The sequence below is a fragment of the Gorilla gorilla genome, chromosome 4, assembly GCF_029281585.2.
Source record: "Gorilla gorilla gorilla isolate KB3781 chromosome 4, NHGRI_mGorGor1-v2.1_pri, whole genome shotgun sequence".
NCBI lineage: Eukaryota > Metazoa > Chordata > Mammalia > Primates > Hominidae > Gorilla > Gorilla gorilla.
In genome coordinates, this window is record NC_073228.2 from 51,149,113 (window position 1) to 51,291,761 (window position 142,649).

Sequence of the window (142,649 nt, forward strand, 5' to 3'; positions counted from 1 at the left end):
CACCCACTCTCCTGCATTGCAAAAGTCTACTTTGAATTGTATAAGCTAAGCATTGACCTAAGTCATTCTCTCTGCATTTCTACAGTAATAACCCTACCCTGGGGGCAGCAAATATAAAAAGTCCCTACTGCTGCCCAATTTGTGTGGAAAGACCAACAGTGAAAGAAATTGCAGAAGAAAAATAACACCACCATGAGGACTTCAAGTCCTCATCATGACATGTACATTTACACAATTGAAATCATAGTGTATAATTTGAGTTGCACACTGAATGTTGTACTTAATCTGAGTAAATGCTCATGAGTATATGAATTGTTAAATATAAAAGTGTGATAATTTATATTTTCAAGTTGTTCAAACAACCAAGTGTTCAATATGTATACATTTATATTTACTCATTTAATCAAAACAGCTCTATGACACTGCCACTATTATTATCCTAATTTCTGTTTTATAGATGAAGAAATTCAGGTACAGAGGGGTTAAGTAATTATGGGAGCAGCGAGGGGGTGGGTGAGAGGCAGGAGAACTGAATGGTGAGACATTGGAAGATGAGGAAGACTTTCTACTCTTTTGTACCTTTTATCCTGGGAATGCTTGACCTCTTATTAAAATAAATAAATATGTAAAAGGATGTGTCGGCTCGGTGCAGTGGCTCACGCCTGTAATCCCAGCACTTCGGGAGGCCGAGGCGGGCAGATCACTTGAGGTCAGGAGATCCAGACCAGCCTGTGCGACATGGCGAAACCCTGTCTCTACTAAAAATACAACAATTAGCTGGGCTTGTTGGTGCGTGCCTGTAATCCCAGGTACTTGGGAGGCTAAGTCAGGAGCATCGTTTGAGCCCAGGAGGCGGAAGTTGCCATGAGCCAAGAACAAGCTACTGCGCTCCAGCCTGGGCAACAGAGTGAGACTCCATCTCAAAAAAAAAAAAAAAAAAAGGACACGTCTGCCATAGACATTGCTGTATTATGCTCACTCAGAGGTGCCCATCTCTGGATGTGGTATGGTGGAAGAAACAGTGGACCAGGAGGGAGAACATCTGGGCCATGCATCCAATCTACCATGGATGTGTCATCTCTGGGCCTTGGTATCATCTTCTGTAAAACACAAGTGCTTGGCAGTGGTGGTCATGATAGGATTAGATTATATCAGTGTTTCCTAATGTAACCCAAGTTACCTGAGAAAGTTTAAAATATATAGCTTCTCAAGCTCTCATAAGCACACATTCTGATTTATCATAAGGACTGGAATACAGTTTGGGAATCTGTATTTTTCAAAAGGCCCCCTTTTAGGCAATTCTGATATAAAACCCTGGACCAGATGATGTTTCAGGGGTTCCTCCCAGCTCTAAAATTCCATATCCTGTGAAGTATTGAGTATCATATCAGATCCAAGTAACTCATTCATCATTTACCCTCCCGACTCCCACCCTGTCCTTAGTTCTTCTAGCCCTTCTTAGAGGCTGTCTTACTTCTAGCCCATCTTACAAAGAAAGGGAAATGAAAAGGGAAGGACTAGATCCCTTGATCCAGATCCTTACTCCCATCCCTCCTTCCATTCCCACCCCAACCCTATCTTCTGTCCTCTACCCCTACTAGATGTTGTATTCCAGCTCCAGGGCTGCCATGGGCACTCCAAGAGGAGAACAAGGTACCAAAGCCCAAGAAAGAGACAGAAATTTTGACCCATCTCAAAATTTACACATGGACCTGAACCATCTGTAGATTTTAGACTCCTTGCAAAGGCATTTTATTCCTTGGGATGACACTCTGGGTATTTTGTATTCTAATTTCTCCTTCTGCCAGATGGTCTATAAGGTTCGAACTCTTTTAAAAAAAGTGCGTTACATTCCCATTTTAATGTAGCATTTTGGATATTTACTGATCTCCTTCCTGCTTTCTTCTTTCTTTTCTTCTTTCCTTTCTTCCTCCGCTTCTCCTCTTCTTCCTCCTCCTGCATCTCTTCCTTCCCTGGTCAAGGAAAGGCCTGGGGCTGGAGTAGGGGTGGGTAGAGGGTTCTGATCTCAGTTCTTCCCACCTATTTAGAGAGAAGTGCGAATATTCAGCTCACCTTGCCGCCGAGACAGACCATGCCTTACCAGCTTCTTGCAGCTTTACGATGAGTCTCTCTCCGTTTCACAGGGCAGTTATTACTCATGACTGATGCTCACCGGCCAAACCTAAACGTGTGGCACACTCCCCATACCACACACAGACACAAACATTTGCCTGGCTCACATGAACCGGGATGAGGATGCCATTTCCACCTGGGAGGAGCCACGTGACCAGGCGTTCTCAGTAGCCTCCACTGGTGTCAGGGGGAACAGAGCATTCGGCTGTTGCCGGTCTGCCTTTCCAGGACTAGCATCCATGGAAGATGGGGTCCATCGCCAACCTGCGAAGATGTGGAAGGCGAGCCCCTCATTCCAGAGCCAGAGGCTGTGGCCGGCTTCCCCTTCCCATCTCTAACCTGGGCTAATGACAGCTGGCAGATGCTTGGCCATGATGACAGGTCTTTTCGAAGATGTATTTTTACCCTCTGGATAAACAGCAGTTGGCGGGAGTGGGGCGTTTTTATGAGTTGAGGTACTCAGGACTGGAAAATAAACAGCCAGTTAATGAGCCGGTCTTATGGAAACTTGCATAAATAATAACAAAGAAAACATCCCGTCCCTCATGCCTGGGTGAGGGGATATAAAAGCTGCCATCCAGCTGGCTGGCCACGGTCAGTCGTGGGGAACTCCGGCTGCGTTACTGACCTGCGAGCTGACGGGCCCGGACCATGGGGTGCTGCCCGGGGGACTGCTTCACTTGCTGCACCCAGGAGCAAAACTGCTGTGAAGAGTGCTGCTGTCAGCCGGGCTGCTGTGGCTGCTGCGGCTCCTGCTGTGGCTGTGGGGGCTCTGGCTGTGGGGGCTCTGGCTGCGGGGGCAGCTGCTGCGGATCGTCTTGCTGTGGATCTGGCTGCGGAGGCTGTGGAGGCTGCGGAGGCTGCGGGGGTGGCTGCTGTGGATCCAGTTGCTGTGGGTCCAGTTGCTGCGGCTCCGGGTGCTGTGGGCCTGTGTGCTGCCAGCCCACACCTATATGCGACACAAAATGAAGACCTTTCCCTCCACCACTGATGCAGTCCCACCGAAAGCCTCCATCTGCTCCAGGGGGACAGCCCCTCGTGTCCAGAACCTTCCATACCCCCAAGACAGTGTCTTGTCTGTGATTTGTAGAGGAGGGCTTGTTCTCCAACGCCTGCTCTGGTATTTCAAGGCACTGAGAACAAGAGCCATACTCTGATGAAACATTAAAACTCGGTCACAACAAAGTGATCCTAAGCTCAAGGGTGAATCCCCCAATACTTTACTTATTCACATGAAGTTCAATGTCTTGTACTATAAGACATCCTCTTCTTCAAGGTGTCTTTGGGACTGATCCTCCGCCCTGGCTTTCTGCTGCTTTGAGATGCAAAAAAAGTCCATCTTCTTTGTGAGCCTCTTAATAAATTTGAGCATGCTGGCATAACCTAATTAGTTCTCTTGCCTCTTCCTTGACCTCCCTGCTGAGGACTGGGTTAGAAAAATTCACTCTGGCATCTGCCTTAGGGTTTTTGAATTGTGGTTTTTGGATCACCTGCGCCGGAATCACCTGGGAGCCTGTTAAAACTGGAGATTCTGAGGCCCTCCCTAAGACATACAGAATCAGAATCCACCAAAGTGTGGCCTGGGAATCTGTGTTTTTAACAAGAACCTTAGATAATTCTTATGCACTGAAGTTTGAGAACCATAGATCTAGACAAAAGCTTCTGTGTGCTGCATGAGAGTCACTTGAAAAGCTTTTAAAAATATAGATCCTTGGGTTTTATCACTGGAGATTTTACCCGTTAGCTCTAGGGCCTAGAGTCCCTAGGGACTCGCATTTTTAAAAGCTCCTGGGTGAATGCTGATGCTGGCCACATTTAATGGTGATTGAGGGGCATGGCTTTCTTCTGCACTACAGCTCTCCTAGGATGGCTCTGCAGGAGGGCTTCAGGCTTGATCAGAACTTTCTGGCAAAGTCAGAGAGGAGGCTTTGGTAAAACAAGATTGGTTCTGAATGGAAAGGATTTCTAATGGCAAAGCTAGTGAATTCACAGTTTCTGAGGATGTTCTGCGCAGTACAGTTCCTTCTTCCAGCCTCATGGTTGGTCCAGTCTCACTTTTCTGTGCTAGGTTGTCTTACCTGGAACCAGCTACGTTTCTTCTGCCTGAGTTCTAAGGAGGAGGGAGTGAGTATACCTATGCTAGGTAGGGCCCAGCCAAGGTGTGTGGGTCCACCTGGGAGGTTAAAACTCAAAAGACAGTTGATTCAACCTCTTGTTGAAAGTGACCTTAAGCTGTGTGTGTAATAAAACTAATTTTGCTCTTGCCCTGGAAAAATAGTATTTATTTTTATGCCTACAAAGCGATGTTTCATTTGAGAAAGAAAAATTTTTTCTGATTATAAGCATAGCAATGAACTCTAAAAAATGAAAAAATACAGAAACATATAAAGACTATAGCATTCTGAAGGCTCACCACTCAGAGTTTATTACTGATAAGCTTTCCAGACTCTTTTCTAAGCATAGTTATGAATAAAACTGGGATTATGTTGCTTTTACCTTTTTCTTTAAAAAATTTTTTGTTTCATTTTTTATGGTCAACTTTATTGAAATATAATTTACATATAATAAAAAGTTCCCATTTTTAGTGAACAGTATGATGTGATCTGACATTCGTGTATACTTATGTAACCACCACGGCAATCAAGATCTTTATGGAACTTTCCATCACCCCCAAAATTCCCAGTTTGTCTTTGCAGTCAATTCTTCCCCCACTCCCAGACCCTGGCAACCATCAACCTGTTCTTTATGTTACTACAGATTTCACCATGTCTAGAATTTCATATAAAAGAAATCATGCAGTATGCACTATTTTTCATTTTGCCTATCATGTTTTGTATCTATTCATTGTTGTAGGTATCAATAATTCATTTTTTTCTACTGAATGGCATCCCATTGTATAGATAAACTACATTAAAAATATATTCACCTACTTATGGGCATTTGGATTCTTTTGCGTTTCTGGCTATTATGAATAAAGCTGCTATGAGCATTCTCGTACAATTTTTTTTTGGTGAACATATGCTTTATTTTGGATAAATACCTTGCAATTGGATGGCTGTTTAAATGGTAAGCGAATGCTTAACCTTATGTGAAACTGCCGAGTTGTTTTGCAAAGTGGCCACAGCATTTTGTATTCCAACCAGCAATGTCTGAGAGTTCCAGTGTCTATGTCCTTGGTAACACTTAATATTATCAGTCTTTTTATTTCTAGCCATTCCAACAGGTGTATAGTGGTAGCTCATTGTGTTTTCATTTTTTTCTTTCATTTATGAACCCAGCAGTATTATTAATGTCTTCTTTTGGAGAGAACCTGAGATTTGACTCTGCCCTGGTTCAGTTTCAGACTCTATTATTTGAGCCATTTTCACTCTGGCTGGAACTGGCCTCCTAGGAACTGGCTCTTTAACCCCCAAGACAAAGCCACCGCCAAAGCAGCAGCTGCCAATGGGACGCACTTGTCCAGAGACCAATGAATCTGCATTGAGTAGTTGTGATTCAGAGCAGCTGATTATTCTATTGCTCATGGTCATGCCTCCTGGATGCATGTGTGGAGGTAGTGATTTTTGAATTACTGATACAGGCTTGCCCTTCTTAGCTATCCACAGAGGTTCTCATTTATTCACTCAATAAATGCTAACTGTGTGCCTCCAATGTATCAGCTGCTGCTCTGGGTGCTGGGTATGCATCTGTGAATAGACAAGGTCCTTGCCCTCATGGTGCTTATATGAGGTCAAGGGGTGATAAGAGCTATAAAGAAGAATAAAGTAGAAATGGGCTACAAAGTTGAATGACCTGCCTTTTCATTTAGTAGGGAAGGATTCTTCGAAGAGATGACATTCCAGCACAATGATGAGTTTCTTGGCTGAGAGAGTTTATAAGAAATTTGTTTGTGGGGCGGACTTCCATTCACTGCTGGTTTAGCTGAGGAAGAGAAGTGAATGGAAAACAGAAGGGTCTCAGCAGCTCCTCTGTGTTTCCCTCTGCAGGCCTGTCCAAAAGTCCTCTTTGCCCACTGCTTGAGAGCCACATTTAAAAGAATGGCACTCCCTGTTCCTAATCTTCCATTTTCAACTACCATGACCCGTCTCTCAGGTCTCTGAACCTGCCCAGTTCAGGTTGTTGCCATGAAACTTCTAAGTGATTGCCACAGACCCCTAATGGTCTCCCTGCCTTCAGACTTGCCCTCACCCTCCCTTCTCCACATCCAGAGAGAGGGGACACATCCTTCTGAAAGGGCAACCCTGATCAAGTTACTCTCCTGCTTAAACCCTCATTATCATTAAAAAAATACAACTTCTTAATCATGGTCCACAAGACCTTTCATGATTGGGTGCCTAGTAACACCTCTAGCCCCACTGCTTTTCCCTCCTATCCCCTCTGCTTTTCATCCTGGATATGTTGAACCATTTGCTGCTTCCCACATGTTGTGTGCTCTATCTCTTTGATTTCCACATCTTATCCTTTTCCTGCCTTTATGACCCCCTTTTTGTCCACTCTCTTTGAGCCTTCATATTACTTGAAAAGGCTTCCCTAATTCCCCAAAAACCATGTCTTTTTAAAAATTTTCCTTTGGGACAGAGTCTTGCTCTGTCGTCCATAGTGCCATCTTGGTTCACTGCAACCTCTGCCTCCCGGGTTCAAGCAATTCTCCTGCCTCAGCCTCCCAAGTGCAGTTGGAATTACAGGCGCATGCCAGCATGCCCAGCTAATTTTTGTATTTTTAGTAGGGACAGGGTTTCTCCATGTTGGCCAGGCTTGTCTCGAACTCCTGACCTCAAGTGATCCACTCACCTCAGCCTCTCAAAGTGTTGGGATTACGGGTGTGAGCCACCATGCCCAGCCTCCAAAAACCGTGTCAATATCTCTCCTGGGTGCCTCCAAAGTGAGGGCCTCGGGGAGCTGTCACAGTCAGGCAGTGATCTCTCAGCACTCACAGGAAGCATGGCCACCTCTACCATGTCTGGCAGATGCTGTTCTAGGAAATGCCTGTCCATGCCAGCTATCTCTCTCTGCTTCATCCACCCCCTGCATCCCTCTTCCACAACACTTGCATTCTGTACCATACTTGCTTATAGATGTGTCTATCTCTCTTCTAAACCTGGGCTCCTTGTGGCCAGAATTGCAACTCACTCTTTTTGTATCTATCACACAGAACCCAGTGTTGGCTGAGTTGAGTGCATAAATAAAAGAGAAACTGAGTCAATGATTGCATGAATTAATAAATGAAGGGAGGGATGAATGGATGGCACAATGGAAGGCAGAATGGCTCAGCTTTTCCAAGCGAGAGCCTGCCTTTTGTGTTGATGAAAACACATGGTGGAGGCAAACTAGGCCCTTCACTGAGCAAGATGTTAAGTCCCGGAATTCAGAAACGTAGGATTCATTTCTCCCTTCATCTGTCTCAAGAGTAGCAGAGACGAGTCTTTTGTTCACAAAGTCTTTGAGAGACACACCTGAGAAGTCTCTTGTTTTTACTCTTTATGCTTTGGGTCTTGGAGATTTTTTTTTTTTAAAGGAACTGTCAAAATCATTAAAAGCAAGGAAGACCCTGGAGGTCTAATGAATGCTTGAGGAAGAGCAGAAAGTCTGAGTCACATGATTTCCAGGAACAGGTCAAGCCAATGTTCTATGCTCATGGGATAGCATGGAGGACGGCGGTGGGCTGAGCTGGCGATATGTGACTTTGATGAAGTCTTCTGAGAAAGGTAGGTCTAGACAGGTTGGTGAGAAGGAGGGACAGACGCCTTAGATCAGGGACAGGCTGTGTGTGATCTTTAGATCTTTAGCAAGTGACTGAAACTTTCTGACCCTCTGCCCCCATTTCTTCATTTCTTTCTTTTCTTTTCTTTCTTTCTTTCTTTCTTTCTTTCTTTCTTTCTTTCTTTCTTTCTTTCTTTCTTTCTTTCTTTCTTCTTTCTTTCTTTCTTTCTTTCTTTCTTTCTTTCTTTCTTTCTGTTTTCTTTCTTCTCTTTCTTTCTTTTCTTTATTTCCTTCTTTCTTTCTTCCTTCCTTCTTTCCTTCTTTCCTTTTTTTTCTTTTTCTTTTTTTGACAGAGTCTTCCTCTGTCACCCAGGCAGGAGTGCAGTGGCTTGATCTTGGCTCACTGCACCCTCCACCTCCCAGGTTCAAGTGATTCTCTTGCCTTAGCCTCCCAAGCATTTGGGATTACAGGTGTGTGCCACCATGCCTGGCTATTTTTTGTATTTTTAGTAGAGATGGATTTTTGCCATGTTGGCCAATCTGGTCTCGAACTTCTGACTTCAGGTGATCCACCTGCCTCAGCCTCCCAAAGTGCTGGGATTACAGGCGTGAGCCATGGTTCCCGGACCATTTATTCATTTCTAATGGTGGAGAAAAATCTCTGCCTCATGAGATTGCTGGTGGTTTTAAGCAAGATCGTTGCTGTAAGGTGCAGTCATTTAAAATCCAGCCCAGTTGTTCTTTTCCCAACTGAGTTCATCACCTCTCCTCTCAATTAATCTCTGTGTGTCTATTATTGAACTTATTATTGTATTGCAGTGAGTTTGTCTGCATGCTTATCTTCCCACTAGATGGCGAGATCCAAGAGAATGGGTGAATAGGTCTTATTCCTGTGGCATCCTCTGAACCCAACCCAGGGCCTTGTATGGAAGACTAGAAGGTGGATAAATCATAAGTTTCATTCTTCTTTCCCTGTTCACAATGCTCAGAAATATAGATTATCCAGTTTGGAGGTGAGGATGCTTCTTCCAAGACTACCTGTAGCTCTGAGGATTCCAAATTTAGCACATCAATAAATAAACAGCTTCTTTACGGGTAGATAAACAGCTTCCAGATCAACAAACGGTGGTATAATAAGATGTTCTTCTGCAAACTGGCCCAAACAACAATGAGGAAAAGATGCACGAGTCCCAAACAGAACACGCCAGTGAGGGGGTATAAAAGTGAGGGCCTCAGGGAGCTGTCACAGTCAGGCAGTGACCTCTCAGCACTCAGCACAAGGAAGCACGGCCACCTCCACCATGTCTGGCAGTTGCTGTTCTAGGAAATGCTTCTCCGTGCCAGCCACCTCTCTCTGCTCCACTGAGGTGAGCTGTGGAGGCCCCATCTGCCTGCCCAGTTCCTTCCAGAGCCAGACATGGCAGCTGGTGACTTGTCAAGACAGCTGTGGGCCACAGTGCTGTCAGCCCTCCTGTCCTGTGAGTAGCTGTGCCCAACCCCTGTGCTGTGAGCCTGTCATTTGTGAGCCTTCTTGCTCCTTGAGCAGCGGCTGCCAACCCGTGTGCTGTGAGGCCACCACCTGTGAACCTTCTTGCTCTGTGAGCAGCTGCTACCAACCTGTGTGCTTCGAGGCCACCACCTGTGAGCCTTCTTGCTCAGTGAGCAACTGCTGCCAACCTGTGTGCTTCGAGGCCACCATTTGTGAGCCTTCTTGCTCCGTGAGCAGCTGTGCTCAACCTGTGTGCTGTGAGCCTGCTATTTGTGAGCCTTCTTGCTCCGTGAGCAGCTGCTGCCAGCCTGTAGGCTCTGAGGCCACTTCCTGCCAACCAGTCCTCTGTGTGCCCACTTCCTGCCAGCCTGTCCTCTGCAAATCCAGCTGCTGCCAGCCAGTTGTCTGTGAGCCCAGCTGCTGTTCAGCTGTCTGCACCCTGCCTAGTTCCTGCCAACCTGTGGTCTGTGAGCCTTCCTGCTGTCAGCCGGTGTGCCCGACACCTACCTGCTCTGTGACCGGTAGCTGCCAGGCTGTCTGCTGTGACCCCAGCCCTTGTGAGCCATCTTGCTCAGAGTCTAGCATCTGCCAGCCAGCTACGTGTGTGGCTCTAGTCTGTGAGCCAGTTTGCCTCCGCCCTGTCTGCTGTGTTCAGAGCCCGTGCGAGCCACCTTGTGTCCCCAGCACTTGCCAAGAGCCTTCTTGTTGTGTCTCCAGTATCTGCCAACCCATCTGCTCTGAGCCCAGCCCCTGCTCACCAGCTGTCTCTGTGTCCAGTCCATGCCAACCTACTTGCTATGTAGTCAAGCACTGTAGTTCTGTCTGCCCTGAGCCAGTTTCCTGCCCATCTACCTCCTGCCGACCTCTTTCCTGCCGTCCAGGGTCTTCTGCATCTGCCATCTGCCGACCAACTTGTCCTAGGACTTTCTACATACCCAGTTCCAGCAAACGGCCTTGCAGTGCTACGGTTTCCTACCGCCCAGTCTCCCGTCCGATCTGCCGCCCAATCTGCTCTGGACTCCTCACCTATAGGCAGCCATACGTGACATCCATCTCCTACCGTCCTGCCTGCTATCGCCCATGCTACTCCATCCTGCGCCGCCCAGCCTGTGTCACTTCCTACTCTTGCCGCCCAGTCTACTTCCGCCCATCTTGCACTGAGTCTGACTCTTGCAAACGGGATTGCAAAAAATCCACTTCCAGCCAACTGGATTGTGTTGACACAACCCCCTGCAAGGTGGATGTCTCAGAAGAGGGTCCCTGCCAGCCCACTGAAGCCAAACCCATCAGCCCAACCACCCGTGAGGCCGCAGCAGCTCAGCCTGCTGCCAGCAAGCCTGCCAACTGCTAAATTGGCTTCAGCCCCCCAATTCTTGCACATCAAGCCACCAGCTAGAGACAAAACTGCACTGTCCTCCCCAAAGCTCATTATGACTTAGCTAGGAGCTCTTTCTTTCTGCATTGTTACTCACCATCTTCTTACACCTCAAAGAACTCATCAGAAATGTCAGTATCCTGATCACTTAAATGAAGGCCTTCTGGACAGTGAAAGGGAGATATTCCAGGTTCTTGTCTTCTGCTGCGATTAAGCTGAGAAGAGCTGCTTTGCCACATCATCTCAGGTCTCTTTCCTGCATGTAGTTTTTTCTGTCATCATGTATGTGCTCCCTTGCTATGCATGCTTGTGTTCCTTAGGGACTTCTCCAATCAGGTAAAATATGTAACTGTCCAATAAAGGTGGCTAAGCTGAAGCAACTTGCTGTTCTCCTTGCTCTTCCATTAATGCCATAGTCTCATCAGTGACTTGCTTCTTGTTTAACAGCAGCTCCATTCAACCATCCATCCACCCACCCATCCCTCTGGCATTATTAGACAGCAGCTAGGTGCCAGGGACTGTATTTAGCTCTAAGAATAAACATAAGAAGTCTCAGTCTTTGCTCTCAAGAAACTCACTCTCTGGTGGGCAGCAAGACAATTATGACATTCCTTTGTGCCAAGTACTTGGAGATAAGCATAGAGCACCATGAACTCAGCAGAGCATAGTGGGGGAACAAGGAAAGAATTATTGGAGAATGTGATACTGGCATCGAGTCTTTCAGTATGAGTAGGAATTAACCAGTTACAAACAGGAAAGGAAAAACTTTCTAGGCAAAGGAGACATGTACAAGTGAATGGGGCTTGAGAGCAAATTGTTCATTAGGTGAGGCATGGGAGAGTTGTTCTTTGAGGAATAAGCCATGAGGTCAGGTCGTAGACAGTGATCTGTCTATGTTGGGTCTTGCATGCTAGACAGAGGTGTTTCGGTTTGATGCAGGGCTGACACGAAAGCATCAAGGGGCTGCATGCAGGGAGGTGACAGGAAGAGCACTGGGTTTTGGAACATCCCTCTGGCCTTGGTTGGTGTGGAGAACTCAATGGAAGAACATGGTTCTGGATATAGAGAGACTGGGGAGGAAAGGAAGCCAGTTGTTTTTGGGTCCACAGGAAGAAAAACAAGTGGGGATCAGGGATCATACTTACAACAAAGAAGGTTGGGTAACTTGGATTTCTTGTGTGAGAATTTTGTTTATGTTCTCCTAGTTCCTCCAAGACACTCATAGGTTAAATTCCGTATCTTACAATCTCCAAGGACAGAGTCTCTTCAAAGCAGTCACTCCCTACACTTAGTGCACAGAATGGAGGCCTATTCCTTGTCCTCAAGGGGCAGCTTGAGTCATCATGAGCACAGTGTGAGGGTCGACCAGGGCTTCTCAACTTCGGCATGCAGTTGTGTATGTAGTCAAGCACTGTAGTTCTGTCTGCCCTGAGCCAGTTTCCTGCCCATCTACCTCCTGCCGACCTCTTTCCTGCCGTCCAGGGTCTTCTGTATCTGCCATCTGCCGACCAACTTGTCCTAGGACTTTCTACATACCCAGTTCCAGCAAACGGCCTTGCAGTGCTACGGTTTCCTACCGCCCGGTCTCCCGTCCGATCTGCCGCCCAGTCTGCTCTGGACTCCTCACCTATAGGCAGCCATACGTGACATCCATCTCCTACCGTCCTGCCTGCTATCGCCCATGCTACTCCATCCTGCGCCGCCCAGCCTGTGTCACTTCCTACTCTTGCCGCCCAGTCTACTTCCGCCCATCTTGCACTGAGTCTGACTCTTGCAAACGGGATTGCAAAAAATCCACTTCCAGCCAACTGGATTGTGTTGACACAACACATTTTGGGCTGGGCGATTCTTTGTTGTAAAGGCTGTCCTGTGAATTATAGGATGTTAAGCAGCATCCCTGGCCTCTAGGAACCAGATTCTAGTAGCATCCTTTGAGGGTGATGATCACAAATGTCTCCAGACATTGCCAAACATTGCCTGGGAGTGCAAAAATCACCCCTGTTTGAGAACCACTGGGTCAGACTATGGCATAGGGAGAAAGTCAAAAGCAAAACTTAATCACATTGGTGTTGGAGTTACTGTCTCATCAAGCCATTGGGATTCATCATTGTCTCCTTCCAGAGTCAAGAGGGGAGTAGGCCAGCCGGATGCTGTGGCTAAAGCCTATAATCCCAGCACTTTGGGAGGCCGAGGCAGGTGAATCACCTGAGGTCAGGAGTTCGAGACCAGCCTGGCCAACATGGTGAAACCCCATCTCTACTAAAAATACAAAAATTAGCTGGTCATGGTGGCGCACGCCTGTAGTCCCAGCTACTAGGAGGCTGAGGCAGGAGAATTGCTTGAATCTGGAAGGAGGTTGCAGTGAGCCAAGATCACTTCACTGCACTCCAGCCTGGGCGACAGAGAGAGATTCTGTCTAAACACACACACACACACACACACACACAGGAGTTGGCTAGGGTTTTGAACCTCTGTGCCAAGCACTGGACTAAGCATTTCATATGGATTACAGCAATTCTTTGAAGTAATATGTATTTTCTCCTATTTTTTCACCTATACATAAGATGCAGAATTCGAAGGACAAACAATCCAAGTGCCCATCAATGGACAATTAAATTGTGGTATATTCACCCAATGGGATATTATACTGTGAAAATGACTGGAAAATGGCGACATGCAATAGCATGGATGAATCTTACTAACATAGTGTTGATTGATATAAACAAGCTCCAGAAAACCATACGTGTGTGTATATTTTTATGTATATTAATATAATGTGTGTATATATATATACACACACTCAAACATATATGTGTGCATTGTTCAAAAACTACAGACACACATATGTATGAGTATACATGCATTTATACACATATGCACACACACAAACACATATATATAAAGGGAGTGATAAAATTCACGATTGTCATGGCTAATAAGTAACATGCAAATGACTAAAACCCAGTTCTTTCCAAAGCCTAGGTTCTGTATGGATCATGATATGTCTCAATGTGGTCACAGGTGTCTTTGTTGATACACTAGGCGTTTTTAGTGCCTTGAACTACAGCAAGACAGATGTTCTTGCTATTGAGAGTTTCCTTTAGGAGAAAAGAAAACAAGAGCAGAATCACTTAGAGAAAAATGGATGTAGAATGGATTGCTTTAAAACTATAAAAGTGGTATGGGATACTGGACTGAAGTTGATGTGATTTTTCAAATATGCTCATGTTCCCAGTTTGATTGACATATTTGGTAAGACTGAAAGTATTAAATACATCCTCTGGGAAGATGAAGAGCTTTGGGGGTAAATATTCAGCAATGAAACACAGTGCATGGATTCCTGCAGACTGAAAGATGCCAACATGAATACAGACAAGAAGGAGGGCAAAAGAAGTGATCCATGGTGTGACACAGAAACCAACTGTGGGGAAAAAGGCATTTCAATGGCAGGGGAGAAGGTTTTCCAGACATTGTTCTGATCAAAAATGTTTCTCTTCTTTTTAAAATGGAGGTGAGGAGGGTGCCAAGGAGAAGGCATTTTGTAGCTGGGGGTTTGCAAAGCACCCTTCAGCGTTTTCAGTATTTTCAATAATTTGTGAAGCAACCAAAGCAAACAAACACCCTCAAAAAACTAACCTGAGACATGGCAATGCAGTTGATGAAATCGCCATACTTTGAAGACTTAGGTAATTAGCTAACACATTCAACAGAATGAGTTAGTGGCAGAGCCAGAAATCAAAGCCAGCCCCATCTGGCTCCCCACACCGTGATCTTTCCACTCCGTCATGTGCCTCCAGCGTGAACTGGCCAGAACGTTGGCTGGTGAAACACCGGACCTGGTTGGTGATGCGGAGCCAGGACAAGCCCGGAGGAAAAGCAGAAGGGCCAAGAAAGTCCCTCATGAATTCCTCTTGGAAGGGATTGGTTTAACATTAACACCACTTTACAGTGATTTTTTTATTATCACTGCTGGCGTGTTTTTATATGTATAGAATTCATATGCTGTTGATGCCCTAGGGTGGGTTTGATACTTCCTGATGAAATATTTGGTAGCTTAAAAAATTTCCAAAATTAAAAGACTGTGTTTGAGTGTATTGAAAAGTAGAGGTAAGTACTCACACCAGTGTGGTCTAGCTGCTGATTACAGCCACTGGAGTGGGCGGAGGATCCCCAGGATGGGGCCTGGGCAACCTGCTCACGAGCCAGTCTGTTGCCATAGGGGTGTCGGCCTGCAGCCACTATATCAGTGTCGCCTTCTCCCTGCCTCCCCAAAGTCAGGGGGTCTAATAGGTGGTTAAGATCAGGGGTTTGGTGGTCAGACAAAGCTAGGTTTGAATTTTGTTTCTACCCCTTTTCATTTGCATAATTTTGGGAACATGATTTAAACTCTATGAGTTTTGCCACTTCCTTTTTTTTCTTTTCTGTTCTAAAAAAATCTTGAGAGGAGCCAATTTGGGGGAGATTTTAAGCTTCCTAAAAGGGCCAATGAAGTTTTATATTTTAATCTTAACTTTGTTTTAAACCTGGTTTCTTCTTTATTTATTACTTTCTTTTTGTTTTGCCACTTCTAACATAGTGATGACAATTATACTTACTGAAGTCATTGTGAGGATTCAGTGAAAAATGCAGCCAAGGACTTGATCTAGTAACTATGCAATAAATGAAAGCCATTTCTATTGTTATTATTAGTAATAGTACTAGTAAACAAGTTTCAGGAATGCTAAATGGGAAGGTTTTAAAAAGAGGTAGAGGCACTTAAGTGTCCCTGGGTTCTTTGGACTAATTTTCCATTTCCCATCTTGACATCCTCTCCCCAAACAGGGTCAAGGCTTCATTTCTGATTGAATGGTGCAAAGCTGCATTCCTGGAGGAAGAGCAGGGCCACTCTGGCTTGGCAGAGGCCTCCTGATGAAAGGTTAGTGCCAGGAAAGGCCTGCTTCAGTGAGGCTGGAGAGCAACCTGTAAAAGAGACAGCTCATCCAAGAGCAGGAGCAGTGTCAATGAATCCAAACGCAGCGCAGAAAACTCCCGACTCAACAGACACCTTTTCAAAGTTGAAACATCTCCCAGGCTCCTGAAGCCTGCTAATCAGATGTTTGCATGCAAATGAGTAAAAACAATAACAAGGAAAGATGCTGCATGGCATGCCAACACCCCTAGTGAAGGACTATAAAAGCCCCTCTGTATCGGATGTCTTTCCAATGCAGGTATACTGAGCTTGCAACTTCCCAGCAAGGTCAGCACCAGCACCATGGCAGACGGCTGTTGTCCTGGAAACACCACAGCCATTCCAGCTGTGCCCACCATCACCACATACCCAGTTAAAGGTGGCTTTCGACATGCTCTCTGTTTGCCTAGTTCCTGCCACAGCAGAATGTGGCAACTGGTCACATGCCAAGAAAGCTGTCAGCCATCCATTGGTGCCCCAAGTGGCTGTGATCCTGCTTCGTGTCAATGTACCTACCTTCCAGCAACGTCTTGTGTGGGTTTTGTTTGCCAACCTATGTGCTCCCACACAGCCTGCTATCAGTCTGGCACTGGTCAGTCTCCTTGTCTGGTTAGCTCATGTCAGCCATCCTGCTCGGAATCTACTTGTTGTCAGGAAAAGTGCTGCGATGCCAGTTCCTGCCAGCAAAGCTCCTGCCAGGAATCTGTCTGCATGTCTGGATCATGTCAGGCAGCTTGTGGCCAATCAGTCTGCTGTGATGCTGGATCCTGCCAGCCATCCTGCTCTGAAGTGACCTCCTGTCCGGAAACTTCTTGCCTACCAACCATCTGTACAGCTAGTCCATGCCAACCAACTTGGTGCCAAGGAAGTTCATGTCAACCCGTCAGTGGTGAAGGCCAGCCCTGTATATCAACTTATTATCAACCCATCTGCTATATTTTCAAGCCTTGCCAATCAGCCCTCTACATGCCTGTTCCCTGCCAGCCATTGACTTGTGTGTTCAGTTCTTGCAATACTACTTGCTGTGTGCCTTCCCATTGCCAGCCACTTCACTGTCAACTGGTTCCTTCCACATGCTTCATCTACCAGCCAGTGGCTAACTGCCAGGCCCCTTGTTCCATAAAGAACTGTTGCAAACCAGCTTCTTGTGACACTGTGATTTCTGGCCAACCAACTTGTGATGGACCCCCTTCCTATAACCAGAGTGGCTGCAAATCAGCTTGCTGTGTGACTGGTTTAGGCACATCACCCAGTAGTGGCTCCAATTGCTTGCCGACTTCATGCCAATCCAGCTGTGAGTCCAGCTTCTGCAAGGCAACACTTTGTTAATGGAGCCCTCTTCACACCTCCTCTGAGGGTCTGCGGCTGTCTATAAATGCATAGCCATCCCTGGGTGCCTGCCTCCCACCGAGTACTAATGCTGCCTGCTTTCTAACTTTACCCTGATTCCACCTTCACATTCTCTCCAGGTGCTGACCAGGGAACTTGTCCAGGCACGAAGAGATCCTTCTTAACCGAGAATAACCTTTCAGCAACCATGGACTACCACACTGCTGCTTGCATTTCCTGATGATGTCAATTCATTTCACTTTAGCAAACCCTCTCTTGTTTCTCTTTCTTGATGCTGCCTGGTCTTTCAGAACACCTCGTTGCTGCCAGCTGCTAATAAAAATGTGACTGGTTAAGTATAATAAATAAGACTCCTGGAGTGCTTTCATTCCTACACACACCTCTATGCAGATTTCCTTCAGGTCACATTTGAACACAATGAGCCTGAGTCATCTAAGTCAGTGGGTCTGCATTGGTCTGCAAGGGTAGCTAGTGTCTAGGATTATAGATTCTCCAGCTGGACGAGAGTAAGGGCAAACAGTTCACTGGCTTCCAAAATTTTCACCACCAAGAGTTCTTTTGAGCTGAGTGGGCTCATTTTCCCTATAGTGAGTAGACAGGAAGCCAACAACAAAAATGGTTCTGGAAAGCCACAGATGAAAACAAACATGAGGTATTGGCCATAGAGAATAGCTTAGGGTTAATTCATTTAAGATTCTTTTTTTTTTTTTTTTTTTGACACAGAGTTTCACTCTTGTTGCCCAGGCTGGAGTGCAAGAGCGTGATCTCGGCCCACCGCAACCTCTGCCTCCTGGGTTCAAGCGATTCTCCTGCCTGGGACATTGTGACAGCTGGCTAAGGAGAAATATTCATAGGATCCCTTTGTATTATCACAGAGCAGGCAATGAAGGGTGTACCTGTAGGTGAGCAGCAATAATTTGGTAACTAGCACACAAATCTTCATAGTTCACATTTTTCTGTCACTGAGGTATACTTTGGATCTGTAGAAAGACTATTAATTGTTTTATCCCCAGTTTTAGAATCACAAGGGTCGTAGTCTTGAAAGAAGGTTCTGGGTCAAAAAAGAGGGGGATGGCCATAAGAACAAAATCTAGCACCTGAACATGGAAGGGTCTAGGTGGAGAATTTCTACCTGCAGTTGAATTGACTAATGTCAGCACTGAATCTCTTCTTGAATTGAATTCAAGAAGCATTGAATGCTTCTTGAATCCTTAGATGTAGGTGGGCTTATCATTTCAATAGTTCAAGTAGCTAGATCTGTTCTAGTCTTCTAATGGGTATTTTCCTTTTATTTCTAACTATGTATGGGTATTGCCTTCAGTACCTTTTCTACCCACACACATGCACACACATATAGATGCATACAGGTACACACACACACACTCAGACACACATGCACACACATACATGCACACAGGTACACACACACACACTCAGACACACATGCACACACATACATGCACACACACACTCACACACAGACACACACCACATTTCAACTTAGTTGTATGGCTGCACTTAAGGTTGATTTATTTGCTCCATAATTTACAATTGCCTATAAAACATGCCTAGCCAAACCTGAGTAAAGAGCACTAAAAGACTGATTTTAGCATTTTAGCCTTCCCCATCTAACTGGCCCAGCTGATATCACCCTCTTGTTCCCCCCTGCCCTTTGGATGACTCCTGTCCCAGTTTAAATGGTTGGGCTTCTGTCCTTATGTGTTTATGACCAGTGCCCTGACTTTCTCCCAGATCGGGCCTTCTCCCCAACCCGAGGAGGGACCTTAGGATCTGCTCATAAACTTACCTGATGGTCACTGGCTGAGCATCTCTCGTTCCAGTCCTCTCAATCACTGTGATTTGAGGTTCTCAGTAGTTAAATAGGTCTTGCCAATATGTGTGGGACATTCTAAAAAAAATCTTATAGATGAAGGAAAACTAACCAAAAGAGCCCGGGAATAATGAGACATCAAGGTCACTGAAGGACAAGAGTATGGGCATTTGCCTTATGACCTGCTTGGAAATGCAACTCAGAGGAGGACTTCTATGGCGGTGGTGAGGAAAAAGCACTAGACCACGGCTCAAAGGAGAAGGCTTGAGTTGCATCCTGGCCACTTATTTACTGTATGACCTTATGTAACACCAGGGTGCTAATCTATAACATGAAGAAGTTAGTTTATTTTACCTCTGAGGGCTCATTTATTTACATGATCTTGTGAGTTTGTTGATGTGTTCTGTGAGGTTCTAAATATTCTCAAACTGATTAAAACTGAAGCCTCTTGTACTTCTGGAACTGATGGGGAAGAGATTTGGAAGGCTATCTTTTTAGTATGCCATAAAATAAGAAATGTGATTGACTAAATTTGAGGTCCAAAAAGAAAATTAGAAACAAAAAGGAGGAGGGGGGAGAGAGGGAACTTGATATCACAAAGGAAGTGCCATGGATGGAATGTCTCCCAGAAACGACCTTTGGGTGGACACCCTGTGCAAAACCTCTCTTGAGACATGAATGGAACTTCACGGAAGATGAATCCTTAAGTAAGCCTGTGAAAGAATTCTCAAAAGTATTATTTCTCAGAGATTTCAAAATTAAAATAACAATTACATATTACTTTACAGGTATTAGATTTGCAAAAAATAGAGTGCTATATCAGAGCCCAGCAAACTTATTCTGTAAAGGGACAGATAGTACGTAATTTAGGCTTTGTGGGGCACATGGTCTCTGTTGCAACTACTGAATTTTGCCGTTGTATCATTGCATTATATCATTATATTTATAGACAATATGTAAGCAAATGAGTGTGGCTGGGTTCTAATAAAACTTTGTAAAAACAGGCTGGGGCTCTATTTGGCTCATGGTGAAACGGGAAGAGTTTCCTTGTTCCCCTCTCAGGGCGTGCAACGGGGGCGAAGCTCGCTTCTTCCGTGCCCCACTGCTCATACTTCTGGGGGAAGCATGCAGATGGGCAGGCTTTGGGGCTCTGACCCCACGGCAGCGTCTAGGGGTGAGTGTTTACAGCTGAAGCCCCAGTGGGTGTGTGTACACGGTACTCTTTCAGTTTAGCCTCCGTCCATAGATGGGTTGTGTTAGTTAGCTCAATTAGACCCCCTGCCTTATTGCAAGGACAGAGGGCTTTCTGTATCCCAGGGTTTCCTGCCTTGTTGTACTGGAGGAATCGGATCACACATGGGCTTGGAGAATGAGTGCAAGGTTTTATTGAGTGGAAGTAGCTCTCAGCAGACGGGGGAGCCAGAAGGGGGATGGAGTGGGAAGGTGGTTTTCCCCTGGAGTTGGGCTGCTCAGCCAGGCTTCCCTCATCCCGCCCCCGACAAACTCACTATGGTTCCCCCTGTCGATGGCCTGCCGTCCTGCTGGCGTCTGCCGCTGCCTGTCGGTGTGCTCTTCTGACGATTTGCTTCTCTCGGATGTCCAGCTGCCTGTGTCTCTTCCCACTAGGCACAGGATGAGGGCGTGGTGGGCAAGGGTGGTTTTGGGAAATGCAACGTTTGGGCACAAAAACAGAAATGTCTGTTCTCATTCATTTAGAAATGCCTGTTCCCTAGGTCCGTGGGCACAGTAGGGGTGGAGTCCTCGCCAGGGACCCACCCTTCTTCTCCCAGCACTTCCCTGCCCCGCTCCTGTGTCAATGGGCCATAGTTTTCTGACTCCTGTGCTATATAATGCCAAGTGTTGGTGGGAGTGGGAATTTACAGGAATTTTCCCGCATTGCTAATGGGATTGTTGGCTTGTTTGGCCACTCTAAAGAACAATCTGAAACTATTTATGTAAATTATGTAAGTGATGCTCCATGATCCAGCAATCCAACACCTGAGTGTGTATTTCCAGAAAATTCTCACACAGGTCCTCAGGGAGGTGTACATGTGGATGTTCACTGTAGCATCCCTATGGTGGCAAAAACGTCAAAGGGAAGCTGGTGTCCAACACTGTGAAAGTGGGTAGGCAACTTGGTGATCCTCTTCATGGAGTATCATGCAGGAATTAATAACAATAGATTACATATACACACTGTAGCATAGATGGATTTTTAAAAATTCTGCTTAATGACAAACCAGAATGAGATATATTACTGATTGCTATTTACATAAAGTATATGTGTACTGAACAATACTTTATAAGGATATATACAAATCCATTAAATAAATTTAATATGCTTTGAATATACATTAGACAGAACAGCATAGTGGCCTATAGGAAAAGAAGGGAGTAAAGGGAGAAGAAGAAGTAAATTAACTGATTTATACGTACATAAAAAAGAAATAAGAGAGGGACCATGCAAAAATCACAGATGATAATAATTCAATTATTTATAACTAAGGTCCCAAAAGAAAATTTTTTTAAAAAGGAAGAAGGAGAGAGAGGGAACTTGACACCACAAAGGAATTACCGTGGATAGAATGTCTTCCAGAAATGACATTTTGAGGGACACCCTGTTCAAATTCTCTCTCCCACACCTTCCATGGAGATTTCCGTCATGCTAGAGGAAGGATATGGCTCTGGGAAGCAGATGCACCTCATCTCATATTGCATAGACTTTTCAAGAATGCTTCTTACCAGAGGATGTGGACATTGTTTAAGGAGTTATATTAACTTTAATAATTCGTTTATTGATACCAGGATTCTCAAGACACCTGAAACTTCAAATTTCATTTCATAATAGTTTTTTTTTTTGACCCATCTATCTCATAGTTTTTGTTGTCCCAATGACAGATTTCTCAGTTTTATAGGCAAATATGTTTACCGGCCATCTGCCAACATGCAAACTTCACATTCTAAACATGTCAAATGTGAAACATGAGTTGAGAAGCTTTGTGTCTTTAACCATGCTTGGCAACAGTTTAAATGACATAGCATGTATTTTCTCCTTTAAGTTTGCTAGGGCTTGTCCATAAAACATCTGAATCTCCTCTAATACAATGTTCTGCCAAGCCTGAACATGTAACTAAATCTTTCTTTACACTTATGTTCAGGGCAGGGAACAATTTTAAAAATACAAGAAAATTTTGAGAAAAGTATTACAAGAACCTGCCTCCCCAAATTGGCATTTTCTTACTTCTGCTTTGGATCTTTAAAAAATTAATTGAAATGAAACATTATGTTTGTAAAGTTGAAGTTCCCTCTTCAGTCTCATTTCCCTTTTTTCATCTCGGATATAACTTCTGTCATAATTTTATTGTATATTCTCCCAGTCACTGTTAATTTATATAAAAATATAAACATCTTATATTTATAGAGTATTTAAACAAGATCTAGTATGAAGGATTGCAGATTTAAGAATTTATGTATGTGATGTAAAATTATGCAATTTACTTTTTAAATTTCATTATTGCTTTTAAGAACTATGCATTTTGATACATGGACCTGTTTCATTATATTAGTTACCTATTGTCGCATAACAATTATCTCAAAACTTAGTGGCTGAAACAACAAAGTTTATTATCTCACTGTTTCTGTGGGTTAGAAAACTAGATGTGGCTTAGCTAGATACCTACAGCTTGGGGTCTTTTATGAGATGGTTGGTGAGGTATTGGCTGGGGCTGTGGTCGTCTCATGGCTCAACTAGGGAAGGATTCACTTCCAAGCTCATTTATGTGGACACTGGAAGGCCACTGGTTCACACCAACTGTTAGCCAGAGATATCAGTTCATTGCCTCATGGGCTTCTCCATGCTCTGGCTGATTGTCCTCATAGCACAGCATCTGGATTCTCCCAGAGGAAGCGAAGAGAAAGGTGAGACTTGAACAATGAGAACACTTGGACACAGGAAGGGGAACATCACATACCAGGGCCTGGTATGTGGGGGGAGGGATAGCGTTAGGAGATATACCTAATGTAAATGACGAGTTAATGGGTGCAGCACACAAACATGGCACGTGTATACATATGTAACAAACCTGCACATTGTGCACACGTACCCTAAAACTTAAAGTATAAAATATATATATAATATATAAATATATATTACAAAATATATATATAAAGTATAAAATATATATATATATAATATATATATATATAAGTCACAGTCCCTTTACAGCCTAACCTAATGATATGGTTTGACTGTGTCCTCACCCAAATCTCATCTTGAAGTGTAACTCCCACAATTCCCATGTATCATGGGAGGAAACCAGTGGGAGGTGATTGAATTATGGTGGTGGGTCTTTCCTACACTGTTCTCGTGATAGTGAATGAGTCTCACGAGATCTGATGGTTTTAAAAAGGGGAGTTTCCCTGCACTAGCTCTCTTCTCTTGTCTGCCACCATGTGAGACATGCCTCTGTTCAAGCTGGCAATTTGTTTGTATATATAATTTTTAGAAAAAAATTGTGGTTCTCCTGTGAATCTTCTTGGAGTTTACTCTATTAGACAAAAGTTACTACCACAGATCATCCAGAGATAAACACTTGGACCCCTGATGTAATAGCTGAGGACAATGCCCTTAAGTTTCCTAGAAGCCTCTTTGATTTATCTGAGAGTGTCTGTGAGGTTCTCACTTAATATCTTTTTTTTTTTTTTTTTTGGAGACAGAGTCTCACTCTGTCACCCAGGCTGGAGTGCAGTGGCGGCGACCTTGGCTCACTGCAACCTCCGCCTCCCGGTTTCAAGCGATTCTCCTGCCTCAGCCTCCCAAGTAGCTGGGACTACAGGCGCCCACCACCATGCCCGGCTAATTTTTGTATTTTTTAGTAGATAGGGGATTTCACCATATTGGCCAGGCTGGTCTCGATCTCCTGACCTTGTGATCCACCCACCTCGGCCTTTCAAAGTGCTGGGATTACAGGCTTGAGCCACTGCGCCCAGCCTCGCTTAATATCTTTAGAGGGGCTTTTGTATGTAGCTGTTCCCAATTTTTCATTTTTGAAATGAAAATTATTTTCTAATTTTTGACTTTCTCAGATCTTAACAAAAAATCTTATAGCCACACGTTAGCTTTATCTTCAGGGCATGATTTCTGGTATATCTGAATTTCTCTGGCATTGTCTTCAATTTGATATTTGCTTAGAAGTCATTTTTAAACTTTAGCATTATTTGCCATTGGAGAGGCTGAGAAGTTTCAAAACAAACAATACTGTCCAGGATCCTTTTTTTTTTTTTTAATCAGCCCTTCTCTCAATTTATCTTTCTCTTCTCACATTTTATTATAGTCAGCAAGAAGAAATCAAAGAACACCTTCAAGACTTTAGTTGGAAATTTCCTTAGTTAGATCACTCAGTTCACCAGGAACCTTTCTACTTTTGCCTCAAAACTGCGGGTGACAGAGTACTTTCTGCCACTGCATAGCAAGAATTTTCCTTTCTCCAGTTTCCAATATGCTCGTGGATTCTGTGGGTCAGGAATTCAGCCAGTGCACAGCAGAGAGAGCTTGTCTACAATCTGAGATGTCTTGGACTTTGGTTGGAAATATCCAAATGGCTATGGGCTAGAATCACCTGGAGGCTTTCTATGTAGGGACAAGTTTTCCCAAATCTAAGAATACATATTTTTTTCCCCTGGGGTTTTAAATATATCAGTTTTGCAACAATTCCTGTCTTTGGGAAGGAAACATCCTTTCCTTATTACTGTATATGGTATTCCCTTTAGCTCTGAAGGATGGTTTGGCAGAAAGTTGTTAACTAAGTGTAATAAATCTTATGGAAAGAAATACTCTGGTTAGTTTCTCTTCTGGTTCCATTTTTGTGATGATGAGGATCAGGAAATTATTCTGGTAATGAGTGACTGGGATGGAGGAAGGGGAAAACTCACGGCTGGTGAAGAGGTCAAGGAACTGAGAGATCAAGATGTTGGATGAATTATCCTTACGGAAGTTGAATTCACTAAAAAAAAGAGACAGGCCTAGAGGAGAAAAGAAAGACAGTGACCCACAAATAAATGGATGGAATTGCCTGGAAACTGATGAAAACAGCCAATGGGAAGGATAATGGCAGTTAAATCGGGTGGTGTAAACTTTGAAAACAACTAAAGTCAAGAATGGCTTTGGTAATGGCAAAACCACTCTGAGATGTAGGTTTCCTACTCTGACGGGTACCTTGGTTAAAATTCAGGACAATGGTCAGAACTTGTATGATCATTGCTTTCATAAGTCTTTTTTTTTTTTTTTTTTTTTTTTGAGACAGAGTCTCACTCTGTCGCCCAGGCTGAAGTGCAATGGTGCAATCTTGGCTCACTGCAGCCTCCGCCTCCTGGATTCAAGCAATTCTGCAGCCGCAGCCTCAGCCTCCCAAGTAGCTGGGATTACAAGTGCATGCCACCACACCTCGCTAATTTTTGTATTTTTACTAGAGATGGGGTTTCACCATGTTAGCCAAGGCTGGTCTCAAACTCCTGACCTCAAGTGGTCTGCCTGCCTCAGCCTCCCAAAGTGCTGGGTTACAGGCATGAGACATGCCTTCATAAATCCTTAATGACTTAAGGAATCTTGCATATCAGTTGATCAAATTACCCATTTATTTACGCAAGCATTCTGTGACATCCCTATTAGTTTTTTTGAGTCTGTGTTTTCCTGTCTCCAGAGAATAGGGCACACGACTTCCCAAGAAAACATGTGTCTCTCTAGTCAGCTCCAGAAATGACTTTTCACTTATTTTTGCTTAAATCGGTCGTCTTGTTTCTTGACCCTATAAGGCCACACAGGACACATCTAATCCATCTTCTACATTAAGTCTTTCCCTTCCCCCAAAGATCTTCTTTTCTCTGGGATAATTATCACTGGATACCATCATTTTTCATTATGTGACTTGAATTCCAGTCCTATTCTCAGGATAGTTGCTCTACTTGGAAGACTTTCCAATTATTCAATATTCCTTTAAAAGGGGCATGATCAGAGCCTAACTCACGATCAAATTATCTGTTAGCCAGTACAGGATAGGGAATAGCCATCCTCTTCTTTTGAGTATAGTCCATATTTTCCAGGTCATGTCTGCCTGATGATATAATTAAGTACTATTCTTTTGTTTGTTTGTTTGTTTTTGAGACAGAGTCTCGCTCTGTCACCCATGCTGGAGTGCAGTGGCGCCATCACCACTCACTGCAAGTTCTGCCTCCTGAGTTCATGCCATTCTCTTGCCTCAGCCTCCCGAGTAGCTGGGACTACAGGTGCCCACCACCACGGCTGGCTAATTTTTTGTATTTTTAGTAGAGACGGGGTTTCTCCGTGTTAGCCAGGATGGTCTCGATCTCCTGAACTCATGATCTGCCTGCCTCAGCCTCCAAAGTGCTGGGATTACAGAGATCTCCGCCCTGAAGAGGAAATGTGCTGGTATTTGAATGTCTAAGTCCCTATTTAGTGAGGTGGCATTTGTCCTCCTGTAGGGGCTACCTCTACCACTGCTCAAAGGTTTTCTGGTCCCTGTATTGATATCCTCTGTTCCTGCTTTTTTTTTTGACTGAATTTTGCTCTTGTCACCCAGCCTGGAGTGCAATGGTGCAATCTCAGCTAATTGCAACCTCCCCCTCCCAGGTTCAAGCGATTCTCCTGCCTCAGCCTCCCGAGTAGCTGGGACTACAGGCATCCACCACCATGCCCGGCTAATTTTTGTATTTGCAGTAGAGACAGGGTTTCACCATGTTGGCCAGGCTGGTCTCGAACTTCTGACCTCAGGTGATCCTGCCCGCCTCAGCCTTCCAAAGTGCTGGGATTGCAGGCATGAATCCCTGCGCCCGGTATGTTCCTGCTTTTGAATGCCTGTTTCTAAGTTCAGATTTCTACTCCAGCCATAATGATGTCCTGACCGCCACTGCCTGGAAGAGGGAATTCTTCAGGTTCAGGTTTAATATCAGCTTCAGAAGTATGGCTTGTTAGTTTGAGTCCAAGTTAACAATACTGTCTCCTCCTAGCAATCTCTAGATGCTCTGAGTATCTGCAGAAAAGACTGTCCAGTGAGTCTGCCCCAAACCGTCTGCCTATCTGCCCCTCTAGCCCATCTCTTATCCAGGGCCTCAGTTTGAATTTAGGATCAAGTTCTTATTATTATTGGATAAAGTAAGACGGTGACATTAGAATAAAACATGTCTTGGCAAATTGTCACTGAATTGAATCCACCTTTCTGCAATCTTTTCATAAGCTACGATGAGAGTCCTTTTGAAATGCTCTGCTGAAATCCAGATTCATTTTGTACTGAATTTCGTTTATCAATGAATCTAGCAAAAATAAAAAGTTATTTTACATGGGTTGGTCTAAGTGGTACCATGTTTTATTTTTTGGCATTCACAAAAGATCATCTGAACAATTTATTCTAAAGTCTTTTTCTAAGATAAGATCAAGCTGATTGGTGTATGGTTTGCAGAAACTTGAAAAATTGGGATGGTCTTTTCTTGTCTCAACACGTTGAGTAGCTCTTGTTCTCTAATATTCCTCAAATATCAATATGTGGTTTATTTTCAGTCTCTAACTGCTCTGGGACCTAATGTGCACAGCATGCAGTGACATGAATTTATTTAGAGAATCTAAGCATTTGCAAAATTGATTTGTCCTTATCAATGTTTAGTCATTTTTCCAATTCAATTATTTCCTATTGTCTGAAAAGATAGACACCAAATAAGAGTGTTTCTAGCATAACCTTCACAGTCTTTGTGCCATACGCCACCGGGAGATATCAGATCTTCTCTCAATCCCTGCTCTCAGCCTGAAATAAGGAGGCCAGGTTCCTTTTATAAGCCCAGATTTTCCTTGCCAGATACTGACATATTTACAATTCATGGATCATGAATTGGATGAAGGGTGGATACAAATGCATCACATAAAAAATGCAGCATCACACTGAGGAGCTTACTTCATATTAAACTTCTTTTAGTGCTTATAGCTCTCTTTATTCAGATCAAAAGGAATTAAAATCTCTCTGTCGCTCTTGTTGCAAGTTTTCTTATTTCAGTTCAGAAGGAAACATTTCAATTTTTCTTTTGTTATAAAAGTAACCTGTGCTTGAGGGGGAAAACAATGTAGGAAAAAAAATGGGAAGTACTAGTTTCCAAACATCCCATCCACATCCCCCTCCCCAGGGACAACCTACTGGTTACTGCTTATTATGCCCTAATCTTGGTTTTCTCTTTCTCTTTACAGATGGTTGGTTACTATTCTCATTTGAAAGACTGAAGAAAAGGCTGGGCACAGTGGCTCGTGCTTGTAATTCCAGCATTTTGGGAGGCTGAGGCGGGTGGATCATCTAAGGTCAGGAGTTCAAGACCAGCCTGGCCCATGTGGTGAAACCCTGTCTCTACTAAAGATGAAAGAAAGAAAGAAGGAAAGAAAGGAAGAAAGAAAGAAAGAAAGAAAAGAAAGAAAGAAAGAAAGAAACTGGGCATGGTGGGCACCTGTAATCCCAGCTACTTGGGAGGCTGAGGCAGGAGAATTGCTTGAACCCAGGAGGTGGAGGTTGCGGTGAGCCGAGATCGCACCATTGCACTCCAGCCTGGGCAACAGGAGTGAAACTCTGTCTATTAAAAAAAAAAAAAGACTAAAGAGAAATAAGAGGAGCGTTGATTTCTATATCGCAAGCACAGTACAAGATTATCAGTACAAAGCAATAGGCCTTTTCCTGTTTAATGGCATACTCACTTTGTTTACAACCATTTCATTAAAAAACACATTTCCACCATGTTTTCTGCTGTTTTTTTTGTTTGTTTGTTTTTGTTTTTTTCCAACCAAAAAGCATCTGGAGCTTCTTTCATTCTTCTCATGGACTCCTACCATCCCTGTTTAATGACTTGTTCACGAATCTTTCTTCCTAAGGCTAAACCTTTGAAATTGTAGCTATGCAGTTATTTTTGATCTATGAAAACGGAAATTTCATATGGCTCAGACTTGTATTCTCTACTTGGCCTTTATTTTTTATTTTTTTAAGTAGAGATGGGGTTTCACCACGTTGGCCAGGCTGGTTTTGAACTCCTGACCTCAAGTGATCTGCCTGCCTTGCCCTCCCAAAGTGCTGGGATTACAGGCACGAGCCACCACGCCTGACCTACTTGGCCTTTTTCAATCAAATCCCAGCCCATAGCTCCTTATAACTCCCTCTGGCATCTTTATAGTATACTGAAAAGTATTTTAAAAGGCCTTAGGATACTAATCACACACAGTAAAATATTTTAAAAAGAATTAAGTCAACATAAGCCATCTTTTCTCCCAGTGTCTATTAGAATGAAATTTCCCCTGTCATTTTTCTGATTGTTTCCCTATCTATTTAATAACTAGGGTACACGTCAGACTTGTCCTGAGAAGTTCCATTCCTGAGGAAAAACTATGCATGATTGTCTTATTTTGGAAATCTCAAATGTGGGATTCGTGTAATGGGCTTTGATAAAGGATGTTAAGGGGCAAAGTTAAGGCAGCCTTGTAAAGGTCAACTTGGAAACTAAATATCAGTAAGGAGTTATCTCAGTGGCTATAAGTTAAGACAACAGAATAAAAACTGATATTTGAGACATAAAAATGGCCCAAAAGATGGGTGTAATGAGCGCATGAGTCCCCAGTATAACATGAAACTTGCCGATCTGCGTGGCGTACGGCATTTGGTGTTACTCACGTTGGTCTCATCAGTTTGCCCACCTAAATAAATTCATCTTACAGCAATAGTTCTATAACATCTAGAAGTAAGTTCCCTCCTGTAGCCCACTTCATCAGAAACTTCTTGGCAACACCTGAACCTAGCTGGAACTGGAAAAATATTTGATGGTAGTGATTTCCTGATAAATAGTCCAGAGCTGTTGCAAACAAAATCCAAGGATTGCTCTTTTTAGACAGAGTCTTGCTCTGTCGCACAGGCTAGAGTGCAGTGGCTTGATGTTGGCTCACTGCAACCTCCGCCTCCCGGGTTCAAGCGATTCTCCTGCCTCAGCCTGCCGAGTAGCTGAGATTACAGGTGCGTGTCACCACACTCCACTAATTTTTTGCATTTTTAATAGAGACGGGGTTTCACCACATTGGTCAGGCTGGTTTTGAACTCCTGACCTCAAGTGATCCACCCACCTTGGCCTCCCAAAGTGCTAGGATTACAGGTGTGAGCCACTGTGCCTGGTTAAAGGGTTGCTGTTTAAATGAACTATTTGCTTATGCTCTAAGTCAGCATGGATGGGATCCATAGATCTGTCCTGAAGTCTTAAAAATTAGTCTCTTGACTTAGTGGCATGAGAATAGATGTGAAAGAACTTTGTTTTTTAAAAAATATTAATTAATTAATTAATTTTTGAGACAAAGTCTCGCTCTTTCACCCAGGCTGGAGTGCAGTGGTGCGATCTCAGCTCACTGCAAACTCTGCCTCCCAGGTTCAAGTGATTTTCGTGCCTAAGCCTCCCGAGTAGCTGGGAATACAGGTGCACACTGCCAAGCCTGGTTAATTTTGTATTTTTAGTAGAGACGGGTTTTGCCATGTTGGCCAGGCTGGTCTCGAACTCCTGACCTCAAATGATCCTCCCGCCTTGGCCTCTCAAAGTGCTGGGATTACAGGTGTGAGCCACTGTGCCCTGCCAAGATGGGAAAAAGCTTTGTAAAATATAAAATATCCTTTAAATCTAAAAGCTTATGAAGGATATACTGCACACATAATCTAGGTCACGAAAGGATATGCAAGATGAGTATAGATTACTAGGTGATAAATTGGGAAATGCCTTAGTTGCAAAGAAGATAATTCAAATTATAAATACAATGAAGAAATGTGCAGGAAACATATTTTAGAGGTGGCAAAATTAACCAGTTATTAAGACAATCAGCAGAGGTGGTGGACAGGGATGGTGAATCTCATGCATGTCCAATTTCTAGTGATACTCATTAGTTAAATCCAAACCCTCACTAGTGGCCATGAAGTCCAATGTTTCTTTAAAAAGGCAGTAAGGACCAATGAAGATTTTTTTCCTTGTCCATAGTTTAGTCAAGCTTCTGAACCTTCTCATAGGCCCATGGGTGCACTTCCTTGTAAAATCCAGTTTTGTAAAATTTTAGCAAAGAGCCCTGCTAAATAGGTTTAGCAAGAACTCCCCATCCTCGATATCTGATCACCCTTAATAGCGGATCAGATCTCTTATCTGCCACCATTCTCCAAGTGATGTTTGATCACCCTCGCCTGTCTTCAGCAAGAGCACTTTTAGGTCAGTTTAGCCAAAATTTCCCTACTGGTGATGCTTCCTCTTAGTAATTTTCCATCCACTGACCGCCACCCTGCTCCTTGGCTGTAAATTCTCACTTGCCCATGCTATGTTAGGAGATGAGTCCAATCTCTGTCTCCAATCCCTGTTATGGTGGTTCCTTTGTTTACTGCAGTGTTCCTGAATAAAGTCTCCCTTACCAGGCTTTCACAAGTGCCATTGAATAATTTTTTTTTAACAAGACTATGATGAATTTTTAAAAGCCAAATCCCTATTGTTTCCCTGATAACACATTATTTCACCAGAAAAATAAATATAAGAAATTCATTTTAAATGTATCTCAAACCATCAGAAAAGGGCTTAACCTTATTGAACTGAGCTACTAGGAAAGAGGAGGAAAGAAGAAGAGTGGAAAGCATCGGTCATTCAGTGCAAGCATGTCCGGCTGTCACCAATAAGCTAGCTGTACCTGTCTTAGGACTGAGCTGTATGAAGGAAGTTAATATTTACCAGTTAAAAGAAAAACGAAAGAGGAAAACAGTGATTCAGCACTAAACAGAATTAAGAGTCAGTCATTTGAAATATAGAAAGCCCTAGAAATACCATTACAAACAACAATAATAACAATAAACCCCCTATTGTATAATAACAAATTGTGCAATAGGTAAGAGATAGATTGTTTAAAGTCTTCTTGGATGTTGTAAGTTATTTTCAGGGCCAAAAAGGAAAAAACTGCTCTTGCAATTCAAGTTCGGGTATATATTTTGCAAATGCTGGCATGCTCAATGCTTCCTGAAGGAGAGGGAGCTATCCTTATTTTGATCAGTTCAGATTGAATGAAAATTTTCTCTGATGCTAATATAGATCCAGTCTCCCAAATTTTAGGTTCCCCATGATTCTTCAAACATCACCAATAAGAGTTCAATGTTCTTGGCTGGGTGTGGTGGCTCACACCTGTAATCCCAGCACTTTGGGAGGCCAGTGTGGGCAGATCATGAGGTCAAGAGATCGAGACCATCCTGGCCAACATGGTGAAACATGGGCATGGTGGCGGGCACCTGTAATCCCAGCTACTCAGGAGGCTGAAGCAGGAGAATTGCTTGAACCTTGGAGGTGGAGGTTGCAGTGAGCCGAGATCGCACCACTGCACTCCAGCCTGGTGACAGAGCGAGACTTATCTCAAAAAAAAAAAAAAAAAAAAAAAAAAAGAGCTCAGTGTTCAATGAATGTTCTCACTTGGAAGATGTCTCAGTATCTGAGAAGTAGTTTGTCCACAGTCAGGAAACTAGAACTCATTTAAAGAAACTAAATTCTGTCCTATGCTGTTTACATCCATTTGGGGCCACTATTCCCCTTTCCAGCTGTCCTTCTACACAATTCTGTTCAAATATTATTCTTTGAATATGTAAGTAATATTAAGAAGTCCTCCTTTCTTATGTCTTAATCATAATTTTACCAGTAGATCTTAAATGAAATCCCTTATATTCTTATCATCACCTATTTGTGTAGGTACAATTCTTTCATAGTGGACTTAATGTTGGTCTTAGTGAGTGGTTTGTTTTATATATTAAGTATACTTATGCTTTGCTATATTTATTACTATTGGGCACTTAAAGGGGAATGCTTGGAAAAAACTGGGTTGATTTTGCTAGGAATCAACCTTAAAGGGCAGAAGATTATTGAAATTTGACCCTTTCCATCTCAATCTTTGTTCCAAGCAGGAATCTGACTGGGGCTGAAGAGCTTGGTTTTTACCTTGTCCTTATCTTGCATAAGGAATGCTTTTGTTTAGAAAGAGCATCTGAAGGTTTTCTGGTCTGGGACAGGCCACAGCCACTGTGGAACGCAGTGATAATAAAGGATGGATAAGGCTTGCATGCTTCCCTTAGCGAATTTATACAATCTATCCAATTTAGGCTTTCTTGATTTATATTCTAGAATAATGTCTATATTTGTTTATTTAAGTGGGAATCATTTTAATTTTATTTCTGATTTTTAATCCTATATTTTCTGCATTAGTTACCTCCAAACCTACAATTTAATTAAATTTATCCCAGCGTTTGATCTTAGAATATAACATTCATTCTTGTTTCCTGCATATTCACAAGAATAATCCCAAGCTGTGTTATCTGAACCATGTGTCAGAAAAAGTTCCAAGGAGAAGGTTTCCAGTGATGAAAGAGCCGAGTTTTCCCTATTTTGAATGTGGGAAACACAGGCTGGTTTTTCTGAAATTAATCCCTGTTCTTTCCATAACAATATTACATTGCACTAGAGGGCCTAACCTAGGGATTGTCCTTTCTGTGTAATTCAAATTCTAAGAAGAATAAATTAACTATAGTCCAATCACCACTATAACTCACAGCAGGGAGGAAGGAAGAAGTATGTGGTGTGTCACTCATAACAAGTTGGTGATGTTAGATTATAATCAGATGAGCAAAGACACACACAAAATCATAAGAGTCAACCCAACACTCTGATGATAATTCTACATTATCATTATGATGACAACTCTGTATCACACAATAATCTTTTTTTAAAGACTTTGTGAGATAAGAGAGAAAGATAAACAAAGCGCAAGTTATCCTGACATGCAATAGAAATATTACAAATAGTCAATAGAAACGATGGTAGACATGAACTAAACCAAATATAAATTTCATCATGGATGCTCACCATGCAATGGTGTGAATGAGAATGCATTGGTACAGTCAGATATCATCCATGACTTGGAACCTATGTTCAAAATGATCAAAACCAAATTATGTAGCGTCACCTTAAAAAGATGTATGCATTCAAAGTCTGAGGAATTGATTCAAGTCTAATTGAAGATGTAAAAATGTGAAAGTTAAATTACAGTATTGTTGAACCATGGAAAATCAGGGTTAAGACAAGTGCTGGGGCGAATGTTGGCAGTGTCCTGCCAGGCAACTGCCCACAGGAGAGGGACTATGAATTTTCAATTTCCATTGGTGAGAACTATTGTGAAATGAACATGTCAAATGCCATTCAACATTTAGTTTATATAACTTCCTGTCTGATTCCTTACTCATGTGGTGGTTTGGAAGTTCCTGTTACTTAATTCTCCTGTAATTTAATAAATAGGCATCCTTGCTTTTTGGGCCTGGCTAACAGGAGTCTGCTCTAAGATGTGGCTTAACCCTTAGAATGTAAGTAAAATCAGGTCTCTGAGTCTGCAAGGCTAAAGGTCAGACTCAGGTACATTTATCAAGGGTTGTGAATTCTACCTTGCATGCCTTTAGGGAGATAGTCCTTATTATTATTATTTTTTTATCTCCAAGGGAATGCCAATTATCATGACAGTGTGTATGCTTTCTTTAAAGCATTACGTATGTGAATGCTTACGGAGTTCAGAGAATAACAACCTGTTAGCAATTAATTAATCAAATAATGATAGGGCAAGACAGAGTGTTTAAGGATCTCAAAGAATCTCAAGGCATGGAAGGAATCCTAATAAACTTCCTGCCATGTGTTGCCAGATCCAATGCTTAAGCGTCTAGTAAATGGAAATTCATACACCCGGGGTGGTCTGTTCCATTCCTAGGAAGATCTTTTAAAGAGCTTTTAGAGAATTTCTGTACTCACTCTAGACCCCCTGAACTTTTTCCTCATTAGAAGCATCTGTAACTATGCAATCAGAATGGCTTTTCTGAGCGCTTCCCTACCCTTAGCTCCATCCTCTATTCCAGTGCCCTTTGCTGGAAAATCACATTCATGTTCCTGTAAACATGACAATTATCTTCATGCTCTGTAGAATGCAGTTCCAGCCAAGCAAGCATTTCCTTGCCTTGCTATCACACATTTTTACATGGTCCTTTTGCAGCAAGTTTATCATCACTAACCTTTGCTTACCAAGTCCTTCTCATTGTTAAAATCTAGATCAAGGTGGTTTACCTGGATGCCTAAGAACCTTCTGCTCAATTTTAGTGATTCTGAGGTCCCCACAAAATAGCTAGATTGTTGGATGTTCCTTCATCCCTTCTGCTCCCATGTGTGCTGGTTTTGTGATCTGCATTTGCAATGTATCATCAATTTCCTGTGTTTGGCTTGGAAGACTGCAGTATGTCCACACAAGGAGAGCTCATGGGTTCATCTTCCCTTCTTTGTTCATGCACAGGTTTTCCACTGTGGAAGAAGGCAGGAAAGTATGGGCCATGAGGATCGAAATCACATAGATGAGTATTTGCATCATGCCTGTTCTGCTATCTACAAGCTGCAGGCTTTGGGGGAAGCACTTAATATATTCCAACCATGTTTTATTGTTTCTGCATTTACACTTTTGGGGAATTTTTGTACCTGAATTCTTTCAGTATCACCCCTGTTGTTCTACATGGTAAATTGATTCATGGGTTCAAAATGGAAGTTTTTTATTTCCTTCCCTCTCTGATTCGTTGCTAAGATACAATTCTGCTAGATACAGTCGTCATGAACCACCCTTCCCATATCATTAATAATATAGGCTGACCTTCCTCACTTCTACTGTATAAATTTTGTCTCTTGTTTGTATTCTTCCAGAAGCACAATAAAGGTGAGGATGTTGAATGTCTCGTTCACTTCTCTAATCACAGCACCTGGCACAGTACTTAACACACAGTAAGTGCTCAATAAATCTTATTTAAATAAAGGATTGTTTTAATACCCAGATGTAAGTTTTTATTCTTATTCACTCTCCCGAAGTCCCAACTATTGGTAGAATAAGGAAATGAGACTGTGTGAGGGTACCAAGTAATTTGCTGTCATATTCAAGACTCCATAGACCCGGTTATGTCTCTAGACTGGTAGGGGCAGGGAGCATAGCACACACAGTGAGTGTAGTGTAGACAGGTTAGTGTTTGAAGCCAGGTCAACTGTTAACTGTACAAGTTTGAACAAGTTCCTTCATCTCCCTTAGCCTCTGTTTCTTCATCTGTGAAATGAGGAAAATAAAACATTGGTGGATTATGAACTAGAAAAACCTAGACTAATACCTGTAGTACTCAGTAAATGGTAGTCCCTCAGCTCATCCTTGAATGCATCAGGAGAGCAAGCACTTAGCAAGTCAGACAACATGGAAGCCTCTTTGGAAAATCCCTCCACCTTCTTAGATTTCCTAAGACCTAACTACTATGCGATAGCTCAGGCCACAGAATATTACTTTTCCCCTGGAGCCAGTAACTGTTCTTTTTTTCAAGAAATATCTTGGTATCCTCTTTGGTGTTCAGCTCTTCGGAAAGTCTAGCTCCCACTTTGGGGGACTACAATAACGTCTATTGTCATTATATCCACTATGCTTTTTAAGAGTGACCAGTTTCCTTTATTTTCTTTCTCAAATCCTTATGTTTTCTTTTTCTAACACTCTGATGTTGAATCTCCTCTGCTTCAACTTTGCCTCACAACACTGAGGCACTGGTTGGATCAAAGCATTATATACCCATTGCTCAGTTACTTCAATTCTGAGGATTCTGTAAATATGCACTACCCTTATAATCCTCTGATTGAGAAGCTAGGTTGATCCAGCATTTGGAGCACAGAAACTGTGTCTTGTGCGAATTGCAGGGTGTTTCTTAGTCTTTTTTGTTCAAGTATTCTGCATTTTTAGGTAGAAAAGTGACCTACATGTACAAGACATTTCATTTTCATTTGTCAACAAGCAACTCAAATCATACACCTTCCCTAAAACTCAGACACCAGAGTTACTTCTACTTGTATTAAAATCTAAATAATAATGCCCTGGATCAAGATTCAGAACATCTGGGTATTGGACTTAATTCTATCAATTTCTAACTGTATGACATGAGGCCAGTGATTTTTCCCATTTGTAATGTGCAAATGATAGTCTTTGCTTTGCCCACCTTGTGGGGTTACTATGAGATTAGAAGAGATAATAGGAAATACAATACACATGCAAGGCCTTTTAAAGGAATAGCTGTGCAGAACAAAACCCCAATGTATGGTCCATGACAGGAAAGAATTTAGGAAGATAATTCTTTTTTTAAAATAATTTTTTTATTATACTGTAAGTTTAGGGTACATGTGCACAATGTGCAGTTTTGTTACATAGGTATACATGTGCCATGTTGGTTTGCCGCACCGGTTAACTCGTCATTTACATTAGGTATTTCTCCTAATGCTATCCCTCCCCGTGACCCCCACCCCATGACAGGCCCTGGGGTGTGGTGTTCCCTGCCCTTTGTCCAAGTGTTCTCATTGTTCAATTCCCACCTGTGAGGGAGAACATGCGGTATTTGGTTTTCTGTCCTTGTGATAGTTTGCTTAGAATGATGGTTTCCAGCTGCATCCATGTCCCTGCAAAGGACATGAACTCATCCTTTTTATGGCTGCATAGTATTCCATGGTGTATATGTGCCATATTTCTTAATCCAGTCTATCACTGATGGACATTTGGGTTGGTTCCACATCTTTGCTATTGTGAATAGTGCCGCAGCAAACATACGTGTGCATGCGTCTTTATAGTAGCATGATTTATAAGCCTTTGGGTATATACCCAGTAATAGGATTGCTGGGTCAAATGGTATTTCTAGTTCTAGATCCTTGAAGATAATTCTAACTGATTATGGAGGTGAGAAGCAGGACACAGGAATAATGAGTACATTGATATAACGTGGTTGATATTGGGTGTTTGCAGCAATATTGATCAGTTGCAGAGACTTAAGAGAACAGTCTTAGGGATTTGATATTTTAAGATTGTTAGAGGCAAAAGGGGATGACAATTTTTCCTTGGCTGAGATCTTGAGTTCATGTCAAGGATCCACGAAGATGACTAGCAGCTGGCACTCTGATATATAGGAAATAAGGAAGAGAAAAATCAAAGTGAAGCCAGCTGCACTTCACTAAGCAGCCTCACAATTTAACAATATAACACATCAAATGTTTGGCAACAGTATGTTGGTTGTCAACAAAGTCAGGGGAGTGGGAGTTAGTTCATTGGTAAGGCTGGTAGCAGCTGGACTCACAGCAGGTGGGCTGGCAGCAAGGTGGGCTGCAGCAGGTGGTCACACAGACAGTCCTGTAGCAGGTGATTGCACAGCAAGTTGGGCCACAGCAAGGCGGGCAGGAGCTGGACCCACAGCAGATGCTCCTGTAGCAGGTGGTCTTGCAGCACATAGGCTGGCAGCAAGGGGAGCAACACTGGGTCATGATGTCAGGGGTGGAGGGTGGGCTCCTGTTTAGAGGTAAATTTCCCGGAATCTGATGACTCCTTCCAATCTGGACCTTCTATACACTGAGCCTCCAAAGTTTCCAACAATAAGCAGGACTTTTCCTTGTTGTTGTTTACATTGTTTTCCATAGTCAGTTTGGGATTATTGAAGAGGAAGTTGTTTCCTAAATATTATAGATCTTCTGAGAGTAAGGGTTTAATCTGTTTCTTAATTGAGAATAACTGTTAGAAACTTTGTTTCAGATAAAAGGAAGGTGGTCACATCATTGACATCCTTCCTGCTCTGGTCATCATGTGGTCATGTGATAGTTCCTACTGGCCTTGGAAGGTCAGGGCAGGTGTCTCTCCCCAGCTTGTTCTTTGGGGAGTGTCTGTGGGGAGCAGCATGATGCTGATAGGTTCACAGTGATGAATTGAATCCATGCCTGGGTCAAAGCTATTCACCTACAAGGCCTGATTCAAGAATAACAGGCACCTACCTGTCTTTGTGCAACCTACTCCGGATGTGTATGTGGTGTTTGTCTTTCTGTGCCTGGCTTATTTTACTTAACATAATGATCTTCAACTCCATCCATGTTGTTGCAAATGACTTGATCTCATTCTTTTTTATGGCTGAATAATACTTCATTTGGTGTATGTACCACATTTTCTTTATCCACTCATCTGTTGGTGGACACTTACATTGCTGCTAAATCTTAGCTATTGTAAACAGTGTTGCAACAAATATAGGAGTGCAGATGTCTCTTTGATATACCAATTTCTCTTCTTCTGGGTATATACCGAGCAGTGTGATTGCTGGATAATATGGTAGCTCAGTTTTTAGTTTTTTGAGGAACCTCCAAAGTGTTTTCCATAGCGCTTGTACTAATTTACATTCCCACCAAGAATGCATGAGCGTTCTCTTTTCTCCACATCTGCATCAGCATTTGTCATTGCCTGCCTTTTGGATATAAGCCATTTTAACTGGGGTGAGATGATCTCTCATCGTAGTTTTGATTTGCATTTCTCTGATGATCAATGATGGTGAACACCTTTTCATATGCTTATTTATATGTCTTCTTTTGAGAAATGTCAATTCAAATCTTTTGCCCATTTTGTGATCAGATTATTAGATTTTTTTTCCTATAGAATTATTTGACCTCCTTATATTCTGGTTGTTAATTCATTAACAATGCATAGGTATTTTGCAAATATTTTCTGCCATTCTGTGGGTTGTCTCTTTGTTATTATTTCGTTTGCTGTGCAGAAGCTTTTTAATTTGATGTGATCCCATTTGTTTATTTTTGCTTTGGTTGCCTGTGCTTGCGGGGTATTGCTCAAGAAATTTTTGCCCAGACCAATGTCCTGGAGATTTTCCCCAATATTTTCTTGTAGTAGTTTCATAGTTCGAGGTCTTAGATTCAAGTCTTCGATCTAATTTGATTTGATTTTTGTATGTGGTGAGAAAGAGGGATCTAGTTTCATTCCTCTGCATAGAGATATCTAGTTTTCCCAGCATGGTTTATTGAAGAGAATGTCTTTTTCCCAGTGTATGCTCTTGGCACCTTTGTTGAAAATGAGGTGACTGTAGGTGTGTGGCGAACTTTACTTGTCATGCAGACACCAGTCATGTTGAATCAGAGGCCCATTTTATTCCAGTGTGACCTTACCTTAACTAGTTACATTCTCAATGACCCTATTTGGTGATGAATTTCTGGGGAAACAAGTCAATCCAAATGTTGAAGTATCTCGGATTGTGTCCATGGCAGATGATAACTGCAAATGAGTAACAGGAATCACAGTGGACAATAGCACAGTAACTAGAGGGTCAGACCCTTCAGGCAGGAGGTTCTGGCTTACTCCATCAGGCAATTATCTAGACAACAGAAGTGCTGGCCAGTGGTGAAGGGAGCATAGAACTTGAGGTAACTAATGGAGATGATGAATTTCAGGTGAACCCTATTACGGTAGTAACTGTATCTTGTTCCATTTGGCCTTTATTTTATATCTCTCCTTCCCTTCTTCCTTCCTGCCTTCCTTTCCTCTTACCCTCCCTTCCTTCTATTCTACCATCCTTTTCATACAGACACCAGTCATATTGAATAAGAAGACCAGTTTATTCCAATGTGACCTTACTTAACTAGTTACATTCTCAATGACCTTATTTGGCTATGAATTTCTGAGGAAAAAAATCAATCCAAATATGGAAGTATCTCAGAGCGTGTCCATGCCTAGTGATAACCACAAATGAGTAACAGCAATCACAGTGGACAACGGTATAGTAACTAGCAGCTCAGAACCTTCTGTCCCTCTTCTTTCTCTCCTCCCCTACCTCCTTCTCCTAGAATTTCTGGCTGTCCATCATAGTTAAGAAGCAAAGATTGGATCTGAGTGGAGCGAATGACAGATCATAGACGACATTTTCATTATCCTGTCCATATTTCTCAGATCTTAGTGTGCTTGGGCCAGTTTCTATTTGCCAGAATCTGCATCTCTGTGCCTAAGGGCTCTTGTATTGCAACTGCAGAAAGTCATGTCACCTGTGCATTCCACACAGAGGAATATCACTCAACTCAACCAATGATCCTGGAGAGCTGATTTACAAAGACTCTAGCTCCCTTATTCCTGAAGATGGAGATTGCTAATTTATGTGTTTTTCATCATTTCTGATAGTTTTCCCTTTGGTTTAAATTTTAGTTGGTCACTGTGATACTGGCTCAATAGTATACCCTTTTCTGTATCTCTTCTCTGATCCCTAATGGTGTGATCTGCACTTCCCAATAAACTACTTTCACTGGAATATTTTTCTAAGTATCTGTTCTGGGAGAAACTACACTATGACATTACATTAACTCTCTCAGCCTTGCTTTCCTCATCTCTACAATGGTAACATTAATACCTACTTTGAACATTTCCTCAAGAATAAATATTAATGAACATAAAGCATGTAGTCACTATCTATCAAATAGTAGGCAACTTAGAACATATTAGTTCTTTTTTTGTCCAGAAAACTTAAAAAATAATTTTAATATTATATAAGAATATATTTATAATAACTAACTAGATCAACTAAATTCTTTCTTTACTAGTTTTGTTGAGGTATAATTAACAAATAAAAATTTTGTATATGTAAGGTATAAAAGGTTATGTTTTGAGAGAGATATATATACATATAAAGTGTGAAATAATCATATATTTATTAGCTCATATAGTCACCATTTCCTTTTTATTGTTGTGGTGTGAACATTTAAGATCCATTTTCTCAGCAAATTTCAGGTATACAATAAAGTATTTTAAACTATGTCCACATTAGAGTGCACCAGATCCGCAGAACGTATTCGTCTTATATAACTGATGTTGGTCATGAGAATGTGCTAGTTCTTCTCCTTTACCCCATCACCCAACGACTATCCCAGTCAGCGACTTTTCTCTCTTTCTGGAATCTTCAGAGCATTCCAGATATACAGTCTCAAAAGATGGCATCCGTATTTTATAAGGAATAACTTCAGTCCATTTTGCCTTGTCAATATGTATTCAGGAGAAGAAGAAGGAAGCCATATAAGAATGGAAATGTTATCTGCAAATGTTACCTGCAAATACAGGAGATTACTCCTCCATTGTTAAGTCAACTGAAGTGCATGTCTTGCTAATGTAGAGTCCCAATGTAATTTTTACTTTAATGAGAGTTAAATATAAGTGCTCTTGGACAGAAAGAGAAGACCCAACCTTAAATCTGAGTCTGCATTTTTAGCTAAATAACATCACAGGTTAAAATTTTCCTCAGCTGGAAAGTAGAGGTAATAAAACATGACCGTCTGTTTTTATAATCAAATTAGGTAACATGTATGGTATGCAATATGTGTGTAAATCGCATATCAGGAATGCTGTAAAATAAAAAAACCACCATGTGGGATGAAGGACAGCTTTGAGTTTATTAAGAAACATATAGGTAAGAGTCCCTGTTTCTAGGGAGATAACCCAAAATGATCATGAAAGGAATAAGGATAAAAGAACCACGAGGAGGACACTGAAAATGAAAACATGATTGTGAAGACTATTGATCAGTTGCAAAACCTAAGTTTCTTAGAGAAAGAGAATGAAGCTCTTGACTTTAGAGTCAAGCTGAGACCATGACTCCAAATTGAAAATACATGAAGGTGGCACAGGATCCACAAGGTGTAAGGAAAAAAGAATCAGGATGAAGTACTCTACCCTCACTCAAGCTGATTTACAAAATGTTAAACATGCAGAGAAGTCATAAAAATTAGGGTGAGCAAAGTTCACCCTAAGTTCACTTCGTTGGTTTTCATCACAGTTTGAAAGTAAATTTGTCCCCCAGAAGATAAATCTGTTGCTGTAGGGTTACTGTATGGGGATGATGGTCCTCTGCAGAATTGATCAGCAGCAGGCAGGCTGACAGCAGCTGGTCACACAGCTGGGCTGGAAGCAAGCAGTCCTGCAGCAGGTGGTCTCACAGCAGTCTGGGCGGCAGCAGGGCTGGCAGCAGCTGGAGCCACAGCTCTGGTTTAGGCAGCCAGGCAGGCAGACAGTTGTGGGGTGGTAGCAGGTTCTCCTGCAGTAGACGGGTGCACAGGAGCTGGGCTGGCAGAAGCTGGACCCACAGCTGGTTTGGCCACAGCAGCTGGACCCACAGCAGGTGGGCTGGCAGCAGGGTGTGCTACAGCAGGAAGGCTGGCAGCAGCTGGTCACACAGGTAGGCTGGCAGCAGGTGGTCCTACAGCAGGTGTTTTGACAGCAAGTTGGGTGGCAGCAAGGCTGGCAGCAGCTGGACACACAGCAGGAGGGCTGGCAGCAGGGTGTGCTGCAGCAGGTGGTCACAGTGGTGGGCTGCCAGCAGGTGGTCCTGCAGCAGGTAGGCTGACAGCAAGGGGAGCAACAGTGGGTCATGGTGTCAGGGGTGGAGGGTGGACTTCTGTTCAGAGGTGAATTTCCCAGGATCTGATGACCCCTTGCCATCTGGACCTTTTATACATCTGGCCTCCAAAGTTTCCACCAATCAGCAGGACTTTTCCTTGTTGCTGTTTATGTTGTTTTCCACAGTCATTTTGGTATTGTCAAAGGGGAAGTTGTTTCCTAAAGGTTATGAATCTTTTGAAAGTAAGGGTTTAATCTGTTACTTAATTGTGGATTACTCATAGAAACTTTATTTCAGATAAAAGGAAGCCCGTCTCATCATCAGCATAGTTCCTGCTCTGACCATCTTCTGGTGATGTGATAGTTCCTGGTGACTGGGGAGGCTCAGGAAGTTCTCTCTACCCAGCCTCATTCTTTGGTTGTATGTAGGTTAGCAAGTGTCTGTGGGGAGAATCATGATGCTGATATGTTCACAAAGACAAAATGAATCCATGCCTGTGTTCAAGACTGTTCACCCACCAAAATCTGTTTCAAGACTAACAGGCATCTCTCTGTACAACCCACACCACATGTGTCTTTCAGCTTCATCAAAGTCACTTGGGAAAAGGGTGATTGGTACAGTGTGTTCTATGTGGCGGAGCAGAACCAGAGCAGGTGGGTACGAGGAGAAGTCCAGTGGGATTTAGATAGCATCAGGCAATCTTTGCCCTGGGTTGACCATTCATTCTGATTTGTCTGGGAGAGAGGGGCTTACCAGAATGAAAATGTGGGACTTTGTGTAACATAAGTGCTTTAGACTCAGGCAAGCCAGCATGAGCTGTGGCTCTAGCCCTAACTCTGGTACTAGCATAGTCAGTGCCATTTCTTCTCTATGTCTTTCTCCATTTCTTTTTAATGAAGGAATTAGATGATTTGAGATGATAGCTGATTCGTCTTGGAGTTCTAAAATATTAAAACATTTTTAGGTATACCATTCATTTCAGAAGAATGCAAATTATTAATTTCCAACTTGTTATAACTTTGTAAATACAGCTATGTCCCCATTACCAGGTTAGGAAATAGAAATTAATCCCATTCCCTTTAAATTATATTCCCTTACTCATCCCAAAAAAACAGCTAATCACTCTATCAAGTTGTAACCCTGTAGGTCAATTTGGCTTTTCCTTTTCTGCTTCTGTGTGAATAAAAATTATAATATTTGCTTCTCTATTTCTTTTGCATAATCAAAAGTAATAATTATTGCCTAGTCATTTTGCACTCTTTATGTCAGCTGATTAGAAGGCAGAGAACAGGGTTCTTGTTTGTTGAGGGGTAATTATCCTGAAGTCGTAGAACGTAGGAGAACGTATCTGTAACTCAGGAGATTTACTGAACATACTAATTTACTAGCACTGCCGTGATAAACCACTACAAACCAAGTGGCTTAAATTTATTTTCTCATAGTTCTGAAGGCTAGCACCCTGAATTTAAGGTGTTGACAAGGTTGTTTTCACCTGAGGACTGTTAGGAAAGCATCTGTTCCAGGTCTCTCTCCTTGATGTGTAGATGTCTGTCTTCTCTATGTGTCTCTTACATGACCTTCCTTCTAGATGCACACTACCTCTGAAATTCCCCATTCTATACAGGCATCAGTAATATTGAATCAGAGGCCTAACTGATTTCCATATGACCAGATCTTAACTAAGTACATTTTCAATGACCCTATTTGAATATGAATTCTGAGGGACACAAGTCAACCCATAACACTGGAGAATCTCATAGTGTGTCCATGCCCAGTGATAACCACAAATGAGTGAAAACAGCAATCACAGTGGACAGTGGTACTGTAACTAGGGGCTCAGACCCTCCTGTTCCTTTTCTTCCTCTCCTCCTCTCCCTCCTTTTCCTAGAATTTCTGGCTATCCATCACATTAAAAAGCAAAGATTGGATGTAAGTGGAGCAAATGGCAGATCATAGATAACATTTTCATTATCCTGTTCCTATTTCTCAGGTCTTACTGTCCTCGGGCCAGTTTATATCTGCCAGAGTCTGCATCTCTGTGCCTACGGGCTTTTGTATTGCCACTGTAGAAAGTAATGTCACCTGTGCATGCTACACAGAGAAAAACACTCAAACAGTGATTCTGGAGAGTTGATTTACAAAGACCCTAGCTCCTTTATTTCAAAGTTGGAGAATTCTAATTTGTGTGTTTTTCATCATTTCTGATAGTTTTCCCTTTGGTTTAAACTTTAGTTGGTCACTGTGATACTTACTGGCTCAATAGTATACCCTTTTCTGTATCTCTTCCCTGATCCCTAATGGTGTGATCTGCACTTCCCAATAAACTACTTTCACTGGAATATTTTTCTAAGTATCTGTTCTGGGAGAAACTACACTATGACATTACATTAACTCTCTCAGCCTTGCTTTCCTCATCTCTACAATGGTAACATTAATACCTACTTTGAACATTTCCTCAAGAATAAATATTAATGAACATAAAGCATGTAGTCACTATCAAATAGTAGGCAACCTAGAACATATTAGTTCTTTTTTTGTCCAGAAAACTTTAAAAATAATTTTAATATTGAAGATAAGAGTATATTTATAATAACTAAGTAGATCAATTAAATTCTTACTTCACTAGCTTTATTGAGGTATAATTAACAAATAAAAATTATGTATGTGGGCCGGGCATGGTGGCTCAAGCCTTTAATCCCAGCACTTTGGGGGGCTGAGGTGGGTGGATCATGAGGTCAGAAGATCGAGACCTTCCTGGCTATCATGGTGAAACTCCGTCTCTACTAAAAATACAAAAAATTAGCCGGGCGTGGTGGCGGGCGCCTGTAGTCCCAGCTACTCGGGAGGCTGAGGCAGGAGAATGGCGTGAACCCAGGAGGTGGAGCTTGCAGTGAGCCGAGATAGCGCCACTGCACTCCAGCCTGGACAACACAGTGAGACTCCATCTCAAAAAAAAAAAAAATTGTGTATATGTAACGTATAAAAGGTTATGTTTTGATGTATATTCATTGTGAAATAATCACATATTTATTAGCTCACATAGCTAACCATTTCCTTTTTATTTTTGTGGTGGGAACATTTAAGATCCACGTTCTCAGCAAATTTCAGGTATACAGTGAAGTATTTTAAACTATATCCACATTAGTGTACACCAGATCTGCAGAACTTATTCACCTTATACAACTGATGTTGGTCAAAGAGAATGTGCTAGTTCTTCGTCTCCTTTACCCCATCACCCAATGACTATCCCAGTCAGCAGCTTTTCTCTCTCTCTGGAATCTTCAAAGCATTCCAGATATACACTCTCAAAAGATGGTGTCTGTATTTTATAAGGAATAACTTAAGTTCATTTTGTTTTGTCAATATGTATTCAGGAGAAGAAGAAGGAGGCCATATACGAACAGAAATGTTATCTGAAAATACAGGAGATTATTCCTCCGTTAAGTCAACTCAAGTCCATGTCTTGCTAATGCTGAGTCCCAATGTAATTTTTTCTTTATTGAGTTAAATGTATGTGCACTTGGACAGAAAGAGAAGACCCAAGTTTGCATCTGAGTCTGTCCATTATTAGCTAAATAATATCACACATTAAAATTTTCTCAGCTGGAAAGTGGAAGTAATAAAACATGACTGTTTGTTTTGATAATCAAATTAGGTAACATATATGGTATGCAATATGTGTGTAAATTCTATATCAGGAATGCCTCAAAATAAAAAAAACCCACCATGTTAGATGAAGAACAGTTTTGAGTTTATTAAGAAACATATAGGTATGAATCCCTGTTTCTAGGGAGATAACCCAAAATGATCATGAAAAGAAGGATACAAGAACCATGAGGAGGACATTGAAAATGAAAACATGATTGTGAAGATTATTGATCGTTGCAAAACCTAAGTTTCTTAGAGAAAGAGAACGAAGCTCTTGACTTTAAAGTCAAGCTGAGACCATGACTCCAAATTGAAAATACATGAAGGTGGCACATGATCCACAAGGTGTAAAGAAAAAGAGAATTAGGATGAAGTACTCTACTCTCGCTCAAGCTGATTCAGAAGATGTTAAACATGCAAGAAGTCACAAAAATTAGGGTGAGAAGGTTCACCCTAAGTTCACTTTGTTGGTTGTCATCACAGTTTGAAAGTAAATTTGTCCTCCAAAAGATAAATCAGTTGCCAGAGGGTTATTGTGTGAGGATGATGGTCCTCTGGAGAGTTGGTCAGCAGCAAGAAGGCTGACAGCAGCTGATCACAGAAGTGGGCTGGAAGCAAGTGGTCCTGCAGCAGGTGGTCTCACAGCAGGCTGGGCGGCAGCAGGGCTGGCAGCAGCTGGAACCACAGCTCTGATTTAGGCAACCAGGCAGGCAGACACTCGTGGGGTGGTAGCAGGTTCTTCTGCAGTAGACGGGTGCACAGGAGCTGGGCTGGCAGCAGCTGGACCCACAGCTGGTTTGGCCACAGCAGCTGGACCCACAGCAGGTGGGCTGGCAGCAGGGTGTGCTGCAGCAGGAAGGCTGGCAGCAGCTGGTCACACAGCTGGGCTGGCAGCAGGTGGTCCTGCAGCAGGTGTTTTGACAGCAAGTTGGGTGGCAGCAAGGCTGGCAGCAGCTGGACACACAGCAGGAGGGCTGGCAGCAGGGTGTGCTGCAGCAGGTGGTCACAGTGGTGGGCTGCCAGCAGGTGGTCCTGCAGCAGGTTGTCCTGCAGCAGGTAGGCTGATAGCAAGGGGAGCAACAGTGGGTCATGGTGTCAGGGGTGGAGGGTGGGTTTCTGTTCAGAGGTGAGTTTCCCAGAATCTGATGACCCCTTGCCATCTGGACCTTTTATACACCTGGCCTCCAAAGTTTCCACCAATCAGCAGGACTTTTCCTTGTTGCTGTTTACATTGTTTTCCACAGTCACTGTGGTATTGTCAAAGGGGACGTTGTTTCCTAAAGGTTATGAATCTTTTGAAAGTAAGGGTTTAATCTGTTGCTTAATTGTAGTTTACTCATAGAAAGTTTGTTTTCGATAAAAGGAAGCCCATCTCAACAATCTGCATCGTTCCTGATGTGACCATCTTCTGATTATGTGATAGTTCCTGGTGACCGGTTAGGCTCAGGAAGTTCTCTCTACCCAGCCTCCTTCTTTGGTTGTATGTAGATTGGGAAGTGTCTGTGGGGGGAAGCGTGATGCTGATGTGTTCACAATGACTAAATGAATTCGTATCTGTGGCCTAGATTGTTCAGCCACCAAAGTCTGATTCAAGACTAACAGGCATTGCTCTCTGTACAACCTACACCACCTGTGTCTTTCAGCTCCATCAAAGTCACTTGGGAAGAGGGTGATTGGTACAATGTGTTTTATGTGTCAGAGAGAACCAAAGCAGGTGGGTACAAGGAGAAGTCCAGTGGGATTTAGATAACATCAGGCAATCTTTGCCCTGGGGTGACCATTCATCTTGATTTGTTTGGGAGTGAGGGACTTACCAGGATTAGAATGTGGGACTTTCTGTAACATAACTGCTTTAGATTCAGGCAAACCTGCAGGAGCCGTGGCTCTAGCCCTAACTCTGGTACTAACACACTCAGGGCCATTTCTTCTCTGTCTATTTCTTTTTAATGAAGGAATTAGATGAGTTGAGATGATACCTGATTTGTCTTGGAGTTCTAACATATTTAAACATTTTTTAGGTATACCATTCATTTTGGAAGAATGCAAATTATTAATTTCCAACTTGATATAACTGTAAATACATCTGTGTTCCCATTACCAGGTTAGGAAATAGAAATTAATCCCATTCCCTTTCAGTTATATTTCCTTACTCATCCCCCAAAACCGCTAATCACTCTATCAAGTTGTAACCCTGTAGGTCAATTTGGCTTTTCCTTTTTTACTTCTGTGTGAATAAAAATTACAATATTTATTTCTCTATTTCTTTCGCATAATCGCAAGTAATAATTATCGCCTAGTCATTTTGCATTCTTTATGTCAGCAGATTAGAAGGCAGAGAACAGAGTTGGTGAGGGGTAATTATCCTGAAGGCGTAGAATGTAGGAGAATGTATCTGTAGCTCAGGAGATTTACTGAATATGTTAATTTACTAGCACTGCCATGATAAACCACTACAAAGCAAGTGGCTGAAATTTATTTTCTCACAGTTCTGAAGGCTAGTAGTCTGAATTTAAGGTGTTGACAAGGTTGTTTTTACCTGAGGACTGTTAGGAAAGCATCTATTCCAGGTGTCTCTCCTTGACTTGTAAATGTCTGTCTTCTCCATGTGTCTCTTACATGATCTTCCTTCTAGATGCACATGGCGTCTGATCTTCCCCATTCTATACAGGCATCAGTCCTATTGAATCAGAGGCCTAACTTGTTCCAATATGACCTGATCTTAACTAATTATGTTTTCAATGACCTCATTTCAATATGAATTTTGGGGGACTCATTCAACCCATAACACTGGAGAATCTCATACTGTGTCCATGCCCAGTGATAACCACAAGTGAGTGAAAACAGCAATCACAGTGGACAACGGTACAGTAACTAGTGGCTCAGACCCTTTGGGCAGGAACATCTGGGTTACTCCTTCCGGAAATTATCTAGAGTAGCAAAAGTTCTGGAAAGTGGTGAAGGAACTATAGACTTTTGATAATTAATGGAGATTATGACTGTCAGGTGCACCCTATTATAGCAGCAGTAACTGTTGCTTGTTCCACTGGCCTTCATTTTACATATCTCTCCCCTTCCTTTCTTTGCTTCTTAATTTCTCCTTCCTTCCTTCTTTCCTTCCTTCCTCCCTCCCTCCCTCTCTCTCTTTCTCTTTCTTTCTTTTTCTTTTTCTTTCTTTCTCTTTCTTCTTTTTCTCTCTCCTTCCTGCCTTCCTTCTCTCTCTCTCTCTTTCTTTCTTTCTTTCCTCCTTCCTTTCTTCCTTCCATCCCTCCTTTCCTTCTTCCTTCCCTCTTCCTTCCTTCCTTTCTTCCTTCCCCCCTTCTTTCCTTCCTTCCTTTCTTCTCTCTTTCTTTCATTTTTCAGTCTTTCTTCTTCCTCTCATTTTCTGTTTTTCCTCTTTCTCCTCTTCCTTTCCTCCTCCTCCTCCTTCTTCTAGAGTTTGTGGCTGCCCACCACACTTAAGAAGCAAAGATTGGGTCTGTGTGGAGCAAATGGTAGATTGTAGATAGGATTTCCTTATCCCATTCCTATATCTTGGATCTTAGTATGCTCAGACCAATATGCATTTGCCCAAATCTGCATCTGTGTGCCTACAGGCTCTTGTATTGTAACTGCAGAAAGTCATGTCGCCTGCGCGTGCCACACAGAGAAAAACACTCAACCAATGATTCCAGAGAGCTGATTTGTGAAGACTCTAGCTTCCTCATTCCTGAAGTAGGATAATTCTAATTTGTTTGTTTTTCATTATTTCTAATAGTGTTTTGTTTGGTTTAAGCTTTAATTGGTCACTGTGATACTAGTTTAATAGTCTACCCTTTTCTGTGTCACTTCTCCAATACCTGCTGGTGTGATCTGCACTTTCCAATAAACTACTTTCACTGGAATATTTTTCTTGGAGTTTGTTATGGGAAAACCAAACTCTGATATTACATTTCCTCTCTCAGACTCAATTTTCTCATCTCTACAATGGGAACATTAATACCTACTTTGAATGTTTCTTCAAGAATTAATGATAATGTTCATAAAGCATTTAATCAATACCCATTAAATAGTAGGCAACCTAGGACATATTAGTTTTTTTTTTGTCCGGAGAACTCCTAATTTTAATGTTGAAGATAAGAATACATGAATAATAATTAACCAGATCAACTCACTTCTTTCTTTACTAGCTTTATTGAGGCATAATTGATAAATAAAAATAAAATTGTGTATATTTAATGTGTACGAGGTGATGTTTTGAGATATGTATATACTTATTGTGAATCATCATATATTCCTTAGCTCACATAGTTACCATTTCCTTTTTATTTTTGTGGTGTAAACACTTCAGATCTACCTTCTTAGCACATTTCAGGTATAAAATAAAGCATTTTTGTTAACTATAGTCACGTTGCTGTACACTAGATCTGCAGAACTGACTCATCTTGCATAACCGATGTTGGTCAAAGAGAATGTGATAGTTCTTCAGCTTCTTTACCCCATTATGCAACAACTATCGCAGTCAGTGGCTTTTGTCCCTTAGCTGAGTCTTCTGAGCATTCTAGATACACTGCCTCAGAAGCTGGTATCTGTCCTGGAAACCTACATTGTTAGCTCCTCAGAGGTATTTCTACCACTCCCATGATGGTAGGAGGTCCCAAGAAGGTGGCCCAGGTCCCTAACTTTTCTAATTCTCTCAGGGCCAGTATCAGTGAATCCCTCCATGACTGAATACTTCAGTTGCATCATCAGTTCAGGAACAAAAGCGCCAGTTTTCCATCTATCATGACTTCCATGAATGAGAAAGTTCTTCCACGTTTCCTTCTTCTTAAATTCTTCTGATTTCCCTGGAAACACAGGTTTTTGGTTTCTTGAGATGCTTCCTATTTGCCTCACAAAACTCAGAAGGTTGTTTTATACCTTTATGGTTTGTGCAAAGTCATACATGCCCATTGCATAGTCCCTCAATCCCCAAATTTGTTTCACTTAATTTTCCTAATAACATTTTGATTTGAGGGACAATTTCACTTAATGTGGCTTAATGTGTGGTCCATATTTTAGAAGGAATAACTTAAATTCTTTTTGCTTTGTCAACAGGTATTCAGGAGAATGAAGCCATATAAGAATATTATTTACGTGATACCAGGAAAAAAATCCCCAAATGAGATTCTGTCTCATGAGGACACAATGCATTCTCAAAATTTTCTTATGCAGATTAATTGAATAAATAGCTGGTCAAAGACTGAGACAAAAAGGGATCCTCACTCAGGGCAACTGTTAAATGCCGTCCCTGTTGTCATCCCATGTAGCTATTACTCACTGAGGTATGGAAAACTAATTTGGGAAGACCTTTGTGAACAGAAATGTCATCTGCAAATATGAGAGATTATACCTCCCACATTAAATAAACTCAAGTGCATGTCTTGCTATTGCTGAGTCTCAATATCATTTCTACTTTACCGAGAGTTAAATGTAAGTGTTCTTGGGCAGAAAGAGAAGCTCTCACCTTGGACTAGAGTCTGTCCTTTATTAGCTACATAAAATCACACACTAAATTGTTCTCAGTTGAAAAATTGAGGTAATAATACATAATAATAATTCTGTTTTCAGAATCAAATTGGATAATACATATAGCATGCAATATGTGTGTAAATCTCATATCAGCAATTCTGTAAAATAAAACACCATATGAGATGAAGGATGGTTCAGAATTTATTCAGAAATATATAGGTAAGAATCCCTGCTACTAGGGACATAGCCCAAAGTTACAATGAAAAGAAGAAAGAAGGGTAAAAGAACCATGAGGACAAAATTGAAAACAAAAATATGATTGCAAAGATTATTGATCAGTTGCAGAAACCTAAGTTTCTTAGAAGGAGAGAATGAAGCTCTTGACTTTAGAGTCAAATGGAGACCATGACTCCACATTGAGAACACGTGAAGCTGGCACATGATCCACAAAGTGTAAGGAAAAAAGAATCAGGATGAAGTATTCTGCCCTCCCTCAAGCTGATTCCCAAGATTTTAAACATGCAAAGAAATAAAAAAAAAAATTGGTGAAAGCATACTGTGTATCAGTAAATTTTGAAAGTAAATTTGTCTTCTGAAAGATAAGTGAGTTGGGGCTGGGTGTGGTAGCTCACACCTGTAATCCCAGCACTTTGGGAGGCTGAGGCAGGTGGATCACTTGAGGGCAGGAGTTCCAGACAAGTCTGATCAACATGGTGAAAACCTGTCTCTACTAAAAATACAAAAAATTAGCCAGGTGTGGTGGCACAGGCATGTAATCCCAGCTACTCAGGAGGCTGAGGCAGGAGAATCACTTGAACCCAGGAGATGGAGGTTGCAGCGAGCCGAGAGCGTGCTACTGCACTCCAGCCTGGGTGACAGCGAGGCTCCGTCTCAAAAGAAAAAAAAAGTCAGTTGAGTAGAAGGTTGTTGTGTGAGGATGATGGTCCTCTGTGGTGCTGCTCAGCAACAAGAATGCTGGCAGCAGCTGGACACACAGAAGGCTGGGCAGTAGCAGGGCTGGCAGCAGCTGTATCCACAGCACAGGTTTAGGCAACCAGGCAGGCAGACACTCGTGGGGAGGTAGCAGGTTCTTCTGCAGTACACAGGTGCACAGGAGCTGCTCTGGCCACAGCTGGACCCACAGCTGGTTTGGCCACAGAAGCTGGACCCACAGCAGGTGGGCTGGTAGCAGGGTATGCTGCAGCAGGAAGGCTGGCAACAGCTGGTCACACAGGTGGGCTGGCAACAGCTGGTCACACAGGTGGGCTGGCAGCAGGTGGTCCTGCAGCAGGTGTTTTGACAGCAAGTTGGGTGGCAGCAAGGCTGGCAGCAGCTGGACACACAGCAGGAGGGCTGGCAGCAGGGTGTGCTGCTGCAGGTGGTTACAATCGTGGGCTGCCAGCAGGTAGTCCTGCAGCAGGTGGTCCTGCAGCATGTAGGCTGACAGCAAGGGGAGCAACAGTGGGTCATGGTGTCAGGGGTGGAGGGTGGGCTTCTGTTCAGAGGTGAGTTTCCCAGAATTTGATGACCCCTTGCAATCTGGACCTTTTATACATCTGGCCTCCAAAGTTTCCACCAGTCAGCAGGGTTTTTCTTTCTTGCTGTTTACAATTGTTTTCCATAGTCAGTTTGGCATTGTCAAAGAGGAAATCATTTCCTAAATGTTATGAATCTTTGGAAAGTAAGGGTTTATTCTGTTTCTTAATTGTAAATTACTCGTAGAAACTTTGTTTCAGATAAAAGGAAGGCAGTCTCATCATCAGCTTCATTCCTGCTCTGACCAGCATCTCGTCATGTGATAGTTCCTGGTGACTGGGGAGGCACAGGAAGTTCTCTCTGCACAGTCTCATCCTTTGGCTGTATGTAGTCTGGGAAGTGTCTGTGGGGAGAAGCATGATGTTGATATATTCACAGTGGTGAATTGAATCCATGCTTGGGACCAAGACTGTTCACCCACCAAAGTCTGATTCAAGACTGACAGGCATCTCTCTATGTACAACCTACTTTACCTGTCTCTTCCAGTTCTATAAAAGCCTCTTGGGAAGAGGGTGTTCAGCACAATGTGTTCCATGTGGCAGAGCAGAGCCAAAGCAAACACATAGAAAGAGGAGGAGTTCACTGGAATTCACAAAGCATCAAGCAATCTACGTGCTGGGGTGACCGTTCATCCTGATTTGTCTGGGACTGAGGGGCTTATCAGCATGAGAATGTGGGACTGGGAATTACAGTGACATTACTGCTTTAGGTCCAGGCAAAGCAATATGAGCTGTGGCTCTAGCCCTAATCCAGGTTACTGGCACAATCATTGCCATTTCTCTGTCTCTGTCTCTGTCTCTGTCTCTGTCTCTCTCTCTCTCTCTCTCTGTCTCTCTGTTTTCAATGAGGGAATTAGATGAGTTGAGATGATATCTGATTCCTCTTTGAGGTCTACCATTGTTTAAAACTTTTTAAATTATACCATTCATTTCAGAAGAGTGCAAATTATGAATTTCCAACTTGATATAATATTACATTATAAATACATCTAAGTCCCCATTACCAGTTTACAAAATAGAAATTAATTCCATTCCCTCCAAATTATATCTTTTAACTTATCTCCAAAGGTAGCTAGTCACTCTATCAAGTTTTAATCCTGTAGGTCAGTTTTGGTTTTTTCTTTGACTTTTATGTAAATAAAAATTATAGAATTTGCTTCACTGTGTTTTTGGCATAATCAAAAGCAGCAATTATAACCTGGTCATTTCATTTTGGATCCTTCATGTTAGCAGACCAGCAGGTAGATAAAGGAGTTAATATTCCATGAGGGATAATTTTCATGAAGCCATAGAGCATAGGGAGAATATATCTGAAACTCAAGAGATTTACTATATATATTAAAGTATTACACTGCCATTAAAAACTATGGCAAATCAAGTGGCTGAAGTTTATTTTCTCACAGTTCTGAAGGCTAAAATAAAGGTGTTGGCAATGTTGTTTTCATCTGAGGGCTGTGAGGGAAATATCTGTTCCAGGTCTCTCTCCTTGACCTGTAGATGTCTATCTTCTCCATGTGTCTCTTAAGTCATCTTCCCTCTATATGCATCCTGTTTGAATTTCCCCTTTTTATACAGACATCAGTCACATTGAATCAGAAGCACAATTTATTCCAATATGACCTTATCTTACCATATTGCATTTAAATGACCCTATTTGAATATGAGTTCTTGGGGACACAATTCGACCCATAACCTTGGAATATCTCGTAGTGTATCCGTGTCCATTGATAAACACAAATGAGTAACAAAAGCAACCACAGTTGGACAGTGGTATAGTAAGTAACTAGAGGGTAAGACCCATCAGGCAGGAAGTTCTGAGCTACCTCATCAGGCAATTATCTAGACCAACAGGAGTGCTGGCCAGTGGTGAAGGGAGTATAGAACTGGCGGAAACTGATGGAGATTATGAATCTCAGAAGCACCCTATTACAGCAGTAGTTTCTTTTCCCTTCCCTTCCCTTCCCTTCCCTTCCCTTCCCTTCCCTTCCTTCCCTTCCCTTCCTTTCCCCTCCCCCCCACCCCTCCCCTCCCCTCCCCTCTCTTTCTCTTCTTTCTCTCTTTTTCTTTCTTTCTTTCCTTTTCCTTCCTTCCTTCCTTCATTCCTTCCTTCCTTTTCACTCTCTTTCCTTCTGTCTCTTGCTCTCTTTCTTCCTCCATTCCTTACTTCCTGTCTGTGTATATTGTCTTCTTCCCATATCTTTCCTAGTTTTTTCCTCCTCTCTCACCTTCTGTTCCTCCTCTTCCTCCTCCTCCTTTTTCTCCTAGAGTTCATGGCTGTCCGTTACATTTAAGAAGGAAAGATTGGACTTGAATGGAGCAAATGTTACTGTAGACAGGTCTTCATTACCATACCTGTATATCATGGAACTTACGGTGCTCATACCAATTTCCATCTGCCTGAATCTGCATCTCTGTGCCTTAGGGCCCTTGTATTGCAACTACAGAAAGTCATGTCACCTGTGCACACTACAGGGAGAAAAATATTCAACTGAAAATTCTAAAGAGTGGATTTATACAGACTCTAGCTTCTTCGCTCCTGAAGTTTGAGAATTCAAAGTTGTGTGTTTTTCATCATTTCTGAAAAATTTCCCTTTAGCTTAAGTTTCATTTGATCTCTGTGATACTGGCTTAATAGTATACCCTTTTCTGTATCACTGCCACAGTCCCTTCTGGCGTGTTCTGCCCTTCCTAATACATTGTATTCATTGGAATCTTTTTCTCAGAGTATCTTCTGGGAAAAACCAAACTATGACATTACATCTCTCAGCCTCAATTTCCTCATCTCTACAATTAGAACACTAATGCCTACTTTGAAAGTTTTTTCAATAATTAATGATAATGTACGTAAAAGATTTACACAATATCCATCAAATGATAGGCAACTGAAAACATATTATTTCTTTTCTCTCCAGAAATTCCTAAACTAATTTTAATGTTGATGATAAGAATATATTTATAATAATTAACCAGATCAACTTTTTTTTCTTTTACTTTAAGTTCCAGGACACATGGGCAGAATGTGCAGGTTTGTTGAGTAGGTATACATGTGCCATGATTGTTTGCTGCACCTATCAACCTGTCCTCTAGGTCTTAAGCCCTGCATGCATTAGGTATTTGTCCTAATGCTCTCCCTCCCCTTGCCCCCGACCCCCACAACAGGCCCTGGTGTGTGATGTTCCCCTCCCTGTGTCTGTGTGTTCTGGTTGATCAACTCCCACTTATGAGTGAGATCATGCGGTGTTTGGTTTTCTGCTCCTGTGTTACTTTGCTGAGAATGATGGCTTCCAGCTTCTTCCATGTCCCTGCAAAGGATATGAACTCATTGTTTTTTATGGCTGCATAGGATTCCATGGTGTATATGTGCCACATTTTCTTTATCCAGTCTATCACTGATGGGCATTTGGGTTGGTTCCAAGTCTTTGTTATTGTAAATACTGCTGCAATAAACATATATGTGCATGTGTTTTTATAGTAGAATCATTTATATTCTTTTGAGTATATACCCGGTAATAGGATTGCTGAGTCAAATGGTTTTTCTGGTTCCAGATCCTTGAGGAATTGCCACACTGTCTTACACAGTGGTTGAACTAATTCACTATCCCACCAACAGTGTAAAAGCGTTCCTATTTCTCCACAGCCTCGCCAGCATCTATTGTTTCCTGACTTTTTAATAATCACCATTATGACTGGCATGAGATGGTATCTCAATGTGGTTTTGATTTGCATTTCTCTAATGATCAGTGATGATGAGCTTTTTTTCATATGTTTGTTGGCCACATAAAAGTCTTCTTTTGAGAAGTGTCTGTTCATATCCTTTGCCCACTTTTTGATGAGGTTGTTTGTTTTTCTTGTAAACTTGTTTAAGTTCCTTGTAGATTCTGGATTTTAGACCTTTGTCAGATGGGTAGATTGCAAAAATTCTCTCCCATTCTGTAGGTTGTGTGTTCTCTCTGATGATAGTTTATTTTGCTGTGTAGGAGCTATTTAGTTTAATTAGATCCCATTTGTCAATTTTGGCTTTTGTTGTGATAGTTTTTGGCATTTTTGTCATGAAGTCTTTGCCCATGTCTATGTCCTGAAAGTTATTGCCTAGGTTTTCTTCTAGGCTTTTTATGATTTTGGGTTTCACATTTAAGTCTTTAATCCATCTTGAGTTAACTTTTGTATAAGGTGTAATGAAGGAGTCCACTTTCAGTTTTCTGCATATGGCTAACCAGTTTTCCCAGCCCCGTTTATTAAATAGGGAATCTTTTCCCCATTGCTTGTTTTTGTCAGGTTTGTCAAAGATCAGATGGTTGTAGATGTGTGGTGTTATTTCTGAGGTCTCAGTTCTGTTCCATTGGTCTACATATCTGTTTTGATACCAGTACCATGCTGTTGTGGTTACAGTTGCCTTGTAGTATAGTTTGAAGTCAGGTGGCATGATGCCTCCAGCTTTGTTCTTTTGTTTAGGATTGTCTTGGTGATATGGGCGCTTTTTTGGTTCCATATGAAATTTAAAGTAGTTTTTTTTTTTTTAATTTTGTGAAGAAAGTCAAGGGTAGCTTGATGGGAATAGCATTTAATCTATAAATTACTTTGGGCAGCATGGCCATTTTCATGATATTGATTCTTTCTATCCATGATCATGTAATGATTTTCAATTTGTTTGTGTCCCCTCTTATTTCCTTGAGCAGTGGTTTGTAGATTCCCTTGAAGAGGTCCTTCACATCCCTTGTAAGTTGTATTCCTAGGTATTTTATTCTCTGTTGCAATTGTGAATGGGAGTTCACTCATGATTTGGCTCTCTGCTTGTCTATTATCGGTGTATAAGAATGCTTGTGATTTTTGCACATTGATTTTGTATCTTGAGACTTTGTTAAAGTTGCTTATCAGCTTAAGGAATTTTTAGGATGAGACGCTGAGGTTTTCTAAATATAGAATCACGTCATCTGCAAACAAAGACAATTTGACTTCCTCTCTTCCTATCTGAATGCCTTTATTTCTTTCTCTTGCCTGATTGTCCTGGCCAGAACTTCCAATACTATGTTGAATAGGAGTGGTGAGAGAGGGTGTTCTTGTCTTGTGCCATTTTCAAAGGGAATGCTTCCAGCTTTTGCCCATTCAGATTCAGTATAATATTGGCTATGGGTTTGTCAAAAATAGCTCTTATTATTTTGAGATATGTTCCATCAATACCTAGCTTATTGAGAGTTTTTAACATGAAGGATGTTGAATTTTATCGAAGGCCTTTTCTGCATCTATTGAGATAATCATGTGGTTTTTATCATTGGTTCTGTTTATGTGATGGATTATGTTTATTGATTTGCATATGTTGAACCAGGCTTGCATCCCAGGGATGAAGCAATTTGATCATGGTGGATAAGCTTTTTGATGTGCTGCTAGATTTGGTTTTTACTAACTTTACTGAGGTATAATTGAATAAAAATTGTATATATTTAAGGTATAAAAAGTGATGTTTTGATATATATATATTTATAGCGAGATATTCACCACAGTGAAGCTAATTCACATATTCATTAGCTCACATACTTGCCATTTCAGGTATAAAATAAAGTATTTTTAGCTACAGCCACACTACTGTACACTAGGTCTGCAGAACTTATTTACCTTGCATAACTGATCTTGGCCAAAGTGAATATTTTAGGTCTTCATCTCCTTTACCCTGTCACCCCAGAAGAATCACAGTCAATGGATTTTGTCTCTTAGCCAAGTCTCCAAAGCATTCTAGGTACACAGTCTCAGAAGCTGGGATCCGTCCTGGAAGTCTACATCGTTAGCTCATCAGAGGTATTTCTAGCACTCCCATGCTGGTAGGAGGTCCCACAAAGGTAACAGGTCCCAGACTTTTCTATTTCTCTCAGAGCCAGTATAAATCAGCCCTTCCATTAGTGAATGCTTGGGTTGCATCATCAGTTCAGGGCCAAAAGAACCAGCCATCTGTCTATCATGACTTCTATGAATGTACACATTTTTCTACTTTCAGTCCTTCTTATATTCTTCTGATTTCCCTGAAAACACAAATCTTTATTTCCTTTAGATGTTTAATTTTGGCCTCATAAAACATAGAAGATTATTTTAACCCATTAGATAGCTCAGAGATTATGGATTATGCAAAGTCATATGTGCCTGTTGCATAGTGTCTCAATCCTAAACTTTGTCCTTACTTAATTTTCCTGATAACATTTTTATCAGGAAGTCAAATTGTCTAAATGTTGCATAAGGTATGGTCTGTATTTTACATGGAATTACTTAATTCCATTTTGCTCTTTCAATGAAATTTTAGGAGGAGGCCAGATATGAATTTGATTTATTTGATAAGAAGGAATTAGTCTCTTCAAATGAGGATATGATGTATTCTGAAAAGTTTTTGATGTGTCCTCTTGAAAACCAGAACAAGGCAAACATGCCATATCTCACCACTCCTATTCAAAATAGTAATGAAAGTCCTAGCTAGAGAAATATGGCAAGAGAAATAAAGTAAAGGTATCTAGATAGGAAAAGTGGAAGTTAAACTATCTCTGTGTGTGAATAAGATTTTACACCCAGAAAACCTCATTGTCTCTACCCAAAAACTCCTTGATCTGATTAGCAACTTCAGCAAAGTTTCAGGATATAAAATTATTGTACAAAAATCAGTAGCATTCCTATACACCAACAACATCCAAGTTGAGAGCCAAATCAATAATGTAATCCTTTCCACAATAGCCACAAAAAACAACAAAATACCTAGGAATACAGCCAACCAGGGAGGTGAAAGATCTCTACAACAAGAATTGCAAAACACTGCTCAAAGAAATTAAAGATGACACAAACAAATTGAAACACATTTTATGCTCATGGGTAGAAAGAATCAATATTGTTAAAATGGCCGTACTCCCTAAAGCAATTTACAGATTCAGTATCACTCCTATCAAACTACCAATGACAGCCTTCACAGAATGAGAAAAAAAAATGTTTTACAATTCATATGGAACCAAAAAAGAGCCTGAATGGCCAAGGCCATCCTAAGCAAGAATAACAAAGCTGAAGACATCACATTATCTGACTTCAAACTACATTACAGGCTGCAAAAACCAAAACCGCATGGTACTGGTACAAAAACAGACACATAGACCAATGGAACAGAAAACAGAGCCCAGAAATAATGTTGCACACCTACAACATGTGATCTTCAGCAAAGTTGATGAAAATAGGCAGTGGGGAAAAGACTCCTGATTTAATAAATGGTGCTGAGATAACTGGCTAGTCATTTGCAGAAGACTGAAACTGGACCCCTTCCTTACATGGTATACAAAAATCAACTCAAGATGGATCAAAGACTTACATGTAAAACCTAAGGCTATAAAAACCCTGGCAGACGACCTAGGCAATACCATTCTAAACATAGGACCAGGCAAGGATTTTATGATGAAGTCACCAAAAGTAATTGTAAAAAGAGAAAAAATTGACAAATGGGACCTAATTAAACTTAAGAGCTTCTGCACAGCAAAAGAAACTATCAACAGAGTAAACAGACAACCTACAGAATGGGAGAGAATATTTGCAAGCTATCTATCCAACAAAGGTCTAATATCCAGAATCTGTAAGGAAGTTAAACAAATTTACAAGCAAAAACCAAACAATCTCGTTAGAAAGTGGTCAAAGGACATGAACAGACACTTTTCAAAAGAAGACATTCAAGCGGCTAAAAAAGGATACGAACAAATGATCAACATCACTGATCATTAGAGAAATGCAAGTTAAAACCACAATGAGATGCCCTCTGACACAGGTCAGAATAGCTCTTATTAAAGTCAAAAAATAAAAGATGCTGGCAAGTTTTTGTAGAAAAAGGAACACTTATACACTGTTGGTGGAATTGTACATTAGTTTAACCATTATGGAAAGCAGTTTTGGGATCTCTCAAAGAACTTAGAATTAATATTCAACCCAGCAATTCAATTATTGGGTATATACCCAAATGAATATAAATTGTTCTACCATAAAGACACATGCATGCATATGTTCATTGCAGCACTACTCACAATAGCAAAGACATAGAGTCAACTTAAAATGTACATCAAAAGTAGACTGGATAAAGAAAATGTGTTTCATATACACCATGGAATACTATACAGAAAAAAAAGGAAAAAAAAGAACAAAATGATGTCCTTTGCAGCAGCACAGATGGAGCCGGAGGCCATTATCCCAAGGGAACTAACACAGGAACAGAAAACCAAATACCACATGTTCTCACATAAGAGTGGGGGCCAAACATTGAATACATATGAACACAAAGAAGGGAACAACAGACACTGGAACTTACCTGTGGGTGGACTGTGGGAGGAGAATGAGAATCAAAAAACTGCCTATCAGGTATTATGCTTATTACCTGGGTGAAAAACTAATCTGTACACCAAACCCTGCAACACACAATTTAACTATAAAATAAACTGGCACACGTACCCCTGAACCTTAAAAAAAGGTTAAAAAATTTCTCTGATGCACGTGAATTGAATGATTGGCTGGTATAGGCCAATAGGATCCCTGCATTCATGACAGCTGCTAAATGAAGACCCTGCCGCTGTATCATGTAGCTGTTGCTCACTGATGGGTGGGCAATTAATTTGGGAAGACTTTTGTGAACTGAAATGCTATCTCTTGCCAAATACTAGAGATTATTATTTCCATTGTTAAATAAACTCAAGTGCATAACTTGCTAGTGCTGAGTCCCAATGTCATTTCTACTTTATTGAGAGTTAAATGTAGTGTCTTTGGACAGAAAGAGAAGACGCAACCTTGCATCAGAGTCTGTCCACTATTAGCTACATAACATCACACATTAAAATTTTCCCATTTGGAAAATGGAGGCAATAATACATGACTGTCTGTTTTGAGAATCAAATTGGGTAATACATATGGTATGTGATATATGTGTAAATCCCATATCAGGAATGTTTTCAAATAAAACAAATCACCATATGGGATGAATAATAGTTCCAAATTTATTTATTAAGAAATATATAGGTAAGATCCCTGGTTATAGGGAGATAACCCAAAGTAATCATTAAAAGAAGGAAGCAGGATACAAGAATCATGAGTATATTGAAAAGAAAACATAGTTGCGAATATTCTTAATCATTTGAAGCAACTTAAGTTTCTTAAGTGAAAAGAATGAAGCTCTTGACTTTTGAGTCAAAGCTGAGACCATGACTCAAAATTGAGAACACATGAAGCTGGCACATGATTCACAAGGTATAAGAAAAAGAGAATCAGGATGAAGTATTCTGCCCTCCCTCAAGCTGATTCACAAGATTTTAGACATGCAGAGAATTCATAAAAATTTGGGTGAGAACATGGTGGCTGTCAGCAGTAAGGTAAATTAGTCCTCCAAAAGATAAGTCAGTTGAGCAGAAGGTTGTTGTGTGAAGATGGTGGTTCTCTTGGGACTTGATCAGCAGCAAGAAGGCTGGCAGCAGCTGTACACACAGGTGGGCGGGAAGCAAGTGGTCCTGCAGCAGGTGGTCTCACAGCAGGCTGGGTGGCAGCAGGGCTGGCAGCAGCTGGAGCCACAGCTCTGGTTTAGGCAACCAGGCAGGCAGACAGTCGTGGGGTAGTAGCAGGTTCTTCTGCAGTACACAGGTGCACAGGAGCTGCTCTGGCCACAGCTGGACCCACAGCTGGTTTGGCCACAGCAGCTGGACCCACAGCAGGTGGGCTGGCAGCAGGGTGTGCTGCAGCAGGAAGGCTGGCAACAGCTGGTCACACAGGTGGGCTGGCAGTAGGTGGTCCTGCAGCAGGTGTTTTGACAGCAAGCTGGGCGGCAGCAAGGCTGGCAGCAGCTAGACACACAGCAGGAGGGCTGGCAGCAGGGTGTGCTGCTGCAGGTGGTCACAGTGGTGGGCTTCCAGCAGGTGGTCCTGCAGCAGGTGGTCCTGCAGCAGGTAGGCTGACAGCAAGGGGAGCAACAGTGGGTCATGGTGTCAGGGGTGGAGGGTGGGTTTCTGTTCAGAGGTGAGTTTCCCAGAATCTGATGACCCCTTGCAATCTGGACCTTTTATACACCTGGCTTCCAAAGTTTCCACCAATCAGCAGGACTTTTCCTTGCTGCTGTTTACACTGTTTTCCACAGTCCCTTTGGGATTGTCAAAGGGGAAGTTGTTTCTGAAGTCTTATGAATCTTTGGAAAGTAAGGGTTTAATCTGTTTCTTAATTGTGAATTACTCATAGAAACTTCCTTTCAGATAAAAGGAAGCCCATCTCATCATCAGCATCATTCCTGCTCTGACCATCATCTGGTCATGTGATAGTTCTTGGTGATCTGGGAAGCTCAGGAAGTTCTCTCTGCCCAGCCTCATGGTTGGCTGTATGTAGACTGGGAAGTGTCTGTGGGGAGAAGCATGATGCTGATATATTTACAGTGACAAAATGAATCCATGCCTGGGCCGAAGACAATTCACCCACCAAATTCTGACTCAAGACTAACAGGCATCTCTCTGTGCAATCCTCACCACCTGTGTCTTTCAGTTATTTGAACGTCACTTGGGAAGCGGGTGTTTGTCACAGTGTGTTCCATGTGGCAGAGCAGATCGAGAGCAGGTGGATGCAGAAAAATCCACTGGGATTTAGACAGCATCAAGCAATCTATGCCCAGGGGTGACCATTCATTCTCACTTGTCTGCAAGTGTGGGGATTACCGGGATGAGAATGTAGAACTTTCTATGACATAACTGCTTGAGATTCAGGCCAACGTGCATAAGCTGTGGCTCTAGCCATAACCCTGGTTACTAGCACAGCCAGTATCATTTCTTCTCTTTCTTTCTTAGACGGAGTCTTTCTCTGTCGCCTAGGCTGGAGTGCAGTGGCGTGATCTCGGCTCACGGCAACGTCTGATTCCTCGGTTCAAGGGATTCACCTGCCTCAGCCTCCCGAGTAGCTGCGACTACAGATGCCGGCCACCATGCCCGGCTAATTTTTGTATTTTTAGTAGACAGAGGGTTTCACCATATTTGTCAGGCTGGTCTCGAACTCCTGACCTTGTGAGCTGCCCGCCTTGGCCTCCCAAAGTGCTGATATTACAGGCGTGAGCCACCATCCACAGCCTCTCCTTCTATTTAATGAATTAATTAGATGAGCTGAGATGACACCTGATTCATCGTGGAGTTCTAACACGTTTAAAACATTTTCTAGGAATACCATTCATTTCAGAGGAATGCAAATTATTAATTTCCAACTTGATACATTATTATATTGTAAATATATCTATGTCCCCATTACCTCTATGTTAGAAAATAGAAATTAATCCCATTCTCTCCCAATTATATCCTCTTACTCATTCCCAAAGACAGCTAATCACTCTGTCAAGTTGTAATCCTGTAGGTAACTTTTGGCTTTAAAAAATATTCATGTAAATAAAAATTACAGTATTTGCTTCTCTATTTCTTTAGCATAATCAAAAGTAATCGTTATTGCATAGTCACTTTGGACTCTTCATGTCAGGAGAGCAGCAGACAGAGAAAGGAGTTACTATTTGGTGAGGGGTAATTATCCTCAAGCCATATAGTGTAGGAGAATGTATCTATAGCTCAGTAGATTTACTGAGTGTATTAACTTACTAGCAGTGCCTTGGTAAATTACTGCAAACCAAGTGGCTTAAATTTATTTTTTCACAGTTTCGAAGGCCTCTAGTCTGGAATTAAGCTGTTGGCAATGTTGTTTTCATCTGAAGGCTGCGAGGGAAGTATCTGTTCCAGGTCTCTCTCCTTGACTTGTAGGTGTCTATCATTTCCATGTGTGTTTGACATAAGTTTTCTACTATATGCATACTGTCTCTGAATTTCCCCCTTGTGTATAGATATCAGTCATATTTAATCAGAAGCCTAATTGTTTCCAATATGACCTTATCACAACATTTTAAATGATTCTATTTGAACATGAATTTTGGAGGACACAAATTAACCCGTAACACCGCAGAATCTCTTAGTGTGTCCATGCCCAGTGATAACCACAAAACAGTAAAAACAGTAATCACAGCCGACAGTGGTATAGTAGCCAGGGGCTCAGACCCTTCAGGAAGGATGCTCTGAGCTACTCCCTCAGGCAGTTATCTAGACAAACAAGAGTGCTGGCCAGGGGTGAAGGGAGAATAGGACTGGTGGTAATTAATGGAGCTTGTGAATTTCAGGTGCACTGTATTATAGCAGCAGTAAGTGTAGCTTATTTCATTGGCCTTCATTTTATATCTCACTTCCTCCCCCAGCTTTTCATTTCCTTCTTCATTTTTCTTTCTTTTTCTTCAATCACCCCTCCTCCTTCCTTCCTTCATGTTTTTTTTGGTTCCTTTATCCCTTCCCTTCCCTTTCCTTTTCCTTCCTTCCTTCCTCCCTTCTCTTTTTCTTTTTTGTTTCTTTTCTCTTTCCTCCTCTCATCTTCTGTTCCTTCTCTTCCTCTCCTCTGCTTCTTCCTTCTTCTAGAGCTTGTGGCTCTCCATCACATTTAAACAGCAAAGATTTGACTTGAGTGGAGCTAATTGTAGGTCTCAGACAAGTTTTCGTAAGTGCGCCCATATATCTTGCATGTTAGTGTGCTTGGATTAATTTCCATCTGTCAGAGTCCGCATCTCTGTGGCTAAGGGCTCTTGTATTGCAGCTGTAGAAAGTCATGCCACCTGTGAATGCAACACAGAGAAAAACACTCATCCAATGATTCTGGAGAGCTGATTTATAAAGACTCTAGCTTCCTCATTACTGAAGTAGGATAATTCTAGCTGTGTGTTTTTCATCATTTCTGATAGTTTTCCCTTTAGTTTAAGCTTTAGTTGGTGGCTTTGATACTGACTTTATAGTGAACCCTTTTCTGTATCACTTCCCCAATTCCTACCGGTGTGATCTGCACTTCCCAGTAAACTAGTTTCACTGGAATCTTTTCTTCAAAGTCTTTTCGGGAGAAACTAATCTATGACATTATGTTAACTCCCTCAGCCTCAATTTTCTTATCCCTACGCTGGGAATATTAATACCTATTCTGAAAGTTTGTTAAAGAGTTAATAATAATGTACACAAAGTGTTTAGCAAATACTCATCATATAACAGGCAATCCAGAACATATTAGTGTTTCTTGTTCAGAAAATTACCAATTTTAATGTTGAAGATAAGAATATTTTTGTAATAATTAACTAAATCAACTAAATACTTTTTTTTCCTAGCTGTATTGAGGTATAATTGACAAATAAAAGTTGTATCTATTTCAGGTATACAAGGTGATGCTCTGATATATATATTCCTTGTGAATAATATGTTTATTAGGTCACGAAGCTACCATTTCCTTTTAATTTTTGTGGTGTGAACATTTAAGATCTACCTTCTTGGTAAATTTCAGGTATATGATAAAGTGTTATTAACTATAGTCACATTACTGTACAGTAGACATGCTGAACTTATTCATCTTTCATAAATGATGCTAGTCAAAGAGAATGTCCTAGTTTTCATCTCCTTTACTTCATCCCTGAACGATGATCACAGTAAGTGGCCGTTGTCTCTTAGCCAAGTCTTCAGAGCATTCTAGATTCATAGTCTCAGAAGTTGGCATCTGTCATGGAAATCTACATTTTTAGCTGATCAGAGGTACTTCTAGCACTCCAATGCTGGTAGGAGGTCTGAAGAAGGTGACCCAGGTCCCCAACCTTTATATTTCTCTCAGAGCCTGTATCAATCAATCTTTCCATGGGTGAATGCTTAGCTTACATCGGTTCAGGACCCAAAGCACTAACCTCTGTCTATTATGACTTCTATGAATGCACAAGTTCTACTTTGCTCCTTTCTTACATTCTTCTGATTTCCCTGGAAACACAAGTTTTTCATTTCTTTGAATGCTTCCTATTGGCCTCACAAAATGCAAAAGGCTGTTTCATTCCCTTACTTGGCTCAGAGATTATGGATTGTGCCAAGTCTTACATGCCCATTGTGTAGTTTCTCAATTCTCAGCTTTGTTCTTACATAATTTCCCTCATAACATTTCAATTAGGGGACAAATTGTCTTAATGTGGCAAATGTATGGTCTGTATTTTACAAGAAATAACTTAGTTTCATTTACTTCATCAATAGGTATTCAGGAGATGAAGGCTGTATAAGTATTTTATTTACATGATACTGACAATAAGTTTCTTCAGATGAGACTCTCTCTCATGAGTCCACAATAAATTCCCAAGCTTTTTTTGATGCAGATGAATTGAATGAGTGGCTGGTCAGAGGCTGAGACAAAAAGAGATCCCTGCATTCAGGGCAGCCATTAAATGCAGTCCCTGCTGCCATATCATGCAGCTGTTGCTCACTGAGGTGTGGGAAATTGGGAATTTTTTGTAAACAAAAACGTTATCTGTAAATATAAGAGATTATTTGTCCTATTGTTAAAAAAACTCAAGTATATGACTTGCTAATACTTACTTCCAATGTCATTTCTACTATATTGAGAGTTAAATGTAAGTGTCCTTGGGTAGAAAGAGAGGACCTCAGCTTGGACAAGAGTCTGCCCTTTACTAGCTACATAACATCACACATTAAATTGTTCTCAGCTGAAAAAATGGAGGTAATAACACACGACCATCTGTTTTGAGAATCAAATTGGATAATACCTATGGTATGTGATATGTGTGTAAATCCCATATCAGGAATGCTTTCAAATAAAACAAAACACCATATGAGATGAGGATGGTTCAGAGTTTATTCAGAAACACATAGCTAAGAATCTCTGCTGGCAGCAGAGACATAACCCAAAGTTATCATGAAAAGAAGAAAGAAGGATACAAGAACGATGAGGAGGATATTGAAAACAAAAATATGATTGCAAAGATTGTTGATCAGTTGCAGAAACCTAAATTCCTTAGAAGCAGAGAATGAAGCTCTTGACTTTTGAGTCAAAGCTGAGACCATGACTCAAAATTGAGAACACACGAAGCTGGCACGTGATCCACAAGGTGTAAGGAAAAAAGAATCAGGATGAAGTATTCTGCCCTCCCTCAAGCAGATTTCCAAGATTTTAAACATGCAGAGAATTCATAAAAATTTGGGTGAGAGCATGGTGGCTGTCAGCAGCAAATTAAATTAGTCCTCCAAAAGATAAGTCAGTTGAGCAGAAGGTTGTTGTGTGAAGATGGTGGTTCTCTTGGGACCTGATCAGCAGCAAAAAGGCTGACAGCAGCTGTACACACAGGTGGGCGGGAAGCAAGTGGTCCTGCAGCAGGTGGTCTCACAGCAGGCTGGGCGGCAGCAGGGCTGGCAGCAGCTGGAGCCACAGCTCAGGTTTAGGCAACCAGGCAGGCAGACAGTCGTGGGGTAGTAGCAGGTTCTTCTGCAGTACACAGGTGCACAGGAGCTGCTCTGGTCACAGCTGGACCCACAGCAGGTGGGCTGGCAGCAGGGTGTGCTGCAGCAGGAAGGCTGGCAGCAGCTGGTCACACAGGTGGGCTGGCAGCAGGTGTTTTGACAGCAAGTTGGGCGGCAGCAAGGCTGGCAGCAGCTGGAAACACAGCAGGAGGGCTGGCAGCAGGGTGTGCTTCTGCAGGTGGTCACAGTGGTGGGCTTCCAGCAGGTGGTCCTGCAGCAGGTGGTCCTGCAGCACGTAGGCTGACAGCAAGGGGAGCAACAGTGGGTCATGGTGTCAGGAGTAGAGGGTGGGCTTCTGTTCAGAGGTGAGTTTCCCAGAATCTGATGACCCCTTGCAATCTGGACCTTTTATACACCTGGCCTCCAAAGTTTCCACCAATCAGCAGGACTTTTCCTTGTTTCCGTTTACATTGTTTTCCCAGTCCATTTGTAATTCTCAAAGGTTAATTGTTTCCTTAAGGTTAAACAGATTAAGGTTTAATCTGTTTCTTAATTGTGAATTACTCATAGACACTTTGTTTCAGATAAAAGGAAGGCAGTCTCATCATCAGCATCATTCCTGTTCTGACCATCATCTGGTCATGTGATAGTTCCTGTTGATCTGGGAGGCACAGGAAGTTCTCTCTGTCCAGCCTCATGGCTGGCTGTATGTAGACTGGGAAGTGTCTGTGGGGAGAAGCATGATGCTGATATATTTACAGTGACAAAATGAATCCATGCCTGGGCCCAAGACTAGTCACCCACCAAATTCTGAGTCAAGACTAACAGGCATCTCTCTGTGCAATCCTCACCACCTGTGTCTTTCAGTTATTTGAACGTCACTTGGGAAGCGGGTGTTTGTCACAGTGTGTTCCATGTGGCAGAGCAGATCGAGAGCAGGTGGATGCAGAGAAATCCACTGAGATTTAGACAGCATCAAGTAATCTATGCCCTGAGTGACCATTCATTCTGACTTGTCTGTGAGCGTGGCGATTCCAGGATGAGAATGTAGGACTCTCTATGACATAACTGCTTGAGATTCAGACCAACCAGCACGTGCTCTGGCTCTAGCCGCAACGCAGTTACTAGCACAGTAAGCAGCATGTCTTCTCTCTCTCCCTCTGTTTCTTTTTAATGAAGGAATTAGATGAGTTGAGATGATGCCTGATTCATCATGGAGTTCTAACATGTTTAAAACATTTTCTAGGTATACCATTCATTTGAGAAAATGCAAACTATTAATTTTCAACTTGATATAGTATTATATTGTAAATACATCTATGTCCCATTACATCTATGTTAGGAAATAGAAATTAATTCCATTCTCTCCCAATTATATGCTCTTACTCTTTCCCAAAGACAGCTAATCACTCTATCAGTTGTAATCCTGTAGGTAACTTTTGGCTTTTTAAAGTTTTCATGTGAATAAAAAGTATAGTATTTGCTTCTCTATTTCTTTGGCATAAACAAAAGTAATCTTTATCGCCTAGTCATTTTGGACTCTTCATATAAGCAAAGCAGCAGACAGAGAAAGTAGTTACTATTTGGTGAGGGATAATTACCCTCAAGCCATATAGTGTAGCAGAATATATCTATAGCTCAGGAGATTTACTGAGTATATTAATTTACTAGCACTGCCCTGATGAATTACTGAAAAAAAGTGGCTTAAATTTATTTATCAAAGTTCTGAAGGCCTCTTTTCTGAAATTCAGGTGTTGGCAATGTTGTTTTCATCTGAAGACTGCGAGGGAAGTAACTGTTCCAGGTCTCTCTCCCTGACGTGTCGAAGTCTATCATCTCCAAGTGTGTTTGACATAATTTTTCTATTATATCCATACTATCTCTGAATTTCTCCCTTGTGGATAGACACAGTCATATTTAATCAGAGGCCTAATTGTTTCCAATATGACCTTGTCTTATCAGATAACATTTTAGATGGTTCTATTTGAATATGAATTTTGAGGGACACAAATGAACCCATAACACTGCAGAATCTCATAGTGTGTCCATGCCCAGTGATAACCACAAATGAGTAAAAACAGCAATCACGGTGGACAATGGTATAGTAACCAGGGGCTCAGACCCTTCAGGAAGGATGCTCTGAGCTACTCTATCAGCAGTTATCTAGACCAACAAGAGTGCTGGCCAGGGGTGAAGGGAGAATAGAACTCTTGGTAATTAACTGAGTTTATGAAACTTAGGTGCACTGTATTATAGCAGAAGTAAGTGTAGATTATTTAATTGGCCTTCATTTTATATCTCACTTCCTCTCCTTTCTTTTCCTTTCCTTCTTCTTTCTTCTTTGTTTCTTTCTTTTCCTTTCTTCCTTCCTTTTTCTCCCTTCCTGCCTCCCTCCCTCCATCCCTTCCCTTCCCTTCTCTCTCTCTCTATATTCTTTCTTTCTTTTCTTTCTTTCTTTCTTTCTTTCTTTCTTTCTTTCTTTCTTTCTTTCTTTCTTTCTTTCTTTCTTTCATTCTCTTTCCTTCCTGCCTTCCTTCCTTCCTTCGTTCCTTCCTTCCTTCCTTCCTTCCTTTCCCTCCCTCGGTTCCTCCCTGCTCCCTCCTTTCCCTCCCTCCTGTCCGTCTTTCCTTCCTTCCTTCCTTCTCTCTGTCTTTCTGTTTTTCTTTCCTTCTTTTCTCTATCCTTCTCCTCTCATCTTCTGTCCCTTCTCTTCCTCTGCTTCCTCTCTTCCTCTTCTTCTTTCTCCTAGAGCTTGTGGCTGTCCATCCTATTTAAGTAGCAAATATTTGACTTGATGGAGCCAGTTGTAGATCGTAGACAAATTTTCATGACTGCACCCATATATCTTGGATGTTAGTGTGCTTGGATCAATTTCTATCTGTCAAAATCTGCCTCTCTGTGCCTAAGGGCTCTTGTGTTGCAGCTGCAGAAAGTCATGCCACCTGTGAATGCAACACAGAGAAAAACACTCAACCAATGATTCTGGAGAGCTGATTTATAAAGACTCTAGCTTCCTCATTCCTGAAGTAGGATAATTCCACCTATGTGTTTTTCATCATTTCTGATAATTTTCACTTTAGTTTAAGCTTTAGTTGGTGACTGTGATACTGACTTAATAGTGTACCCTTTTCTGTATCACTTCCCCAGTCCCTACCAGTATGATCTGCACTTCCCAGTAAACTAGTTTCACTGGAATTTTTTTTCAGAGTCTCTTCTGAGAGAAACTCATCTATGACTATACGTTAACTCAGCCTCAAATTTCTCATCTCTACAAGGGGAACATTAATACCTATTTTGAAAGTTTGTTAAGTAGTTAATAATAATGTACACAAAGCATTTATCCAGTACCCATCATATAGCAGGCAACACAGAATTAGCGATTTTTGTTCAGAAAATTCCCAAGTTTTATGTTGAAGATAAGAATATTTTTGTAATAATTAAATAGATCAACTAAATACGTTTTTTTCTAGCTGTATTGAGGTATAATTGACAAACAAAAATTGTGTACATTTCAGGTATACAAGGTGATGCTCTGATATATATATTCATTGTGAATAACATATTTATTAGGTCACTTAGTTACCATTTCCTTTTTATTTTTCTGGTGTGAACATTTAAGATCTACCTTCTCAGTAAATTTCAGGTATATGATAAAGTGTTTTTAACTATAGTCATATTACTGTACATTAGACCTACTGAACTTATTCATCTTTCATAACTGATGCTAGTCAAAGAGAATGTCCTAGTTTTCATCTCCTTTACTTCATCCCTGAATGATGATGACAGTAAGTGGCTGTTGTCTCTTAGCCAAGTCTTCAGAGCATTCTAGATTCACAGTCTCAGAAGTTGGCATCTGTCATGGAAATCTACATTGTTAGCTCATCAGAGGTATTTCTACCACTCCCCTGCTGGTAGGAGGCCCCAAGAAGGTGCCCCAGGTCCCCGACTTTTCAATTTCTCTCAGAGCCAGCATCAATCAATCCTTTCATGAGTGAATGGTTATCTTACATCAGTTCAGGACCTGAAGCACCAACCTCTGTCTATTATGTCTTCTATGAATGCACAAGTTCTACCTTGCTCCTTTCTTACATTCTTCTGATTTCCGTGGAAACAGAAGTTTTTCATTTCTTTAGATTCTTCATATTGGCCTCACAAAATGTGGAAGGTTGTTTTATTCCCTTCCTTAGCTCAGAGATTATGGGTTGTGCCAAGTCTTACATGCCCATTGCATAGTTTCTCAATTCCCAGCTTTGTTCTTACATAATTTTACTCATAACACTTCAAGTAGGGGACAAATTGTCTTAACGTGGCATAATGTATGGTGTGTATTTTACAAGGAATAACTTAGTTTCATTTACTTTGTCAATAGGTATTCAGGAGACCGATGCTGTATAAGAATTTTATTTACATCACACTGAGAATAAGTTTCTTCAGATGAGGCTCTATCTCCTGAGTCCACAATAAATTCTCAAGCATTTTTTGATGCAGATGAATTGAATGAATGGCTGGTCAGAGGCTCAGACAAAAAGATCTCTGCATTCAGGGCAGCCATTAAATGCATATCATGCAGCCTTTGCTCACTGAGGTGTGGGGAACTACTTCGGGATTTTTGTGTGTGTAAACAAAAGTGTTATCTGCAAATATGTCAGATTATTCCTCTCATTGTTAAATAAACTCAAGTACATGTCTTGCTAGTGCTGACTTCCAGTGTCATTTCTACTATACTGGGAGTTAAAAGTAAGTGTCCTTGGGCAGAATGAGAGGACCTCACCTTTGACCAGAGTCTGCCCTTTACTAGCTACATAACATCACACATTAAATTGTTCTCAGCTGAAAAAATGGAGTTAATAATACACGAACATCTGTTTTGAGAATCAAATTGGATAATACCTATGATATGTGATATGTGTGTAAATCCCATATCAGGAATGCTTTCAAATAAAACAAAACACTATATGAGATGAAGATGGTTCAGAGTTTATTCAGAAACATATAGGTAAGAATCTCTGCTACCAGGGACATAACCCAAAGTTATTGTGAAAAGAAGAAAGAAGGATACAAGAACCATGAGAAGGATATTGAAAATGAAAATATAATTGCAAAGATTATTGATCAGTTGCAGAAACCTAAATTCCTTGGAAGCAAAGAATGAAGCTCTTGATTTTTGAGTCAAAGCTGAGACCATGACTCCAAATTGAGAACAGACGAAGTTGGCACATGATCCACAAGGTGTAAGGAAAAAGGGAATGAGGATGAAGTATTCTGCCCTCCCTCAAGCAGATTCCCAAGATTTTAAACAGGCAGAGAATTCATAAAAATTTGGGTGAGAGCATGGTGGCTGTCAGCAGCAAAGTAAATTAGTCCCTCAAAAGATAAGTCAGTTGAGCTGAAGGTTTTTGTTTGAGGATGGTAGTTCTCTTGGGAGTTGATTAGCAGCAAGAAGGCTGGCAGCAGCTGGACACACAGGTGGGCTGGAAGCAAGTGGTCCTGCAGCAGGTGGTCTCACAGCAGGCTGGGCGGCAGCAGGGCTGGCAGCAGTTGGAGCCACAGCTCTGGTTTAGGCAACCAGGCAGACAGACAGTCGTGGGGTAGTAGCAGGTTCTTCTGCAGTACACAGGTGCACAGGAGCTGCTCTGACCACAGCTGGACCCACAGCATGTGGGCTGGCAGCAGGGTGTGCTGCAGCAGGAAGGCTGGCAGCAGCTGGTCACACAGATGGGCTGGCAGCAGGTGGTCCTACAGCAGGTGTTTTGACAGCAAGTTGGGCGGCAGCAAGGCTGGCAGCAGCTGGAAACACAGCAGGAGGGCTGGCAACAGGGTGTGCTGCTGCAGGTGGTCACAGTGGTGGGCTGCCAGCAGGTTGTCCTGCAGCATGTAGGCTGACAGCAAGGGGAGCAACAGTGGGTCATGGTGTCAGTGATGGAGGGTGGGCTTCTGTTAAGAGGTGAGTTTCCCAAAATCTGATGACCCCTTGTAATCTGGACGTTTTATACACCTGGCCTCCAAAGTTTCCACCAATCAGCAGGACTTTTCCTTGTTGCTGTTTACATTGTTTTCCACAGTCCATTTGGGATTGTCAAAGGGGAAGTTGTTACTGAAATCTTATGAACCTTTTAAACTAAGGGTTTAATCTGTTTCTTAATTGTGAGTTACTCATAGAAAGTTTGTTTCAGATAAAAGGAAGGGAGTCTCATCATCAGCATCATTCCTGCTCTGACCATCATCTGGTCATGTGATAGTTCCTGTTGATCCGGGGGGCTCAGGAAGTTCTCTCTGGCCAGCCTCATGGCTGGCTGTATGTAGACTGGGAAGTGTCTGTGGGGAGAAGCATGATGCTGATATATTTACAGTGACAAAATGAATCCATGCCTGGGCCCAAGACTATTCACCCACCAAATTCTGACTCAAGACTAACAGGCATCTCTCTGTGCCACCCACATCATCTGTGTCTTTCAGTTCTTTGAATGTCACTTGGGCAGATGGTGACTGGCACAGTGCGTTCCATGCGGCAGAGCAGATCGAGAACAGGTGGATGCAGAGAAATCCACTGGGATTTATACAGCATCAAGCAATGTATGCCCTAGGACGACCATTCATTCTGACTTGTCTGGGAGTGTGGCGATTTCCAGGATGAGAATGGAGGACTTTCTATCATGTAACTGCTTGAGATTCAGGCCAACCAGCATGTGCTCTGGCTCGGGCCCTAAACCTAGTTACTAGCAGTAACTAGAAGAAGAAGTAAGTAGAAGTAAGTGTCATTTCTTCTATTTCTTTTCAATGAAGGGATTAGATGAGTTGAGATGATACCTGATTCATCGTGGAGTTCTAACATGTTTAAAACATTTTCTAGGTATATCATTCATTTGAGAAGAATGCAAACTATTAATTTCCAACCTGATATAGTATTACATTGTAAATACATCTATGTCCCCATTACCAGGTTAGGAAATAGAAATTAATGCCATTCTCTCCCAATTATATCCGCTTACTCATTTCCAAACAGCTAAACACTCTACCAAGTTATAATCCAGTAGATGACTTTGGCTTTTTAAAATTTTCACGTGAATAAAAATTATAGTATTTGCTTCTCTATTTCTTTGTTATAATCAAAAGGAATCATTATCACCTAGTCAGTTTGGACTCTTCCCGTCAGCAGAGCAGCAGACAGAGAAAGGAGTTACTATTCGGTGAGGGGTAATTATCTTTAAGCCATATAGTGTAGCAGAATATATCTATAGCTCAGGATACTTAGTAAGTATATTAACTTACTAGCACTGCCATAATAAATTACTGTAAACCAAGTGGCTTAAATTTATCTTTTCACAGTTCAGAAATTAAGGTGTTGGCAATGTTGTTTTCATCTGAAGGCTGTGAGGGAAGTACATGTTCCAGGTCTCTCTCCTTGACTTGTTGATGTCTACCATTTCCATGTGTGTTTGACATAATTTTTCTGTTATATGCATGCTGTCTCTGAATTTCCCCCTTTTATATAGACATCAGTCATATTTAATCAGAGGCCTAATTGCTTCCAATATGACCTTGCCTTATCACATAACACTTTAAATGATTCTATTTGAATATGAGTTTTGGGGGACACAAATTAACCCATAACACTGGAGAATCTCATAGTGTGTCCATGTCCAGTGATAACCACAAATCGGTAAGAACAGCAATCACAGTAGACAGTGGTATAGTAACTAGAGGCTCAGACAATTTAGGAAGGAAGTTCTGAGATACTCTATCAGGCAGTTATCCAGACCAAGAAGAGTGCTGGCCAGCGGTGAAGGGAGAACAGAACTGGTGGTAATTAACCGAGACTGTGAATCTCAGGTGCACTGTACTATAGCAGCAATAAGTGTAGCTTATTTCATTGGTCTTCATTTTACATCTCACTTCCTCTCCTTTCTTTTCATTTCCTTCTTGTCTCTCCTTCCTCTTCATTCCTTCCTTTGTTCCTTCATTCCTTCCTTTCTTCTTCTTTCTTTCTCTTTCTTTCTTTCTCTTTCTTTCTTTCTCTTTCTTTCTTTCTTTCTTTCTCTCTCTCTCCCTTTCTTCCTTCTTTTTCTCTTTCTCTCTCTGTCTTTCTTTCTTTCTCTCTCTTTCTTTCTTTCTCTCTCTCTCCCTTTCTTCCTTCTTTTTCTCTTTCTCTCTCTCTCTTTCTTTCTTTCTTCCTTTCTTTTGTCCTCCACTCATCTTCTGTCCCTTCTCTTACTCCTCTTTCTCACCTCCTCTTCTTCCTTCTTCTAGAGCTTGTGGCTGTCCATCACATTTAAGTAGCATAGGTTTTACTTGAGTGGAGCTAATTGTAGATCATAGATAAGTTTTCATGACTGCATCCATATATATTAGATCTTAGTGTGCTTGGACTAATTTCCATCTGTTAGAATCTGCAACTCTGTGCCTAAGAGCTCTTGTATTGCTGCTGTAAGAAGTCATGTCACCTGTGAATGCAACACAGAGAAAAACTCTCAACCAATGATTCTGGAGAGCTGATTTATAAAGACTCTAGCTTCCTCATTCCTGAAGTAGGATAATTCTAGCTGTGTTTTTTTTTCTCATTTCTGATAGTTTTCCCTTTAGTTTAAGCTTTAGTTGGTGACTGTGATACTGACTTGATAGTGTACTGTCTCACTTCCCCAATCCCTACCAGTGTGATCTGCACTTCCGAATAAACTAGTTTCACTGGAATGCTTTCCTCAGAGTCTCTTCTGGGAGAAACTAATCTATGACAATACACTAACTCTCTCAGCCTCAATTTTTTCATCTCTACAAAGGGAACATTAATACCTGTTTTGAAAGTTTGTTAAAGAATTAATAATAGCTGGGTGCAGTGGCTCACGCCTGTAATCCAGCATTTTGGGAGGCCGAGGCGGGCGGATCACAAGGTCAGGAGATCGAGACCATCCTGGCTAAAATGTTGAAACCCCGTCTCTACTAAAAATACATAAAATTAGCCAGGCGTGGTGGCAGGTGCTTGTAGTCCCAGCTACTTGGGAGGCTGAGGCAGGAGAATGGCATGAACCAGGGAGGCAGAGCTTGCAGTGAGTCGAGATTGCACCACTGCACCCCAGCCTGGGCGACAGAGCAAGACTCCATCTCAAAAACAAAAAAGAATTAATAATAATGTACATAAAGCATTTAGCCAATATGTCTCCTATAGCAGGTAGCCCAGAATTAGTGTTTTTGTTCAGAAAATTTCTAATTTTAATGTTGAAGATAAGGATATTTTTGTAATAATTAACTAGATCAACCAAATACTTTTTCGAGCTGTATTGAGGTGTAATTGACCAATAAAAATTGTGTCTATTTCAGGTATAGAAGGTGATGCTCTAATATATATATCCATTGTGAATAACATATTTATTAGCCCACGTAGTTACCATTTCCTTTTTATTTTTGTGGTGTGAACATATAAGATCTAACTTCTTGGCAAATTTCAGGTATATGATAAAGTGTTTACAACTATAGTGACACTACTGTACAGTAGACATGCTGAACTTATTCACCTTTCATAACTGATGCTAGTCAAAAGGAATGTCCTAGTTTTCATGTCCTTTACTTCATCCCTGAACGATGATCACAGTAAGCGGCCTTCATCCCTCAGCCAAGTTTTTAGACCATTCTAGATTCACAGTCTCAGAAGTTGGCATCTGTCATGGAAATCTACATTGTTAGCTCATCAGAGGTATTTCTACCACTCCCATGCTGGTAGGAGGTCCCAAGAAGGTGACCCAGGTCCCCAAACTTTGTATTTCTCTCAGACCCAGTATCAATCAATCTTTCCCTGAGTGAATGCTTAGCTTGCATCAGTTCAGAACCAAAAGCACCAACCTCTGTCAATCATGACTTCTATGAATGCACACGTTCTACTTTGCTCCTTTCTTACATTCTTCTGATTTCCCTGCAAACACAGTTTTCAGTTTCTTTAGATGCCTCATATTGGTCTTACAAAATTCAGAAGGTTCTTTCATTCCCTTCCTTGGTTTAGAGATTATGGATTGTGCCACGTCTTACATACCCATTGCATACTTTCTCAATTCCCAACTTAATTCCTTACTTAATTTTCCTCATAACATTTCGATTAGGGGACAAATTGTCTTAATGTGGCATAAGGTGTGGTCTGTATTTTACAAGGAATAACTTAGTTTCATTGACTTTGTCAATAGGTATTCGGGAGAGGGAGGCCGTGTAAGAATTTTATTTACATCATACTGAGAATAAGTCACTTCAGATGAGACTCTCTCTTATGATGATATAACGAATTCTCAAGCATCTTTTTGATGCGGATGAATTGAATGATTGGCTGGTCAGAGGCTGAGATAAAAAGATCCTGCATTCAGGGCAGCGATTAAATGCAGTCCCTGCTGCCATGTCATGCAGCTGTTGCTCACTGAGGTGTGGGAAAAAATAATTTGGGATTTTTTTGTGAATAAAAATATTATCTGCAAATAGGAGAGATTATTTCTCTCATTGTTAAATAAACTCAAGTGCATGTCTTGCTAGTGCTGACTTCCAATGTCATTTCTACTATGTTGAGAGTTAAAAGTAAGTGTCCTTGGGCAGAAAGAGAGGACCCCAGCTTGGATCAGAATCTGTCCTTTATTAGCTATATAACATCACATATTAATTTTTTTCAGGTGAAAAATGAAGGTAATAATACATGACCACCTGTTTTGAGAATCAAATTGGATAATACCTATGGTATGTGATAAGTGTGTAAATCCCATATCAGGAATGCTTTCAAATAAAACAAAACACTATATGAGATGAGGATGGTTCAGAATTTATTCAGAAACATACAGGTAAGGATCTCTGCTACCAGGGACACAACCCAAATTTATCATGAAAAGAAGAAAGAAGGATACAAGAACGATGAGGAGGATATTGAAAACAAAAAAAAAAAAGATTGCAAAGATCATTGATCAGTTGCAGAAGCCTAAATTCCTCAGAAGCAGAGAATGAAGCTCTTGACTTTAGAGTCAAAGCTGAGACCATGACTCAAAATTGAGAACAGACGAAACTGGCACATGATCCACAAGGTGTAAGGAAAAAGAGAATCAAGATGAAGTATTCTGCCCTCCCTCAAGTAGATTCCCAAGATTTTAAACATGTAGAGAATTCATAAAAATTTGGGTGAGAGCATGGTGGCTGTCAGCAGCAAATTAAATTAGTCCCCCAAAAGATGAGTCAGTTGAGCAGAAAGTTGTCATGTGAGGATGGTGGTTCTCTTGGAACGTGATCAGCAGCAAGAAGGCTGGCAGCAGCTGTACACACAGGTGGGCGGGAAGCAAGTGGTCCTGCAGCAGGTGGTCTCACAGCAGGCTGGGCGGCAGCAGGGCTGGCAGCAGCTGGAGCCACAGCTCAGGTTTAGGCAACCAGGCAGGCAGACAGTCGTGGGGTAGTAGCAGGTTCTTCTGCAGTACACAGGTGCACAGGAGCTGCTCTGGCCACAGCTGGACCCACAGCTGGTTTGGCCACAGCAGCTGGACCCACAGCAGGTGGGCTGGCAGCAGGGTGTGCTGCAGCAGGAAGGCTGGCAGCAGCTGGTCAAACAGGTGGGCTGGCAGCAGGTGGTCCTACAGCAGGTGTTTTGACAGCAAGTTGGGCGGCAGCAAGGCTGGCAGCAGCTGGACACACAGCAGGCGGGCTGGCAGCAGGGTGTGCTGCTGCAGGTGGTCACAGTGGTGGGCTTCCAGCAGGTGGTCCTGCAGCAGGTGGTCCTGCAGCACGTAGGCTGACAGCAAGGGGAGCAACAGTGGGTCATGGTGTCAGGGGTGGAGGGTGGGCTTCTGTTCAGAGGTGAGTTTCCCAGAATCTGATGACCCCTTGCAATCTGGACCTTTTATACACCTGGCCTCCAAAGTTTCCACCAATCAGCAGGACTTTTCCTTGTTGTTGTTTACACTGCTTTCCATACTCCCTTTGCGATTGTCAAAGGGGAAGTTGTTTCTGAAATCTTATGAATCTTTTGAAAGTAAGGGTTTAATCTGTTTTTTAATTGAGAATTACTCATAAAAACTTTGTTTCAGATAAAAGGAAGGGAGTCTCATCATCAGCATCATTCCTGCTCTGACCATCATCTGGTCATGTGATAGTTCCTGGTGATCCAGGAGGTAGATAATTCTCTCTGTCCAGCCTCATGGTTGACTGTATGTAGACTGGGAAACGTCTGTGGGCAGTCGCGTGATGCTGATATGTTCACAGTGATGCATTGAATCCGTGCCCGGCACCAAGCCTATTTACCCACAAAAGTCTGATTCAGGAGTAACAAGCATCTTTCTTGCTACAAACTATTCCACCTGTGTCTTCCAGTTCTATTACACTCACTAGGGAAAGGGTGTTTGGCACAATGTGTTCCAAAATGCAGAGCTAGACCAAAGCAGGTGGGTAGAAAAAGGAGTCCACTGGGATTCAGAAAGCATCAAGTGTCTCTGTGATGGTGTTGCCATTTACCCTGATTTGCCTGGGACTGAAGGGTTTACCAGCATGGGACTCTCTGTGATGTAAGTGCTCTGGATTCGGGCAAATCAAGCTGAGTTCTGGTCCTAGCTTGTTAATTCTAATACTTTTTGTATTTTTTTTGGTGTGACAGAAAATTGTACATGTGCAGTCATGACTCGTAAAAAATAGTAATAGTTTTCTTTGCTTTATAAGAGTATTTTTAATCTTGCTTTTTTTTTTGGCCCTTGTCCAGGGGTAGACCCTCCAGGACAATGTCTAATAGAATGGTGTAGTGTATATCTTTTTATATTCTTTGGATAGAAAGGAGAACTCTCAGTATTTCACAATTAATTACGATGCTTTCTGTCTTTTTTGTAGATTAATTTCATCATAGCAACAGGGCTTGCTCTATTCCTTATTTTCTGAGAGACAGAAAACTGAAAATGTACTGAAATTTACAAAATGCTTTTTCTTTATAAGCTGAAATAATGTTATGATTATTCTACCTTTTCCAGTAAGTGTTATTTTATTCTATGTTTTTTGAGACAGAGTCTTGCTCCGTCACCCAGGCTGGAGTGCAGTGGTACAATCTTGGCTCACTGCAATCTCCACCTCCCGGGTTCAAGAGATTCTCTTGCCTCAGCCTCCCGAGTAGCTGGGACTATGGGAGCACACCACCATGCCCAGCTAATTTTTGTATTTTTAATAGAGACAGGGTTTCACCATGTTGGCCAGCTGATCGCAAACTCCTGACCTCAAGAGATCCACCTGCCTCAGCTTCTCAAAATGTGTTATTTTAAAAGTTGATTAATGTTCAAATATTAGCCCAGTCTTGTATTTCTGAAAACAATTCATGTGGTTACGATCATATGTATATGCCACTGGATTTTATTTACTTATATTTTGTTTAGGATATTTACTATGATTGCATTCCAAAAATATATTCTCCTATTCTTACTCTATTTCCTCTACCTTCTCTAAGTAAAGAAATTCTGAATATAGCAAAATTCCTACCCTTCTGTGCCCAATTTGACCTTGATGTGACTCCCGTATTGGTTTTTCTAAAGGCAATTTCATGCCCCATGAAATACTCTAGCAGTTCTATTGCAGAGTGTGGGCTTGGGGATCAACAGTTCTCTTTTCAACAGGGGCACTAGAGTATCCCATGGGTCCCTTTCTGACACACACACACCCCATGGAGGGAACTCCCAGGAGATACTTGTAGCCCAGTTGTAGTCTTTCTTATCTACTTTGACAGAAACAATGAAGTCTAGCCCAACTATCTGAAATCTGTACTTAGTCATTTCTACAACAATATTGTATTAATCTAGAGAACATGTGTGAGGAATTGTCTTTAATCTGCAACTCAAATTATAGGAGGAGGAAATTACATCAGGATATGTAGGTATCAGTTAAATTCATTGAGGAGAACCTGGGGGAAAGTGTGATTGGTGGATCCCAAATAACGAGATAGTGGTATCAGATTATCACTTGATTAACAAACACCTAAAACATGAGAGCCCATGCAGCTCTCTAACAACAGGCCTATTGCACTGAGTTTTACATGTAGATTTTTGAAGAGAGTGGAAAGTAAACACTGAGTTTCCTGAGAATATAAGTAGACATGTATGACAGAATATCATTATCGGTTCTTAAATATTATGGCAGAAATGAATGAAGTGAAAGTTTACACTAACATGTAAGAAATATCACTATTTAGGCCCTACAGAGGGATGGCTTTGGATAGAAAAATAAGAGAGATTAGAATGCTCTTGGAACTTCAAAGTTACACAAAAAGAAACAGAGCAAAGTTATGCACAGGCATCTTAAAAAGAATGAATGGCTTCGAAGCTAGCCAAATTTATTCTAGTCTGATAAGGATTTGAAAATGAATATTTCTTAAATGGGAATGTGGCATTCAAATTCTTCTCTCTGGGAATATATGTAGGAGTGAAATTGCCACATCATAGGAAACACTTATAATCAGCATTAGTAGAAAGAAAAAAGCAGTGTTTCAACATTTTACAACCAGTAGTGACTCCTGCTTGACCCTAATATTGTGAACCTTCTGAATTGTACTGGTATGTATTTATGTTTTAGATTTGCATTTATTTGATGACTAATGTCTAATAGGCATTGGTTGTTCCTTTTTCCTTTTTCGTAAGATGCCTGTTCAAGTCTTCTACCCATACTTCTTCATGGTTGTTAATTTCTTAGTGTTTTATAGATTTTGGACATATGTTCTGACTAGTGTATAGATAGATAGATAGATAGATAGACAGATAGATAATGTGGAGATTATTGTCTATAAATTTATATAAGATATATATGTATCAGGAGTTTATCATTTATTGAGTGGATATGGTATAAATATTTTATCACATGCTGTGTTTTATCTTTCCTTTTTGCTCTCTTTTTTTTGTTAAATTTTGTTTTTAATTTTTACCAAAACGTGAATCCTGTTATGTGTCATTTAACAATGGGGATATGTTCTGAGAAATGAACCACTAGGTAATTTTGTCATTGTGCGAACATTGCAGAGTGTACTTAAACCTGGATCATATAGCTTACTATACATCTAGGCTATTTGATATGGCCTATTTTTTAAAATTATACTTTAAGTTCTGGGGTACATGTGCAGAACGTGCAAATTTGTTACATAAGTGTACACGTGCCATGGTGGTTTGCTGCACCCATCAACCCGTCATCTACATTAGGTATTTCACTTAATGCTATCCCTCCTCTATCCCCCTACTCCCTGGCAGGCCCCGGTGTGTGATGTTCCCCTCCCTGTGTCCATGTGTGCTCCTTGTTCAGCTCCCACTTATGAGTGAGAACATACAGTGTTTGGTTTTCTGTTCTTGTGTTAGTTTGCTGAGAATAATGGTTTCCAGCTTCATCCATGTCCCTGCAAAGGACATGAACTCATTCTTTTTATGGCTACATAGTATTCCATGGTGTATATGTGCCACATTTTCTTTATCCAGTCTATCACTGATGGGCATTTGTGTTGGTTCCAAGTCTTTGCTATTGCGAATAGTGCTGCAATAAACATATGTGTGCATGTGCCTTTATAGTAGAATGATTTATAATCGTTTGGGTATATACTCAGTAATGGGATTGCTGGGGCAAATGGTATTTCTGGTTCTAGATCCTTCAGGAATTGCCACACTGTCTTCCACAGTGGTTGAACTAATTTACAGTCCCACCAACAGTGTAAAAATGTGCCTATTTCTCCACATCCTCTCCAGCCTCTGTTGTTTCTTGCCTTTTTAATGATTGCCATTCTAACTGGTGTGAGATGGTATCTCATTGTGGTTTTGATTTACATTTCTCTAATGACCAGTGATGATGAGCTTTCTTTCATATGTTTGTTAGCTAAATGTCTTCTTTTGAGAAGTGTCTGTTCATATCCTTCACCCACTTTTTGATAGGGGTTTTGCCCATGCCTGTGTCCTGAATGGTACCGCCTAGGTTTTCTTCTAGGGTTTTTATGGTTTTAGGTCTTATGTTTAAGTCTTTAATCCATCTTGAGTTAATTTTTGTATAAAGTGTAAGGAAGGGGTCCACTTTCAGTTTTCTGCATATGGCTAGCCAGTTTTCCCAACACCATTTATTAAATAGGGAATCCTTTCCCCATTGCTTGTTTATGTGAGGTTTGTAAAAGATGAGATGGTTGTAGATATGTGGTGTTATTTCTGAGGTTTCTATTCTGTTCCATTCGTCTATACATCTGTTTTGGTACTAATACCATGCATTTTGGCTACTGTAGCCTTGTAGTATAGTTTGAAGTCAGGTAGCATGATGCCTCCAGCTTTGTTCTTTTTGCTGAGGATTGTCTCAACTATGCAGGCTCTTTTTTGGTTCCATATGAAATTTAAAGTAGTTTTTTCTAATTCTGTGAAGAAAGTCAATGGTAGCTTGATGGGGATAGCATTGAATATATAAATTACTTTGGGCAGTATGGTCATTTTCATGATATTGATTCTTCCTATCCATTAGCATGGAATGTTTTTCCATTTGTTTGTGTCCTCTTTTATTTCCTTGAGCAGTGGTTTGTAGTTCTCCTTAAAGAGGTCCTTCACATCTCATGTAAGTTGTATCCCTAAGTATTTTGTTCTCTTTGTAGCAATTGTGAATGGGCGTTCACTCATGATTTGGCTCTCTGCTTGTCTATTATTGGTGTATAGGAATGCTTGTGATTTTTGCACATTGATTTTGTATCCTGAGACTTTGCTGAAGTTGCTTATCAGCTTAAGGAGTTTTTGGGCTGAGACGATGGGGTTTTCTAAATATAGAGTCATGTCATCTGCATACAAAGACAATTTGACTTCCTCTCTTCCTATTTGAGTATGCTTTATTTCTTTCTCTTGCCTGATTACTCTGGCCAGAACTTCCAATACTATGTTGAATAGGAGTGGTGAGAGAGGGCATCCTTGTCTTGTGTTGGTTTTCAAAGGGAATGCCTCCAGCTTTTGCCCATTCAGTATTATATTATCTGTGGGTTTGTCATAAATAGCTCTTATTATTTTGAGATACATTCCATCAATACCTAGTTTATTGAGTGTTTTTAGCATGAAGGGGTGTCGAAGTTTATTGAAGGCCTTTTCTTCTTCTATTGAAATAATCATGTGGTTTTTGTCATTGGTTCTATTAATGTGATAGATTACATTTATTGATTTGCATATGTTGAACCAGCCTTGCATCTGAGGAATGAAGTCGACTTGATTGTGGTGGATAAGCTTTGTAATGTGGTGCTGGATTCGGTTTGCCAGTATTTTATAGAGGATTTTCGCATCGATGTTCATCAGGGATATTGGCTTGAGATTTTCTTTTTTTGTTGTGTCTTTGACCAGTTTTAGTATCAGAATGATGCTGGCCTCATAAAATGAGTTAGGGAGGAGCCTACCTTTTTCTATTGTTTGGAATAGTTTTAGAAGGAATGGTACCAGCTCCTCTTTGTGCCTCTGATAGAATTCGGCTGTGAATCCGTCTGGTCCTGGGCTTTTTTTTTGGTTGGTAGGCTGTTAATTACTGCCTCAATTTCAGAACTTGTTATTGGTGTATTCAGGGATTCGAATTCTTCCTGGTTTAGTCTTCGGAGGGTGTGTGTGTCCAGGAATTAATCCATTTCTTCTAGATTTTCTAGTTTATTTGAGTAGAGGTGTTTATAGTATTCTCTGATGGTAGTTTGTATTTCTGTGGGATCAGTGGTAATCTCCCCTTTATCATTTTTTATTGTGTCTCTTTGAGTCTCCTCTCTTTTCTTCTTTATTAGTCTGGCTAGTGGTCTATTTTGTAAATCTTTTCAAGAAATCAACTCCTGGATTCATTGATTTTTTGAAGAATTTTTTGTGTCTCTATCTCCTTCAGTTCTGCTCTGATCATAGTTATTTCTTGTCTTTTGCGAGCTATTGAATTTGTTTGCTGTTGCTTCTCTAATTCTTTTAATTGTGATGTTAGGGTTTCGATTTTAGATCGTTCCCACTTTCTCATGTGGGCATTTAGTGCTATAAATTTCCCTCTAAACACTGCTTTAGCTGTGTCCCAGAGATTCTGGTACATTGTGTCTTTGTTCTCATTGGTTTCAAATAACTTATTTATTTCTACCTTAATTTTGTTATTTACCCATAGTCATTCAGGAGCAGGTTGTTCAGTTTCCATGTAGTTGTGTGGTTTTGAGTGAGTTTCTTTTCTTTTCTTTCTTTCTTTCTTTCTTTCTTTCTTTCTTTCTTTCTTTCTTTCTTTCTTTCTTTTTTTGAGACAGAGTCTTGCTCTGTCACCCAGGCTGTAGTGCAGTGGCATGATCTTGGCTCACTGCAAGCTTTGTCTCCCGGGTTCAAGTAATTCTCCTGCCTCAGCCTCCTGAGTAGCTGGAATTACAGGTGCTTGCCACCATGCCTGCCTAAATTTTTTGTATTTTTCTTAGAGACAGGGCTTCACCGTGTTAGTCAGAATGGTCTCGATCTCCTAACCTTGTGATCTGCCCACTTGGCCTCCCAAAGTTCTGGGATTACAGGCATGAGCCACCGTGCCTAGCCTTGAGTGAGTTTCTTAATCCTTAGTTCTAATTTGATTGCACTGTGATCTGAGAGACTGTTTTACTTCCAATTATGTGGAGAAATTTAGAGTGCTATGTTGTGGTGAGAAGAATGTTTATTCTGCTGATTTGGGGTGGAGAGTTCTGTAGATGTCTATTAGATCCACTTGGTCCAGAGCTGATTTCAACTCCTGAATATCCTTGTTAATTTTCTGTCTCATTGTTCCGTGTAATATTGACAGTGGGGTGTTAAAGTCTCCCATTTTTTTTTTTTGAGATGGAGTCTTGCTCCGTCACCCAGGCTGTAGTGCGGTGGTGTGATCTCGGTTCACTGCAACCTCCACTTCCTGGGCTCACTCCTGCCTCAGCCTCCTGAGTAGCTGGGATTAAAGGCACGTGCCACAATGCCTGGTTAATTTTTTTTTTTGTATTTTTAGTAGAGACGGGGTTTCACCATGTTATCCAGGATGGTCTCCATCTCCTGACCTCATGATCTGCCCGCCTCGGCCTCCCAAAGTGCTGGGATTACTGATGTGAGCCACCACACTCAGCCTTGAGTGAGTTTCTTAATCCTGAGTTCTAATTTCATTGCACTGTGATCTCAGAGACTGTTTGTTATGATTTCCATTCTTTTGCATTTGCTGAGGAATGTTTTATTTTTAATTATGTGGTCAGTTTTAGAGTAAGTGCTATGTGGTGCTGAGAAAAATGTATATTCTGTTGATTTGGGGTGGAGAGTTCTATAGATATCTACTAGGTCTGCTTGGCCCAGAGCTGAGTTCAAGTCCTGAATATCTTTGTTAATTTTCTGTCTTGTTGATCTGTCTAATACTGACAGTGGGGTGTTAAAGTCTCTCACTATTTTTTTTTTTTTTAAGATGGAGTCTTGCTCTGTCACCCAGGCTGGAGTGCAGTGGCATGATCTTGGCTCACTGCAACCTCTGCCTCCTGGGTTCAAGCGATTCTCCTGCCTCAGACTCTCCAGTAGCTGGGATTACAGGTGTGCGCCACCATGCTCAGCTCATTTTTGTATTTTTTAGTAGAGACAGGGTTTTACCATGCTCACCAGGCTGGTTTTGAACTCTTGACCTCATGATCCACCCACCTTGGCCTCCCAAAATGCTGGGATTACAGGTGTGAGTCACCATGCCCAGCCAGTCTCCCATTATTATTTTGTGGGAGTCTAAGTCTTTTTGTAGGGCTCTAAGAACTTGCTTTATAAATCTGGGTGCTCCTGTATTGGGTGCATATATGCTTAGGATAGGTTTCTCTTCTTGTTGCATTGATTCCTTTACCATTATGTAATGTCCTTTGTCTTTTTTGATCTTTGTTGGTTTAAAGTCTGTTTTATCAGAGGCCAGGATTGCAACACCTGCTTTTTTTTTGCTGCTTTCCATTTGCTTGGTAAATATACCTCCATCACTTTATTTTGGGCCTATGTGTGTCTTCGCATGTGAGACGGGTCTGATGAATACAGTACACCGATAGGTCTTAATTCTTTATCCAATTTGCCAGTGTGCATCTTTTAATTGGGGCATTTACCCATTTACATTTAAGGTTAACATTGTTATATGTGAATTTGATCCTGTCTTTATGATGCTAGCTGGTTATTTTGCCCATTAGTTGATGCAGTTTCTTCATAGTGTCGATGGACTTTAAAATTTGGTATGTTTTTGCAGTGGCTGGTACCAGTTTTTTCTTTCCATATTTAGTGCTTCCTTCAGGAGCTCTTGTAAGGCAGGACTGGTGGTGACAATATCCTTCACCATTTGCTTGTCTGTAAAGGATTTTATTTCTCCTTTACTTATGAAGCTTAGTTTGGCTGGATATGAGATTCTGGGTTGAAAGTTCTTTTATTTAAGAATGTTGAATATTGGCCCCCACTCTCTTCTGGCTTGTAGGGTATCTGCAGAGAGATCCACTATTAGTCTGACGGGCTTCCTGGCTTCCCTTTGTGGGTAACCCGACCTTTCTCTTTGGCTGCCCTTAATATTTTTCCTTCATTTCAACCTTGGTGAATCCGACAATTATGTGTCTTGGGGTTGCTCTTCTGGAGGAGTATCTTTGCAGTGTTCTCTGTATTTCCTAAATTTGAATGTTGGCCCGTCTTGCTAGGTTGGGGAAGTTCTCCTGGATAATATCCTGAAGTGTGTTTTCTAACTTGGTTCCATTCTCCCCATCACTTTCAGGTACACCAACCAAACATAGGTTTGGTCTTTTCACATAGTCCCATATTTCTTGGAGGCTTTGTTCATTCCTTTTTATTCTTTTTTCTCTAATCTTGTCTTCACGCTTTATTTCATTAAGTTGATCTTGAATCTCTGATATCCTTTCTTCTGCTTGATCCATTTGGTCATTGGTACTTGTATATGCTTCACAAAATTCTCGTGCTGTGTTTTTCCGCTACATCAGGTCATTTATGTTCTTTTCTAAATTGATTATTCTAGTTAGCAGTTCCTGTAACATTTTATAAAGGTTCTTGGCTTCCTTGAATTGGGTTAGAAAATGCACCTTTAGCTCAGAGGAGTTTGTTATTACCTACCTTCTGAAACCTACTTCTGTCAATTCATCAAACTCATTCTCTGTCCAGATTTGTTCCCTTGCTGGTGAGGAGTTGTAATCCTTTGGAAGAGAAGAGGCATTCTGGTTTTTGGAATTTTCAGCCTTTTTTGTGCTGTTTTTTCCTCATCTTCTTGGATTTATCCACCTTTGGTCTTTGATATTGGTAACCTTTGGATTGGGTTTTTGCGTGGGCATCCTTTTTGTTGATATTGATGCTGTTGCTTTCTGTTTGTTAGTTTTCCTTCTAACAGTCAGGCCCCTCTTCTGCAGGTCTGCTGGAGTTTGCTGAAGGTCCACTCCAGACCCTGTTTGCCTGGGTATTGCTGCCTGCTCCTTCCTCTGGAAGCTTTGTCCCAGGGGGCACCTGCCAGATGCCAGCCGGAGCTCTCCACTATGAGGTGTCTGTTGACTCCTGCTGGGAGAAGTCAGGAGGCATGTGGGTCAGAGACCCACCTGAGGAGGCAGTCTGTCCCTTAGCAGAGCTTGAGTGCTGTGCTGGGAGAACAGTGGATCTCTTCAGAGCCCGCAGGCAGGAACCTTTGAGTCTGCTGCTGAAGCTGTGCCTACAGCTGCCCCACCCCACAGGTGCTCTGTCCCAGGGAGATGGGAGTTTTATCTGTAAGCCCCTGAATGGGGCTGCTGCCTTTCTTTCAGAGATGACCTCCCAAGACAGGAGGAATATAGAGCGGCAGTCTGGCCACAGTGGCTTTGCTGTGCTGAGGTGGGTTCCGCACCCAGTTCGAACTTCCCGGCAACTTTGTTTACACTGTGAGGGGAAAACTGCCTACTCAAGCTTCAGCAATGGTGGGCGCCCCTCCCCGCACCAAGCTCGAGCGTCCCAGGTCGATTTCAGACTGCTTTGCTGCCAGCGAGAATTTCAAGCCAGTGAATTTTAGCTTGTTGGGTGCCTTGAGGGTGGGATCTGCTGAACAAGGCCACTCGGCTCCCTGGCTTCAGCCCCTTTCCAGGGTAGTGAACAGTTTTGTGCCACTGGCATTCCAGGCACCACTAGGATATGAAAACAACAACAACAACAACAAAGCAAAACAAAAACACAAAACTCCTACAGCTAGCTTGGTGTTTGCCCAAACAGCCACCCAGTTTTGTGCTTGAAGCCCAGGGCTGTGGTGGTGTAGGAACCTGAGGGAATCTCCTGGTCTGTGAGTTGTGAAGACTATAGAAAAGCATAGTATCTGGACCAGATAGCACCATCCCCAGAAATACCATTTGATTCAGAAATCCCTTTACTGGGTATATACCCAAAGAAATAGAAATCATTCTATTATAAAGATACATGCATGCATATGTTCACTGCAGCACTACTCACAATAGCAAAGACATGGAACCAACCCAAATGCCCATCAAGAGTAGACTGGATAAAGAAAATATGATACATGTACACAATGGAATACTATGCAGCCATAAAAAGGAACTGGATCATGTCCTTTGTAGGGACATGGATGGAGCTAGAAGCTGTTATTCTCAGCAAACTAACACAGGAACAGAAAACCAAAATGACATGTTTTCATTTATAAGTGGGAGCTGAATGATGGGAACACATGGACAAATGTTGGGGTGGGAGAACAACACACACTGGGGCCTGTTGCAGGCAATGAGAGGGAGGGCATCAGGAAGAACAGCTAATGGATTCTGGGCTCAATACTTGGGTGATGGGTTGATCTGTGCAGCAAACCACCATGGCACATTTACCTATGTAACAAACCTGCACATCCTGCACATGTATCCCAGAACTTAAAATAAAAGTTGATAAAATAAAAAATAAATAATTTAAAAATTTTTTTAAAATTTCTGGAGACAGATGATGGTTGTCTAACAACATGAATGTACTTACTTCCACTGAACTGTATATGTAAAAATGATTATAATTGTGGTTGGGCACGGTGGCTCACACCTGTAATCCCAACACTTTGAGAGGCTGAGGCAGGTGGATCACGACGTAAAGTATTTGAGACCAGTCTGGCCAACATAGTGAAACCCCGTCTCTACTAAAACTACAAAAAATTAACCAGGCATGGTGGCACGTGCCTGTAGTCCCAGCTACTCGGGAGGCTGAGGCAGGAGAATCGCTCAAACCTGGAAGGCAGAGGTTGCAGTGAGCTGAGAACGTGCCAGTGCACTCCAGCCTGGGTGACAGAGCAAAATTCCGTCTCAAAAATAAGTAAATACATAAATAAATAAAGATTATAATTGTAAATTTTATGTGTATTTTACCACAATAAAAAAACAGTAAGCCAGGAATAAAAAGTTTTGATGTGGAAACAAATTATCTCTCAAAGTTTGGGTGCAAATGAAATGTGGCCTAAGTTTTATGGGGCATGACTTAATCTTCTATTACCATTTATTTAGGTGACCAGAAGAATGAGGACAAACAGAATGCCAATTCCATTATTTCAACAAACAAGTATTTCTAGATGAGCCTCTCACACCAAAGTCCCAGGACAGAGGCAGGAACACAATGGGTGCTCAAAAATATTTAAAGAACTTCACCAGTGTCTGACAACAGACTGAGAATATAAAATGTTCACATGATTCACGAGGGCTCTTAAAACAAGTTGTTGCTCTTAAGATGTGGCTATTGGTTAGAGGAATGAATTTGGGAAGAACTTTGTTAGTAGAAAATGATCTGCAAATGCGTGGAATTGGTGTTTCCATTGTCGGAGAACAACTTCGAGTGCACCCCTTCCCGGTTCTAAGTACTTAGTATAATTCTGTAAATGTGACAGCAGTAGAGGTGAAATCAGAAACCCTGAGCCTAAAGCCAATTGTGTCCATCCTTAGCTACATGACACGATGCAGTCCACTTTACTCATCTTGGTTCTGTCCAAGTTTGAGGCTTCTATGTGATTTAGATGAGATAATATATGTGAGATGCAAAACAATCACTGAAACGAAACAAAACACAACACAGGAGGCACTATAGTAAACACTTTATGAGAAAATAAATAAAGCAACGCTCCTTTCAGCTAAGAAGATAATACAGAGTTGTCATGGAAAGTCACAAAAGTGAGTATTAATTTGAAACAAAATGATATTTATCATTGTAAAGATCTAATAAGGGCCAGGTGTGGTGGCTCATGGCTGTAATCCCAACACTTTGGGAGGCCGAGGTGGGCAGATCTCCTGAGGTCAGGAGTTTGAGACCAGCCTGGCCAACATGGTGAAACCCCGTCTCTACTAAAAATACAAAAAATTGGTCGGATGTGGTGGCAGGAACCTGTAATCCCAGCTACTTGGGAGGCTGAGGCGGGAGAATCACTTGAACCTGGGAGCACAGAGGTGTCAGTGAGCTGAGATCGCGCCATTGCACTTTAGCCTGGGCAACAAGAGTGAAACTCTGTCTCAAAAAAAAGAAAAAAAAAATTAATAAGACAGCTATGAGAATTTTTTTCTTTTTAGAAATTTTCCTAGAGTAAAAAAACAAAGATAATTTTGTCAATGCTCAGATCATAAATCCAGGTCAAGAACAAATGAATCTGACCAGCAGCTGGCTCAATGAAAAGAATATCGGAGTGAAAAAGGCTACACTCATTAAGCAAGTTCATAATTTGTTAACAAGAAGATGACTGACAGTTTAGTGACAGTATGTATGTTATCAGCAGAGGAAGTGGAGTGAGTTTGCCATAGAAATGGATATCTGGCCTGGGCGTGGTGGCTCATGCCTGTAATCCCAGCACTTTGGGAGGTCAAGGCGGGTGGATCATCTGAGGTCAGGTGTTTGAGACCAGCCTGACCAACATGGAGAAACCCCATCTCTACGAAAAATACAAAATTAGCTGGGCATGATGGCGCATGCCTGTAATCCCAGCTACTCGGGAGGCTGAGGCAGGGGAATGGCTGGAACCCAGGAGGTGGAGGTTGCGGTGAGCTAAGATCATGCCATTGAACTCCAGCCTGGGCAACAAGAGCGAAACTAGGTCTCAAAAAAAAAAAAAAATGAATAAATGGATACCTGGCTGGTCTGATGATGGAAGTTTATTCTATGCAGGTAGTAATCTGTGGTAAGTTGATCAATAACTGCAAGGCTGGCAGCCCCTAGACACACAACAGGCTGGTTGGCAGCAGGGCTAGCAGCAGCTGGATCCATAGCTCTGGTTTAGGCAACCAGTCAGGCAGACACACATGGGGTGGTAGCAAGTTCTCCTGTAGTAGATGGGTGCTCAGAAGCTGGGCTGGCAGCAGCTGGACCTACTGCCAGTTTGGCCGTAACAGCTGGACCCACAGCAGGTGGGCTGGCAGCAGGGTGTGCTGCAGCAGGAAGACTGGCAGCAGCTTGTCACACAGGTGTACTAGCAGCAAGTGGTCCTGCAGCAGGTGGCCTCACAGTAGGCTGGGCAGCAGGCAGCAGGGCTGGCAGCAGCTGGATCCACATATCTGGTCTAGGCAACTAGGCAGGCAGACACACATGGAATGGTAGCATGTTCTCCGGTAGACGGGTGCACAGCAGCTAGGTTGGCAGCAGGACGTGTTGCAGCAACTGGGGGGGGGCAACAAGACTGGCAGCAGCTGGACACACAGCAGGTGGTCCTGCAGCACGTCGTAGGCTGGCAGCAAAGGGAGCAGCAGTGGGTCATGGCGTCAGGGGTGGAGGGTGCACTCCTGTTCAGAGGTGAGTTTCCTAGAGTTTGATAACGTTATTCAATCTGAACCTTTTATACATGGTACCCCAAAGTTTGGATCAATGAGCAGAACTTGTCTTTGATACTTCTCTAGTCCTTTGGGAAATGTCCCAAGGAGGAAGTTATCTATTCAGTGCTGTGAATTTTCTTTGAGTAATTGATTTATTTGCTTTCTTAGTTGACAAATAATCAGTCAGGACTATTTTCCTGAACTGAGAAATGAATCATTCTCCCTACCAATTAAGCCCTGATCCTCATTTTTAAAGCTGAGTACAGTATTTGGTCATCTAACAGGTCCTATGTAGCTTTGTGAGATGTCAGGACCATTGTTAGTCACCATCTGTTTTTCCTTATTGCTATTTACTTAGGAAAGTACCTCTGAAGATAGGATGATGTTGAGTCATGATGATGAGTTAAAAACCAAGTTTAGGGAGGGCTTGTGATGCTACCTGTAATGTAGAAGCTAGTATAAGATTTATCCTCCTGCTATAAACAGTAATAAAAGCTTTGTAAATATATAAAACAACTGTTTGCAGATATTGGATGACAATCAGCTTTGGGTTACGATCCTTGAAGGAAGACACATGGGGTAAAAAAAGAAACACATGGGTTTGTATGTTTTCAAAATTGCTGCTGCAGCACATCCTGCTGCCAGCCCACCTGCTGCAGCAGCTGCAGCTGTTATGGCCAAATGCCAGAAGAAATAGAGTCCACATAGAGAGCAGAGGAGAGATAGGCGTTAAAGTGGTTTATCACAATTCCTTCTCTCAGTCTGAAATGTGATTTTTGATGGTTAAGTTTTCTAAAGCTTGATCCAGTTAAAATTATCAGTCATTTCTTTTCGAATAATAATATTTTTGTCTTGGTCAGGAGGTATTTATCTACCTAAAAATAAAAAAAATCACATAAATTATCTACTGAGGGCTTAAGATTTTTTTTGACCTTCAAGATATTGATACACCTGGAATTGATTTTTTTCATACATGATGAGTGATCAGAATCCAAGTTCATCTTTTCCATGTAAATACTTTTCCATGTAAATACTGGAAACAGCTTTGATTATGATTCTTTTGATTATGGAACATTTTCAGCTTTATTGCTGGATATGTTCTCATTTTCATCCAGAATATTATTTATTTGTGTCTTCTTTACATTTCTTGATCAATCTTGTCAATGGCTTATCATTTATTGGTATTTTTTTTGAAAAAGAAATTTTGGCTTTGTTCATCTTCTCTGTGATATCGTTTCTAACTAGTTCATTGATTTACATTTTATGCTATTTTGGTTGTTTTCCTTTTTCTTATTCACTTAGGTGAACACTTAGTTCATTTATTTTTAGGTTTTATTCTTGTTTAATATTTAAATATTAAAGGCTATTTAAAGTGTGTACATTTTATCAAAGATCATTTTATAACACCCCACAAGTCTTGATATGTAATATTTTCATTATAATCGAGTTACACATTTTTTCCTTAACATTAGAGATTCTTCCATTTTGGTCTTCCAAGTCAGTATATCTTCTGCAGCTTATCTCACTTATTGTGTACTTTAATGACTATATGCTCTATTATTAGTTTAGTATCTGATATTATGCCTGCTTGTGTCTCCTACCCCATTATACATGTTTGTTTTTATTAATTTTTCATTTTGAAATAATTTCATACTCATAGAAAATTGTAAACACAGTACAAAGGATTCCCATATGCCTTCACTTGGATTCCTCAAATGTTAACATTTTACCATGCTTCTTTAACATTATTTCTATACATATATGTGTTACTACTGTTGGTTTTTAAAAGTAAGTTGCAGATAGAATTTCCCTTTATCACTAAATACCACTTTATCCCTATGTACTTCAGTGTGTATTTCTTGTCACAGCCCAATGATCAAAACCAAAATGTTAACGCCGTTGCAGGATAGTCTCTGGTTGGTTCTTATTCATGTTGTGTGTATGTGTGTTTTTGTATTTGTCTATATTGGTAATAGCTTCCCTGATGTCTTTAAATGCATTTATTATGTTTAGTTAAAGCCCAGTTGAAGATTTGCTGACTGGGAAGATGGAGTGGACATACTTTTCCATATTCTTTCTGCTAAGTACAACTAAAAATTCTGGATATTGTATATAAAGCAAACACGAGAGGACTCTGAAAGGTGGAGTGAAGAAAGCAGCCAGGCTAGAAGCCTCAGGACTTAAGGAACAATAAGGTGGGGTTCTCTGGGTTTTCTTTGTGCTGCAAGTACCCGGAGCTTGAGAAGCCTGTAACTCTGAAACTCTAGTGGATGCACACACACACACACACACACACACACACACACACACACACACAGTTCCAATAAATGCTTCTCTCTACCTAAAGGGTCAGAAAAGAGGTGGCTTAGCAAGAAGAAAAACATTTAGATGGTATTTGCTGTGCTCCAGAAACAACTACAGCTTCACTGCCAATCACTCCAGTAAAAGCCGGGTGAGGAGATAGACTTCCATCCCTGAGAAGCTGTAATGAGTTTCCCTAACACCTCCCACTGAGATAATGTCTGAGAAGGCCAAGTAGGGCTGTGAAACCTTAATCTCTGCCAGCCAGTAATGACCCCCGTCCCCAACAGACGTAGACATACAGTGCCAGTGTAGACCATGTGAAGGGCCGGAGTTCTCATCTCTGCTCAGCAGTAATGATGTGCTCCCCTACCTTGATTGTCAGCACAGGTTGAATAGGGGAACTAATTTACCTTCATGTGACAGTAATGAGGTAGCCCCTAGTCCCTTGCTAGAACAATGTCAGAGAAAGCCAGCCAAAACAAAAGATTACATAAGATCCAGAGTTTCATAACATAATACAAACAGGGCCAGATACTAATAAAAAATCATGTAACATACAAAAACCAGGAGGATATGTAACTGGATGAAAAAAGACAATCAATAAATGCCAACGTTGAGATATCAGATATGTTAGAATTATCTGACAAAGAGTTTAAAGCAAGTCATGATAAAAATACATCAATGATGGCAGGCATGGTGGCTCGTGCCTGTAATCCCAGTACTTTGGGAGGCCGAGGTGGGAGGATCTTGAGGTTAAGAGATCGAGACCATCCTGGACAACATGGTGAAACCCTCTCTCTACCAAAAACACAAAAATTATCTGGGTGTGGTGGCGGCCCCCTGTAGTCCCAACTATTCAGGAGGCTGAGGCAGGAGAATCGCTTGAACCAGGGAGTCGGAGGTTGCAGTGAGCCAAGATCGGACCACTGCACTCCAGCCTGGTGACAAAGCAAGACTCCGTCTAAAAAAAAGAAAAGTCAATGAGCAAAACATAAAGTGTATGTTTAAAATATACTTTAAACAAATGAAAGAGTAGAAAGTGCCACAAATAAATAAAAGATAAAACGATATATGTGAATTTTGGAACTCAAAAACCCAATAACCAAAATAAAAGGCTCAGTTGATGGCTCAACAGCAGAACGGAGGTAAAAAGAAAAGTATCAGTGAACTAGAAGATAGAACATTAGGAAATGTCCAATCCAAACAACAGAGAAAATACACTGGAAAAGCCTAAAAATTTAACAGAGCTTAAGGGACCTGTGGGACTAAAACAAACTATCTAATATTCATCTCACCAGAGTCCTAGAAGGAAAGATGAAAGAGGGCAGGGGTGAAAAAGTACTCAAAAACAATATAGTTGAAAATCTCCCCAATTAACCGAGAGACATAAACCTACAAATTCAAGAAGGTGAACAAATCCCAAACAGGATAAGCTCAAAGAAATTTGTGCCAACACACATAGTAGTTAAACTTCTGAAAAGTAAAGATAAAGAAAAAGTTGTAAATGCAACGAGAGAAAGAAACACTTTACCTTTAGGGGAAAACAATGAAAACTACGGTGGATTTCTCATTATTTTTCAAGTGCTGATAGAAAAGAACTAAAATGAGTAGAAAATCAACAAAGATATGGAAGAACTCAAAAACACCATCAACCAACAGGATCTAATTAACGTTTATAGAACAGTCCATCCAACAATAGTAAAATGCACATTCATTTCAAGTGTCCATGGAATATATTTCAAGATGGACCATATCTTGGGCCATAAAACAATCTCAACAAATTTATAAGAGTTGAAATCATAGAGTATGTTCTCCAACTGCAATGGACTCAAACTAGAAGTTAATGACAGAAAGATAACTGGGGAATCTTCAAACACTTGGAAACTAAACAGCATACTTTGAATAATCCCTAGGTCAACAAGGAATACTTAAGGGAAATTTTTTAAAAATGCATTGAAATGAATGAAAATGAAAATACAACATGTCAAAACTTGCGAGACACAATTAAAGCTGTGATGAGAGGGAAAGTCATAGCATTAAATGCATACATTTGAAAAGAGGAAAAGTCTCAATTAATTATCTAAGCTCCCACCTCAAGAACCTAGAAAAAGAAGAGCAAAATAAACTAAAAGCAAGCGCAAGGAAGGAAATCATAAATATAAAAGCAGAAATCAATGAAATTGAAAACAGAATAATAATGAAGAAAACAATGTGAAATAGTGAAACAAAGAGCTGGTTCTTTGAAAATATAAATGACAGTGAAAGATCGAATGCTTTCACCTGAACTGGAAATACTAAATCTCACTGCTTACTCTACACAGTGCTCAAAGTTTTAACCAGCACAATAAGGCAAGAAAAAAAAATAAAGGAAAGGAAGAAATAAAACTGTCTCTGTTTGTAGATAGCATGATTATCTACATAGAAAATCTCAAGGAATCTATGAATACAAACAAACAAATAAGCAAGCAAACTCTGAGAACTAATGAATGAGTTTTGAAAGATTGGAAGCTACAAGATAAACATACACAATTAGCTGTATTCTATATATTGGCAATGAATGCATGGACACAGAAATTGAAATAAAATGTCATTTACAATCTCTCTAAAACATACTTAGGTGTAAATTTAAAAAACATGTACAGGGCTTATCACAGCAGGTTTTTAAAAAAGTAGATATCAATAAGATCTTCCAAAATGTATACAGAAAGACAAAAGAACTAGAATAGCTAAAACAATTTCAAAGAATGAAGTGGATGGAATCAGTCTATTTAATTTCAAGATTTATGATGTAGCTACAGTAATCAAGGAAGTGTGGTATTGGAGGAGGAATGGACAGCTGAATGAACGGATTAAAACAAAGAACCTAGAAATAGACCTACGCAAATACAGTTGATAGGTTTGAAGTGCACAGGTCCACTTATATGTGGATTTTCTTCTGCCTCTGCCACTAATGAGATGGCAAGACTAACCCCTCCTCTTCCTCCTCCTCTTCAGCTTACTCGACATGAAGACAACCAGGATGAACATCTTTATGGTGATCCACTTCCACTTAATGAACGGTAAATATATTTTCTATTTCTTATGATTTTCTTAATAGCATTTTCTTTTCTTCAGCTTGCTTTATTATAAAAATACAATATATAATACATATAACATACAAAATATGTGTTAATTGACTGCTTATTTTATTGATAAGTCTTCCAGTCAACAGTAGGATATATGTAGTTAAGTTTTGGGGGAGTCAAATGTTATATGCATATTTTTAGCTGTGCGGAGGTTTGCTGCTCCTAACCCTTGCATTGTTTAAGGATTGGCTGTATCCGTAGCCGATTTTTGATAAAGGTACACCAACAATTCAATAGAGGAAAGCTATCCCTTTAAACAAATTGTTCTAGAGCAATTAGACATCTAGAGGATAAAAACCCCTAAAAATTAACTCAAATAAATTACAAACTTAAATATAAAATATAAAACTATAAAACTTTTAGAAAAAAATACAAGAAAATCTTTAGCATGTAAGACCAAAGAGTTCTTAGGTAGCACCAAAAACATGATCCATTAAAGAGAAATTAATAAATTGATTAAAAAAATTATGTTCTGCAAAAGAACAGAGGAGAAAAAGATAAGCTGTGAACTATACATGATATATATTTGCAAATCACATATTTGACAAAGGAGTAGTACCTAGAATGTGTAAAGAACTTTAAAAACTGAACAATTACGAAGCAAACACTAAAAGTATAGCATGGGCAAAAGACATGAAGAAATATTTCATGGAAAAAGATATACAGATGACAAATAAGCATGTGAAAAGATGTTCAACATCATTAGCCATTAGGGAAATGCAAACTAAAACCACGAAAAGTTAGCACACCTATCAAAATGGCTAAAATAAATGCTGGTGAGTGTTCAAAGAAACAGAATCAGTCATACATGTAAAATGGTACAGACACTCTGGAAACAGTTGATGCTGTTGCTTAAAAATTAAATATGCTGACCAGGCACAGTGGCTCATGCCTGTAATCCCAGCACTTTGGGAGGCTGAGGCGGGTGGATTGCCTGAGGTCAGGAGTTTGAGACCAGCTTGGCCAACATGGTAAATCCCTGTCTCTACTAAAAATACAAAAAGTTAGCGAGCTTGGTGGCGCATGTCTGTAATCCCAGCAACTCGGGAGGCTGAGGCGGGAGAATCGTTAGAACCCAGGAGGCGGAGGTTGCAGTGAGCCGAGACAGTGCCACTGCACTCCAGCCTAGGTGACAAAGCAAGACTCTGTAAAAAAAAAAAAAAAAAAAAAAAAAAAAAGTAACTATCATACAACTCAGTAATTGTACTTGTTCACACAAATGTTTGTACATGAATGTTTATGGCTGCTTTGAACTGGAAGCGACCCAGATGTCCTTCAACACATGATCAAACAAACTGTGGTACATACATACCAGAGGGTAATTCTTAGTGACAAAAAGGAAAAACTGTTCAACAATCTGTTTAAATTTTCACGGAATTATGCTGTGTTGAAAAAACCAGTCTCAAAATGTTAAGCACTGTATGATTCTTTTATACAACATCCTTGAAATGACAGAATTATACAAATGAAGAACAGATTGGTGGTTGCCAGGTATAAAGAAAGGAGTGGGTGTGGGAGGCAGGTGAGTGTGGCTATAAAAGAACAATCAAAAGAGATCATTGCGGTGACAGAAATGTGTTGTACATTGGCTATGTCAATATCAATATCATATGCTGTTGGTGATGTTTTTCTATAGTTTTGGAGGATGTTATTTTTTGGGGAAACTGAGCGAAGAGTACATGGATCTCTTGTATCACATCTTACAACTGCATGCCAATCTCTATTCTTTAAAAATAAAAATTTTAATTAGAAATTTAATTTAACAAAGGAAGAAACAGGTTTTTGTGTGTGTGTTAGTGGTGGTTTTTTTTTTTTTTTGACGGAGTCTCACTGTTGCCCAGGCTGGAGTGCAGTGGTGTGATCTCAGCTCACTACAACCTCCATCTCCCTGGTTCAAGGAATTCCCATGTCTCAGCCTCCCAGGTAGTTGGGATTACAGGCACACGCCACTACGCGCAGCTAATTTTTTTCTATTTTTAGTAGAGATGGGGTTTCATCATGTTGGCCAGGCTGGTCTCGAACTCCTGACCTCAGGCAGTCCACCTGCCTCAGCCTCCCAAAGTGCTGGGATTACAGGCGTGAGCCAACATGCCCCGATGAAACAGTTTTAAGAAGCATTTTATCTTTAAAAGGTAGAAGAACATGGGTTTTGGAGATCGGTCAAACATCTGACCACTTCCACTGTTACCACGAGATCATGCATCAGACAGAGCTGAGCAGCTTTTTTTTAAAAAAAATATTTATTTCCATAAGTTTTTGGGGAACAAGTGGTATTTGGTTACATGAGTATGTTCTTTAGCGGTGATTTGTGAGTTTTTGGTGCACCCATCACCCGAGTAGTGTATGCTGAACCCAATTTGTAGTCTTTTATCCCTCACCCCTCCCATCTTTTCCCCTGAGTCCCCAAAGTCCATTGTATCATTCTTGTGCCTTTGCATCCTCATAGCTTAGCTCCCACTTACAAGATTTCAGGTTCGGTTTTCCATTCCTGAATTACTTCTCTTAGAATAATAGTCTCCAATTCCATCCGGATTGCTGTGAGTGTCATTAATTCATTCCTTTCTATGGCTGAGTAGTATTCCATCATATATACAACCGTTTCTTTTTCCACTCATTGATTGGTGGGCATTTGGGCTGGTTTCATATTTTTTGCAATTGCGAATTGTGCTGTTATAAACATGCACGTGCAAGTATCTTTTTCGTATAATGACTTCTTTTCCTCTGGGTAGATATCCAGTTTTGGGATTGCTGGATCAAATGGTAGTTCTACTTTTAGTTCTTTAAGGAATCTCCACACTATTTTCCACAGTGGTTGTACCAGTTTACATTCCCAGCATGAGCAGCTTTTTAAATTAAAACAAAACAAAACAAAACAAAACTAACTTCTTGGTGAATCTGTATTCATAATATCTGTACTCCATTCTGAGGGGACTTCAGATGTTGGCATGATTTTACTCCAGTATGTGTTTTAAAAAGAAAAGGAAGGACACTCCCTAAATCCAATCCCTGGAAGTTCTATCAACGTCCTCTCAAGCCTTTATATTATTTATTTATACTTATATCAAGTACTCTCAAGCTTTTATATTAATTAGACAGGTACAGTAGAAAGCTTTTAGGTTGGGTAGATTCTGATATCGATTTTCAGAAGATTCCAATATTCTTATCTAAGCTGAAAGAAGGTATTGAAACATCATACAAATACCGTGGGAATCTCTCAGAACAACTTACATAATACAGTGTTATCAGTCTTCAAAATTTCTATAATTTCATATAATATCAGTATCATCAGTCTTCAAAATTTCTATAATTTCATGAAGTTCTTAATATCTTAGAAACAAATCTACACTTGCTAACCTCAGTGGGAATCATTATACATGTTCCTCTGATTCTTTTTCCATTTTTCCACATTTTACACATGAGCAAACTCTGAACATAACAAACTTCACAATTCTCCAGTGAGTCAATCTGATGTTGATAGGACTTCCAATATTGGCAGTTCTGGGGGCTCTCTCACACTTCTTAAACTATCAATGTTATAGCAGGGATTGGAATTAGGGAGTGTCATTCCTTTTCTTTTTAAAACACATACTGGAGTAAAATCATGCCAACATCTGCCATCTAGGGGGAATTCTGAATGGAGGTTCTCCAGTGGAAAAATAGGGAAGTTTTGTTACATACATTGTACACTGGACAGAGCTAAAGAAAATGAAAAACCATTTCATGAAAGCATTACTTGGTCTTGTCCATAATAATATTATATTTTAATAGAGGACTGAAGTGTGGAATTGTCTTTTATGTTTAATGGCAGTCATAGGAAAAATTGCAGTAGGATGTGCATAAACCATCAGAACTCACTGAGGGATCCCAGGGGAAGGAGTGTGATGGGGGAATCACACAAACAGGTGTATGATGTCATGTTACTGTCTAATGATAACAAAGAGCCCATGCCAGTTTCTGAAGACAGACCTGCATGGCTGCAGCTTATATTATTTGGAAGAAAGAGAAAGTGGACAAAATCCGGAGTCGCCTAAAATATAATTTGTATGCTATGGCCTGAAACTTCATAAATGATCCATAAATATGATGGCAAAAGTAAACAAAATTAAAAATGTTTTGTAGGTCTTTATGAGGCAAAGGCATAAATGAGGTTGTATCAGAAGTTGGGGAATATGGGAGGGGCTGCTTCAAGACCTGCAGAAATTACTGTAAGTTGATTGAAGATGGTTTAAAAAGAACCTGGGACTTATAAATGGGGGTGGAGGTTTGGTGAGCCATGGCAGCTTAGAGAAAAGAGAGAGTCTGAGACAAATTCAGAAGTGCTGGTTATGACACATTGCATGGGGGAGGGAGAGCCACGCAAGGCACTTGAATTTTCCAGAGTGCCTGGCAAAATCTGTTTTAGAACAAATGCATTAGATGCCATTCCGTATTATTAGAACCTCTAGAATATTAGAATGTTCTAAATATTTGCTGAGAAAATAAGCTTTTAGGGCAATACAAGGGATCCTTGTGCTGATGGAGCTACTCTGTGTCTTGAAGGAATCAATGTCACCATTGGACTTGTGATACCGTACTGTAGTTTTGCAAGAAGTTATCATTGGGGGGAAACTTGGTAAAGAGTACAGAGGTTTCTTTGTATTATTTCTTGCAACTGCATGTGAATCTACAATTATCTCAAAAAGTTTAATTATAAAAAAGAAAATAACCTTTGGTTATAATTTCACTTTTCATGCAGGTATATCTATAGGAAGAAAATATCCTGGTCAAAAAGACCCATGAAAATGTCATCTTCTCTTTAAGTTATTTCTCATGTAGATTCTTCAACTGGTACCAATGTTATGGGCTTGGTGAAAGTGAGCCTGCTCCCAGAGGTGGTTTCACTCTTAGAATGTAAATAATTTCAGTTTCTGGAGTGTGCAAGGCTGAAGGCCAGATACTGGTACGTTTTTCAAGGTAGTATTTACTACCCTGGAAGACAGCCTTCCTGTTTCCTCCAAAAGAATGCCTAATAAGTATGTATGGCACTTTGTGTTTCTTTTTAAATTTTACATATTTTGTTGCTTATGGACTTCAAAAATCAGCGAATGGTCAATTTTGAATCCAACAAAAACATTTGGGAACTTTTGAAGTATCTCAAGAACTGAAGTGACCTCTGAAGTCCAATAATAATAACCAATTACCAGACACTGCGAATCCTTGGCACAATGTTCTAATGATTGTCCAGCCAACGCTTGCGTCCCAATAGTGTTTAGAATTCACATTGCCAGAATAATTTTTGCATTAGCTCCTTCCACTGTAGGCCTCTGGCAATTTTTCCTCATTGGGATAATTTGCAAATGGAATGAACCAAAAGGAATTCCTGTGAGGTTCCTACTCTTACTAGCCATCTTTTCTCCCAGTGCTTCGTCCCAAAAAAATCACATTAAATTTCTTCTAAGCTCTGGCATCTGCCTTCCTACCGAACAGATGACATTCTTACCAGGCGTATTTCTTCTCTGCAGCCTTTGCAGACTTTAAGATGCTCACTGTTTCCCAAGGTCTTCATCACTGACTTTATTTCTTTATTTTTTTCACTTTTATTTTAAGTTCAAGGGTACATGTGCAGGACTTTTTTTTTTTTTTTTCAGATGGAGTTTAGATCTTGTTGCCCAGGCTGGAGCGCAATGGTGTGATCTCAGCTCACTGCAACCTCCGCCTCCTGGGTTCAAGCCATTCTCCTGCCTCAGCCTCCCAAGCAGCTGGGATTACAGGCATGCGCCACCACACCCGGCTAATTTTGTGTTTTCAGTAGAGACAGGGTTTCTCTATGTTAGTCAGGCTGGTCTCGAACTCCTGACCTCAGGTGATCCACTCACCTCGGCCTCCCAAAGTTTTGGGATTACAGGCGTGAGCCACCACGCCCGGCTGCAGGTTTGTTATATAGGTAAACTGCATGTTGCAGGGTTTGGTGTACAGATTATTTTGTCACCCAGGTAATCAGCATAGTACCTGACAGGCAGTTTTTCGATCCTCACCCTCCTCCCACCCCTCACCCTTAAGTAGACACAGGTATCTCTGTTGTCCCTATCTTTGTGTCCATATTTACTCAATTTTTAGCTCCTACTTATAAGTGGAGAGAATAAGCAGTATTTAATTTTCTGTTCCGGTGTTAGTTTGCTTAGGATAATGGCCTCCAGCTCCATCTATGTTGCTGCAAAAGGGCATGATCTCATTCTTTTTTTATGCCTATGTAGTATTCCATGGCATACATATACCACATTTTCTTTATCTAGTCTACCATTGATAAGCATTTAGGTTGATTCCATATCTTTGCTATTGTGAAGACCATCACTGACCTTATTAACCACAACTTCTGCTTTGTTAGAATTGAGTTCACAGAACTTTTGCTGGATGTTCACAATCTTACCTATTCTATTATTTTCCCCATTTCATCTCAACTTTATTTTTTTCATGTTAACTTTTAACTGAAAGTTTTTGGGCAAAAATCTACATAGCCATGATATGATGCAATGTGTTTCGGATATCAGTTTACTTTTTTTAAAATTGTACTTTAATTTCTGGGATACATGTGCAGAACATGCAGGTTTATTACATAGGTATACATGTGTCATGGTGGTTTGCTGCACCTATCAACCCGTAATCTAGGTTTTAAGCCTGGCGTGCATTAGCTATTTGTCCTAATACTCTCCCTCTTCTTGCCCTCCACCCTAGACAGCCTCTGGTGTATGTTGTTCCCCTCCCTGTGTCCATGTGTTCTCATTGTTCAACTCCCACTTATGAGTGAGAACATGTGGTGTTTGATTTTCTGTTCCTGTGCCAATTTGCTGAGGATGATGGCTTCTGGCTTCATCCATGTCCCTGCAAATGACATGATCTCAATCTTTTTTATGGCTGCATAGTATTCCATGGTGTATATGTGCCACATTTTCTTTACCCAGTCTATCATTGACAAGCATTTGGGTTTGTTCCAAGTCTTCACTATTGTAAATAGTGTTGCAATGAACATACGTGTGCATGTGTCTTTATAGCAGAATGATTTATATTCCTTTGGGTATATACCCAGAAATGGGATTGCCGAGTGAAATGGTATTTCTGGTTCTAGATCCTTGAGGAATCACCACACTGCCTTCCATAATGGTTGAACTATTTTACATTCCCACCAACAGTGTAATAGCGTTCACATTTCTCCATACCTCACCAGCATCTATTGTTTCTTAACTTTCTAATGATCGCCATTCAGAGTGACATGAGATGGTATCTCATTGTGGTTTTGATTTGCATTATCTAATGATCAGTGATGTTGACCTTTTTTTCATATGTTTATTGGCTGCATAAATGTCTTTTTTTGAGAAGTGTCTGTTCATATCCTTTGCCCACTTTTTGAGGGAGTTATGTATTCATCTAAGAAATCTTCACCTAATCTACAGTCCTAAAACTTTTTTCTATGTTTCCTTCTAAAAGTTTTGTAGTTTTAGGTTTTACACTATGGCCTGTGATCCATTTTGAGCTTATTTTCGTATATATGTGATGTATAAATCAAAGTTCTATTTTTTTTCTTTTTGCTCATGGATGTTTAATTGTTCCAGCACTGTTTATTCAAAAGACCACAGATTATCTGTATATCCACTTGGCATCTTGTCAAAAAATCAATTGATAATATATATGTGAATCTCTTTCTTGTCTCTCAATATTTTCCATTGATCTATATCTCTCATTTCACCAGTACTTCCCCCAAACAGCTTTGTTTTGGAAAGCAGAAAAATGTTGTATCATTTATGCAACACATATGAGTTGCTTTAACTTCTTCAACACTGACTTCCTCAGCTTGAACGTGGGGCCACTAATACCTACCTTTGGGATTGCCTGGGAATGAGACAGAGGGCGCATGGAGCAACTACCTCAATACCTAGTGTATAGCAGGCTCTCAGTAAATGTCAGCAAATTACCCATTCATTCCACCTGTTGGAAAGTTAATAACCTGGCAGAGAATTCCAGATACATCCCCTAGGAAGATGACATGTCTCTGTCACATCTAGTAGTTCGCTCACCCAAAGCACCTTCAGGTCTCTTAAGAAGGTGGCCACAGTTGTGGGGTGGGGGGAGCGGGTAGAGATAGCATTAGGAGATATACCTAATGTAAATGACGAGTTAATGGGTGCAGCAAACCAACATGGCACATGTATACATATGTAACAAACCTGCACGATGTGCACATGTACCCTAGAACTTAAAGTATAATAAAAAAATATAAAAATATATAAATTAAAATTAAAAAATAATAATAATAATTAAAAAGAAGGTGGCCACAGTCAGAACCTCTTAGTGTCCTCCCAAAGCTAAATTAGCCTTCGTACTGCTGCGTCCTCTGGCTATTCCTTTTCTTATTCAGTTTCTCATCAGAAGATCCAGTTTCCTCCATTTAGGAACCAACTTAATGCCCATCTTGGCTTTAAATAGTGCATCATTTCTTCCCATTTTCATGTTTCTAACATTTCTCCCTTTTCTTCTGAAAATTCTGATTTTGACTTCCTTTAGCATAATTGACTTTATCTTCTTTATCTCATAAAACACAGGGAGTTATTTTGTTTCCTTTTATGGCCCAGAGATTATGATTGGATCAAAGGGCATAAGTCCATTGCATGGTTACCTTAATTCTTAGGATTCTGTACAAATTTATCTTCCCTTAACAAAGTTCATGTTAGGAAACAAAATTGCCTCAAAATTTGGGAACCCAGGAAGCATGGTCCAATCTTGTGCGCTTTGCAACAGTGATTCTTAATCCTAATTCCTGTTAAAATAAATGAAATGATACCCAGATGCTTAATCATGACAGCAAAGAGGAGGTTCTTCTTGGTGAGAGTAGGGCCGGGAAAACCCATGTCACACTAGTTGTTGGTGACAGATTCTTCAGTGGTGGATCAGAATCCAGAGACACAAAGCTCTTTTCATGGACTAGAACACTTTTTAAAAAGTTTTATTTATTTTTATTTTTTATTTTACTCTAAGCTCTGGGTTACACGTGCAGAATGTGCAGGTTTGTTACATAGGTATACATGTGCCATGGTGGTTTGCTGCACCTAACAACCTGTCATCTAGGTTTTAAGCCCCACATGCATTAGGTATTTGTCTCAATGCTCTCCCTCCCCTTGCCCCCCATCCCCCGACAGGCCCTGGTGTGTGATGTTCCCCTTCCTGTGTCCGTGTATTCTCACAGTTCAACTCCCACTTATAAGTGAGAACATGCAGTGTTTTGTTTATCTGTTTCTATGTTAGTTTGCTGAAATGATGGCTTCCAGCTTCATCCATGTCTCTGCAAAGGACATAATCTCAATCTTTTTATGGCTGCATAGTATTCCATGGTGTATATGTGACACACTTTCTTTATCCAGTCTATCACTGACGGACATTTAGGTTGGTTCCAAGTCTTTGCTATTGTAAATAATGCTGCAATAAACATACATGTGCAGGTGTCTTTATAGTAGAATGATTTACAATCCTTTGGGTATATACCCAGTAATGGGATTGCTTGGTCAAATGGCATTTCTGGTTCTAGATCCTTGAGGAATAGCCACACTGTTGTCCACAATGGTTGAACTAATTCACTCTCCCACCAAGAGTGTAAAAGCATTTCTAGAACTCTTAAAGATGGTCTCTAATGGTCATAGAGGTGGGGAGAGTATTTGGGAAGTGCTTTGTAGATAGAAAAGTGTTTGCTTGAGATGTGACTTAAAATGTACATGTTCCCTGCACTCAATCACCACTGTTGCATCTACCCGGAGAAAAGTGTTTTTAAAAAAGTGTCCTTAACCTGGATTCAAAGTACCTGGCCATTGAACCTTCCCTTGTCAATTGCTAGTTGTATGGCAAATCATTTTCTCATCACTAAAATGTTTGCTCTGTCCAACTTGTAGGTCATTGTGAGACTTGAACAAGATAATAAATATAAACCACAACTCAAAAGTAAGGCTTCACAAAGCAACTGCTGCAAACAAACAAACAAATGGAACAAAAATCATACCATAGGATGCAGGATAATATAAATTTTATTAGGAAAGACCAGGTAGGGAGACAATTAAAAGTGATCATGAAAGAGTTTAGTAATCTGGCAGAGGCTACTAAATAAAATGCATATATCTAAAAAGATGATCAATATTGATCATTATAGAGAGTTAGATATGCAGTCTTAAGAATTTTTTTTAAGTTCCATAGGGGCAAAAGCTGATGACCACTTTCTGTGGCTGAGACCATGTATCCATGTCAGTTAGGTGGAGCTGACTGACCACCATCTGGTACATTAACACAGAGGGAATGAAGAAGAATGAAAGTGAGGTAGACTGCATACCTTCAGCAGAATCCCAAGCATGGTAGGAAGAAGATGATCACAAAGTTCAGTGTCAGAATGTTGTTTCTCAGAAAAGCTTAGGAAATGTTTCTTGGTGGAATAGGAACTTTGACAAAATGTTTCAGGAAATATGTCTCTGGTGGGTGGTGGGTCTGCAGCAAGTGGATTAGCAGCAGGAAGGCTGGCAGCAGCTGGAGACACAGCAAGGACTGCAGCAACAGCTGCTGGGGCGGCAACAGGTGGTCCTGTAGCAGGTGGTCTGGCAGCAGGTGGGACGGCAGCAAGGCAGACAACAGCTGGACTCATTGCAGGTTTGGCTACAGCAGCTGGACCCACCACAGGTTGTCTGGCAACAGGGTGTGCTGCAGCAGCTGGTCACACAGGATGGTTGGCAGCAGGTGGATCTATAAATGGTTTGACAGCATGTTGGGTGGCAGCAAGGCTGGCAGCAGCTGGACCCACAGCTTGGCTGGTAGCAGCTGGACCCACAGCAGGTGGGCTGGCAAGAGGTGTTCCTGCAGCAGGTGGGCTGGCAGCAGGTGGTCCTGAAGCAGGTAGTTTGATAGCAAGTCGGGTGACAGCAAGGCTGACAGCAACTGGACCCACAAATAGGCTGACAGCAGCTGGACCCACAGCAGGTGGGCTGGCAGCAGGGTGTGCTGCAGCAGGAAGGCTGGCAGCAGCTGGTCACACAGGTGGGCTGGCAGCAGGTGGTCCTGCAGCAGGTGTTTTGACAGCAAGTTGGGTGGCAGCAAGGCTGGCAGCAGCTGGGCACACAGCAGGAGGGCTGGCAACAGGGTGTGCTGCTGCAGGTGGTCACGGTGGTGGGCTGCCAGCAGGTTGTCCTGCAGCAGGTGGTCCTGCAGCATGTAGGCTGACAGCAAGGGGAACAGCAGTGGGTCATGGTGTCAGGGGTGGAGGGTGGGCTCCTGTTCAGAGGTGAGTTTCCAAGAATCTGGTGACCCCCTTCTAGTATCTGGACCTTTTATACACTGGTTCCCAAATCTGGAACCAATGAGCAGAATTTTCCTGGTTATTATTTATGACATTATTTTTCATAACCTATAGGGAATTGCCCAGGGAGGAAGTGTTCCTTAAGTGTTATGAATCTTCTGAAAATAAATGATTGTTGTACTTAATAATAGATAACCCATAAAAACTTATATCCAGAAGTGAGAGAGGTGATCAACATCAATAGCATCATTTAACTATAAAGTATATATTTTTATTTATTATTTTACCGTTATTATTATCTTAGAGACAAGGTTTCACCCTGTCACTCAGGCTAGTGTGCAGTGGGGCGATCATAGCTCATTGTGGCCTTGAACTTCTGGACTTAAGCGATCCTCCTACCTCAGCCTCCCAGAGTGATGGGATTACGGGCGTGAGCCACTGTGCCTCGCCTGAATTATCATTCTTTAAGACAGAGTACATTGACTGATCCCCTGACAACTGAAACTAACTTGAAGAGGCCAGAACTATTGTCACCACCTACATTTTCCCCTCCAGCACTAGAACATGGTGATTAACTCAAGGTGACAAATGTAAACCATATTTTAAAATATTTTCAGTTAAAATTTATTTTTTATCAAACTTTTCATCTGTGTCACACAAACACAGATTCAATGACAGTAATTCTAATAGTAATAGCAACTCCACTTGGGTATCTCAATTCCTGAAACAGGGGACTGGGCTCAGTTGTAATTGTCGTAATCTTTTCCATGCTGAGCTCCACATCTGTTGATGGCCCTGAGTACAAACATCCCTGGGTACATGATGTTTAGGCTTAGTGGTGCAAAGAAAAGTTTAAAAGCAGTTAGTCAGACAACTAAAATATTTTGCTTTGAATTGCAGTTTAAAAATACAAACACCATTGTGTGTTTTAAATGAAGGAACAAACGGGACGAGAATGACTCCATCATGTGTATTAATGGGGAAAAGACAGAATAAGTTGCACAATATTTTGGATGCTTAGCAATTTCCATATCTGGCTAATCTATTCAAATAAGGAGTTTTTTATTTTCACTGGCAACAAAATGGTCTTTTGATACAGCTTGACTTGCTCTGACTTAAATTGTGGCTAAAAATTTCTGCCATCTCTGCTGCTGAGGCATCCTGACCTTAGCTGTGAAGGTGGACACAGCCTCTGTTTGCTGGTCCAGCATATGGGTAATGGCATTGCCAGTTCATCCCGTAAAATGATCTGGTGCAGTTCATTGAGTCAGAATGAAGTTATAGTGAAGGAGAGGATGGGGTGGAGTATTCTTCACTTGTGTCTCCACCCTGAGAATGGGTTTGGCACATAGTGGGAACCAAAACATGATTATTGAATGAAGAACTTTACATTTACTAGCTTGACTTTTTTTTTTTTTTTGGAGATAGAGTCTTACTCTGTTGCCCAGGCTGGAATGCAGGGGCGTGATCTTGGCTCACTGCAACCCCCGCCTCATGGGTTCAAATGATCCTCCTGCCTCAGCCTCCTGAGTAGCTGGGACTACAGGCACGTGCCACCACTCCCGGCTAATTTTTTGTATTTTTAGTAGAGATGGACTTTCACCACGTTGGCCAGGCTGGTCTTGAACTCCCGACCTCAAGTGATTCACCCACCTCGGCCACCCAAAGTGTTGGGATTACAGGCGTGAGCCACTGCGCTCAGCCCTAGCTTGAAAATTTGGACCAACAACCATTTGTAATAGGACTGGGGAATTAATTAGGGCATTGGTTCAGAAAAGAAACAGAATGAGCAATTCTATTCTGAACAAGTTAAATTTGAAGCCACGTGCCTTAAATGTTTTTTAGCTACTTCATAATTTATAAGTGTGCTGTGCTGATTTCATTAGCAGCTATTTGCTATAATGTACTGGGGTCTTATTTTTTGGGTATTAACATGTCCATGTTTACATCTATTTTAAGTACTGTTTAAATTGAAGGTACTGTGGCTGTGCAGCTCATTCAGGAACAGGAAATTAAATGGTTGGAACACAAAAGAATGACTCGTCCTGTGCTCAGAATATCAAATGACACACTGAAAAGTATATGAAGGAATGGATGAGATGACGCTAAAACAAAAAAGGAAGAAAAATGGTGCTTTTAGGGATAAATAACTGATTAAATGGAAATTACCTTAGCACCCATTTTAAAAACCAAGGCTAACTGCTACAATGTCATGCTTCAATCAGAATATCTGATCATTTTTCTTCAGGTAAGATAAACAATAGCAAGAAAATAACCCAGGTCATGGTGATGGCAAGTCCTCAGCAGGGTAGAGAAGGAAAATTGGAAGGAAGAAGGCTTATGAACTCTAGTACCTTATGCCACTGAAAACCCACACCCAGAACCTCCACCTTCTGACACCATGGTCAGCTCCTGCTGCAGCTCCTTCTGCTGTCACCAGAGGTGTGGTTAAGACCTCTGCCAAGAGATCTGCTGCCATCCCAGCTGCTGCCAGACCACCTGCTGCAAGACCGCTTGCTGCTGCCGCAGCTTCTGTGAGTTCGGTTGCTACCATCCAGTCTGCTGCCAGACCACCAATCTGTGGATCCTGTTGTTGAATTTCATTCCTGACCACCAGCCTGAGTCAACTACCATGTCGAAAACATACTTGTTTTAAGGAGAAGGGTTATCTCTAAGCTGTCTCCCCTGCCTTCAGACAGAGAGGGCTAACTATTTCTAAACAAACAAGTGACCATAGAACTGTGGCTCAGTTAGACCAGAATCCCAAGCCTATGATACCTGCACTTGCTTTGACCTTGATAGTGACTTCCTTATGATACATTAATTATGTCTGCAAAAATATTAATATTTTTGTTGTCATAAGAAGTTGGGCTACATTCAAAGTAAGTGCAAAGAAAAAAACCTGTTATAAATAGACAGGAAGGTGATAAAACTGCAATCATAGCAGAGGCTTTAAACATACTATTTCAAAAATGGTCATTTGAAGAAGAAAAGTAAACAAAGATATGGAGAATTTGAATAAAATCATTATCAACTTAGACACAATGGATATTTTTATGCCATTTTATGCCTAACAAACTGAATTTTCATAATTTTTATATATACCCCAAATAGTCATAAAATATGTCCATAAAAATATATTCTAAATATGTTCTTGTATCCTTCCTTCCATCCCCTCTTCCCTCCTTCCTGAATAACTCAGTCTGAATGGAAAGTAGGTGTCTGCATGGGATAGGGATGGCCTAAAGAGATAACATTCTTAATTTCTTTTTTTAAAAATTAATGTCATCTTGCACTTATAGAAAAATTGCAAGAATAGGTCAAAGAGGTTTCTTTGGTGATAAAAAGAAAGTGATGCTTCACTGCCTCTGAGCACTAGTGTGTGTTGCCTACATCAAGGGCTTTCCCCTCCGTAAACACAATAGAATTTAAAATCAGGCTCTATTCTTGCAAACAATGTTGCAAAGAATACCCTTGAACTTATATCTTGGAAGGTATGTATAGGTGCATCTGTTGAATACATTTCTAGAAGTGAAACGGCTCAATCAAAACACACGCACATTTCAAAATATGGTAAATTAATTTAAGATACTGTTAAATTTCAGATTCTGTTAATTACCATCTAAAGAAGTTGCCTCAATTTAGATCCCTGCCAACTGTGCATTAAAATGTCAATGTCTTTATAATTTCACCAATTTATTAAAGTTTTTAAACTTAAATATTTTACATTTGTCATTACAAATAGCAAGTATTCACTGCCGTATCCCCAGAGCATGCAGTAGAACCTGGCACACAGTAGGTATTCGGTAGATGGTTTGATGAGTGCATAAGTTGTTCAATTAAAATACCTTAAATTATGAGTGAGACTAAACATCTTTCAGAAGCTCAAAAGGCACTTAAATTTCTTTTTTTAGTGAAATCACTGTTAATATCTTTTACTCAATTTTCTGTTTGGTTGTTGTTGTTTTTCTCATTGGGTTGTAAGAGGTATTCATGCATTAAGAAATTTAGCTCATTTATTTGTAGATTGGTTAAGGTATTATTATTTACTTTCAGCTTACTCTTTAGCCTTCTTGTTTTTCAATCAGGCATTTGAGTTTTTTTCTGTTGTAAATTTTTTTCAATCCTTTTCTTCATTGCTATTAAGTTTTTCTGTATTAGAAAATCCACTCCACTTCTAATACTTTAAGACAATTTCTGCTGTTTTCTTCTAGTTGTTTCACAGTTTATTTTTCTCAGAAGAATCTTCAGAAAACAAGAAACATCATCCCATTTGAGGACTGCTGTGAGACACACAGTTTTCAGGATGACACACAGAATGCTGAGTTCCAAGTGATCTGTCACCTGACAATCGACTGGATGAGTAAGATTACAAGTCTTTGAAATTAAATGACACATTAAATTAACTGAAGACAAGAGGAGGAGGAAAGACTGGATTGGCTAAACTCTAACACAGAGAAAGAATAAAAGTGCATTCCACCTTTTATACAGATTTTTTCCCACAATTAGCTAACTTGATAATTGCCTATCTATTAAGATAAACAATAACAAGGAAATAGCTTCTACATGGTGACAACAGCTCCTCAGCTGAGTATAAAAGTGGACATGGGATAAGGAGATTCCCACATTCGAAAAACTCACTGTCTTAGAAACCTACCTAGAACCTCCACCCTCTGACACCATGGTTAACTCTTGTTGTGGCTCTGTCTGCTCTGACCAGGGCTGTGATCAAGGCCTCTGCCAAGAGACCTGCTGCCGCCCCAGCTGCTGCCAGACCACCTGCTGCTGCCCCAGCTGTGTGGTATCCAGCTGCTGCCGCCCATCCTGCTCTCAGACTACCTGCTGCCAGACCACTTGCTGTCGCCCCAGCTGCTGCCGCCCAGTCTGTTGTCAGACCACCTGCCGCCCCAGCTGTGGTGTGTCCAGCTGCTGCCGCCCACTCTGCTGTCAGACCACCTGCCACCCCAGCTGTGGTGTGTCCAGCTGCTGCCGCCCACTCTGCTGTCAGACCAGCTGCCACCCCAGCTGTGGTGTGTCCAGCTGCTGCCGTCCACTCTGCTGTCAGACCACCTGCCGCCCCAGCTGTGGTGTGTCCAGCTGCTGCCGTCCACTCTGCTGTCAGACCACCTGCTGCCGTACAACTTGCTGCCACCCCAGCTGCTGTGGATCCTCTTGTTGAACCTCATATTGGACTATCAACCATGAGCCAGTCACCATCACATGATATGAAAGTGTCATTTATATCAACTTGTCCATGTGTTAAATGGCCATCAGCTTTATTATCCTGTTATTCCACTAAGTAACTGGTGAAAGGGCGTCCATCTACATTTAATACCACTCATTTTTCCCGTGGATCTCTTCCCAGCATTCAGACCTCAGATGCATGATGCAGTTAGACTAAGCCTCTAAGTCTCTGACTGTTATGCTTGATTTGACCTTCAAAATTACATATTAACTCTTCTTCAATAAATATTATCTTAATATCAGTAATTCTTTTATCTTTTTTCAATTTTTTTGAGAATTAGTTGTCAGTTTATTTTTTAGCATTACTTCTCTCAAGATAAAGACAAATTTGGGTTCCTACGACCAGGAAAGAAAACTGATTTTGTAAATATAATGTAATGCTTATATTATAGAAAGGACTTCATAAATTTTTCAAAATAAGATAACTCGCTGTATTTAACTAACAAAAGTTTCTTATTCAGTCAATGAAATTATTGATCATCTGTCATGTTCATTGCACTGTTGGGCTCTGGAGATCACATCAAGATATGTGAGGCACAGGAGCTTCCTAAAAGGAGCTCACTGTCTAATCTTGGAAATAAGAGGAAAGAGCAAAGTAGATAGATTATGCTGGGTAGTACTGATCAGAGGAGAACTTTCTGTCTTGGGGAAGAGTAAGACATTAGGAATATACATATACACACATTTAATAATAGAATGAGTTAAGTCAGTACAGCGAAGATGTGCAGGTCACAGACCCATGAAATGAAGAGGAGGAAAATATAGGAAAATGTTTACATTCTTATGAGGACAAGACTGAGATGAGCTAAGAAACAGTTGCTGTTGACCAAATGTGGTGGAAGTTAAACCTCACTGGCCTCATCCCATCACCTCTATGTTAATGGTACTATACTAAAAGTCATAGGCAAATGAGAAAGCTCTTAGTCAAAGATGGAGCCACACATGGACAAGGGAATATCCTCTTTGGGGAAGAGTCGGGGAGGAGTTGGGTAAGGGTTTGAATGGTAGGCAATGATAGAGTTGTAAAAGAGAAGGACTCAGGCTGTAATTTTAAGCTGTGAGCTAAGAATGCACTCTTGGGATATGCTTAGACCCTACAGCTTTCTTGTATCTCGGGTAAACTTGGTCATATTCAGACAAGCAAACCATATGTCTCCTGTAGCCACATGGCTTTGCTTGTTCTGCCTGATGTCACTTCCACATGAAAAAAATATATACTTCAGCAAAATACAAGAGTTAATAGAATAAAAATTATCCTCAGGAAAGGACCAAAAAAATTATAGATGTTCTAAAATGGGGAAATAATACTCTTTTCAATAATGATAATAATCATGAAGGATCATAAAATATGGGCAGGAGTGCAGTAAGCAGTAATGCCAAGGCTGTCAAGGTGAAGCACAGATGCAGTGGAAGATCATTGCAAATGATGGGGGTGCCACTCAGCTGATGGGTAGACAGCAGGAAGGTAAAGCGAGAAATACTGGTAGATTTCTCATTTTCATTGGTATAATTTATACCTAAATACCAATTACTGTCCACACTTGTCTGGGATAGGCAAAGCAAATTGTCAAGAAATGTTATCTGTTTTGTCTTTACAGCGTGTGTCACCGTGTTTACAGCAGCCTCTCATCTCCCCATGACAAGTGAATGTTTTACCCAAGGCAGCCTAGCTCCAAGGCAGCCATCTGGTTGTTTCCTCTGCTCTTTAGCAACTACTTTCCCTTTTGGAAGTTCAAACTTATCACAGTTTCTCATGTCTTTGAGATAATTTCCATTCCATAACCAAATAATATCAATAGGCCCAAGAGTTAACGACTTTAGTTAGAAGCAAAATTTAGACAAGGACGAAGAAGAAAATGGCAAAAATTAAAGTACATTATCATATCAGTAGAGCAATATAGCATTAGTGTCATAAAGAAAGTCACATTCTTTTTATTTTTTTGAGATGGAGTCTCACTCTGTCGCCCAGGCTGGAGTGCAGTGGCGCAATCTTGGCTCACTGCAAGCTCTGCCTCCCGGGTTCACGCCATTCTCCTGCCTCAGCCTCCTAAGTAGCTGGGACTACAGGCACCCACCACCGTGCCCAGCTAAATTTTTGTATTTTTAGTAGAGACAGGGTTTCACCGTGTTAGCCAGGATGGTCTCGATCTCCTGACCTCACGATCCACCTGCCTCGGGCTCCCAAAGTGCTGGGATTACAGGCATGAGCCACTGCGCCCGGCCAAGTCTTTTAAGAGTTTCTTAACCAACCTTCTATTTTCTTTCTGGATGAAAGAGTTCTAACATTTTAGTCTTTCTTGTAAGGGTATCGCTCTATTCTTATGAGAATCTAAATACACTTTTCTGGGTAAACATTAGCTTATGTCTCAGTTAAATTTTGAAATGAACATAGGCACGAAACAGGCAAGATGTGTTGCCAGAAGTATAAAAATGCAGGTTGTATTTATTCCTGTGGCCTATCTAATTATGGCTAATATTTGGAGGACTTTGGTGCATTCAGCACTAACCTAGTAATATGGTTGTTGGGAAAAATAATTTTTGAAGAGTTTATATCACTGTTTTAAGTCATAATTTATGTTAGACAGAAATGTCTTTCGGGTATTTGTGGCTGGGTATTTTACTTTGAATTGCTTCTCTCCTAGGAGGAGCATGTAGGGAAAATTACTATATCTTATAGGATCCATACTCTTAAAAATGGGATTTTACATGACTGAACCTGAGGACAATTATAAATTTTAAAAGATAAGCATGAACATGGATAGGAGGGATAAAGGATAACAATGAGTCATCAAGTAAAAGGGAATCAAAAAAAAGTCATAAATGTATAGGTTTGTAAACTGGAAGTCACGTTAGAGATATCTAACCCAGAGATTTTCAAACAGTGAAGTTTGCCATTGAGTAGAGCCCAGAAATTGACTTAAAAGTCTATACATGGCTCACGCCTGTAATCCCAGGACTTTGGGAGGCCGAGGCAGGGGGATCACGAGGTCAGGAGATCGAGAGCTTCCTGGCTAACACGGTGAAACACTATCTCTACTAAAAATACAAAAAAATTAGCCAGGCATGGTGGCGGGCACCTGTAGTCCCAGCTACTCAGGAGGCTGAGGCAGGAGAATGGCGTGAACTGGGGAGGCAGAGCTTGCAGTGAGCCAAGATAGCGCCACTGCACTCTGGCCTGGGCAAAAGAGCGAGACTCCGTCTCAAAAAAAAAAAAAAGTCTATACGAATTAATTATATCCTAAAGCTGGTGTCTTAAAAGCAGTATGGAAAGCATTATTTCAAATATACTGTAAAACAGGTAGCCAAATTCAGGAATAAACAAAGAAGGAAAGGGAAAAAAGGAAGAAAGAATAAAAGAGATTAATGAAAGATGTACAGAATGAAGAAAAAAAGGAGAGATTTTCATTTGTTAAATCAAAACAAATTTCATCCAGATAAAATATTCAACATAAAAATGAAACCGTTCAGTGGCCACACCTAACCGTGGATCCCAGCCAGTAGCCACAGCTGCACAAAAGCCCAGGCAGCAGTCCCACTGAACCTCAGGGCCTGGGCAGGAGTTTTACTCACCCAGAGACCCCCAAGAGTAAGCCCTGCCTGTTCACAAATGCTACCAGCTTCCTCGTCCAGAATCCCAGGCTGAATTGACTGCTGAGAGTCTTTCCCTGCCGAAGGGAACTTGTAAAGTGTGGAAGAGGAGAGTGTGTCCTCAGAGGCACAAACACCAATGTAAGATTGCAAGGATTTTACACACACACACAAACACACACACACTGAAATGTTATTAGCCATGAAATGAAGAAAATCCTGTCATTTGGGACAACATGGATGGACTTTGAGGACATTATGCTAAGTGAAGTAGGTCAGACAATGAAAGACATATAATCTCATTTACATGTGGAATCTAAAAACTCATAGAAACAGAGGGTAGAATGGTGATTGTCAAAGGTTGTGGATGGAGGAAATGAGGAAATGTTGATCAAAGGGAGAAAATATTCATTTATAAGAATAGGTTCTGAGGATCTAATGTACAGCATGGTGGCTGTAGTTAATTACAATGTATTATATATTTAAAATTTGCTGAAAGACTAGATCTAAAATGTTCTCACTATACACACTCAAAAAAACGGTAATATGTGAAGTGGTGGAGGTGTAACTAATTTGATCACGACAATAATTTCACAATATATACATATCAGAGCATCAGAGTGTACACCTTATATACATACAGTTTTATATTTCAATTATAGCTGAGTAGAGGTAGAAAAAATGAAATTGTTAAAGTACTAGAAGAAATCGTGAGAGATTCCTAAACATAATCTAAATTTATCTTAAGGAAAACACACACACACACACACACACACACACTCTCACACACACTCACATCATGAAGAAAAATAGTCAACATAAAGTGATCTCTACTGAATCATCAGCAGGCACCAATCGTCACGGCTTCTCAAGGGCACGATTCTTTTCCAGAATACAAGGTCTCCTGGAAATCTTAGAGTTGTTCTCGCACACCACCATGGGGCTCACAGGGTCTTAATCCCACAGCATCATGGAACCCACTTTCATCCCTCAATAAAATATGATGTCTGGGTACATCAGAGCCAGAGAACAGTGCAGGCTCAGAACACCAGCCAGCGCACCAAGCAGGGGTTCACTTGGGAGCCCAAGTTGTTTTCATTCTGCTTGAATCACCTGGAAATTAGGGCCAGGGCAGGAGTAGGAACTGGCTTGGAACATAGCAGCATCATAAGAACACCACAATTTGATTTATTAGACTTATAAGCACCCGAGAGCAGAAAGGGAATCTCCCTCATTCATCCAATCCCCTCCATCTGGTTCTTGGATCTCCCTCAGAAACACCAGCTTACACTGAAACTCCTCCCCTGATTATCTGCAGAGGCTGCCCAGTTCTTAAAACATTTCTATCACGGTAAGTTAGACATTTTTCCACTCCCTTCCCTGGGTTCCTTGACTCCTCAGGGTGGGGAAATACATATATATTTATTAACTGATGAGTTAATGAATTGACAACATTGCACATTTTTGAAACAATAGTCAGCCATCCCTACATGAAAAAATATAGGCTGATATCCTTTGTTCTTGATACCTGTTTTCTGCTTTCTTTCTCTCTTTATTGATTTATTTTTTGAAAACAAAGATGTAAAGTGTGAAATTGGATCAACAACTTCTATAAGGAAGCAGCAGAGTATAGGGCATCTTCAAGGCCCAACAATTCAACAGAGAAAGCAAGAGGGCTGGGAGTGAATTAGAGCAAGAAAAAGATACTGAGTCATCTAACTTGGGTTGGCCAGAAAATTTTGGAACCTGGAGAGATGAGTTCATGTGCCCTGTTAGAGCTAGGAAGGCAGAAAGGCAAAGTCACAAGGAAAATCTGCCCCAGGGAGCAAAAAAATGAGGGACTTGGACCTTTAAGTACAGCTGTTCTCTGAAGCCAACATTCCCCAAGAGGCCCTGAATCTGAATTTTGGAGAGTTGTTTCTGCAGAAAAGGAAACATCAAACTTTCACAGCTTAGTTTTCCACCTTAAAACAGCTCTGTATTTCTCATCAGAAGGTCTAGAAAATGGGTCACCATTCAGAGTGCGGAAGATAGAAAAGTGATAGGTCCTACAGTGTTCTTGTTCTCACACCAGTGGTCATCTGTTTCGCACTGAAATCTGTTTCACACTGAAACCTTCACAGGCCATCTGACCCATAATGAAGGAGCCATCAGACTGAAATGCAGCTTTATCCTCCTGAGTCACCAGAAAGAGTCATGGGCCTGTAAGAACAGTAATCACCCAAGAGTAGTCATGATGTGTTAAGCAAATGAGACTGAAGCACGTAGTATGTGCTTACAGGCAGATGTCACATGGCTGCTCTAGGAGGAAGCTACAGTAAGAGAGACACAGGAGGTGGTTCAGGAAGAGCTGAGCTAAGGAGTCCTAACACATTAGGGAAAGGAGATAGTGTTTCCATCTATGTGGATAAGTTAACCAGAACAACAAACTTGCCTAATTTGATAATTGCCTACATATCAGGACAAACAATAAGGAAAGAGTGCTGCATCTGATGACATCAGGCCTTAGCAGGGTATAAAAGAGGATCTGGGGCAAGGAAACTTCCAAACCTTCCAAACCCACCTTCCTGGAAATCCACCCAGAACCTCCACCCTCTGACACCATGGTCAACTCCTGTTGTGGCTCTGTGTGCTCTGACCAGGGCTGTGGCCTAGAGAACTGCTGCCGTCCCAGCTGCTGCCAGACCACCTGCTGTAGGACCACCTGCTGCCGCCCCAGCTGCTGTGTGTCCAGCTGCTACAGACCGCAGTGCTGCCAGTCTGTGTGCTGCCAGCCCACCTGCTGCAGCCCCAGCTGCTGCCAGACCACCTGCTGCAGGACCACCTGCTGCCGCCCCAGCTGCTGTGTGTCCAGCTGCTGCAGGCCCCAGTGCTGCCAGTCTGTGTGCTGCCAGCCCACCTGCTGCCGCCCCAGCTGCTGCCAGACCACCTGCTGCAGGACCACCTGCTACCGCCCCAGCTGCTGTGTGTCCACCTGCTGCCGCCCAACCTGCTCTAGTGGCTCTTGCTGCTGATGCCCTCACCTACACTCACCTGCCTTTATTAACCAGCATTCTTGATATGGTCCACCTGTGAACTGAATCATGCAAGGCCAATTGGACAACCTCAGTTCCAACCAATTCTTGGATTGAGTTTGGCCTCCAAATATGCTCACCAAACACTATGTTGCTACCCTCTACCAAATGAATACAAGTTTGAATTTTCTCTGAAATATGTCAACCCCATGTTCCCTGAATTGAAATATTTGCTCTCTACCATAATTTATCACATGGAGCTATTCCTTTATCTTAAATAAATTTTAATTTTTGAGGCATACAAATAATATACGGGCATTGTGTCTCATTTTTCCTTCTTGAATTCTCATCCTTACCTGTCAAATTTTCTGATGTTCTTCCCTGCAGAGGGAGAATACCACAGCAGATGATATCAGGGGCTCCATCTCTATCCTATCAGCACTCTCCATTCAAATATAGGAAAATGGTTCCTTAGAGCAGGCACCTGGAACTCTCTACCTGAGGACTTTCTCTGGATAAAGGAGCAAACTCTGGGCTGGAGACTTAAAGCCTCTAGGAACAGCACTCAGAGAATGAGTGGGAGTTGGTAATATATGCCCTGGCTTGTTTCCCTCCAGTGGGGGGTATGTCAAACCAGTCTTCCAGATGTCGTCAGCAGGATTTATTCCAGATGCCTGCAGGAACATTCTGATCATGAACTCACTCTATAATGACTTTCCCTCCTTCCCAGGGTCATTCTTCAAGTTTCCTCCAGTGTTTCTTGGGTTAATCGTCCAAATATACCACATGTTCTCAGATCCTCTTTTGTGGGTTTGCCCCAGAGAGCACACAATCTAAAACAGCAGCATTCCTAATCTCAGTATTAGTGTCCTTCAAAGTGTTTTTGTACAATATGAATGGTTACCACAGATTTTGATCAACTCTTGAGTTTACTGTCACCTGAATGGACACCTCTGAACATTTTGCTGTTTTTTTTTCTTTTCAATTTTTGCGCGTTACAATTTTTTTCTATTATTTGTTCCTTTACTTTTTTGGTCTTCTTTTAAGAATTTTAATTTTTAAAGTTTTTATTTCAATATGCATGTTTGCTTTTAAACTAGTTGTCTTTGATTGTTTTTTTCTTCACATCGTTTTATCTGAGGGATAGGACACAACCACCGTGTTGGTGATTCTTATCCTAAAAAAGGCTGTATTGAAAAAGGTTTCACTCTGAGCCATGCCGCTAAGTTGGAGAAACCAAAGAAAGATCTAAAACAGGATGTTTGCGCAAGTGACTTTTATAAGAACATGCTCTCAGGAGAAATCAGTAAGGAACTGTCGGAAACAGAATAAGATTGTAGAAGAGGCTAAGCCCAAAAGGATTTTATTGTCATTTGACCCCACAGGAAGCTCTAGAGTGTGAATGGTATTACAGACCCATCTTTCTGAGAGGTAAGGTGGTTGGAACTTTACAATCCTACATCAGTTACCACTAGCTATGGCCCACCCTGTGGGAGAGGAACAGGATGCAAAGAGGGCAGAATCCTCCAGATGAGGTGGCTCCTGTAAGCTGAGGACAACTATCTGGAGAAGTATGCGGGTGAACAAAGGGAGCTGCTGGCTGTCCTACTTACACTAGCTTGGGGATGGGGGTATCTTTCTGGTAAATGGGATCAGGATAGGGAGCCCTGTAGTCCACCTCTGGCACTGCTCAGCTGCAGCTATTTCTCTCATTAGGCTCACTCCAACTGGTTGGTCACAGTTTCTAGAGAAACGTATGAGAGGAGGGGTCATGGGCACCCCTGCTTCTGGTCTAGGTCACTTGCTTGGTAGGGTAACCCGAGTCCTCATCCTGAGAGCTCTAAGCCTTGGTTACTGTGTCCTTATCAGGCTTGAGCCCTTGAACTTGCTCATATGCAGTCAAGGCTGGAAATAGAACCACCAGGCATGCCCCAGGGGATCACTTAAGTGCTAAATAAATTCCTCCCTGTCCCCATTGGCATAGCAGCAGTCCTACTTCCTCATGATGATGAGGCCAATTGCCTGTGGCAACAGCTCTTTTCTTTATGTGCTTTTCTCCAGCCAAAGTGATAAGGTAACAACCATAGCTTTAATTCCAATCAAATCCTTACTATGCCCCCTCGAGGTGGCTCCTCCCCTCTTGGAGCCAGGACCTCTCCATAAAACTTACAGTTATTTGGGAGGGAGCACAAATTCCCTTAAGCGGCTCACAGGGCATGAAGGTGAGTGAGCAACTCCTCTGTCCACACTTTGGTTTTCTGTATTAATGTATTTTACCCGTTGTGGACACAGTACCATGTGATGGTGATTGGTGTAATAATTCTTACTGCATCCTGAAGAACAGCGCTCCACCTCACAGGGTGTCATCTCCAAGCTGAGACCTCCATTATGGCTTCAAGAGGTGGTTGCATCACACTACCCGTTCAGCTGTTTCTGGATGGTGCAGCATAAAGTATACTGTGGATAACAGGGTATCTACAGTTACCTGCCCATTGCCACACACCTTGTGCTCCATATGGGGTTGATCAGTCAAAGGTGAAGTTAGGTAGGATTCCACACTGCCACATCAAGTTCTCTTGGGCCCCCATATAACGGTGCTGGCTGAGGCACTGCAAGCAGAAAATGCAAGCCCATCACCTGACTGTACGTCAATTCCATCAGCAGCAAGTAATTGGCTGATCCCTTCATAGGATGGTACCTTACGAGGGACTCAGGGCCACTCTCTTGCTGGCAGGTCAGATATTCAGCAGTGGTGTCCTGGTATGCTCTAGACAGGACGCTTAAAAATATTACCAGCGTGGCAGCCTCTGGAATCCTTGTCTCTTCTCTTCTAGAGCACATGGATCCTTAGCAAGGTCTCCACAGTATTCACGTTTTGTGTTCATCAAATCTGATTCACATGACATTATCAATATTGTGGATCAACATGCTGTATTGTAGGATGCTCACAATGCCTAGATCTTTTGCGACTATACTGTGACAAAGATCAGGAGAATTACCATATTCCTAGTTCAGCACAGAGTGTCAACACCACTGTCTGTTCCAGGTGAAATGGATTCACTTCTGATGCTGCTTCCTGGTGGTTATTGAAAAGGATACATTTGCCAGTTTGGTTGCCATACACCCCATATTGGAGACTGTGTTCATTTGTCCCAGAAATGATTCTACATGCATCAATCGCATTGGCTATAATTAGATTTTTATTTGACAGAGTTTGTGTTCATCCACTGTCATCTGCCATGATCTATGTGGGTTTTGTTGGGTCTGAACTAGTGAATCATATGAAGGTGGTATTCATCTCTCCTGCATTTGTAAGTCTTGAATATGTCTCTAATTTCTTGCTTCTACCCACTCACTTGCGTGGAGAATGTGTGAGAGGTCCCAAGCAATGTCACGAGCTCCCATTGGGCCTTTCCTATTGTAATAATTCTTACTCCATAGGTCAAGGAATGTTATCGGTGAACTCTACATTGGAGAACTGGGTAAATGACCACATGAGGGCCTGTGCACCCTGTGAAACTACTGTAAGACTAACCCGGATCAAGACTCCATTTATTTTCCGACCATCATTATGAGATCCTAATGGGGTTTGTGTTCACATTTTGGGTTTCCAACTGTCAATGTCAACTCAGATCTGGTATCGAACAGGATCCAAATGCATGGGGATTCCACTTTCCCCTGAGAAGATGGCTGTGGGTATTTATGGGAAAGGACTAGTGAGGCTACTATTTGCTGTGACCCCGTTTTTGGGAGGACTGGCCTCTCCTTCAGTTGATACATTCTAGGTCCAATAATCAACTCACATCTGGAAGCCGGATAAAGGATTATGAATTTCCATTGGAGCAACTTATCTTTTTGCTTGTTTAATCTTAAGCTGTTGAAATATACACATACACAGGTGGAGATACAGATATACAGTTGGCCCTCAAATGAGACAAGTGTTATGGTGCCAATACCCTGTGCAGCCAGAAATTAAAGAATAACTTTGACTTTCCCAAAACTCAGTTACTAATAGCCTATTGTTGACCAGAGCCTTACTGAAAACATAAACAATCAACAGACATTTTATGTGTTATATGTATTGTATTCTGTATTCTTACATTAATGTAAGTTAGAGAAGAGAAAATGTTATTAGGAATATCACAAGGAGGAGAAAATATATTTACTGTTTATTAAGTGGAAGTGGATCATCATAAGGTCTTTATCTTGGTCATCTTCATGTTGATTAGGCTGAGAGGAAGAGGAAGAGGAGGAGGGGCTGGTGTTGCTGTCTCAGAAGTGGCAGAGGCAGAAGAAAATCCATGTGTAAGTGAACCCATGTTGTTCAAACCCGTTGTTCAAGGGTCAACTGTAGATGTAGATTATATAGCTATAGATGTAGCTAGCTATGGATATAGATATAGATATGGATATAGACATAGCTATTGATGCATAGAGTCTACAGTTATTCCTATGCCCTTTTGGCCACCTATGTCCTGTTCTGAGGACCACTATGTTCTATTGTCCATAACTACAGATCCCTGTAAGTCACAGATCACTCTGCCTAGTTTGCCATTCCTTGCTTGCTGCATATCATATAATTATACCTACACTAATTCTTAAAGTTAAATGCTACCTCCTGGCTTTGCTATTCTGGGATCTTATCATTCCCATTACTCCTGGGAAGTTTAGTTCTATAACAAAACTTTTTATCACAAATGCTGACTTTATGGAATAGGCACTACTAAATTTCTCATTGATGTTGGTGGCTCTCTTACCCGCTCATTCCTTACTGCTTTTGTAAACAGAGTGTCTCCAAGACTCACCCCAGAAATATAGTCAGCTGCTTGGCCTTAAGACCAGAGCTATTTTAATATTTCCACTTCTCTGTATTTTTTTTTTTTTTTGAGATGGAGTCTTGCTCTGTCTCCCAGGCTGGGGCACAGTGGCGAGATCTCAGCTCACTGCAACCTCTGCCTCCCAGGTTCAAGCAATTCTCCTGCCTCAGCCTCCAGAGTAGCTGGGACTACAGGCACATGCCACCACGCCCGGCTAACTTTTTGTATTTTTAGTAGAGTTGGGGTTTCACCATGTTAGCCAGGATGGTCTCAATCTCCTGACCACATGATCCACCCACCTCGGCCTCCCTTCTCTGCACCTTTTGATCCCTTCCTCTTCTTCCATGGGCTGTATGTTACCAGATAAATCTATACTAGTTATCTACTGTTGCCTTATATTATCACTTCACAACTTAACAGCTTAAAACAACACACATTATCTCACAGTTTCTGTGGATCAAGAATTCAGGCAAGCCTTACCTATGTTCTCTGCATCATAGTGTTTTCCAAGGCTGTAATCAAGGTGTTCACTGTCACTAGAGTCTCATCTAAAGCCTCAACTAGGAAGCAGCCGCATCCAGGCTCACTAAATGGTTGTTGACAGGATTCAGCTCCCAAGGACAATTAGAGGGAGCCTCAGTTCCTTGTGGGCTGTTGGATGGGGGCTGTCTTCGAGTTGTTACCACCTGGATCTCTGTCTCTTATAGCAGCTGGCTTCATCAAACCCAATGAGAGTGAGCGTGAGAGCAAACCAGAGCTGGCCAACAAGAAGAAAGTGACAATCTTTTGAATAATAACTTAATCATTCAATGTACCATATGATGTTGGTTAGAAGTAAGTTACTCAAAGGGTTGGAATTACTTAAGACCATGAGCACCAGGTGGCAGAAACAATGGGGCTAACTTAGAGGCTGCTGCCCCAGCTCTTACACAATATTGAGCAAGATAATCAAAACACAAAATACACATACTATGATTCCATTTAGATTAAATTTTAAAATGTGGGAAAATAAACTGTATTATTAGGGATGCATGTCTAGGTTGAAAAACTATAAAAAATACAGTAGAAGGATTTAAAATCAGAATAGTGATTACTTCTAGAATGGAGGGAGGGAGATACAGTCCAGAAAAGACATATAGGAGCACCTCTTATGGATGACAAGATTCTATTTCTTGACGAAGGCTTTGGGTACATACATGCTTGCTTAATAATTATTAGTTATATCAATTATTAATTAATTAATGTATATATGTTATATATTTTAGTATGTTTTTTCACTTAAAAAGTTTTTTTAAAATCCAAGGTGAACTGAAATATCCTATTTAAGTTTTAAAAGTCAAGATAAAGCAGTGATTGAAGACAGTTTAGAACAAAGAGATTTACTGAATGGCATATGAGTATTCATATTATTTTAAATATTGCTCTAATTACACATACCACTTCATAGCAAGAATGGTAGCATTGTTTAATGCTTATTCTTAAATATTTTAATACAGTTTGATTTTTATTATAAATAGGAACTTAATTGAATTGGAAATATGATAATTTATCTATCAATTAGACATGCCTTTTGTAGGCCTCTCTATGTATTTCACAGTCTTATAACTAAGTCAGAGTAATTCACCTAATGAAATTACATTTTATTTCCAAAATACATACTAGGTTTTCGTTCCAAAAATGTCAGAGTACTAACATAATAGATGTGATGCCTGACAAGAGAAGCCCATTTCCCATGTCATTCTTTAAAGGGTATGTTAATACGATGCGTCCAGGTTGAGGGGTAAACACAACACATGTTCTTCAGTGTTGATTGCAAATATCAGTTGGGTTCACTTCATTCTAATTTCCTTGATGTTTACCTAAGTGAAGTCTTTAATCATGAACTTCTAAAAAGACAACCATAAAATTAGTTTAAAATTTAAAAAGGTATATGAAAGAAAAACTTACACTCCTTCTGCTAGTCTATATAATAAAAGAAGGACAGTTTAGATAGACTTGGCATAACTTGTGTGTGTGTTCCTCAAGTTAATATCAAGTATGCTTCACCAGACGGTGAGTAGAATTTAGCAGCAAATACATACAGTGACAGACATCTCGCCTGCTTTTGAGGCTCATTTTGTAAAAATCCAGTGTGCTGTCTATACGAATTTCCCATGGTGGTTCATGCCCTATTGCTCCATTCCCTATTGCTCCATTATCATCCATGTGGGCTGTCAGTTTTGGTATTAGAGTCATCTAAAATAGCAAAGATAATTATCAGTGTTTTAGTTTACAATACTCCAAATTCAGTGTTTAAAATCCAGTATCATTTTCTCTACTATGTAGATACTACCAATTGTATTTTAATTATTTTAGTTGCTTCTGTTTCCAGTTGAATATTATACAATGTATGTCATACAACAGTTTAAGCAGATGTGTCTCAAGCTTGGCTGCCCTTTACCTGAGAAACTTGAAAAATTCTGGTGCCCAGGCCATAACCCACAGCACTTAAGTCAGAATTTTTCTGAGCAAGAGTCAGGCATCAGTAGTTTTTAACACTCCCCGAGTGACTCTAATATTCAGCCAACTTGTAGAACACCTGGATGAGGGGTTGTGATTCTTCATACATTTCCCTACATTCAGAATGTACCTGCCTTTGTAGCTGTGGCAATAGGGTTTTCTTAATCTCCATAAATTTATATAGAAACCTCTCCCCTCATAATCAAAACCTTTTTCTTTTATGTTTTTAATTTTTCCTCAGCCCCTGATATACAGCAAATCAAATGAACAACTGCCTCTTCAGGACACCACGTGGCTTCACAATACAATTGTTTCAATCTTTCATGTTCTCCAGCTTTGCAAACACAGCCCATAAAGTAAAGACTTGTAAATCAAGTGTTTGCTAAACAAGTTAATGTGACAGAAATATTGCAAGGTGTTTGGTCTTTAATGATCTTAATTAAGACATTTAAGGATGCTATCATAGAGTGAACAACCTGTCTCTTTCTTCTTGGGACTTCCTAGTTCTAGCAATGAGAGCTCTGAGTTCAGGGAATGCCCTCAGACTGGGCAATCAGAAACAGTTGGTCACCCTACCATGACATTGGTTGGTATAGTTAAAATGAAGCCCTGGCAGTTATTAGTATAGCTCTGAATGAACTAGTGATGCATGCATCAACATTGCGACTCTCACAGCCACATACCAAGGCAAAGATGACAGACAGAAAAAACAATTATGCTATATATAATTTGTTTGAATGTTCAAATCAAAACTAACCTATGGTGGAAAAATTATTAGAACATTGCTAATAATTTCCCCATATGGCTGCCTCTATGAAGTGATGAGTTTACTGAAGCGACATTTGGGAACTTTCTAGTATAATGAAAATGTTCTCTGTATTCATCCATTTTCATACTGCATGAAGAAATACCAGAGACTGGGTAATTTATAAAGAAAAGGAGGTTTAATTGTGAGTCTCTAAAAAAGACTCGCAGTTCCACATGGCAGGGGAGGCCTCACAATCATGGCAGAAGGTGAAGGAGGAGCAAAGGCATCTCTTACATGGCAGAAGGCAAAAGAGCATGTGCAGGGGAACTGGTCTTTATAAAACCATCAGATCTCATGAGGCTTATTCACTACTATGAGAACAGCATGGGAAAAATCAGCCCCCTTGATTCAATTACCTCCCACCGGGTCCCTCCCATGACACCACGACACCACGACACATGGGGAGTACGGGAGCTACAATTCAAGACGAGATTTGGGTGGGGACACAGCCAAATGATATCATTCTCTATCTTAATAGGTGTGGAGGTTACATGGATGTACCCATTTATCAAAACTCATCAAATAGTACATTTGGGATTTGTTCATTTCAGTGTATGTAAATTTTACAATATCATAAAAATAGATACAAACTAAATTAAAATATTTATTTATGAATTAATCCACCAAATTGTCATGTTTGCTAATTTGTTTTAAGTATGATTCTTTTAATTAAACTATAATGAGCTCCTTTGATGTTACTTTATCACAGTATAATACTGTGTATGTGTGTGTGTATGTGTGTGTGTGTTCCTTCTAGCAAGCTGTGAACTCGCCTGAAGGAGAATCTACATCAAATTTGTAATCCCAATGGCTGGCAACTTGGGTCTCTCAGATTATCCATTTAATGCCTCTGTTTTATAAGCAAGGCAGGACCTTGAGCCAGGTGCTTCTGTAAAGCTTGAATGAACAGAATAAAGCAGGAGGTGTCTGTGTGTGGCCATTAATCCTTTCCTCATTGCTCAAAAATGACACACAAAATAGGACATTTTCTTCTTGTCCCAGGCCAGAGGCCACACTGAGTAGAAGGGCTTTCCTCTCCCTTGGTCAATGGAAGAAATGAATAATTGGTAATGTAACTGACTAAATCTCATTCTGGTACTGGGTACAGGAAAAGAGAGTGAGAAATGTAATTTCAAATGCAGAGTATCACCTGATAGCCCTGTGTAGAGGAAGAGGAAGATAATTTGCTCTAGAAGATGCCATCAAGGTGAGAATCAAGGAAAAGTAGATGGTATAGATCTTATTACATCTGGACAAGAATATTTTCTTCCCAATGATTTTAAACCATTAAATGGACAAACATTATTGTGTAATCTGATAATTATTTAGCAATTAAATAAACAAAAACAAGAAAAATATAGTGACAACAGGAAACTGGGGCAGTATATAAGAGGCTCAAGGAGACTTCTAAACTCCAGAACCTCATTCTCCTGGGAACCCACCCAGAACCTCCACCCTCTGACGCCATGGTCAGCTCCTGTTGTGGCTCTGTCTGCTCTGACCAGAGCTGTGGTCAAGGTCTCTGCCAGGAGAGCTGCTGCCGCCCTAGCTGCTGCCAGACCACCTGCTGCTGCCCCAGCTGCTGCATTTCCAGTCGCTGCAGGCCTTCCTGCTGTATCTCCAGCTACTGCAAACCCAGCTGCTGCCAGACCACCTGCTGCAGGACCACCTGCTGCCGCCCCAGCTGCTGCATTTCCAGTTGCTGCAGGCCTTCCTGCTGTATCTCCAGCTGCTGCAAACCCAGCTGCTGCAGGACCACCTGCTGCCGCCCCAGCTGCTGCATTTCTAGTTGCTGCAGGCCTTCCTGCTGTATCTCTAGCTGCTGCAAACCCAGCTGCTGCCAGACCACCTGCTGCCGCCCCAGCTGCTGTATCTCCAGCTGCTACAGGCCCCAGTGCTGCCAGCCCTCCTGCTGCCGCCCGGCTTGCTGCATTTCTAGCTGCTGTCATCCCAGCTGCTGTGTGTCCAGCTGCCGCTGCCCTTCCAGCTGCCAGACCACCTGCTGTAGAACAACCTGCTTCCGCCCCATCTGCTGCGGCAGTTCTTGCTGCTGAGTGAAGCTGCTCTGGATTTGTGCACCTTCTTGCTCTCAACCTTCAGTTCAGGCACAGAGTATCTATTCAGAGAACATGTGGACTTCCTGATGTCATGAAGACAGAGGCATGGACTGATTTGGAAAATATTTTTTTAGTATGTATTCCCTTTTATAGAAGTTTTAATTACTATTGAATCTGAATTTACAGTCAAATTCCACATCGCATGTTTTAGAATTCTTTATTCTAATTCAATATACATAAATCTTCAAATGGTACCCTTCTAGATGTTTCTTCCTAATGTTTTCTGTGGTATCAATTTTCATGTGGAATTGTTTGATGTTCCTCAATAAAACTTCATAGTGTTCAAAAGCACCAAAAATGCTCATCTCTTTTCATTTGTTATAATATAATGGCATATGTATATTTCTGTCTATTTTCTGCACAACACAAGAGTACATGTTGTCAAACACCCTAATAATTAAAACATTAAATTGGCATTCTCCAATTAGATTTTATCCAAGCCAGAATTCAGTCTCATAGTAGAAACAGGAGAAGAATTTAAGAGACATTTTTGAACCTAACACATATAACATGAAAGCTGTGGAATATAACTGCCAGCACAAAAAAACTGTCTTCAATAAGCTGCATCCCATGATGTGATTTAAACTAATTTAAACAGAAGCACCTCAATGTAGAGTATATTCTGTGGACTTGAGAATTATACAGAGTTGAGGTGAATTCTGACTGTACTGCATACCACCTATGATCTTAGACATGGCATTTAAACTCTGTCAACCTAGGATTACTTTTCTCTTAAGAAAGGATCATAATAACTCAAAAACACATGAAGGTAATCATAAAATGTCAATGAGATAAAGGTGCCTGGTTTACAAATAAAAGCATGCTCTCTCATCATCACTGGCCATCAGAGAAATGCAAATCAAAACCATAATGAGATACCATCTCACACCAGTTAGAATGGCAATCATTAAAAAGTCAGGAAACAACAGGTGCTGGAGAGGATGTGGAGAAATAGGAACACTTTTACACTGTTGGTGGGACTGTAAACTAGTTCAACCATTGTGGAAGTCAGTGTGGCGATTCCTCAGGGATCTTGAACTGGAAATACCATTTGACCCAGCCATCCCATTACTGGGTATATACCCAAAGGAGTATAAATCATGTTGCTATAAAGACACATGCACACGTATGTTTATTGTGGCACTATTCACAATAGCAAAGACTTGGAACCAACCCAAATGTCCAACAATGATAGACTGGATTAAGAAAATGTGGCACATGTACACCATGGAATACTATGCAGCCATAAAAAATGATGAGTTCATGTCCTTTGTAGGGACATAGATGAAATTGGAAATCATCATTCTCAGTAAACTATCGCAAGAACAAAAAACCAAACACCGCATATTCTCACTCATAGGTGGGAATTGAACAATGAGATCACATGGACACAGGAAGGGGAATATCACACCTGGGGACTGTTGTGGGGTGGGGGGAGGGGGGAGGGATAGCATTGGGAGATATACCTAATGCTAGATGACGAGTTAGTGGGTGCAGCGCACCAGCATGGCACATGTATACATATGTAACTACCCTGCACAATGTGCACATGTACCCTAAAACTTAAAGTATAATAAAAAAAAGAAAACTAACAATTTAGAGTTGAAATATAAAATCACTAAGCATATCCTCTAAAAGTTGTTTAACCAAGTGAAGATATGTACAATACCATGTACTAAGTTGCTATCATATATTTTCAAGTGAGGTGCAACTAGTATTACTTTGTCATAGCCGAATAGCTAAACTACAATAATAATTATTAGCTAAGGGATTACTCCAATATAACTTTTAAAAAGTTTTCTCACTATATTCATGGGTTATCCACTATTCCATATTATCTTGTAAGGCACAGTATGTTCGTTATAACCCAAACCTACTGTGACTTGTTAACTGTTAAAAAATAATTACCATATAATTCTTTGTATAAGCTGGGGGGTAATTGAATGATTAAAAAATTAATAAGAAATACGCTATTTCAAAAAATGGAATTTTTTTGTTATTAATTATTAATCAATTCAGAAAATACAATTTTCCATGAAGAAAATATTAGCAAAAACTTCTAGCTGAATAGCAGAAAGAATTTGGAATTTAAGTTTGGAAGGCGTATCAAGGATATGTTCATAATGGGATACAGTTGCATATTCTTAATTGCTTATTTTGCATGCGTTTGATGAATATTGAATACTATTATCCATGTAACATAAATATTTAATTCCCTTCATAATTCTGAAATGGAATTCAGGGCACTTAAAAAATCCCATTAACTAGAGTAAAAATAATTGTGTTTTGAAATTATTGTAAGAAGGAGAACAAATCAAGAAAAGGATTTATAAAAATATGTGAAAATGCCTGACTTGCATGCAAATTACATGGAGGGAAAAGAAATGAATGCTTGCTGTGAACTTACCCTTTGGATCATTTTTAAGTTTAGCTCATTTATAAAAATAAACATTTCAGTACTTGATTTTTTTCCCAATTTACATTGCTTGTAGAAATATAGTTGGTGAATCGCATAAGATTCGGACTACTAAGAACTCAACAAGAACATAAATGCAGAGCCCCACCTTATTGTCTCCGAGTTTTACAGAAAGTATTTTAAACAAAAGTCTTATGAACTACTCAATAAGATAAGGAAAATAAAGTACACGTATAACTATTGGAAAAATGATGACAGAGTGTATGATATGCCTGATGTGTGTTTCTAATTGAAAGACAAAAGTTATTTAAAACACTGTAAATGCTCACAAACTGGCCAATTACCCAATCTTAAAAAGAATAATCTCTGAATTTTCCTATATACATATCCACACATCAAAAAAAGAATCCTATGTAGTTAAACATAGACACTTGAAAAATAAGAATAAATATATGAAAATATCCAAAAAAAAAGCATGCTGTCTTTTACTGCCAATTAGCCTCTTTTTTTTTACTTTTGTAAATAACGATAGATTTTGAAATAGCTATAGATTAACATGAAGTTGAATAAGACAAAGTTCCCTGTACCCTTCACTCAGTTTCCCTCAGTGGTTGCTTCTCATAGGATCATAGTACATGTCAAATCCCAAAATCTGACATTGGTACTAAGTTCTAGGGATCTAGTAACTAGCATGGTGATTATAGTTAATAATACTGTATTGAGTACTTGAACTTTTCTGAAAAAGTAGATCTTAATTGTTCTCATTACACACACAGGAAACAATAACTATGTGAGGTGATAGGTATTAACTAACTTGGTTGTGATAATCATCTCACAATATATACATATCAAGGCATCATGTTGTACCCTTGATATACATAAAATTTTATTTGCCAACTATACTTCAATAAAGCTGGGGAAAAATGAAAGTGCTGAAGTACTAGAAGAAATCATGAGAGATTTCCAAACATAATGCAAATTTACATTAAGCAAAACACACACGCTCACCTTACAAAGAAAAAAAATAATCAATTAATGTAAATAAAAGTGATCTCCACTGAGTCATCAGTAGGTACCAGTCATCAGAGTTCTTCAAGGATGTGATTCTTTTCCCATAATTCAAGTTCTCGAGGAAATCTTAGAGTTGTTCTCATACACCATAAAGGGGCTCACCAGGGTTTTAACCCCGTAACAGCTTGGAACCTGCTTCTGTTCACTCTGACTGAGGACAAAGGCTCAGGACCTCAATACGATGCTGTGTCTGGGTGCATCAGAGCCAGTGCAGACTCAGAACACCAGCCAGTGCTGAAGCAGGGGCCCACTCAGGAGCCAGATTGTTATCATCCTGGTTGTGTAAGCCTGGAAATCAGGACCAGGGCAGCAGTAGAAACTGGTTAACAGAATAACATTATATTCCATTTATTAGACTTACATGGACCTGAGTGCAGAGAGGGAAGCTCAAAGTAATTTCATCCAGTTCCCTCCATCTGGCTCTTGCATGCGCCTCAGTCAGAAACACCAGCTCACACTGAAACCCCTCCCCTGATTATCTCTAGAGGCAGCCCATTTCATAAAGCACCTTCCTCATGTTGTGTCAGATTTTGTTTCTCCCTAGGAACATCCTATCTTCCCTGTCCTATATCAGCCCATGGCAGCCATCTGAGGAAGTCCATTCTCATACAGAGCCCCTTCAGGCTGCACTGCCATTGCTTTGTTCCACTTTTCTCCTTTTTAGGTTACATTTCCAAAGTGTTTCCATTTGTTCCTCATTGATCATAATGCCACCTTCACAGCAACTTTGCTTTTCATAAACCCCAATTTATCTTTATCCTTCTAGCCTGGATTGAAATGCATTTTCCAGATGTGTTCTGAACACTCTTGGAGGATTAGAAATGCCTCATCTACCTTAGTAAATGTTCCACTTTCATGAATGTTTCAAGTTTGCATGCAGGAGTTAACACAGTGTTAGTGGCAGTAAGTGGTTGGCAGTAAGTGTGAACTAATACTGAGGTTACTAACGTGTGAAACACCTAAGTAATCCTCATCATAAACTGCTTCAAGGTCTTCTTATACACATACAGTGGTTGTTTCTAGACGAGAAGTTCTCAACCTGCCTTTCTACTGCATGCCTGCAGTAATGGAGCTCATTGTGGTGATCCAGGTTGAATACCCCATATCTGAAATGCTTGGCACCAGAAGTGTTTCAAATGTCAAGTTTTTTCAGAGTTGGAATATTCGCATTATACTTGTTGAGCATCCCTAATGCAAAAACATGAAATCTTAAATGTTCTATTGGGCATTTTCTTTGAGCATCACATAGGTACTCAAAAAGGTTTGGGTTTTGGAGAATTTCAGATTTCGGATTTTCAGATAAGATGTCCTCAACTTGTAATATTCTATCTGGTGAAGGGATGCTAAGAGTGGACACAACCTTAGGGTGTGTGTATAGTTAAATAAATACTCCCAGTAAATTTAGATATATTCACTCCTCCCCAATCTCGTTTGCCATGCTGCATTAATAACCACTCATTTGATCTACAATTGGTTCTGATATTTCATCTTGTTAGGTTTGATTCCTTGTGAGAGTATTTCTGTAGTTTTGGAAACATGGTTGTGCCATTTGGCATATTCACTTTTTCTTACCTTCATGGCCCCCAAATATTTAGATGAGCATGTTTTATGGAAAGACCCTCAGCAGAGTTGGGGTGTCCATAATATCCTCAGAGAGACCAGTCCAAACAGAAATTGCTAACCCAAGAGCATCCCAAAGTGGAGGGTGGCACAAAGACAGGAAGTTTCTGCCTTCTTCCTTGGGTTTCTTTAACATCCAGGTTTGGGGGAGTGTGTGTGTTTGTGTGTGTTTGAGTGTGTGTGCGTGTGTGCGTGCATAATATTCCTAAGGTAAAGGGCCTTAGGAGATAAAGGTAAATACATATATATATATAAATATATATATTCCTAAATATGTTATTGTGTATATTATATATATTTATACATACTATTAAATACAAACATATATGAAGAATATATATTATATATTCATAAATATGTAAATATATATATTCCTATATTTCCTATATATAAGGTTCTGTATCTACCCATCTATATATGTATAATATATATATATATATTCCTAAGGTCCTTTGGCGGAATATATATATTCCCCCACACCTGTGTGTGTGTGTGTATATATATATATATACATATATACATCAAAAGAAAATTATGGGCCTAGAAGAATTAAAATCACCCAAGGTCAGACATAATGTGTCTGTATGTATGCATGTGTGTGTGTATATATATATATATATATGTGTGTGTGTATGTGTGTATGTTTATAGTGTGCATATTTATATATAGTGTGTATATTTATATATAGTGTGTATATACGTGTGTGTGTATATATATTATATATATATCATATATATTATATATATTATATATATATATAGCAAGGACACTGGGTCCTTTACCTTAGGTTGGTAAGTAAACCTTAGAAATAGAGGAGATGACTCAATGTGATTGTTAAAGCCAGAGAGACAGGAAGGAAAAGTCAGAACGAAAATCAGCCCCTCAGAGCAAAGAGCGGAGGGACCTGAACCTTTTAGTATAGCTGATCTCTGTAGCCAATTTCCCCTAAAGGCCCTGAAACTGAGTTTTGGAGTGTTGTTTCTCAAGAAAAAGAAGCATCGATAATTCATGACTTAGATGTCCACCTTAAAACAATTCTGCTTTCCCCAGTAGAACATCTAGAAAATGGGTCATGATTCATTGTATGGAAGGTGGCAAGGAATATATCCTAATAGTATTTGTGTTTTCATGCCACTGGTCACCTGTTTCACATTCAAACCTTCATTGCTCACTTGATCTATAACAAACATGCCATGAGATTAAAACACAGCTTTCTCCTCCTGAGTCACCAAAAGAAAATTACGGGCCTAGAAGAATTAAAATCACCCAAGGTCAGACATAATGTATTAAGGAAAATGAGGCTGCAGCACATGGTACCTGCAGGCAGATGTCACATGGCAGCTCTAGGAGGAAGCTGCAGCAAGAGGCACACAAGAGGTTGTTCAAGAAGAGCTGACCTGAAGAATCCTAACACACCAGGGGAAGGAAATAATGCTTTTCTCCATGTTGACAAATTTAAGCAGAAAAACAAACTTGCCTAATTTGATAATTGCCTGCTCATTAGAACAAACAATGACAAGGAAAGAGTGCTGCATCCGATGACATCAGCCCTTAGCAGGGTATAAAAGAGGATCTGGGGCAAGGAGACTTCCAAGCCTTCCAAACCCTCCTTCCTGGAAACCCACCCAGAACCTCCACCCTCTGACACCATGGTCAACTCCTGTTGTGGCTCTGTGTGCTCTGACCAGGGCTGTGGCCTAGAGAACTGCTGCCGTCCCAGCTGCTGCCAGACTACCTGCTGCAGGACCACCTGCTGCCACCCCAGCTGCTGTGTGTCCAGCTGCTGCAGACCCCAGTGCTGCCAGTCTGTGTGCTGCCAGCCCACCTGCTGCAGACCCCAATGCTGCCAGACTACCTGCTGTAGGACCACCTGCTGCCGCCCCAGCTGCTGCAGGCCCCAGTGCTGCCAGTCTGTGTGCTGCCAGCCCACCTGCTGCTGCCCCAGCTACTGTGTGTCCAGCTGCTGCAGACCCCAGTGCTGCCAGACCACCTGCTGCAGAACCACCTGCTGCCGCCCCAGCTGCTGTGTGTCCAGCTGCTACAGGCCCCATTGTGGCCAGTCTCTATGCTGCTAGCCCATCTGCTGGCAAACCACCTGCTACAGGACCACCTGCTGCCACCCCAGCTATTGCATTTCCAGCTGCTGCCAGCCTTCCTGCAGTATCTCTAGCAGCAGTAGCTCCTCCTGCTGTGGCTTCAGCTGCTGCAGGCTCTCCTGCTGCATCTCCAGTTGCTGCTGCCCCAACTGCTGCCAGACCATGTGCTGCCGCCCAACCTGCTCTAGTGCTTCTTGCTGCTGAGGCTGTCATCCGGACTCACCAGATTCTCATCAACCAGCATTCTTGATGTAGCTCATCTATGAGCTGAGTTATGGGAAGCTAGTTGGAAAACTTCAGTTCCAACCAATTCTTAGATTGAATCTGGCCTCCAAATATATGCTCCCCCCACATTTTACCTCTCTACCAAATGAACATAAGTTGTAATTTGCTCTGAAATCTGTCAACTATCTTAATTGAAATATTTGCTCTCTGCCATAATTTCTCATATGGAGCTATTCCATTTTAAACAAATATTTATCTAAATAAATCTTAAATAAATTTTCAGGCATAGAAATATACAGATACTGTGTCTCATTATTTTTCTTTTTTGAGTGTGGTCATTACCAGTCAATTTTTCTGTTGTTCTTCTCTGCAGAATGTAATTTCAGGGGCACCACCTCTATTTCCTCAGCACACTTTATTCTAATATACAATGGTGGTTTCTTAGAGCAAGCACCTGGAACTCTCTTCTTAAAGAGTTTCTCTAGCCAAGGAGCAAGCTCTGGACTGTAGAGTTAAAGCCTCTTGGAACAGTATTCAACAAATGAGTGAGAGTTGGTGAACACATGCTTTAGTTATTTCTCCTCCAGTTGGGAGCATGTTGTACCAGCCTGTCAGTGGTCTCAGAGACACCAAATTCCAGCTGCCTACAGGGCTATTCTGATCATTAACTCATCTTGTATTCACTTCCCTCCCTTTCCTGGAGCATTTTTCGTGTTCCATACAGCACTTCTTGGGACCACCTCCCAAATATACTCCTGGGTCGGCTCCAGTGGGGACCCAATCTAAGACACCAGTGTTCCTAACCTCAGTATTAGTGCCCTTCAAAACATTTTTCCTTTTTTATTGATATACAGCAGATGCACATATAAAATTTTGATACGTCCATATAATTTGTAAAGATCCAATCAGGGTAATTGGATTATCCATCACAGTTTATCTTTTCTTTATGCTAGGAACATCTGAATTATTCTTTTGTAGCTACTTTGGAATGTGTAATAGATTATCGTTAACTATAGTCATCCTACAGTTATATTGAATACTAGGTCATATTTTTATCTCTAACTTATATTTGTACACGTCAATCCACCTCTTCATTTCCCACAGGCACCCTCCTCTGACTCTGATAACCAGCAATCTATTCTTTATCTTCATGAGTTCCATTCCATTAGCAATTGGTCTTTCTGTGCTTGGCCTATTTCACGTGACATAATTAAATCATTTTTATACAATATCAGTGGTTACCCTGGTGTCATGGCCAACTCTTGAGTATACTGCCTAGTAAATAGGTAAATGTTCTAAATAAATATTTTTCTTATCCTTCTTCTTCCTCCTCCTCCTCCTCCTCCTCCTCCTCCTCCTCCTCTTCTTCTTCTTCTTCTTCTTCTTCTTCTTCTTCTTCTTCTTCTTCTTCTTCTTCTTCTTCTTCTTCTTCTTCTTTCTTTTCTTCTTTTTCTTCTTCTCCTCAGTTTTGGCACAGTTATCCCTGGACTAGTTGTCTTTATCTCTCTCTCTCTCTTTTTTTTTTTTTTTTGAGATAGAGTCTTGCTATGTCACCCAGGCTGGAGGGCAGTGGTGCCATCTCAGCTCACTGCAACCTCCACCTCCCAGGTTCAAGTGATTTTCCCACC

The 142,649-nt window shown here is 41.0% G+C and overlaps 15 protein-coding genes and 1 pseudogene across 15 annotated transcripts; 7 read left to right on the plus strand and 9 right to left on the minus strand.

The window, feature by feature from the left end:
• Window positions 1-2,715: 2,715 nt before the first annotated feature.
• On the plus strand, window positions 2,716-3,520 carry KRTAP17-1 (keratin associated protein 17-1). Its single transcript, XM_004041670.5, has one exon. It carries the CDS (start codon window positions 2,785-2,787, stop codon window positions 3,100-3,102), a length of 318 nt encoding a protein of 105 aa, XP_004041718.1. The 5' UTR covers window positions 2,716-2,784; the 3' UTR covers window positions 3,103-3,520.
• Window positions 3,521-9,084: 5,564 nt separating this feature from the next.
• Window positions 9,085-11,071, plus strand: KRTAP16-1 (keratin associated protein 16-1). Its single transcript, XM_004041669.5, has one exon. It carries the CDS (start codon window positions 9,135-9,137, stop codon window positions 10,671-10,673), a length of 1,539 nt encoding a protein of 512 aa, XP_004041717.5. The 5' UTR covers window positions 9,085-9,134; the 3' UTR covers window positions 10,674-11,071.
• A 4,837-nt stretch (window positions 11,072-15,908) lies between these two features.
• KRTAP29-1 (keratin associated like protein 29-1) lies at window positions 15,909-17,298 on the plus strand. The gene has a single exon (XM_019026626.4). The coding sequence runs from the start codon at window positions 15,949-15,951 to the stop codon at window positions 16,972-16,974; it is 1,026 nt and encodes a 341-aa protein (XP_018882171.4). The 5' UTR covers window positions 15,909-15,948; the 3' UTR covers window positions 16,975-17,298.
• A 24,858-nt stretch (window positions 17,299-42,156) lies between these two features.
• Window positions 42,157-43,193, minus strand: KRTAP9-7 (keratin associated protein 9-7). Its single transcript, XM_004041668.4, has one exon. The coding sequence runs from the start codon at window positions 43,149-43,151 to the stop codon at window positions 42,642-42,644; it is 510 nt and encodes a 169-aa protein (XP_004041716.4). The 5' UTR covers window positions 43,152-43,193; the 3' UTR covers window positions 42,157-42,641.
• Window positions 43,194-46,848: 3,655 nt separating this feature from the next.
• LOC101129659 (keratin-associated protein 9-2-like) lies at window positions 46,849-47,895 on the minus strand. The gene has a single exon (XM_019026282.4). It carries the CDS (start codon window positions 47,856-47,858, stop codon window positions 47,334-47,336), a length of 525 nt encoding a protein of 174 aa, XP_018881827.2. The 5' UTR covers window positions 47,859-47,895; the 3' UTR covers window positions 46,849-47,333.
• A 5,319-nt stretch (window positions 47,896-53,214) lies between these two features.
• Window positions 53,215-53,763, minus strand: LOC109023073 (keratin-associated protein 9-6). The gene has a single exon (XM_019026627.4). It carries the CDS (start codon window positions 53,722-53,724, stop codon window positions 53,215-53,217), a length of 510 nt encoding a protein of 169 aa, XP_018882172.4. The 5' UTR covers window positions 53,725-53,763.
• An 8,994-nt stretch (window positions 53,764-62,757) lies between these two features.
• On the minus strand, window positions 62,758-63,790 carry LOC101143221 (keratin-associated protein 9-2). The gene has a single exon (XM_004041666.4). The coding sequence runs from the start codon at window positions 63,748-63,750 to the stop codon at window positions 63,226-63,228; it is 525 nt and encodes a 174-aa protein (XP_004041714.2). The 5' UTR covers window positions 63,751-63,790; the 3' UTR covers window positions 62,758-63,225.
• A 4,676-nt stretch (window positions 63,791-68,466) lies between these two features.
• On the minus strand, window positions 68,467-69,488 carry KRTAP9-4 (keratin associated protein 9-4). The gene has a single exon (XM_004041731.5). It carries the CDS (start codon window positions 69,419-69,421, stop codon window positions 68,942-68,944), a length of 480 nt encoding a protein of 159 aa, XP_004041779.4. The 5' UTR covers window positions 69,422-69,488; the 3' UTR covers window positions 68,467-68,941.
• Window positions 69,489-74,047: 4,559 nt separating this feature from the next.
• LOC101143583 (keratin-associated protein 9-3) lies at window positions 74,048-75,053 on the minus strand. The gene has a single exon (XM_004041667.5). It carries the CDS (start codon window positions 74,998-75,000, stop codon window positions 74,521-74,523), a length of 480 nt encoding a protein of 159 aa, XP_004041715.5. The 5' UTR covers window positions 75,001-75,053; the 3' UTR covers window positions 74,048-74,520.
• Window positions 75,054-79,853: 4,800 nt separating this feature from the next.
• LOC101137094 (keratin-associated protein 9-2) lies at window positions 79,854-80,895 on the minus strand. The gene has a single exon (XM_004041730.5). It carries the CDS (start codon window positions 80,853-80,855, stop codon window positions 80,331-80,333), a length of 525 nt encoding a protein of 174 aa, XP_004041778.5. The 5' UTR covers window positions 80,856-80,895; the 3' UTR covers window positions 79,854-80,330.
• A 13,267-nt stretch (window positions 80,896-94,162) lies between these two features.
• LOC101138568 (keratin-associated protein 9-7-like) lies at window positions 94,163-94,726 on the minus strand (annotated as a pseudogene).
• Window positions 94,727-110,235: 15,509 nt separating this feature from the next.
• Window positions 110,236-111,496, minus strand: KRTAP9-1 (keratin associated protein 9-1). The gene has a single exon (XM_019026638.4). It carries the CDS (start codon window positions 111,454-111,456, stop codon window positions 110,719-110,721), a length of 738 nt encoding a protein of 245 aa, XP_018882183.4. The 5' UTR covers window positions 111,457-111,496; the 3' UTR covers window positions 110,236-110,718.
• Window positions 111,497-116,108: 4,612 nt separating this feature from the next.
• Window positions 116,109-116,990, plus strand: KRTAP4-1 (keratin associated protein 4-1). Its single transcript, XM_055388158.2, has one exon. The coding sequence runs from the start codon at window positions 116,188-116,190 to the stop codon at window positions 116,683-116,685; it is 498 nt and encodes a 165-aa protein (XP_055244133.2). The 5' UTR covers window positions 116,109-116,187; the 3' UTR covers window positions 116,686-116,990.
• Window positions 116,991-122,871: 5,881 nt separating this feature from the next.
• LOC129523541 (keratin-associated protein 4-2) lies at window positions 122,872-123,676 on the plus strand. The gene has a single exon (XM_055388159.2). The coding sequence runs from the start codon at window positions 122,942-122,944 to the stop codon at window positions 123,350-123,352; it is 411 nt and encodes a 136-aa protein (XP_055244134.1). The 5' UTR covers window positions 122,872-122,941; the 3' UTR covers window positions 123,353-123,676.
• Window positions 123,677-132,893: 9,217 nt separating this feature from the next.
• KRTAP4-3 (keratin associated protein 4-3) lies at window positions 132,894-133,884 on the plus strand. Its single transcript, XM_004041728.5, has one exon. It carries the CDS (start codon window positions 132,943-132,945, stop codon window positions 133,528-133,530), a length of 588 nt encoding a protein of 195 aa, XP_004041776.5. The 5' UTR covers window positions 132,894-132,942; the 3' UTR covers window positions 133,531-133,884.
• A 6,420-nt stretch (window positions 133,885-140,304) lies between these two features.
• Window positions 140,305-141,306, plus strand: KRTAP4-4 (keratin associated protein 4-4). The gene has a single exon (XM_019026648.4). It carries the CDS (start codon window positions 140,350-140,352, stop codon window positions 140,773-140,775), a length of 426 nt encoding a protein of 141 aa, XP_018882193.2. The 5' UTR covers window positions 140,305-140,349; the 3' UTR covers window positions 140,776-141,306.
• The last annotated feature ends 1,343 nt before the right edge of the window (window positions 141,307-142,649 follow it).

Coding starts and splice junctions, on each gene's coding strand:
- KRTAP17-1 (XM_004041670.5), top strand. CDS start 2,785: ATGGGGTGCTGCCCGGGGGACTGCTTCACTTGCTGCACCCAGGAGCAA.
- KRTAP16-1 (XM_004041669.5), top strand. CDS start 9,135: ATGTCTGGCAGTTGCTGTTCTAGGAAATGCTTCTCCGTGCCAGCCACC.
- KRTAP29-1 (XM_019026626.4), top strand. CDS start 15,949: ATGGCAGACGGCTGTTGTCCTGGAAACACCACAGCCATTCCAGCTGTG.
- KRTAP9-7 (XM_004041668.4), bottom strand. CDS start 43,151: ATGACCCACTGTTGCTCCCCTTGCTGTCAGCCTACCTGCTGCAGGACC.
- LOC101129659 (XM_019026282.4), bottom strand. CDS start 47,858: ATGACCCACTGTTGCTCCCCTTGCTATCAGCCTACCTGCTGCAGGACA.
- LOC109023073 (XM_019026627.4), bottom strand. CDS start 53,724: ATGACCCACTGTTGCTCCCCTTGCTGTCAGCCTACATGCTGCAGGACC.
- LOC101143221 (XM_004041666.4), bottom strand. CDS start 63,750: ATGACCCACTGTTGCTCCCCTTGCTGTCAGCCTACCTGCTGCAGGACC.
- KRTAP9-4 (XM_004041731.5), bottom strand. CDS start 69,421: ATGACCCACTGTTGCTCCCCTTGCTGTCAGCCTACGTGCTGCAGGACC.
- LOC101143583 (XM_004041667.5), bottom strand. CDS start 75,000: ATGACCCACTGTTGCTCCCCTTGCTGTCAGCCTACATGCTGCAGGACA.
- LOC101137094 (XM_004041730.5), bottom strand. CDS start 80,855: ATGACCCACTGTTGCTCCCCTTGCTGTCAGCCTACGTGCTGCAGGACC.
- KRTAP9-1 (XM_019026638.4), bottom strand. CDS start 111,456: ATGACCCACTGCTGTTCCCCTTGCTGTCAGCCTACATGCTGCAGGACC.
- KRTAP4-1 (XM_055388158.2), top strand. CDS start 116,188: ATGGTTAACTCTTGTTGTGGCTCTGTCTGCTCTGACCAGGGCTGTGAT.
- LOC129523541 (XM_055388159.2), top strand. CDS start 122,942: ATGGTCAACTCCTGTTGTGGCTCTGTGTGCTCTGACCAGGGCTGTGGC.
- KRTAP4-3 (XM_004041728.5), top strand. CDS start 132,943: ATGGTCAGCTCCTGTTGTGGCTCTGTCTGCTCTGACCAGAGCTGTGGT.
- KRTAP4-4 (XM_019026648.4), top strand. CDS start 140,350: ATGGTCAACTCCTGTTGTGGCTCTGTGTGCTCTGACCAGGGCTGTGGC.